General features: G+C 40.5%; 1 protein-coding gene across 1 annotated transcript; it reads left to right on the forward strand.

Moving 5' to 3' along the window:
- Positions 1 to 11,084: 11,084 nt before the first annotated feature.
- On the forward strand, positions 11,085 to 75,554 carry LOC122799549 (macrophage migration inhibitory factor-like). The gene is made up of 3 exons (XM_044068678.1): positions 11,085 to 11,615; positions 26,396 to 26,568; positions 75,089 to 75,554. The coding sequence occupies exons 1-3, from the start codon at positions 11,505 to 11,507 to the stop codon at positions 75,159 to 75,161; spliced, it is 357 nt and encodes a 118-aa protein (XP_043924613.1). The 5' UTR covers positions 11,085 to 11,504; the 3' UTR covers positions 75,162 to 75,554.
- Positions 75,555 to 144,179: the final 68,625 nt, after the last annotated feature.

Raw genomic sequence — 144,179 nt, forward strand, 5'->3', positions numbered from 1 at the left:
ACCACATAGTATAGACAATATGCAGCATGAACGTCCTGACAGTGAGGGTGAACTATGGAAAGTATCTGTAGAACCAACAGTTGGCAGTATGCATGAATATAGTGTGCACAACCACATAGTATAGACAATATGCAGCATGAACATCCTGACAGCAAGGGTGAGCTATGGAAAGTATCTGTAACACAAACTCTTGGCGGTATGCATGAATATAGTGTGCACAGCCACATAGTAAAGATAATATGCAACATGAACATCCTGACAGTGAGGGTAACCACATAGTATAGACAATATGCACCATGAACATCCTGACAGCGGGCGTGACCACATAGTATAGACAATATTCAACATGAACCTCCTGACAATGAAGGCAACCACATAGTATAGACAATTTGCAGCATTAACATCCTGACAGTGAGGGTAACCACATAGTATAGACAATATGCAACATGAACATACTGACAGCGAGGGTGACCACATAGTATAGACAATCTGCAGCATGAACATCCTGACAGTGGGCGTGACCACATAGTATAGACAATATTCAACATGAACCTCCTGACAATGAAGGCAACCACATAGTATAGACAATCTGCAGCATGAACATCCTGACAGTGAGGGTAACCACATAGTATAGACAATCTGCAGCATGAACATCCTGATAGCGAGGGTAACCACATACTATAAACAATCTGCAACATGAACATCCTGACAGCGATGGTGACCACATAGTATAGACAATCTGCAACATGAACATCCTGACAGCGAGGGTAATCACATAGTATAAACAATCTGCAACATGAACATCCTGACAGCGATGGTGACCACATAGTATAGACAATCTGCAACATGAATATCCTGATAGTGAGGGTGTCCACATACTATTGACAATCTGCAACATGAACATCCTGACAGTGAGGGTGACCACATAGTATAGACAATATACAACATAAACATCCTGACAGCGAGGGTAACTATGTAGTATAAACAATCTGCAACATGAACATCCTGACAGCGATGGTGACCACATAGTATAGACAATCTGCAACATGAACATCCTGACAGCGAGGGTGACCACATAGTATAGACAATATGCAACATGAACATCCTAACAGCAAGGGTAACCACATAGTACAAACAATATGCAACATGAACATCCTGACAGTGAGGGTGAACTTTGGAAAGTATTTGTAGCACCAACAGTTGTCATTATGCATGAATATAGTGTGCACAACCACATAGTATAGACAATCTGCAACATGAACATCCTGACAGCGAGGGTGACTACATTATATAGACAATATGCAACATGAACATCCTGACAGTGAGGTTAACCATGTGGTATATACAATATGCAACATGAACATCCTGACAGCGAGGGTGTCCACATAGTATAGTCAATCTGCAACATGAACATCCTGACAGTGAGGGTGACCACATAGTATAGACAATATGCAACATGAACATCCTGACAGCAAGGGTAACCACATAGTATAGATAGGCAATATTCACCATGAACATCTTGACAGCGAGTGTGACCACATGGTATAGACAATATGCAACATGAACATCCTGACAGTGAGGGTGACCACATAGTATAGACAATATGCAACATGAACATCCTGACAGCGTTGGTGACCACATAGTATAGACAATATGCAACCTGAACATCCTGACAGTGAGGGTGAACTATGGAAAGTATCTGTAGTACAAACTGTTGGCAGTATGGATGAATATAGTGTGCACAGTCACATAGTATAGACAATATTCAACATGAACATCCTGACAGCGAGGGTGAACTATGGAAAGTATCTGTAGTACAAACTCTTGGCAGTATGCATGAATATAGTGTGCTCAACCACATAGTATAGAGAATATGCAACATGAACATCTGGACAGCAAGGGTGAACTATGGAAAGCATCTGTAGTAGAAACTGTTGACAGTATGCATGAATATAGTGTGCCCAACCACATAGTATAGAGAATATGCAACATGAACATCTGGACAGCGAGGGTGAACTGTGGAAAGTATCTGTAGCACAAACTTTTGGCAGTATGCATGAACACCGTGTGCAGAACCATGTAGTACAGACAATATATAACATGAACATCCTAACAGTGAGGGTGAACTATGGAAAGTATCCGTAGTACAAACTGTTGGCAGGATGCATGAATAGTGTGCACAACCACATAGTATAGACAATATGCAACATGAACATCCTGACAGCGCAGGTGAACTATGGAAAGTATCTGTAGTACAAACTTACAATGTCTTTTGGCAGTGATTAAGAAATGATCATTGCTTCATTGTTACAATACTGTATTACAAGGCCCGTTGCAGCTTGTTAAAATGGGAAGTTGTCATATTATGGAAGACTGTATTAAGATGAGAAAATCAAGAATAGGAATTTAATGGACAGTAGTTTTTACTGCAAAGCAGTCATATTGAAAGAAGACAAGACAACTGGTAATGTAGCTCAGGATAGCATTGACCACACATGATGCATTAAAGCAGCAGGGGCAACTACTAAAGTGTAGAGTGGGTGGCATAATATAGGGCAAGGGCATAATAGTTTTTCAGCCATGGGGGGGCTCACCCTGACAGAGAATGGAGCATAAAGGGTATTAAAGGTTATTTTCCTGCTGGGGGGATCACCTTGACACTGAAGAAAAATAAAAGGGTGCGACAGGCTACTATCCAGTTATGGTGGGGGGAGGCAGAATATGGCATATTCACACAGCCTGCAAGATGCACTACAGGTGAAATGTGGCATCTTGTACATAGGTTACACCATGTGCTCAGCATAGCACTGTCAGACAACAGGTAGTGCTAATTTCCCCACTGGTACTGTCAGTGCAGTACCAGGTTGGAGGGGTAACAGCACATTATCAGACTGGTCTGTGCCTGATCATTTAAACAGGAACTAGAAGACATTTGGCATGTGAGCCAGCTCCAGGCATCTCAGGGTTGATGTCCAAGAAGGTCATTTTCCTTAATAACTTGAACAGTTTAATAAGATTGAATATTTGTGAGTTTAATTTCTTTTCAGAAACAATTTTCTCCAGAACTGTTTTCCCTTCCAGGAAATTTTAATGAAAAATTTATGTCGCAGGGAGCTAAGGGGAAGAATGCAGATGTCATTTCTTGAAGTGCGTTCACAAACCCTAATACCAGTATCCAGTGAGGGAGTGTTTCTTCTCAGTACCAAATGCTCAGGAATAATTGTCATCTCTCTGTGTTTTGAAAGAGAGACTCTTTTGTTCCTTTTTTTATGAAAAACAGATCCCCCTAGAAATACTCAAACTAGCAGAAGAAAAAGATATATTTAACAATTTCTTGTGGCCTTTAAAGACTAGTACGTTGTTTTTGTCAGCAGGCTAAGATTTTCTTAAAAACATTAGAATAGTGTGGGTTTTTGTAGCTTGCATTTCCACTAAACAAATCAAGAAAAGTAGTGCAGTGATGTGTTTTGTATTAAGTTCTTCCCCAACCAAAAAAAAGCAGTGTAAATGACTGTCTTCCACGGCAAACTGATGCCGTAAGAGCACTTGTTTACCTGCAGCGAGAAAAAAACCTTTCTCCACAGTAGTGGAAGTTCACCGGGAAGAGAATGGTAATATCTCCAGACCAGGAAAGCAGAACATGGAGAGTACCCCCACTTTTTTACACCCACATGGACAGTTGAATCTGACTTTTCCAGTTCGACCAGGGAAAGGTCCACAAGCAGAGGGGGCAGAGGACAGTACAGAAATCAGCAGAGAGGTTGAAGTATAACGCGAAACAAGAGGAAATATGTAGAAGAGATGGTGAGTCCATACACAATAAAGAAAGCATTTTGAATGTAAAAACTTAGTAGTTAACCTATCATCGAATATGTTATCACAATATGAACTTAATGTTTTGGAAAAAGGTTTATCCTTTATCCCCACAGCTGATATGGACATTACAGAGATTGTTTTTGACATTTAAATGTTCACTCATAACTTAATGCTTAATAATATGTTTGATAATAATGAAAGTGTAGAAACTTTTAACTTTAGGAGTCCCAGTCTTTTTATACCTAAACAAAATTTGCTGGTTAACGCTTTTGAGAAACTTTGTTTAGAAGATGTATATAAGTTGTATTATGAAGAGAAAAGTAAACAGAATTAGAACAAATGGCATAATATAACAAAAAAAGAGTTTGTAGCTCTGATAGACCTCCAGATGGATCCCGCTATCATGATAAAACCAGCTGATAAAGGTGGACAAATAGTCATTATCAGCAGAGAAGACTAAGATGCAAAGATGCATGGCTTATTAAAAGACACTAAGTTCTCTAAATTAATTTCCCCTTCACAAGTGAGACAAATGATAGAGAAAGTACATAGTGAACTTAAACATTTAGAAAGTTTGGGCCTTATAGATGATGGTCTTCTAAAGTATTTTTAATACAAAATCCTCTCACTCCTAACATCCAAGGATTACCGAAGTTACATAAATGTAAGGTAAACCCCCCTATGAGACCAGTCGTAGCAGGAAGGGATTGGTGCACAGAATCCATTTCCATATTTTTGGATAAAAATCTTAGGAATTTATTGAGTAAGTCAGACTATATTTTAAGAGATACTGAGCATTTTATTAGAGATCTGTATGAATTTTCCAGGAAGGGAGAAATGACTGAACTTACTTTGTTGGTTACACTTGATGTAATTTCTCTTTTCACAGTAATCCCAAATGAGCTTGGAATCAATTGTGTCACAGAGTTATTAGAGAAAGATGGAAGTTGCATGAGAGAAAGGATACAGCTAATACAGATCTTACTGAAACTAGTGCTTGAGAATAACATCTTTATGTTTAGGGACAGAACATACTGGCAGTGCAATGGTGTTGCAACGGGCATATCATGTGCCAACAGTTATGTGAATGAGGTGATGTCAGCATGGGAGGTAGAGAATGTGGAAAGGGGTCCCCATAAACAGCACATACTGTTTTTTGAATGTTTGTAGATGACCTCTTCCTGTTATGGAAGGGGTCAGTAGAACAATTACTGGATTTCGTGGAATGGATTAATAATTCAACACCATTCCTTAAATTTACATTGACTTGGTCTTGCTCTGAGGTGAATTTCCTGGATGTCAGTATAGTGAGAGGACAGGAAGGCGAATTAAGTGCAAAAATGTATAGGAAGGAATGTCATGCCAATAAATTGCTAAGGAAAGATAGTATGCATCCCAAGTATGTGTTTAGAAATGTACATAACCAGTTGTAGAGGATGTCGAGGCTTAATGTTAAACAGAATGACTTTATACAACAAGCAGAAGTAGTAAGTACAGAGTCGGTGGAAAGGGGATACAATAAGGATGAAGTACGTAGCAATATGATAGAGAAAAATTAAGAGGTACACACACACACACACACACACACACACACACACACACACACACACACACACACACACACACACACACACACACACACACAGACAGTCTGAAAGATTACCGACTCATCTAGTGTCTATCTTTGGGATGTGGGAGAAAAACAGAGCACCCAGTAAAAACCTACACAGAAAAAAAAGAAAGGTAATTGAGCTGCCATCTAATGGTTGTGGCTCAGGATTGCAAACATCATGATTCAACATGATGTATGATTACTGAAAGCATCTGGCAAAAAAATTTACATCCACTTGCAGCTTTAAATTATTTATTTGTTTATTAACCTGTATTAATCACCTCACCAACACTTTGACTGTCAATGCTTTAAAATAATAAATAACGGACTTATTTACTTTAACTATCCCATATAGAAACAGAAGTAAATCATTAGTTTTCATTATACAATTCATGTGTTAACTTGTTAGGGATGATCTTATATTAGTCTATATTTACATTCTACCATAATGTATTTTGTTTGAACCCTGTACATTATTTTATCTATAACTAATTTCTAATGCTAGTTTTCCAAACTGTTATAAATGCTCAACATCCCACTGTGTGATTTTTATGGATGCAATAACTTTATCTCAGTCTAAGATGTAACTGGAAAGGGTCCCTGGACCAGCCTAACTACCCATTTAACATACATAAATAGCTTTCGGATATTGGCAAAGGCTCTTGCTACCCCCATAGTGCCTTTTTTAGGCAAGGCTCAAAAGACAAACCCACCTCCATAGGTATCACAAGGGATAAGAAACTAAGAGTAATGCTACTCAACGCCAGAAGTCTAAACCTCAAGGTGCACTCACTCGAAACTCTCCTTAGCATGGAGAACATCGATATCTGTGCAGTGACAGAAACCTGGTTCAGGGCTCCCAAGAGCACCCCAGCACTACCAGGTTATACCTCATACCATGCTTTTCGGCCCCAAAATGTGGACTGAACCACAAAAGGAGGGGGAGGATCGATATTCATCAAAGATACCCACACCTCAAGGTTGGTGGCAAAGCACGAAGCATCAGAGACTATCCATGTGCAACTAACAGTGGGTAAAACTGCCTTCCAGTTTATAGCCTGCTACAGACCACCCTCCCAAACCCAGGAACCCCATTCGGCCTTCCTGAGAACACTGGAAAATATGAAGGTCTCTCCAAACACCATTATATTGGGCGACTTCAACTACCCAAACATAGACTGGGAGCATTACTCTAGCTCCAACACCCTAGCCCAAAAGTTCCTAGAATACATAAACTCAAATGCTATGGAACAACTTGTTACCACTCCCACAAGAGGGGAAAACATACTGGACCTGATCATCACCAACATGGAGACTCTATGCTCCAGACCAGAAGTGTATCCCTCACTGGTAAGATCAGATCAAAAACTGATCTCACTGGATATTCACATCCCGACCCCACCCCCTGCCCAGAAAACCACAGTGAAAAACTTCTCTAAAGCAAATTTTACACTCCTCAAAACCGAGGTGGAATCCTTCAAAGACCCCGGGCCTGTGGTAAATATGGCCCAGACTGCAGAATCCTTTATAAATGCATTCTATGAACACCTTCAGGAATGCATGGATCATGCAATCCCAAATAAAACCAAGACCCAATCCTCCAAAGGCAGACGTCCTGTCTGGTGGACCCCAGCCATAAACAAACTATACAACAGAAGTGGGAAGCTACTACATGATAGAGCAAAATCCCAAAAAGGGAAGGCATCTCTGATCAGTATTAGCAAAAAACTAAGGGCACTCATAAAATCGTCTAAGGCCAGCTTGGAGAGAAAAATTGCACAGGACACTATGGATAATCACAAGGCTTTCTTTAGTTATGTTAGGAACCTGGGTGGGAATTCCCAGATATGCTCAGAATTAGTCCAAAATGACAAAAAATACACTGAACCCACAGACATTGCCAACATCCTAGCTGACAGGTTCAGCGCAAAACCCCCCCCCCACCAAAAGGGCAAATATCTATCGCAGCAGAGTGTTGCCCCCCTGACATCTCAGATGCTCAGGTAAGAGCCACCCTCTCCAAAGCAAAAAACACAGCATCAATGTGACCAGACGGTGTCCCGGGCTGCGTCCTACATGAAATCAAAGAAGAGCTAAACCCAAACATAAAACTACTGTTCAATCTTAGCCTTACTACAGGATATGTACCCAAAGAGTGGCGTACAGCAACAGTGGTCCCTCTCCACAAAGGGGGTGCCTCAATGGACCCTGGAAACTATTGCCCCATAAGCCTGACTAGCTTGGTCTGCAAAGCTATGGAAAGGATCATCATGGACCTCATAAATAAAGATATTGGGGACCTACAGACACTGGATCCTACCAAGTTCGGCTTTGTTAAGGGCAGATCCTGCCTCTTAAACCTGGTTGACTTCTTTGAAACAGTCACCAAGGCCATTGACGAAGGGAAGGTGGTCCACACAGCCTACCTGGACCTCGCAAAAGCCTTCAATACAATACCCTACTCGGGCATTATAGATAAGCTCACCAGCTTAAATATAAACCCCTATGTCACTAGATGGGTTGCAAACTGGCTCAAGGACAGAACCCACATGATTAGAATTGCTGGAGCCATGTCAGACTCCAAACCAGTTACAAGTGGCGTCCCACAAGGCTCAGTCCTGGGACCTCTCTTGTTCGGTATATATTTCTCAGAGGTACAGGCCAACACGGAAGGACTGTGGCTGACCATGTTCACAGATGACTGCAAACTGGGCACCATAATCAACTCTCCAGCCGACACAAGCATCCTCCAAAAGGGCCTCATAGAAACAGACAACTGGTGCCAGAGCCACGGCCTCAATCTAAACGCCAAAAAGTGTATAGTCATCCCCTTTGGCAAAAACAAAGTGCCCACAAATTACCACATAGGTGGTAATCCATTAAGTACAGAAGAAGTAATTAGGGACCTGGGGACCAAGTTGATAGCAATCTCTCATTTGACAACCACGTGGCCAAAGTGGTTAGAAAAACATTTTATATAGCCCACCTAATCATGAAAGGATTCACATCTAGATTAGGGGAGGTCATCATGCCTCTTTACTCAACCCTCATCAGGCCCATAATAGAGTACAATGCCCCTTTTGGGATGTACCTTACCAAACACCTGCAGCAACTGGAAAGACCCCAAAGGTACCTCACCAAGATGATCAAAGGGCTCAAACAGATGCCATATGCTGCCTGGTTAAAGAAACTCCATCTCTACTCAGTGGCATACCGCCTGCTCAGAGGAGATCTGTGCCTAACATATAAGGCCATGTCCAACCCAGAATTAAGGGACATGCTGCACCTCAAAAAATCCAAATCCCATCGAGCTACACGCTCGAGAGACTTGAACCTGAGCACTGAAATAAATAGGACATGCTCGAGGGACAGATTCATAACCCAGAGGCTCCCTTCACTCTGGAATAAAATCCCAGTCCAGGTTAGGCAGAGTCCCTCATTGACTCTCTTCAAGAGGAATCTTGATGACTGGATGGGAGATCGTAGGTTTACCCCAGGTATCACTTCTGTGTCACTGTTAGACAGAGGCACAGTATACTAACCTCGAAAAAGGGCATAGCAAAATTAATTTAAAATGGGTGGCGAAAGCCAAACATACTCTGGCTAGGCTTATAAATGCCCTAGGGCAGATAGCCCAGTATGAACCTATGAACCTATGAACCTATAAATGATTGCTTTCCTTCAGCTGTGATCTTTGATGAACAAAATAGATTGCATACCTTTGTAAAAAAAAATTAAATCAATACAAAATCTCAATAGAATTCTCACAATTAACACTCCTAACATGCATACAGAAAGCAAAATGATGCAAACTGTTAAGGAACAAAAGCAAAACATATAGTAAAACAGACGAAAAAATGTAAAAATAGGACTGGAGTTTATTACCGTCACATATCTCAAGTGCCTAGTCCCTCTTACTGAAAATGTGACTACTATATAAATATGTTCTGTTAAAAAAGTATATATATATATATATATATATATATATATATATATATATGTATATATACGTTTAAGTCAAACAAAATTAATAAAGATAGGGTACCACCTGTCCCTCTTTGTGCAGAACAGTCCCTATTTGGGCAGTCATTTCCTGCAAATATATATATATGTATATATAAATATATATATATATATATATATATATGTGTGTGTGTGTGTGTGTGTGTGTGTGTGTGTGTGTGTGTATATATAGATATATATATATATATATATATATATATATATATGTGTGTGTGTGTGTGTGCATATATATATATATATATATATATATATATATATATATATATATATATATATATATATATATAATTGCAGCTGTCCTTACATTTTAGTACACAAAATATTTCCTATGTTTTCAATAATTGCCTAAACAAGTATTTTGTGTCTGAATCTCCATTAATACTATATTAAACACCAGAATTAACTCATATTCTACAAGAGTAAGTTTTTATTTTATTTTATTTTATAAAAAAAAAAGTCAAGTCCAGACCTTAGCATTGATAGTGGGCATGGTTTGCCCTGGAAAATATTGTGTGTTTGTAAAAATAAAAAGTCTAATTTTGGACATTTGAAAGGGTGTAAAGATGACTAAAGACTGGACACACATTTGTTACCCCTCTAAGGACAAATGAAATATTTTATTTTGAAATCTTCATGTATGATGGGGAAGAAAAATATTTACAGATCAGACCCAAAAACCTGTCTTGTCATATCGAATACTTTCAGCCTTGGAGCAAAGCAGTATCAGTGTCCCCAATGTACTTTCTTACAAGTACAATTGTCAAGTGGAAAATTCATACCTCTCAAGCTTTTAGAAAAAGAAATCTGGACAAAGAAACAAATAATCGGGGGACAAAGTTCCAAAAACAGGGACAGTTATTGCTATTACAAACATGTCTCAACTGTCCCTGATTTTTAGGGACATTGGCTCAAATTATTGCTCTGTCCATCCTATCACACCGAAAACAGGTGATTTGGGGAGAGAAGTGGTGGACCACAATTAAGAAATAATGTCAATAACTTTGTTTACCTCGTAAAATGTATGTTAATTCACATTCTCTTGTTCTGTAAACCTCTCAGTTTAATAGTACTAGTGTTTTAAAAGTGTCCCTGATTTTTCTTGATTATGTCAGGATTTGTCCATGATTCTAGTAGAAAGGGTGTAGCCAGCCATACTCTCTGTACTCTAAGGAGCACATTTTTTTCTAAACACGTTAGAAATCTCAGGCCATATTATATCTATAGCCGTCTAATGCCTGTAAATCGTGTATATAGCTTGCTTATAGACTGCAAATCTAAAACACTCCCTCTAGTTTCTGAATGCGGCTTGCGCAGCTGAGAATGTTGCATATCTTAAGTTTGGGGGATGCAACATCTAGACTATTGTGATAGGACCACATTTAAAATGCCAGATAGACTGGTGGGGGAGGGGGCAATAATAACCTGTGGTTTGTTACATCTTTCGGCTTTTCTCGGTTAGGGGTCATCACAGCGGAACTCCAGTCAGCTAATGACAGGCAGTAGTCGCAATAGATTTTTACGTACCGAGTCGCCAGCCCTGACGCATAACCTTCAACAAAGGTACGTTCATTCACGCATGTCTCTCTCCACACAGAAGACGCTTTAGCTGAGAATCGAACAAGACAAAGTGTTACTGTGAGGCGATAACGCTACCGCAGGCTGGACTACCACTGCAGTTCATTAATAGTCTGTGAGTACAAACTGGAATAAGAGGCTGAGACCTATTGCGCTCACACTTATCAAAGATATGCACCGAAAACATGACGATTGATGCATCACTGGTTAAATCAATTAAATAAATATTGCTGCCAGTTTGTGGTGTTACTTACGTGCACACAGACTGGTGCAATGTTCATGTTTAATGTTTGAAACATACGAAGTGCGAGACACATTCTGTTTGCAAAGTTCAGTGTCACTTTAACTGGAGCCCTGCCTCTCCGTGACGTACTAGAGCCCGGCATGTACAAAACAGGAGCACCTTGCATTTTAATTCTTATTTTGAGTGCTTAAGCTTTTCTGGTTATTTGGTAAACGTTTCTTCTGTGGAGCAAAGATGCCCATTTTTAAAGTGTACACCAATGCCCGCAAAAGTGCAGCGACCAAGTCCCTGTTAGAAGAGTTAAACACCGAGCTGGACAAGGCTCTGGGCAAACGTGAGGCAGAGGTAAGGTGGGCTGAGTAATAACCAAACGCATTTTATCGTAACTGTCCAGCTTTTCACTATGGTTTTCGACTATTCCTCATAGTTTGTGTTTTCTGATAAATCACTGGCTATACTAAGCAATGACAGCTATTAAAGGTTTCAGATTTTATATCCCTCAGAAAATCATATCTCAAAGCCTAAAGACGGGGAGCCAATGTCCCCAGAATAAGGACAAATTTTAAATATTACTCTTATAAACTTAGAAAGTTGCTAGAATAGCATGATTTGCCTTAGCATACATGTTTCTGAAGGATATGGAGTCTGAAACTGAAATGGGTGTCATTATTTAGTGACTTCAAGATGAGTGATTTGCCAAAAAAACACAATTTGTATAAGGACCAGACCAAAAATGTAAAGCAAAAATCTGGACAGCTGATGGGTTATGCAAATGCATTTTAATAAAATACCTGTTCTATCAACTTTCTAACTCTTTAGAGCAATAATTAAAATGTATTTCTGATTTTGGGTCTGTATCCCACCGTTTATTTCTGGCTTTGTCCAGATCTCTGGCATTAACAGGTGGACAGTTGTGCAATTTGTGTTGTGTAGTAGCCTGTTGTCAATGAGTGCGGAAGTGTATAGTGCCCACAGGTAGGCTATTGTTAGTGGTGGTTGGGGTACATGCATCTGGTGCTTCTCCCATTTAAGCAGCCAGTGTTCCACGTTTTGGAGATGGAAGGCCGAGAGCTGGAAATCTGCGCAAACTGGTGTGTTTGAGGAAGCAAATAACTGTTTACTATCCTCCTGTTGTGTTGTTTTATAGTTGTGTGGTTCGATTCTCGTGTGGGTGTCTCTTCTCAACTAACTGATTTTGACTCAAAATGTAGCTGAACCTTTTAATAAATCCTAAACCTGGTTACTTTCAGAGAAAAGATGAATGCCATTCTATAAATGAGAAAGTTATAGTTTTGTTTTAGTTCAGAACATGCATGCTAATTCAGTGTTATCTGTCAGGTTAACACATTAAATGTCTCTTATGTCTGGATTTGTCCTCAGTTCTTTAACAGCTATGTAGTACCTCTTAATTCACTACGAAGTCTGTGTAATAATGCCGCAAGTTTCTAGCATCCTTCGTACAGCTGCTTTTATAGCTGAATTTATTTATTTTTTGTTAAACTATATCACCTGTGCACCTCAGCAACATCTCTATCATATACAACTGTTATCAGTTTGGGTTCTAGCGTGTACCTTGAGACTATAACTTGTAATTAAGTGAAGGTGATTGCTGGCATCCTGGTGGGCCTTCAGTGTGGACTCTGGTTTTATCTAGTATTCTAACGTAATTAGGACTGGCCGTTAAGATGCTACCACCTGTCCATCTCAACACAGGGCAGCCCCATTTGGCAACTGTGGGGAGAATATTGAGATTGTTTTGTTTAATAGCTGCCTGAAAGAACTTGAATCTGAAACTCTTTTAAACTGAAACGACTTGGGTAATTCAGTAGGCTTGACATCCGAACAGATGGTAGGGTACGGTTATTTTGGATAAACACGCACCTCTTGCGAGGGTCTGGCATGATCACTGAGTGCCGACAGACCCCCACCTCTATATTCTAAGGTAAGCAAAGGTAGAGTGTTACCTGACCCCCTCCTGAGCTACCAGGAAGGAGGAGCATGCCTAATGGCACTGGCAGGGTGAGGGCTTCAATGCATCCATCTTCATCTATCAAGACTTTTGCCCTTTTTTTTTTCCCCATTCAGGAAGTGTCTTTAGCGGCAGGTGAGTGGATTGGTCATCTTCTAAAGCAAATGTAACAGACATTTGGAGTTGAATGATATAACTTACCATACGTACAATACCAAATTATACAGCTTTTGGTGCAACATGTTTTGCATTTTATTTCTTTGGTAAGGATGGCCTCCAAAATATTTTTCTCAGAGCTGAAAATTGTCACAATGTCAGGGAGAAAACTGAACCCACAGCCTTCACTGCATAAATTAATGCATGTATAAATGTATCAGGCTTTTACTTCTTAGAATGCAAAGTTATAAAATAGTCCCTACATATGATACCCTTAAAATTAACAGGTGTTGGGGTAGTGCAACTATAATCAGATTCAAATCCTCTAAAGACAAGCACTTTGCAATATGTACATCATTTCTCAGTAGTACCATGACGTTTTGTAGGTGTGACTCTACAGAATCTCTTTAAACGGTGAAAAAAAATTCCACTAACTTGATTTGCAACTTTCTGAAGAGTATAATGGGACACTGTAAAATATGCTTTTAAACCCGACCAATTTAGAGTACAAATATAAACAAATTACAATTCAGACAAGTGCTTTATTGCACAATTGTACTTGAGCAAGCTGCAACTTCTCACCTTCTACCACATGTAGGCATTTGAGTGGTAAAGTACAGTTGTATAAAGTCTTACCATAATGGTAGATGTCCTTCATCTTTTATGGGATTCCCTATCATGAAAGACTGACATTTGGACAGTCTACCAAAGCCTACCATTGCTCTAAGGCATGCTGAACATCACCCAAACACTCCTCGCGTAGCGTAAGGCATAAAGGTGACATTTAGGCATATCATCCTTAGAACTGATTGCCCTAGTAGAAACACCAGTCCAAGGAAAACCAAAGAGAACCTGCATTTCCAGGAAGGAAAAAGACTAGGGGTATGAAGAGAGGAAGTGAATACTGCAGCAGTGAAGGCAAGGACATTTACTGTTAAGGTATTTTACACAACTGTACTATGTCCTTACATTCACCGCTGCAGTATTCCTTACAAATGGGAGAGTGCCAAAGGTGAAGAAAAATCTTAGAAGGATGAAGCAGCAGTAGAGTTCTCTAAGAACCCATAAAGAATGACATTACCAAAACCACCCCTAGCTCTGGAGATAGCATCCAACTTGTAGTGTTTGGTAAAGTATGCAGAGAAGTCCAGGTAGCAGCTTCAAGAACAGAATTAGTGTCTAGCCCCTTGAAAAAAGAACCAGAAGAAGCCACAGCTCTAGTAGAATGAGCCTTTACAGAAGGAAGGACGGATCTGGCCATGGAAAGTGTAACAAAAAGAAATAGCTTTGAAATCCAAGTTAAAATAGTTTGCTTGGAAACTGCCAATCCTAAAGACCTAGGATGAAAGGAAACAACTGATCAGATTTTCTGATTGCTTTAGTTTTATCTAAAAATCTGAGCTGTCTATGCACATCCAAAATATGCAGCACACTGTCAGATTGAGGCGAGGGAAAAAGTAGGCAAATTAATAGACTCCACCTTAGGCCTAAAAGAAGGATTAGTATATAAGAACACCCTGTCCTCATGGATATCAAAAAAGGCCGACAAGCCATAAGGGCTTGCAACTCAGACACCTGTCTGGCAGAAGTAAGAGCCAACAAAAAAACAGTCTTCCAAGAACAATATTGCAAAGAAGCCAAAACAGCAGGCTCAAAAGGAGCTTGAGTCAATTTCTCCAGGACAAAATTAAGATCCCAGGAAGGGGGAGCAGGCTTCCTAGGATAACTAATATTAAAGACACCTTTAAGAAATTGTTTAGCCTCAAATCTAGAAGCTAAAGGAGGAGATAAAGGCAGACAATCAGAGACTTCTGATAAGTGGGCCTTAATAGACGAATAGGCCAAACCAGCATTGAGCAACTCACACAAATAAGAAAGAACCAAAGGAACATCCACAGTAAGTGGGTCCAGGTTACAAGAGGGACACCAAATAGAAAACCTCTTCCATTTAGATAAGTATGCTTTCCTAGTAGGTTTCCTGGCCTCCTGCAGGACCTGCAGCATGTCCTCAGAAAAAAGGTGTCTATGAGGAATCAAAACCCACAGTGTTAGCTGGTGTGGACAGGTGGGGATTGGTGAGAGATCCCTTGTGTGTGAGTAGATCCTCCTTGTGAGGTAACTTGTGATTATCTTTAGCTAGATGTAGAAGTAGAGGGAACCAGTGCTGTTGTGGCCAAAAGGGAGTCACCAACAACATTTTGGGAGCATCCTGTTGAATCTTGAACAGGACTTTCAGAATGAGAGGAAGGAGAGGGAATGCATGAAGAAAATCTCCTTCTAAGAAAATGAGAGGGTGTCCACTTTCTGCACTAGAGGACCTGGGACTCTGGCACAAAACAAAGGAAGTTGTCTGTTCAGAGGGGAGGCAAACAGATCTCCAGGCCGGTATGACCCTGACCTTGAGTAGCATCTTACCCTCACCAAGAATGATGCCACAATATGAAGACAAGATGATCAATTTCAACAATTGGCTTAAGTACTGGTGTCATTCAAAGGGGATCCAATGCCTGTCAGCTTGGGATGATATGCTCGATAAGCCACGATGCTTCGCTAGGGACAGCTTGCACCTGCACCCCTGGGCTTTTGGATATTGGCAAAGGCTCTTGCTACCCCCATAGTGCCTTTTTTAGGCAAGGCTCAAAAGACAAACCCACCTCCATAGGTATCACAAGGGATAAGAAACTAAGAGTATTGCTACTCAGCGCCAGAAGTCTAAACCTCAAGATGCACGCACTCGAAACTCTCCTTAACATGGAGAACATCGATATCCGTGCAGTAACAGAAACCTGGTTCAGGGCTCCCGAGAGCACCCCAGCACTACCAGGTTATATCTCATACCATACTTTTCGGCCCCAAAACTTGGACCGAACCACTAAAGGAGGGGGAGTATCAATATTCATCAAAGATACCCACACCTCCAGGTTGGTGGCAAAGCACGAAGCATCAGAGACTATCCATGTGCAACTAACAGTGAGTAAAACTGCCTTCCAGTTTATAGCCTGCTACAGACCACCCTCCCAAACCCAGGAACCCCACTCAGCCTTCCTGAGAACACCAAATATGAAGGTCTCTCCAAATACCATTATATTGGGCGACTTCAACTACCCAAACATAGACTGGGAGCATCACCCTAGCCCAAAGGTTCCTAGAATTTATAAACTCAAATACTATGGAACAACTTGTTACCACTCCCACAAGAGGGGAAAACATGCTGGACCTGATCATCACCAACATGGGGACTCTATGCTCCAGACCAGAAGTGTATCCCTCACTGGTAAGATCAGACCATAAACTAATCTCACTGGATATTCACATCCCAACCCCACCCCCTGCCCAGAAAACCACAGTGAAAAACTTCTCTAAAGAAAATTTCACACTCCTCAAAACCAAGATGGAATCCTTCAAAGCCCCCAGACCTGTGGAAAATACGGCCCAGACCGCAGAATCCTTTATAAACACATTCTATGAACACCTTCAGGAATGCATGGATCATGCGATCCCAAATAAAACCAAGACCCAATCCTCCAAAGGCAGACGTCCTGTCTGGTGGACCCCAGCCATAAATAAACTATACAATAGAAGGAGGAAGCTACTAAATGATAGAGCAAAATCCCAAAAAGGGAAGGCATCACTGATCAGTATTAGCAAAAAACTATGGGCACTCATAAAATTGTCTAAGGCCAGCATCGAGAGAAAAATTGCACAGGACACCAAGGATAATCACAAGGCTTTTTTTAGTTGTTAGGAACCTGGGTGGGAATTCCCAGATATGCTCATAATTAGTCCAAAATGACAAAAAATACACTGAACCCACAGACATTGCCAACATCCTAGCTGACAGGTTCAGCGCAAACTTCTCCCCCCCTCCCCACCAAAAGGGCAAATATCTATCCCAGCAGTGTGCTGCCCCCCTGACATCTCAGATGCTCAGGTAAGAGCCGCCCTCTCCAAAGCAAAAAACACAGCATCAATGGGACCAGACGGTGTCCTGGGCTGCGTCCTACATGAACTCCAAGAAGAGCTAAACCCAAACATAAAACTACTGTTCAATCTCAGCCTTACTACAGGATATGTGCCCAAAGAGTGGCGTACAGCAACAGTGGTCCCTCTCCATAAAAGTGGTGCCTCAACGGATCCTGGAAACTATCGCCCCATAAGCCTGACTAGCTTGGTCTGCAATGCTATGGAAAGGATCATCATGGACCTCATAAATAAAGATATTGGGGACCTACAGACACTGGATCCTACCCAGTTCGGCTTTGTTAAGGGCAGATCCTGCCTCTTAAACCTGGTTGATTTCTTTGAAACAGTCACCAAGGTCATTGACGAGGGGAAGGTGGTCCACACAGCCTACCTGGACCTCGCAAAAGCCTTCGATGCAATACCCCACTCGGGCATTATAGATAAGCTCACCAGCTTAAATAATAAACCCTTCTGTCACTAGATGGATTGCAAACTGGTCAAGGACAGAACACACATGGTTAGAATTGCTGGAGCCATGTCAGACTCCAAACCAGTTACAAGTGGTGTCCCACAAGGCTCAGTCCTGGGACCTCTCTTGTTTGGTATATATTTCTCGGAGGTGCAGACCAACATGGAAGGATTGTGGCTGACCAAGTTCGAAGATGACTGCAAACTGGGCGCCATAATCGACTCTCCAGCCGACACAAGCATCCTCCAAAAGGACCTCATAGAAACAGACAACTGGTGCCAGAGCCATGGCCTCAAGCTAAATGCCAAAAAGTGTATAGTGATCCCCTTTGGCAAAAACAAAGTGCCCACAAATTACCACATAGGTGGTAATCCATTAAGTACAGAAGAAGTAATTAGGGACCTGGGGACCCAAGTTGATAGCAGTCTCTCATTTGACAACCACGTGGCCAAAGTGGTTAAAAGAACATTTTATATAGCCCACCTAATCATGAAGGGATTCGCATCTAGATCAGGGGAGGTCATTGTGCTTCTTTACTCATCCCTCATCAGGCCCATAATTGAGTACAATGCCCCTTTTGGGATGTACCTTACCAGACACCTGCAGCAACTTGAAGACCTGGGGACCCAAGTTGATAGCAGTCTCTCATTTGACAACCACGTGGCCAGAGTGGTTAGAAAAACATTTTATATAGCCCATCTAATCATGAAGCGATTCACATCTAGATCAGGGGAGGTCATTGTGCCTCTTTACTCATCCCTCGTCAGGCCCATAGTTGAGTACAATGCCCCTTTTGGGATGTACCTTACCAGACACCTGCAGCAACTTGAAAGACCCCAAAAGTACCTCACCAAGAGGATCAAAGGGCTCAAACAAATGCCATATGCTGCCCGGTTAAAGAAACTCCAGCTCTACTCAGTGGCATACCGCCTGTTCAGAGGTGATCTGTGCCTGACGTATAAAGCCATGTCCAACCTGGAATTAATGGACATGCTGCACCTCAGAAAATCCAAATCCCATCGAGCTACGTGCTCGAGAGACTTGAACCTCAGCACTGAAATAAATAGGACATGCTGGAGGGACAAATTCGTAACCCAGAGGCTCCCTTCACTCTGGAATAAAATCCCAGTCCAGGTTAGGCAGAGTCCCTCATTGACTCTTCAAGAGGAATCTTGATGAGTGGATGGGCGATCGTAGGTTTACCCCAGGTATCATTTCTGTGTCACTGTTAGACAGAGGCACAGTATACTAACCTCGAAAAAGGGCATAGCAAAATTAATTTAAAATGGGTGGTGAAAGCCAAACACATTCTGGCTAGGCTTATAAATGCCCTAGGGCAGATAGCCTAGTATGAACCTATGAACCTATCTATTGGAGGAGCACCCCACTGGTGGACAGTGCCCCGAAAACATCCCTGTGAGGCATTTATTCATGGGATTGAGTGAAGTACCTGCTCAGAGTGTCTGCCACAATATTCTGATCTGAAGGAATATAAACTGCCTGAAGAGTCACTTGATACTTGACAGGCAGATCTCATGCCAGAAGTGCCAGCCGGTAAAGAAGATAAGATCTTGTTCCCCCCTGTCTGTTGCTATACCACATAACTGTGGTATTGTCTGTGAATACAATGGGTGACCCTGGAGAGAACAGTATGAAAGGCCTAAAGAGCCAGCATAAGAGCTCTCATCTCTTTGCTGATTTGCTCCTTCTGCTAATGAGGTGATCACACTCCCTTGTACCTTCAGGGAGTCAAAAGTTGCTCCCAGCATCTGTGAACACATCCTGAGAGGAAAGATGAGGATGAAAAGGGATCCCTGGATTCCAAGAAGTTCCTTTTTGAGACATGGAAGAAGAAGAACTGTAAAATCTAGAAGATGCACATGTTGAAGCCACACTGACTTCAGAAACCGCTGGAACTTCATGTGGAGTTTGGCCAGAAGGAGCATTGGAATGGTGGAAGCCATATAACCCAGAGCTCTCAAACTCCCTGGCTGTAATAGACGCCAGGGAAGAAGAGTTTGAAAGTAAGAATTTGAAAGTAAGAAATGAGAGTAAGGCCTTTGGAGGAGGCAGGGATGGAAGCACTGGCACCATCTGAATCCTGCAACCCGGAAAAACATGATCCTGAGAAGGAGTCATTCTATCTTGAAACCTAGGCTCTGAAGAAAAGAAATGGCAAAGTGAAGATTTTGCAAAAGGACCTTCAGAGATGATGCCTGAATCATCAGATCATCCAAGTAAGGAAATATTTGGATTCCTTGAAGCCTGCAAAAAGCAATCCCAGGAGCAAGGCATTTGGTGAATGCCCTTGGGGCAGTAGAAGAGCCAAAGGGCAAAGCACATAACTGAATATGCCAGGAAGCAACAGAGAAACACAAACTTCCTGAAAAGAATATGGATTGGAATATGGAAATAAGCATCCTTGAGATCCAGAGACATGAGAAAGGCCTGAGGGAGCAAGAGAGGAAATAGTCTGAAGAGACAACATCCGAAAGGAAGACACCTTAAGTAAAGTCTTCAGATGAGAGAGGTCTAGAATTGGTCTCCAAGTACCATCTTTTCTCGGCAATAGAAACATTATTGAATAAAACACCTTCCCCTTTGGGATACAGGCACCTCTTGAATAGTACCCTGAGACAAGAGATCTCAAAGAACCTGTGGGGGGAAAAAGGAAGTTGTTCCCAAGGAGGCCGAGGAATGCCCATAAAAGGAGAATGGGATATCCACATCATGAAGTACTGCTGATGAATGATTGACAGAACCAAAGAATCCTGGGTAAAATGAAGCCAGATAGGAAAAGAAAGAGGAATATGTCTGGGAACAGGCGGGATAGTTAGCCAGCACCTTGTTTGCCAGGAAAGGAAGTCTTTTGAATCCCTGCAGTCTGAGTGGCCTTAGCAGGAGGAGCCCATTTACCACACTTTTTACCTTTAGCAGGAGGGTGAGATTGCCTACAAACCAAGGCTGGCTTAGAAGGGTAGTTTCTCTGAAATTTAGGCACAGGAGACATAAACACATGTTTAATTTCCTGTGAGGCCTTCCCCTTGTCCTGAAAATGCTTAAACCAGCAGCCGCTTCCCCAAACAAAAGTTTATTATCCAGATGAGCATCCATTAACTTAGTCTTCAACCTTTATCTGATGGTATTAAGGCTAAGCCAAGAATACCTACTCATTACTGAACCAAAAGCAGCAGCCCTAGAAGAGGCATCTGCTGCATCATAACTACATTTGATCAAATGACGAGCTACTTGAGAGGAAGTCCCTAGCAAGGAAAGAGCAGATTTACTCAAGATTCTGGAAGATCAGAAAAAACTGACAAGCCCGAGAAAGAAGAGCCAGCACATAATGAGACATATGGGTCTGATAATTAATTGCCCTAAAAGCAAGGGTAGCCAAAGTATAAACTTTCTTACCCAGCCTGTCCATGGTTTTGCTGTCCTTGTCAGACGGCAGTAACTTGGATGAAGGAAGCAATTGAGATGGCTTATCAGAAGCTACAGACACCATAGAGGGGTCAGCAGCAGGACATTTGAACAAAAATGAAAAACCTATCAGGCTTCTTGGGGGCAGAAAATCGGGCACTTTACAGGCATTGGAAAAAACATCCAGTAAAGCAGCCAAAACAGGGGGAATATCACTACTATTAGATTCCTCCTCCTCAGACCCGTAGTCTAATGGAGAAGGAATCTGAGTAGAATAAGTAAGGGATTTTTCATCAGAATCCAACTCTTCCTCAGAGTTCAGTTCCCTGGGCATTTTAAGTGGAGAAGAGGACCAAGGAACATTAAATAACCCCTGATTAAAGGGCTGCCACTCACTTCATGGATCCCTAGGAGCAGAAGAAATGTTTAGTTTTCAGTTTCTTTTTTGAGGGAATATCCACTCTAGAAAACCGAGAAGGGTCTGACTCTGGACGTCATTCGACAACTGTAGTAGGAACTTCTTCCCTAAGAAGAATCTGCAGAACCCCCTTGACCCCTTGGAAACAGTTAACCGTGGTTACCCCGGAGCATCTGAAATGGATGCTTACAAAGCCTTGTTGGATATGCTACCCACAAGATCCCTGCCAGCCTCCAAGATGGATGTGGCAGAGAAATCTGACAACACAGCCAGAAGAACCTCTGGGTTTGCAACAACCTCGGGAGAAACACCCTGCAGGGGTTGATCAGCAGAAGATTCCAATCTTACCTTTTTCACTTTCTTCCCTGAGAGCTGACTCTCAGGGCAGGAAGTTCCTTCCAATGTATCTTCAGCAAGAAGCTTAAGATGCTGGTTCTCAAGATACAATGAAAGGAAGAAAGCCTACTATGAAGAGTTTTTGGGATGAACACCTTACAAATTGGACAAGACATGTGGTTATGAGAAGCTCCTAGGAAATAAAGGCACTTATGCTGATGTTCTTTATGGGGAATCTTGTCTCCCACACTGGCATTTACCCTTCCTGGGTGACATTAACACCAAACAGCACAAATAAAAGAACAAAACCCCAATAGGGTACTTTTCTGCAATGGTGAGGCCTTCAGCAAACAGGAGTAATCACTGGAATACAAAAATACAGTAAAAATGGCAGATAACAGATATGGGTAAATAGATCAATGGTTAGAAACAGCATTCAGACTGGAAGCAAAGATGTTCTGAGGAAGTTATGTCAGAACATCATGTTTATGCTCTACTACACAAGGAGCATTTGGGTGATATTCATCCTACCTTAAAGCGATGGTAGGCTTTGGTAGACTGGCCAGACATTGGGCTTCCATGGCAGGGAATCCCGTAAGTGATGAATACTGCAGTGGTGAACGTAAGGACATCTAATGTCCTCGAGACCTCTCAACTGAGAAAGCAGCAAGGTTTTACACCATACCTCATCTTTGCTCAGCAATTCTTGACAAAACATAAAATGGGGGACCATTTGTCAATTCTGTAACTTGGAGGTGTTCAGAATGCCTAGTCTTTACTGACTAAAATTTAATGGGAAATGTTTCCTCAGAAAATCAAAACAAGTGGCAAGACAAAATCATAGATCTTTGAGGTATGCTTTACACGCAGGATTAATGAAGGTTACTGCTGTAGCTTTTCAGGTTGGGCATGTCTTAAGACTTTATCAGTATTTTGTTAGTTAACCATGCAAACAGAACTAAGGAAGGACCACTTGCCCTTTTCATCATGGCTTCCTTGTCTTTGCAGTTTGGCTAAGGCTTGGTTGTGCTACCAGTAATATCAGGATGTCCAAAGACTTGTTTGGGTAGGTGGGCTGACTAAGGATCCTTCTCTGCTGTAAGTTGAGCACAGGGCATAAGACTTAGTGTAAGGAGGCATATATGCCGCGAAAAGCAAACATTGCTACTCTTGACAGTAGCTGGTCCCATAGCTTTAAAATGAATACTGTACTTTACACATTTGGACCATTAACAATGAAGCAAGTCAGTAATGTGAGAGTAACTTGGGCTTTCACATGGAAGGGTATGCTGAGCAGTGGAGCTAAAGTTTGGTTGGGGTAGTTGCCTGAGGATGGCTAGTGCAGATGCTGTAAGGTTTTTACAGTGGCGGGGGAACAAGACAGTAAACTGGCCTTTTTAAGAGGGTGTAGCCCATGATTTACATGCATCTCAAACTTGAGTGCTGCCTGCAGCCGGTAATATTTCTTTTAATCAGTTTCAAATCTGGACCAAGATTCCTCCCTAGAGTAAATCTCCAAGTCTTCAGCTCTTGAGTTTAGTGTCATGTATCTGTGTATATATCAATGAGATTGCATTTAATATGGAAAGGTAATGGTGAAAGTCTCTCTCCCCCAAATTGTTGTCAGGAAAGCTTATTGGTTTGTTTTGCATCTGATCAGATAAGCTCTGGGTAGTCTGTTTTCAACAGTGCCAATGTTTTGCACCACTGCTTGATATCACTACAGGTATGCTCTTGTAAGCCTTTCCATAAATCTTTGAAGGAATGCTGCTGTAAACATTGGCAATATAGAGAACAGACCTTTGGCTTTCGCTTGTGGGATTGAATCTAAAAGGCAGTTCTAACTTGAGTGTTTTAGAAGCCTGATTGCTTATTGTGAGATCAGTATCATAGCAATGTGAGATCAGTATCATAGCAATGATAGCCCAAGAACGTTGGGTTCATTAGCCAAAAATGTTATATTAATGAATTATACCTTCCTGGAAACTTGCACCCCAGCCATGTGTGCAGACATGAATGCTGTATAATGAACAGGGTTCCCAGCCATGTGTGCAGACATGAAGGCTGTGTAATGACCAGGGTTCTCGGCCATGTATACAGACATGAAGGCTGTGTAATGACCAGGATTTTCAGCCATGTGTGCAGACATGAAGGCTGTGTAATGACCAGGGTTCCCGGCCATGTGTGCAGACATGAAGGCTGTGTAATGACCAGGGTTCCCGGCCATGTGTGCAGACATGAAGGCTGTGTAATGACCAGGATTCCCAGCCATATATGCAGACATGAAGGCTGTGTAATGACCAGGGTTCTCGGCCATGTGTGCAGACATGAAGGCTGTGTAATGACCAGGGTTCCCGGCCATGTGTGCAGACATGAAGGCTGTGTAATGACCAGGGTTCCGGCCATGTGTGCAGACATGAAGGCTGTGTAATGACCAGGGTTCCCGGCCATGTGTGCAGACATGAAGGCTGTGTAATGATTTCTCGGCCATGTGTGTAGACATGAAGGCTGTGTAATGACCAGGGTTCTCTGCCATGTGTGCAGACATGAAGGCTGTGTAATGATCATGGTTCTCAGTGGTTAAGTCCCGCAGTAGTTCTACCAGCAGAGCCACAGAGCAGTGTGCCTCTAAAATTTGTGGCAGACTCATTCTTTGTCAACTGCTGGTGGGCTGCATGTCTTTAGGTAAGAGTGCACATGGAGTGAGCTTAAAACATGGGGAGTCTGGGGGCTGACGTTGAGTACTCCAGTGTTTGGTAACTTATTTGTGGTCTGCTTTTTGAAACTCAAGGTCTAACATTAACAATTCTGATTGTCTTAAAAACTGCTGCAAAGTTAAGTCCTTGTATATCTGAACTATGCAGTACATTAACTGTGATAAAGAGGTTATTATATTAACTTTTGGAGACTGAGCAGCTGATGGTGGCACATGTGCATTCCTCCAATGCTTAACCACACCTCCCTGCTGGGAATGCCTAGATAAATGCCCCCAGATGGGTATTACCATCCATCCCTGCCAGCACCTGTGACACCAGAACCACTAATTGAATCCAGGTCACCTGGGCTGTACCTGGTGCTGTATCCCTCTACACCATGGCACTGGCTTAATCACACTGGACTTTTGACCAACGTTCAGTGCCCCTGTACTTGCTGCTAGTTCATCTCTAAGTTGCTGATTTCCTAAATGTCCGAGTTTGCTGCATACCTTGACTACTGCTTTATATGCCTTACTGCAAGTTCATTTAATACTTTTCAGCTGCTTTGCTATACTTGGGGTGGGGTGGTTTCTATTGAAGGTCTCTGTAGAGAGGCTGTAAAATCTGTCTTTTTCCTTGCCAGACTGCAGCTTCTTTAGGTAGCCCATGCTATCCTTTCAGTGACGCAATTTTAGTTTTGCATTAACATTACTTCAATTCAGAAATGAGAGCAACTCTTCTGTGGCAAGTTCTGCTAGCTGCAAAATTAATGGGACCAAATGGTACTAGGTGGGCAGATAATGAATCACTCCTAGTGTTGTCAGTGGTGTGGGGTACTGCCATGACAGGCTGTTTATCTTGCATAGTAAGTTTCATTTACACTTAAAACTACAGCAGTCCTTTTGGCTTATCCTGTGCTGATCTGCTGTTTTCTGTAGACTGGCAGGATGTACAAATACTCGTGCAGTGGACTCCTGTATGCATCCTCATGTGAATGGAACTATATGGAATGCAGCAAGTATCCATTTAGTTCCTGAATTCTTTGTGAGTAGGGCAATGTTTTAGAAGTTGCATTACTTGCCTGAGGATGAGACTGCTTTAGATAGCCATATGTTGAGCAGGGATGCCAGTACTTCACACATGGGTTCGAAACCCATCATCTACTGAAATGTGGTAATTCAAATGGGCTGAATAGTGTTGCTCCTACCACAAGAATATAGTAGTGGTACTTTTGGTAAGCAAAATCAAAATTGGTAAATCATTCTAAAAACTTGTGTGCCACTAATGGTAGAATTCCTAGTTTTGTTTGAAAACTATATTTCATCAGTTTTGGAGGCCATCTTGAGTTACCTAGTAACAGGGTAGTGATAAGTCTTAAGTACTTTACCAATATCAACCACCTGGAAAATTTATTCAATGCAGAAGTGGTGGTGCATTTGACATGCAGAAGCTGTTTTCTGCTTGAACAGCAAGTTTTGGAGTGGTTATAAAATGAAAGCTTATTCGGAGTTTTTCCCTGTTATATTTGTGAATTAACTGTCCCCTGCCCTCCACACAATTCTGGGAATGGGCTAAAGCCTGTCTAAAAGGCAGTTTAAGTCCTCAAAAGACTTCTTAATGGGAAAACGTGGTTAAATTGCAGTATACTGACTTAATTGTGCTTAAATATTTAAATTTTCCTATTTTTGTTTGCAGAGTATTGCCATTCATATTGATACTGACAAGCTCGTATCCTTTGGGGGTACAACAGAGCTCTGTGCAGTATGCAGTTTCACCAACATTGGCAAAAGTGAGGCTTCAAAAAACAAGACTTACTCAAAACTGTTTTCGGATCTGCTGAACAAGCACTTGGGTATATCTGCAGAAAGGTAAGTTGGTTTGTATTTATCTCAAAGAACAATATAACCAAAACTGTTAAAGATGCATAACAAAATGGAAGCATGTGTGAAAACTGAATTGGCATTGAAATTTGTTTCAAAGTTAGTTCTTGAAATCCTTAAAATGGTATTACTCATAAACTATAACTTGTGCAGTTTAATGCATAACAATGTCTTTGGTATTGTCCTGCATACCAAATGATCTAAATGGAATTGTAATTGCCAGATAAATGTTTACCTGGATTTTACTAGTACTGTACACAGAGCCTGTGTTGGATCATATCACTGGCCAAAATGAAGCTTCCTGCAGGTGCAAGGTGGGTGTAGGTCTAGTTAACAGACTTGCTTTGTGAGTGTGTGGAGGGGACAAGGGTTTTGAAATTAAATCTGACAATCATACTCAACTCCCCCCATTAAAGGTGTAAATGGTGGACAAAGTCCAAGGAAGATGAGGTTAGACTGCCCTTTCCTCAGCATTCCTAGCAGGGGCGGCCCGTGCTATTGGACTGCCGGACTGCAGCCCCCTCAACAAAAAGAATTAAAAACAAATTAAAAAAAAAAGAAAAAAGAAAAAAAAAGTTTTAAAAATTCGCGGACTTTGCACATGCGCAGTAGTCCAGACTACTGCGAGTATATGCGCATGCTCCAGGCAGTCTGGCAGTCCCAATAGGGGAACATGAGGAGATGTCTGTGCACTTTTAAAGTGCACAGACTCACTGGGAAAATGGTGTTGCAGTCAGGAATTGCTGCAGTAGTCTTGTCGGGAAGGGGTTTGGATCTCGGGAATCTCGCGGGTCTTGGATTATTGCACGGGCAGCATTTGGGATATTATGGAGAATGGACAGCCGGGACAGGTAAGTGTGTTGCTTTTTACTATATGAATGTATGCTATTTTTACTGTTTGAATAGATGGTGGTGTGTGTGAGAACTTTGAATAGAAAGTATGGTGCTTTCTACTTTTAAGTGTGTGTGTGTGTGTAAATGCCCCAGGTGCTCATGGTGGTGTGTAGGGAATACCTCAGGCTTGAACCCTGTACCCTGTATGCAGGTGTTAAAGACTTGAGTTCCCTACCCACCACCATTTGTAAAAAAATTGCAGATTTTTGCCTCATATTTGATCTGATCTGTTCCTCATAATATCTGTGGTTTGTAAATGTTGCAATGCTTGATATTTGATGGTGTAGTAGTAGTAGCATTGTTGCCTCACAACTGCAGGTTCTCAGGTTTGATTCTTGGCTGGGGTTCCTTCTTTGTGTGGTCTGTTATCTTCTCCCTGTGTTTGTGTGGGTTTGCTTTTGTGTCCTCCCATGTTACAAAAACATGTCTGCATTATTTCTTCCTGGGCCTCTGCTGAAAATTGTTTTTTTGTTCCAAGTCAGACTGTCCTGATTAACAAATGTTAAATAAAATTGACAGGCATTTGAATTTCAGACTTCAGGTTTCTGAATGTTTAATTGCTTGCATATTTGATGGTGCAGTGGCAGTATTGTTGCCTCATAGCTACAGGATTTGTGGTTTGATTCTTGGCTGGAGTGCCTTCTTTGTGGAGTCTGCATCTTATCTCTGTGTTTGTGTGGATTTGCTCTGGTGTCCTGCCATTTTACAAAGACGTGTCTACAGTATTTCTCCCTGGGCCTCTGCTGAAAATTGTTTTTGTTCCATCAGAAGTAAAATTTACAGGCATTTGAATTTCAGACTTCATAGTCTTCAGAAAATACATGGTAAAACAACTTTTTATTCTAGCAATAATATATAGTAACACAACCTTTTATTATAGCAATTTTTAAGTTTATAAGATGACTATTTGAAATGTTTCCTTATTTTGGGACTGTAATACCCTGTTAGTGGCTTTGTCCAGGTTTTTGTGCTAAGGTTGACAGCTATGGCAAGAACTGAATTCACTGAATATGTTTGAGGGCTGTATTCCCTCATTACTGGGTTTGTCCAGGTGTTTTGTGCTAAGAGGTTGACAGCTATGGTGAGAATTGAATTCATTAAATGATAGCCATTTAAGTTTCAGTCTTCCTCTTTCACAAAACAGCTGATTCAAATAGTGGTATGTTGCTCTTGACTGTTTTGCACAGGGACCTTATCTGTAAAATGTACGGTTGTAACACAGCATTTTTCTTTCACAAAGCAGGTGATTTGGCATAGTGGTATGTTGTTCTGACTCTTTTTTGCACAGGGACTTTGGCAGTAAAATGTATGGTGGTAACACAGCATTTTATTCTAGCAGCTTTCCAAGATTATACAAGCAATGTCTGACCCACCCCAATAAATTTGGCTTTTTCCAGACTTCTTGTGCTGCGAAGTTGAGATGCAGTTGAGTATTGAGTAGATTTTACAAGGAGCTGAGAGCTGCAGGGGAAGAGAATTTTAGTGCTAATAACACAACAGGCTGTGTACTTGCTTTTGATGCAGAAGGTTGTTGGTTCTACTCCCATAAAGTGAATGCTGCCGTACTGAAAGTTAACATACTAATTATGAGCCTGTTATCAGTTTGCCATCCATTTCCTATTGCAATATTACTAGCTTATTTTTAATGTAATTTAGGCAATTTATTCCTCAGGGGTATCAGACACTTTATTGTTCGATGAAACCATGAAATATAAAGGTGACTGCTAGCAGCAACCTCTTCATTACAGATTTATTTAACGTGGAATTATTTAGATTACTTTTTTACTACTTCAGAGATTGTGCATATTTACTGATAATGGTGGACTGTAGAATTGTACATATTTACTGATAATAGTGGACTGTAGAAGTTTGAGTAGACTTTTATGATGGAAATGTTCTGAATTGGGCAGATGTTATGTGATCCTATCTCGCCTACATTCTGACTGATGGGTTCGGAGCTGATCCCTCGGCTCCGACTCGTTTTATGCCAAGAGCGAAGTCTCTTATTGGCTGAGCTTACTATATCCCAGGATGCACCACTACCAGTCCCCCAGATCTCGTTTGCCGCTAACAAGTGAAGACGTGGTCTCGAGCTGGCTGAGCTAAGTAGTGATTATTTTCACTAGTTTTTCTGTCAGGAATTTCTTTATTCTTCAACAAAAAGCTGTTTTAACAGCTATTCTTGTGTTTAGAGTGCGTTTGGTGAAATTCACTTGGTGAATTCTTGTGTTGTGAGTGTTGACTAGGAGTACCTCTTGTGTGGAAAGGCCTTTCCCGGTCTTTTTCGTTGTAGGTTACTTCTGTTCTGTTTAGGGATCTCGGATCCTTTATATTACTGATATTTCTCTTTCTTTTAAAAGAAGGACAAAGCAGAGAAAAAATTCTTTCTAATTACAGTGTTTGTACTGTGTTTTGACTAACTCAGAATGTCTCAGGTTCCTAGGCCTTCAGGCTTTAAAAAGTGCAAGTGCAACTTTAAAATGTCTATCACAGATGACCACTCTCTCTGTGTTTATTGTTTGGGTGCAAAACATTTGCAGGAGTCCTGCAGCGTGTGTCACGCTTTTTTCTCAAGGGTCCTCCAAGAGAGGAAAAATAAGCTCATATTGAAAGGCATTATAAAACCCTCCTTTGAAGAAGCTTTAGCATCCTCTCCTTCTCCTGCTAAAAAGAAAGGCGTCGGCTCCGACCAGTCCGTCGGATCCGACCGCCAAAGACATAGGCAGGCCTCTCCTTCGGCTCCAAGGACTTGGGCCGAGGTCGGGCGGTCTGCCTCGATGCCACCAGTCTCGACTCCTCTGGCCGGGCCGATGGCTGGGGCATCGAGGCGGTCATCTTCATCGGCTCCACTGGTTTGAGCCGATGAAGGTTGTCCGCTCAGACACTTCCTCCTCGGCGAAGCCCTCCTCGGCACCGATGGAAACTAGTTTGGGTATTCCTTGGCGCCGATAGTCATCGAGTCGCCTCGGGCGGTCCCCTAGCCCCTTGGGGCCGTTGGAGAGCCATCTCGAACCCATTCAGTATCCTCTAGGTCATCGAGGATGTCAGATTCGGACATAGACAGGGTGCTCCAAAGACTGTTCCAGTCCCCAGTCTTTCAAAAATTTGTTTCGGCTCCGACCCTGTTGGCCGGAGCCGACAGCCCATGCCCATGTCATTGCCATTCCTCCTCCGACCGCTTGGCTCCGTCGGAGCAGGTGCTGTTGGAGCGGTAGAGGTTTTAGGGTCGGCTCCGACCCTTACTCCAACCCGGCCTTGGTCCGAGTTTGGTACACGGACTTCGGCTGGACCTGGGGGTGATGTTTGGGACCTATGCTGTCAGTTCGAGCCTCCCTCTCGGTGCTTGACTGCGGGACTTCCGTCTGCTGTCATGGCTCCTGGGACCCGGACACTCCTAGGATTCTGGGGTCCGGCTTTCAGAGCTATGAGGAGTGCCTTGGCCAAGTCTTCTTGACCATCTCTCCGGCTTTACGGCACCTTCCTGGGCGTGGAGACTGGGTCTTTGGCAGTTCCCTGTCCTTAGGCAGCGGAGCCCCTGGGCCTGAGGTTACCCCATTGGGGTTCCCCTCCTCCTGAGGGTTCTTGAGTTGTCTTCAGAGGAGCCCCAAGGAAGAGATCGTGCAAGAGGAAGCACGTGGACTCCCCGAGTCTATTACATCGGACACTGATCTTGATGATGCGGAGGGGTCCCCAGTAGTCCTCGGATGATGTCTCATTTGCAGACATCTTAGAGATCCTCAAACAACGAGCGGCTGGATATCCAAACCCCTCTGCTGATGAGTCAGTGCTTCTCAAGGCCTTTGGGGCTCAGCCCTCTGCCTCCTGGGTGTCTCCGCCCTTGATGAGCTCCTGGATTTAGTTTGTCGGGGCGTGGGAACATCCAGATACCGTGGAACCAGTCCCTTCTCGTCCTAACAAATTTTTGTCTGCCCCACCGAGAAGGAGTTCCTGACCAAAGGCGTGGCTGTAGATGCCATGGTGGTGGCATCTGCTACACAACAGGACGTGGCAGAGGCTTCATCGTCCGTCCATCCTCCTAATAAGGAGTCTAGGAGCATGGACCTGCATGGGAAGGCGTACCCTGACTTCAGCGGCCTTTACTTTAAGGTCCCTGAATTATTTGGCACATTTTACTAGGCTTCAGAGGGATCTGGTCAAAGAGCTGTCAGATTCCCTCTCAGGTAACCTACCTGAGCAGCTAGCCCAGTCGGTTAGCTCTCAGTTGGCTATCCTTGCTTCAATTTCTAACTCGTCCATGAGGCTCATTTCATATGTGGCGAAGGCGGGTAGAACAACAGGCACAGGCGTGGCTCACGGAGACAAGCCTGGCTCAGTTTGTGTCATTTTGCGGAGGTCTTCAAGTCTTCCTTCGCCCGGCTCCCTTTGATGGGTCCTCTTTGTTTGGACCTAAGGTTAAAGACACTCTTACCGCTGTGAGCAAGAAGGAAAAACTTTATCTGCCGTGGGTGCACGTTATTCCACTCCCTTTCGGCCTTATCCCAAGGCTAAAGGAGGAGGGAAGATGTGGTTCCGCAAATCACGTAAGTTTTTCCATCAACAGCAGGAAGATTCCCTTCCAGAGGCAGAGGACGGGAAATTTTTCTGGGAGATGCCGTCCCAGAGGCGGCAGAGGGCCCGCAATTCTGGAGACCGCGAGTCCTTTCGTGGCTCTTCAGCCTCCCACACTTCATGAGGGATTGCCCGGCTGTGCTGCTCGAGCCAGTCGGGTGGCGTTTTGGCAAGCAACTTAAAGCCTGGGAGACAATCACTCAGGACAGATGGGTTCTTCGGATTATTGCGGAGGTTACACCATTCCTTCACACACTCACCCCACCGTCCAAAAAATCCCGGACCCACCACCCAGTCAAAGGGAAATTGCAGCCGCAGAAGCGTTAAAGCTGCTAAAAAGGAGTCATCCAACGGTCCCCACAGACCAGATCGGATCCGGAAATTACTCAAGGTTCTTTTAGTGCCAAAAGACAGGGGACCTGAGACCAATATTGGATCTCAGCAGACTAAACCAATCCGTCCACGAAATCCAAATTCGAATGGTCACGTTACAATCCATTCTCCCATTATTGGAGAAGGATGTTTGGATGTGCTCCATAGATCTCAAGGGCGCCTATTATCACATACCGATACATCGGCGTCCAGGAAGTATCTGCGCTTCAGCCTGGGAGACAGTCATTTCCAATTTTGTGCTCTGCCCTTTGGTCTCACCACAGCCCCCAGGGTGTTCACCAAATGTTTGGCAGTAGTAACTGCTCACCTGAGGAGTCTTGGATTCCAAGTGTTTCCCTATCTGGACGACTTACTCCTGACTGCCACCACCAGTCATCTACTAATGGACAACCTCAAAGCCACCTTTTCCCTGGGTGCTACCCTGGGAATTACATTCAATTGGTCAAAGTCTGTCTTGCTGCCCTCTCAGCGCATAAGGTTCATAGGAGCAGAGATAGACTCAAAATTGATGCGCGTTTTCTTCCTACGAAAGGATCCAAACTTTACAAGGCCAAGTTCAAGCCCTGCTTTCAAGATCCAAGGCCCCAGCCAGGATGATCCTGCAACTTTTAGGTTCGATGTCTGCCACAGTTCTTCTAGTTCCTCTGGCAAGATTGCACATGAGGATCCTTCAGTGGCTATTATCGACTCAATGGTCCTTTCAGGATCTTCCCTCAATCACCCCATTATGATTACAGAAACGTGCAAACGGGACCTTCGCTGGTGGCTTCAGACATCCAATCTAAATCAGGGAAGTCCTTTTGTTATTCCCCCTCCAGTGGTCACCCTGATGACAGATGCCTCCCAGACAGGGTGGGGGGGGGCATTGTCTGGGCAGGTTAGTTCAGGGTTCCTGGCTTCCAGACGAAACTTTTCTCCACATCAATGTATTGGAGATGAGGGCTGTACTTCTGTCCCTACAGGCCTTACACAAGTTTCTCCCTCAGGGCATCATCGCCATCCACACAGACAACATGTCGGTGGTCTGGTATCTAAACAAACAAGGAGGGACCAGATCTTACCCCCTTTGCAGAGAGGCCATGAGGGTGTGGGAATGGGCTGTAGCTATCAGCCGTTTCTTGGTAGTGACCCACATTCCGGGGAAATCAAATATATTGGCAGACAGATTAAGCAGGATAATTCTCTCTCCTCACGAGTGGTCCCTGAACGAAACAGTAGCAGCTCAGGTTTTCAGAAGATGGGGGACGCCGTGCTGCGACCTGTTTGCAACACCACAAAATACAAAGTGCAAAAGGTTCTTCACCTTAACTCCACATCAGGGGAAAGCAACTATGGATGCTCTAGCACAACCTTGGCCAACAGGGCTACTTTATGCCTTTCCTCCGATTCCACTTCTCCCCAAAGTCATACAGAAAGCTTCTCAATTGGGGTCCACAATGATACTAATTGCTCCGCACTGGCCTCGTCAGGTATGGTTTCCCTACCTGAAGAAACATGCGGTGGACGATCCGTGGGTTTTAGATCTAACTCCGGATCTGCTAATCCATCAGTCAGGGCGACAACACCAGTCCCTTCACACTTTGAAGTTGACAGCTTGGCTCCTCCACTTCCGACCTTAGTCAGAAATCACACCTTAGACCCGGAAGTTATTCACATTTTATCTTCGGCCCACAGACCCACCACTAAGAAATTGTACCTCAGTAAGTGGAAGAGGTTTGCTATCTGGGCTCAACTCAGGGGCTTAGACCCTATCACTGCCCCGATTCCAGAGGTTTTGAAATTTTTAACTTCCTTGTTTAATCAAGGATCTTCAGTATCTACTATTAAAGTCCAACTGGCAGCTATCTCTAAATTTCACGAATCCATGGATCCACCGTTGATGAGCAGTAGATTATGCAAAACTTTCATTAAAGGTGCGGGACTGTTAAGACCCCCAGTTTTTCATCCTGCGCCTCCATTGGGATCTTGATTTGGTGCTTGTGCATTAACATCTTCCCCTTTCGAACCGGCTGCTACATGTGAGTTAAAATATTTGTCTTGGAAAACTGCCTTCTTAGTTGCAATTACCTCTGCAAGAAGAGTTTCAGAGCTTCAAGCCCTATCTATCAAACCACCGTACTTGATTTTTCACAAGGATAGAGTATCACTTAGGCCTAACCCATCTTTTGTCCCAAAGGTTTGTTCTAATCTCTGTCTCCAACAATCTCTAGAACTTCCAGTTTTCTTTCCAAAATTCTCCAATGAAGCAGAATACACTCTCCATAAATTGGATGTTCACAGGCAATTGCGCTTCTATCTAGACAGGACTCAGCAAATTAAATAAATCAGACCAGTTGTTTGTGTCCTTCTCAGACAATAAATTGGGTAAAACCATCACAAAAGCTACTATCTCCAAATGGATTAGAGATTGTATAACTCAGGCTTATTCCTCTTCAAATAAGCAACTTACAACATCTATCAAAGCCCACTCTACCAGAGCTATGGCTACTTCTATAGCCTTTCATTCCAAGCTCGCTATTTCTGAGATTTGTGCTGCGGCTACTTGGTCCAATCCGCACACTTTCATTTGCACTATAAATTGGATGTGGCATCTAAAGGGCGAGCATCATTTGGTTCCACGGTACTCAGGAGTGTTTTCCAGTGAGCCACCCAGGATTCAGGTGCTAGGGACGCTGTCCCATCAGTCAGAATGTAGGCGAGATAGGATCACATAACATCTTTTAGTTATGTACTCACCATAACTTCAGATGTTTGGGATCCACGCCTACATTCCTAATACCCACCCTCCTTCCCCCGGCCTTGGAGATCAGAAGAGATTGAACGGTTTTGAGTTCTACTGTTTTATCTTGTTTCTTCTGACGATGTTATATAAGCAGTGCTTGCATGTGTGCATGTATGCGGACAAAGTAGATCTGGGGGACTGGTAGTGGTGCATCCTGGGATATAGTAAGCTCAGCCAATAAGAGACTTCGCTCTTTGGCATAAGCGTGCCGAGTCGGAGCCGAAGGATCGGCTCCGAACCCATCAGTCAGAATGTAGGCGAGATGGATCCCAAACATCTGAAGTTATGGTGAGTACATAACTAAAAGTTTTGTTTCATTGTTTACTGGAAAAATGTTCAAAGCAATAGGAAGGTGTATCAAAGAGCACATGTATGTTTCATATGCAAGGGGCCTATGATTTGAAAACAGCCCAAAATTAATTTTTATCTGTCACAGGTAAAATGTATTTTCTTTGAATGTGGGTTTTAATGTTGTTTCAATGAGAGTTTCAAGGGCAAAGAAGTTTTAATGCCAAGTTTGTTTAGCAGATGTCTTAGTGTTTGTGCTGTAAAATGCATAATAAAACTTTCAAATGAAGTTCAAATCATCATAGAAGTAAATCAGTATGCACATTAGTGTTTATGGTAAATGGAGTGAAATAGCAAAGTAATGAATCATTGGAATGGCTGCAGGGGGAGGCTCCATTCGACCATGATTTTATGAGGGGGAAGGGCGGCAAACTTAGACAGCCCCAGCTGAACTATACCTCCCAACTGTCCAGATTTTCAAAGAATGAATAGCTTTTTGCTTCTTATTTTTGGTTTGTTCCTCATAAAATTTTTTGGCAAATCATTTAGGAATTAAGTCACTAAATAATGACACACTAGTTTCAGACTTCATAACCTACAGAAAAATGCATGCTAAAGTAAGACCTGTTCTATCAACTGTCCCAGTTTATACAAGAGCAATTTTTAGTACTGTTTATATGTTCCCCCAATTTATTTGGCCTTGTCCAGATTTATTACATTAACAGGTTGAGAGGTACATGCAAATTGCTTGATAGAATTAGGCATAGGCTCAAACCTCTCAACTGTCCCTGAATTTGGCTCAAAATGTTGCTCTTCCCCTAATAATCCCTCTGCAAAATAGCAATTTTGGAAGAAAACATGGAGGGTTTACAATTAAGAAATAACTGTAATAATCAGAGTTATAGATTACTTTTATTTCAGAAATGCATGTAGACTCTTTTATTTTGTCAGCTGCTCAAGTTAGCAGTACTATTGTACTAATATTAAAGTGTCCCTTCTTTGACAGGTTCCCAGCTGTATTGTGTGGCTATTTTATATTGTTGCATCACATTTTTGGTTAATTTTTCATAAAATTGTGTTTTTTTTGGCAAATTAGTGGTAAATCATTAAAGACTGAAGTTAGAAAATAATGACAGGCATTTGAGTTTCAGATTTCATATCCTTCAAAAAATTCATACTAATGCAAGACCTATTCTATTATTATTCTAAGTTTATAAGAACAATATTTAAAATTGTCCTTATTTTTGGGCCTTTGTCCCACTTCTATGTATGGCTTTGCCCAGATTTCTTGTCCTGAGGGTGAGAGGTATGACAAATGTGTTAGGGCCAATCACCGTCAGCCAGAGACATTTCAAATTGTGACATACTTGTTGCACCCCACTCCCCCATGTAGTGAGTCTAGATGTGTCCAAGCGAAGCAAGGATCAGTTATGCAGTGTAAATGTGCAGCGTATCCCCCCATACAAGGTAGACACAAGTACTACAGTGGCTTTTCATCTGTTCGATTTTGCAGAATGGTCTGGTTTCTGTCATATTTTGTACTGTTGATTTATGCTTATTACTCAAAGTGCCTGTTGCTCTGTGTTTTAAGTAGCAATGCTTTAATGACCATCAAGTAAGCTTGTCTGAGATCATAACATGCAAGTAAGCTTTAATAAGCATACTGTTAAAGAATTGCCAACATTGAAGCCTTTCTGTTGTTGCCATGCAGAGAATACTTAACTAGATAATGTATAAACATTGGATATTGAAATGCATATGACAGTATTTGTAGTAAAGGACAGGATTACATTATTTGAAGAAGCTCATTACACTTGTTGGAGACTTCTAGTGATCTCTGAGGGCTTTACCAGTAATCTAAACAGAATGCCATTCATGTGTGGTCCATAACCTGTACAGTAATAATTTAAGCAATGTATCTTGAGCTTGTTTCTTGTTTGCTTTTCATTTTACTTTGATCGTGTTTTCCCCATGAAACAAGTAGATAGTTGTCAGGCAGCAGGTCTGTTTTGGATAAGAAACATTTTTACAAGTGGGGGCATCACAGAGATTGCTACTTTCAGCATGTTACTTGGTGCTTTAATAAAGCTGAATATAAATTATAATTAGAACTGCAGTGCAAGGTGCTTTAATAAAGCTGAATATAAATTATAATTAGAACTGCAGTGCAAGGAGAAGTAGTTTGAGTTGAGTGCTCCTTGTTTTTCTTATACTTGATTTTGACTGGCATTCCCGTAATGTATTTAAAAAGTAATTCATTTTTTCATGCCTCACAACATTTTTGCTACCATCTAGATATTAAGTAAACTGTTATGCAGCCAATGCATTTAAATATTTTTATTCTTTTACACTTCATTTGTCTTGATTGGACTCTCATAATGAGGGTTTGGCACCCAGGGCAGCATATTTAATTAAAGTTAGTTTTTGTGGTTTTGAGCATAGCTCCTCCCCTTTCTAGTTGGCCGCACCTCTTCCTATTGACCCCACCCATTCAGCTATCCCCTGCAGCCCCCCTTTGATTTGAAGTCACCAGCCGCCACTGATTCCTAGTTACATTTTGAGAGGCTGTTAAACTTCACCATAACTCCTCCATACTCTGAGCAAGCTTGCTTGTTGGGAGTGAGGGGGTGGCTTTGGATATGTGGTCCAAAATGTTCTGCACTTTTAAGATCAGAGGGCTCTGATCAGCTCATAATGCTAGTTTAAAGGCAACCATAGCATGCACATAGATTTTGCATCTCTACTACCATGCTTAACAACTAGGGGAGATTTTAAAGGATTTTCCCATAGAAGGGATTTATTGAATTCAAGTGTTTGAACTGTAGATGATGCCACGTGGACATCTGTTAAGTCTCCCATCATGTGATTGGGACAGGGTTTTTTTTCCTTAGTTTGACATGTTGTAAGGTATGTATTGTGACCCAAGTGGGGAATGCTGGGGCTTTACATACAGTGTACTTTGCTGCCATTGGCTGACTTGTATCCAGGAGATTCTCCCTTCTGTACTTGTTTAATTATAAACTGGGCTCAGGTTTATTGACTCTGTTGGACTGTATTTGTAAAGTATCTTTTGCTTATAACCATGTTTCCTTTTTCCTTTAGGATCTACATCCACTTCATTGATGCGCCTGTTGAAAATGCAGGCTGGAAGGGTACCGTATTCTACTTTCTGTAATCATGTACTGTCACCACAGGAAACAGTAGCTGTAACCACAGTAACATTCAAATTCTTCCAGAGGAATATTGAATGATTCCTGTACACCTTGCTAATGAGGTTTATGCTTGTATTGTACTGATGAGAATGGCTTACCTCTCAAATAAAAATGTTACTAATGGCTTTTAATTACAAGTGGACAAAAATGCCTAAATAAAACCAGTGGGCATATTGGTCAGGGTTACTGACAGTCTTAAACTTTCCATCCATTTTGTCTTGCAGCTTTTCAGATTATCTTGTAACATGATTAGCTTTCCCACTTGGTTATCACCCTTTTTTATATATGATTTGTAAAATTTCTCATCTTTCACAAATTGTGATAGAGATTTTAAACACATTAAATGTTTAATGTTGCATTCAGTTTTCTATGTTATTGCCACTGAAGAGATGAACTGAACGGTGTTAGTGTGTGTAGCAAATACTGCAGTGCAGTTCACCATGATTTAATGCCTTAAAGCCTTAGCTGTGTAGTCTAAATTGTGAAGTTGGTATTGATTGTGGCACTAATAGTGGAATTGGTGGTTCATGTGTGTAACTCTTACAAAAGGTCGTTTGTAACTCTAGATGGCACAGCAGTAGAAATGCAAGTTCCATGTCTATAGGGAGTACATGGTTAAATAGGCCTGAATTGAGTTGCACTAATAAGTGTCACATGCATTTGTGTTCCTGCATGAGTGACCCTGTAGTGTTGAATGTCTGGATAATTTAAGTGCAGAGAATAGCTAGACTTGCAGTCTTTTTCAAGAGGTTAGAAGGAAGCAGTGACCATATTTCTTAAACGGCATTGTTGGAAGTGGTGTCTATCCCAGCTAAATACATGGTATGAATACTTTGAACTGCACCATAAAACCAATGAGAGCATGGATACATGATTAAGTGAGATAGTTTTGAAAAACTTATCCAGATGCTTCATACTCAGCTGTGACTGGTAGGGTGCACTGCATTACAGGACCCTCACTAGAGGGGTTCAGCCTGTGGACAAGCTGAAATGAAGCCCTGGCTTCTCCACGTCTTTGCTTAACTGCTATCTTAGTGGCAGTTTGGCTTTGTAGTTTTCTCTCAACTCATGCTTCATTCTTTCTGGCATTCAACTCCCATTGCCATGTCTACCAGCCCTTTCTTCCTTTTTTTTCACCTGTTGAGCTGGGGGTGACATGGAACTTGGTGTCCTGGCAGGGTCTCAAAATGCTCCTATGAGGGGAAGGCATTTGACCTACCATATTCTGTCCCTTCCCCATCCCTGAGTAATCCAAGGGGTGCTTCATCTTTGTGTACCATGCATCTCCTCAATGAGTGCCACGATGAAGGATACTCTCCCCTTGACATTGGCACTCACCTCACTGCCAGTTCCTCAGATAGCCAAGCTGCTAATAGAACCCAGTCATCTGGGCTGTAACTAGAGTTTTATCCCTCCACACCATAGTGCTGGCATTCCCTTACCTTTAACTGTTCAATTAGTCTGAAGGCCACTTGTAACAGCCTGATGTCCTGGTCAGACTAGCCCATTACACTTGGGAGGATATCATCCTGTGCTCTGGCTGCTTTTAAATCTGATGGCTTGACCTGGTTTACATTTTAACACCCACAGATTCTTCTCCTTTGCCACTGGAGCACCTTGGGCCACAAATGTACTGTGGCGCATCAAGCTAAGTACAATGCACTGAACCTCCCCTCTACTGCTTGAGTCTTCCCAACCCTCCACTAGATTTCTTTTACATGGGTTTTTGCTTAAAAGGCATTTTTTTGTAATCTAATGCAGAGGGAATACTGGACCTGGGACTGACCTTGTAATACTTGCATCTCATTCCTGACTGCAGTTTAATAGCTTTGCCACACCTAAACATTCCTGCTTGTGGGATAGTTGAAGGCTGGATCTTGGGTAGGCCATTCCAAAACAATAACTGCCTGAAGTTAGCAGGTAAACTTCTGCAGTACAGTCACTCATGAAATGATGAGTGGATATATAGTCACTTGAAATGAAATGGGTTGATCTGCACTTTAGAATGTTAACAATTCACTGCAATATTGTATAGTTTAAATCCTGCTTTCCCATAAATTTCAGTCATGAACATTTTTACATGTATTCCCGTGAATTCCATTCCTAGCTAATTGTCCCTTTTCTAAAGCTCAGACAATTCCATACTTTTGTAGCACTTAGATTCTGATTTCCACATTTCTGGCTGCTTTTGGACAACCAATAGCATTAAACTTAGTAAACTTGCTATGTCTAGGTAATTAAGATCATGTATTCCACTTAAATCTTTGCAAATCTGCTTTGACATTTCAAGTGTTCTAAGAAATGTAAAACCTCTCGACTCCCTTCCAGTCACCTTTCCCATAACATCTCAAATTGCTGTACACTTGAAGAGATGCAGTTGTACCTGCTGTTTCTTTATTTTGCCTTTCTGTTCTCTCTTTTGGCTTGTATCTGGTTCGTGTTTAGTGTTTTTATATACCTACTGCAGCTTCTGTTAAGTCTACCACAGGCAGCCTTTCACTTTAACAATCCTGTATCCTTTTTTATTGGTTCATGGATAAGTACTAGGCTAGCTGCCTCTGTGGCCCAATTTCCCTTAGGTGCTTGAATTCACCTGTCCCCATTTGGTGACTGCTCTTGCCCATCCTAATGTAAATACCCCTAGTGACCTATGGGATCGTACTATAATCAAGCAGCTCCATGCATGGGATAAAGCACTTGGGAGCTGCCTGTCCATTTGGTATTACAGGAGGCAGTGCTGTGGAGAGCTAGATACAACTTGCACGTGAATATTGATGGGATGAGCTTTGCTTTGTGGATGGGGTGTCTGTTCAGAACAGTACACCTGTCCCTCAACTTCTGTTGCAGAAGAGATTTAAATTCCTGTACTGAGTGTTTCTGATGCCATTTGACTAGCTGATTTGCAGTTGGTCATCGGTACTGGATCAGGTGTACCTTATATGCCAGATATGGGTCCTATCTTAGTGTGTACGATGCAGAGTATAGTGAGCAGGCTTTGAGGTAGTCCATAGAGGACATGAAGACCTTTTATCCTTTTTCACCAGGAGTTCAGTTGTATGTCTGAACCTGAACAAATACATGCCAAAGGAGTGTATTCTAGCCTAACAATGCCTGAGTAAAGGGGGACAGTATCTGTAGATCCAGATGCAATCTACTTAGAAACCTTGCAGTATAAAACTTACAATAGTGGCCACTTAAACTGGGTTACTGTCCAAGTTTCCAGATTCTAAACTGGTTCCCTTTTACGGGGAATATGTCAATGTGGTAGTTCCATGGTATCGTACTTCTCAAAAGGATAAAATGATACATTTTTTTGACATTTTCTATTGGTGATTCTGGAAATGGTTTCATTTGGAGTCAATGACTCCTGTTGTCCAGAGCTTTTTGATATAGACTTTCCACTTCAGATAAGTGCACCAAACCCTGGGGGACCCCACCAGTAACTAGTCTTTGTTAGGGTAACTTCTCTCCTGTGAGCCAGTTGACAATCCAGAGGGTGACATAGTTTTTTAGCTTTTCTACTGTGCCTGAGTGAGGAATCCTGGTAAAGGCTTTGGACTGGTTGAGGTATGCATTGTACATTTTACATTCATCCATTGCTTTGACCTTTTCAAAATGCCCAGATTCATTAAGCATGACCTGCCCTTGACTAATCCAAGTTTAGGAATCCAGTGCATGGAGGATCCCCATGTCCTTGTTAATTCCCATGATACGCCTTTCCATGGCTTTTATACAGGGGGATTACTAGCTGTTCTCCATTTTCTTGGCACAAAACATGTATGAATTCTGAACAGTAAGAGTAGCTAAATCATGCTTAAAGGTTATGTAACATGTATACAAGGATATTGTAAGGACCCATCAATGCAATTTTTAAGCTTGTGATAGTGCTTTTAAGACTTGGTCTTATGTGATAACTGGAGGCTAGTCTTTCAGGTATATCTTGTGGGATACAGTGGTGGCTAGTAGGTTTGATATCTTTATGTAGATAACCATCATCTGTGTGCATTCTGCTGAGATTGCGACTAAAAGCCTTGTAATTGTCTTTGCCTTAGGTGGCTATTTTACACTCTGCTTGGCTTTGGATTCTAATATTACAGTTATGTAAAATCTTGCCATAACAGTAGCTGTCCTTCTCTTCACTGTTGCAGTATTCTAAATATAAGGGATATCCCATCCTGTGCTGCCCGAAGCTTGGCCATGTACGTTAGATTAAAAAATATTGTTTGCACCATATGCCACATTTATGCTCCCTGCACAGCATGTAGGGCATAAGGGATGTATGGACACAACTACCCAGAACTGACTTGCCCCAGTAGAGAATAAGCGTCATAGGACAAAGGAAGTCCATGCATAACCAGAAGGAAAAAATGCAGAAGAAACAAGAGAGGGTTGGAGGGAGAGAGCTAACACTGGAACAGTAAAGAGAAAGACATCTACTGTTATAGAAAGATTTTATACAACTGTACCATGTCCTTCTATTTCACTGTTGCAGTATCCCTAAGTATAAGGAAGAGTAAAAAATCTCAAACAGAATAGGAGGTGGAAGGCTGAGAACAGCCCTCAACAAACCCACATAAAATGGTATAAAAACCTGCTCTGGCTATAGAAACCATATCCAACTTATGCTTAGTAAAGGTATGCAATGAAGAGCAAATAACCTTCTCAAGGATAGAAGCAGTGTCCAGTCCCCTGAAGGCACCAGAAAAGGCAACAGCCTGAGTGGAATGAGCTCTAACAGAAGCAGACAGAATTGATGTGAAACAAATAAGAAAAATAAATAGCCTTAGCAATCCAGGAGGAGATGGTTTGCTTAGAAACAGCCAAACCCAAAGACCTGAGATGAAAGGAAAGAAAAAGCTGATCAGACTTGCATATAATCCTCTTGAAAGCAGAAGAAGAGGAGGGAAGGCATAAAGAAACTTCTCCTTCCATGGAAAGGAGAGGGCATTGGTCTTCCATGCTAGATGGCACTCTGGAACAGAAGAGGAAGCTGTGTTTTGAGAGGGGAGGCAAAATGATTGCTTAAGGAATATCCCATTAAGGGACAATGTCCAGAAATGCATCTCTGAAGCATCTATTCATGAGCCTGTGTTTTGGACCTGCTGAGAGAGTCTTCTACTAGATTGTGCTCTGAAGGAATGGAGACTGCCTGAAGAGTTAACTAATAACTGAGAGTCACTTTCCAAGCCTGTATTGCCATCCTGCAGAGGAGGTAATATTTCTTGCCCCCCCCCCTGCTTATTGACATACCACATAACTGTAGTGTTGTCTGCGTACACCTTCAACGGGCCTTGAGAGAACATGGGGTGAAAATCCTGAAGGGCCAAAATCAGAGCTCTCACCTTTGTTGATATGGTCTGACTGCTGATGGGGAGGCTAAAGACCCTGAACTTTCAGGCAACCCATGGATACTCCCCACCCCATGTCTAAGGTATCCGTGAACAGCTCTTGAGAAGAGACTGGAGGCTGAAAGGACCTGCCTGGGTCGTGAGTGAATTGTCAAACCCACCATTCAAATTCCTTGAGACAGGGAAGGAGAGGTACACTGAAAGTCAGAGTGTGATGTGCAGTCTGGCAAGAGGGATCATTGGAATAGAAGAAGTCATAAATCCTGGGACCCAAAGAAATTCCCTGGCTGCTATGGCAGTCAGGGGAAGACTGAAAGAAGGCTGTCAATGACAAAAAGCTACATAGAGGCAGCTGTACCCACCAGGAAGGAGTACAGAACTAACTCAAAACACAAGCCACCCTGGTGGAATGACAATATCAATAGGCTGTATAACAGAAGGAAGAAAATCATGGCAAAAATTAGGAGGTGCAGCACCCAGCAGCATAAAAGCACCCTCATCAAACTAAACAACTTGGAGAACAAATATCTACCAAAGCCAAATCTGAGAAGTTTGGCCTCAAGCAAGGAGAAAATCACAAAGCATTCTTTAGCTATATCCACAACCTCAAAGGCAATGCACAATTGTGTGCATGTCTCATTGTAAATGGAGACACCTATACTGAGTCAGAAGATATAGCAAACCTCCTGGCTGATAAATTCACCTCCAGCTTTACCCCTCTCTCCCTCTCAACCTTCCTTCAGGAAATATCATCAAATATAACTCCCCCTACTATCACTAGGGAACAGGTCCTTAATGCTCTCTCTAAGCCCAAGAACACTGCATCAATGGGACCAGACAATATCCCAGGATGCCTTCTAAATAGCATGAAATATGACCTATAAGGGCCTCTGGAATTACTATTTAACTGTAGCCTCCAAACAGGCTTTGTGCCTCATGAATGGAGAAAGGCAACAGTCATCCCTTTGGCGCAAAAGGTGGGCCATCTACAGACCCATAAGTCTCACTAGTCTTACATGTAAAGCCATGGAAAGAATTATGGAGATGATCAACAGATATAGTAAACCTCCAGACACTGGACCCAACCAAGTTTGGTTTTGTCACGGGCCTACTTAACCTGGTGGGCCTCTTTGAGAAGGTCACCAAAGCAATGGATGAGGGCAAAATCATTCACACTGGCTACCTTGACCTGGCCATGGCATTTGACAAGATACCCCACTTGGGCATTGTTGACAAACTCAAAGGTTAGGTACAAACCAGTATGTCACCCAGTGGATAAATAACTGGCTCACAGATAGGACCCAGGAAGTTAGAATTGGGGATTCCACCTACAAAGAGGCCATTCACAAGTAGAGTCCCCAGGGATCACTCCTTGACTTTTTCTTTTGGCATTTACTTCTCAGAAGTCAAGGCCAATGTAAGTGGTCACTGGCTGACTAAATTTGCAGATGATTGCAAAATTAGGAGCTGTCATTAATCTCACACTGACACAAATGTTCACCAGGAGGGTCTGACACAGACAAACAACTGGTATCAGAGTCATGGACTAAAACTAAATGCTAAGAAATGCATGATAGTATCCTTTGGGAAGTCATCCACCCCAGTAATTATATCGACAGCACACCCTTAGAGTTGACCCAGTAGTCAGGGACTTAGGGACACACATAGATAGTAATCTAGCCTCTGACCATTATGTGTCTACAGTGGTGAGGAAATCATTCTATGTTGCGCAACATAAACAAAGGTAAACTAAGTCCAAAGAAGTCATTGTTCCAGTGAATTCGGCACTAATCAGACCTATCGTAAGTACAATGCCCCTTTGGTATGTACCTAACCAGGCAAATCCAACAACTGGAACATCCATGAGAGGTTCCTCACTAAAAGAATACAGGGCAAGTAAAATGTCCTATGCAGACTGCCTCAAGGCCATATCCCAGTAATCTGTCTCCTACAGGGTTTTGAGGAGATCTGCCTGGCATATAGGGCATTGTCAGACCCCACCTTGGGCCTCCCTGCATATTCACAAAACAAAGCGGCACCAAAATTAACCATTCTAAAGACTTGAACCTTGCCTGTGATATAAATAGGACCTGCTGGAGAGATAGGTAAGATAGGTATGTATCCCGGAGACTACCACATCTATGGAACAGGCTCCCCATCTATGTGAAGCGGAGATCTTCCCTAACCCAATTTGAGTGCAGCTTGGACAATTGGATGGGAAACCAGAAATTTATCCCTGGTTTGGTACCTATGTCTCTAATGGACATAGGTAACCTGTAAATGGTTCATTTCCCAGGCCCATGCGTACACTTAAGAAGGGTATCAGAACCTGCCAGAGATGTGGGATGCATGGCTGGGCTTAAAGATACCCTTGTGGTCATTAGCCTAGTAAACACATGAACCTACGAACCTATAAAACTTTGGAGGCAGAAGAGAGGCCAACATTGGCATCATCTGAATCTGGCAACTCGGATACACATGATCCTGAGAGGGAGTCAGGACGGACTTTTGGAAGTTGATGGTAACCCTGGACTTTGAAGAAAGATGTTGAACTGTAGACCCTGCAATAACTGACTGGGAGAAGGTGCCTGAAGCAACAGGTCATCTAAATAAGGAAAATATGAATGCATTGGAGCCTGTAAAGGGCAATCACAGTAGCTAGGCATTTTGTGCATAGCCCTTTTGTGCAGTAGAGAGGCCAAAGGGCAAAGTAGAGAATTTAAAATGAGAGGAAGATAGAGAAAAGTAAACTTCCTGAAGAAGGTGAATAGAGATATGAAGGTAAGCATCTTTCAGATCCCAGGACACCAGGAAAGCCTGGGGTAATAAGAGGAAACAGTTTGAAGAGTAAGCCTTCAAAAAGAAGGAATCTTGAGAAAGGTTGAGCTGGAAGAGATCCAAAATGGGTCTCTAAGTGCTCTCCTTTTGAGGAACCAGGAACATCCTGCCGTAAAAACCCCATCTGACTTGGGAAGAGATGACAAGTTCAATGGTAACTTAGTTCAACAGGGACCCTAGGACCTCTGGGAAATGAAAGTTGCACTACAGGAGTATCTGCTGAAGTAACACTGACAGATAGAAAGAACCCAAGAGTGTGTGAAGTGATGAGACTCCAATGTGGAAGACCGAGAGAGCCAAAGGGACAAAAGGCCCTTTGTTAAAGCAGGGGAGGCAAATTCTCAAACAGGCTTATCAGATAAAGGAGGGTTCTGGGACACAGAAATAAGAAGCCTTAGCAGAGGGCCATAAGGGAGCTGCCTGTGAACAACAGCAGATCTAGAAGAATAATTTCTTTGGAACTTAGGGCTAGGAAAGACAAATGTTTAAGGTCTTTCAAGGCTTTGCCTTTCTCTTGAAGAGACTTAAACAAGTCAGCAGCAGCAGACCCAAAAATATGAATATTATCCAAAGGAGCATCCAAAAGCTTGGCCTTGATGTCCTCTGGAAGAGACTGAAGACTAAGCCAAAAATAATGCCACATGATGGACCCAAAAGCTACAGCCCCAGAAGAGGTGTCCTTGATATCATAGTTTGTAAGACACCTTAAAGCACACCCCAAAAACCCCAAAAACATAAGGCAGAGGATTTGCCATCAGAATCAGAGAGGGTAGAGATAACCTGACAAGCTTGAGCAATCAAGGCCAAAGCATACCTGGTCATGTGGGTCTAATTAATAGCCTAAAGGCCAGAGTAGAAGCAGTGTAAACCTTGCCAGTTCTCTCTATTGCCCTGCTAACCTTATCCAAAGGCCAAAGTTTAGAAGGGTATAAGTTTAGAAGGGTATAAATGTATCTCCAAACACCATTATATTGGGTGACTTCAACTACCCGAATATAGACTGGGAACATTACTCAAGCCCCAACTTTCTAGCCCAAAGGCTCCTGGAGTTCATAAATTCAAATGCCATGGAACAAATCTAGTCACCGTTCCCACAAGAGGAGAAAATATACTGAATCTCATCATCACAAACATGCGTACAAGATGCTCCACTCCTGAAGTATATCCCTCATTGGTGAGATCAGATCACAAACTAATCTCCTGGAAATCCATCCGCCCCCCCCACCCCAAACAAAAAACCACAGTGAAGAACTTCTCTAAAGCAAACTTCACACTACTCATGAGACTGGTGTGTGGGTATCCTCTTAAGGCCCCCCAAGCCAGGTGGAAACCACAACCCAAGCTCTACGGTGGAAGCCCTTACAAATGCCTTCTCTGAACACCTCAGGACGGCTGCATGGATCCCAGGCAATCCCTAATAAAACCAAGACTCTTTCCACCAAGGGCAAAACGTCCAGACTGGTGGACCCCAGCCATTAACAAACTTTTACAATAAAGGAAAAAGCTGTTACATGATAGAGCAAAATCCATAAAGAAGAGAAGACACCTTTTGATCATTATTAGTAAAAAAATACGAGCACTCATAAAATCATCCAAGGCCAACTTTGAGAGAAAAAATTGCCATAGATTCAAAAAAAGACAATCATAAGGCCTTCTTCAGCTGTATGTTAGAAACCTGGGTGGAAACTCCCAGATATCACTCAGAATTAGTCCAAAATGATACAAAATCACTGAACCTTACAGACATTGCCAACATACTGGCAGCATTGCGGGTTCAGTGCAAACTTCACCCCTCTCCTCCCCAAAAGGAGAGATAACTATCGTCCAGCTTTTTAGTCAGCCTACCAGACATCTCAAATGCGCAAGGACGGTGAAAGCTGCTCTCTCTAAAGCTAAAAACATAGCATCAATGGGACCGGATGGTGTCCCCGGCCGTGTGCTACACGAACTCAATGAGGAACTAAAACCCGCACATAAGGGTGGTAAAGCTGTTTAATCATAGCCTTACCACAGGATACGTGCCCAAGGAGGGCATGGCGTCACGAGCACAACTGTGGTCCACTCTCCACAAAGGCGGTGCCTCTGGGACCCTGGTAATTTTGCGCCCCATAAGCTTAACAAGCCTGATCTGCAAAGCTATGGAGAGGATCATAATGGAACTCATAAACAAAAAGACATAGGGGACTTGCAGACATTGGACCCGACCCAGTTTGGCTTCTTTGTCAAGGGCGCAGATCATGCCTTTTGAACTTGGTACCGACTTTTCGGAAACAGTCACAAGGCCATTGATGAGGAAAGACAGTCCATACAGCCTACCTTGACCTTGCAAAAGCTTTCGACACAATACCCCACTCGGGTATTATAGAGAAACTTACCAGCTTAAAATGTAAACCCATATGTCACAAGATGGGTTGCGAAACTGGCTAAAGGACAGAACCCACAGGGTTAGAGTTGCTGGCGCCATGTCCAAGACTCCAAGCCGGGTCACAAGTGGTGTCCCACATTGGTGGGTTTCAGTCCTTGGCCCCTGTTGTTCGGCATCTACTTCTCAGAAGTACAGGCCAAAACATAGGGAGGAATATGAGCTGACAAAAAGTTTGCAGATGACTGCAAACTGGGCTACCATAGTGGAAAGGCGAATACCATCGAGACACAGACTATCCTTCAGGAGGGTCTCACTTGAAATTCAGATAGCTGGTGCCAGAGCCATGGCCCTGTAGTTAAATGCCAAAAAATGTATAGTCATACCCTTCGTGAAAAACAAAAGGTAACCCCAAGCTACCATATAGGTGTGCAATCCACTAAACACAGAAGAGGTTATCAGGGATTGCCTGGGGACCCGGGTTGACCAGTGTGCCTTTCTTTTGACACTCACATTGCTAAAGTGGTTAGAAAAGCCTTCTACATTGCCCACCTGATCCATGAAGAAGGATTCACATCCAGAATCAAGTGAGGTCATTGTTCCCCTGTACTCTTCACTTATCAGACCAATGATCGAGTACAATGCCCCCATTCGGGGATGTATCTCACCCAACACCTGCAACCGGTGGAGACCCCAAAGTTCCTCACCAAAAGGATAAGGAGACTCCAAAATCTGTCATATGCTGCCAGACTGAAGAAACTCCCAGCTCTATTCGATGCATACCGTCTGCTCCAGAGGGTGACCTGTGCCTGACACACAAGGCCATGTCAACCCAGAATTAATGGACATGCTCCCTCAAAAAAATCCAAATCTACCAGATCCACTGGGGAGAGCAAAAGCTGACTTCAAACAGCAACACGGATATAAAATAGGACATGCTGGAGGGATAGATTTGTCACCCAGAGACTCCTATGCTGTGGAATAAAAATCCCGGTCCATGTGAGGCAGAGCACACCCTCGCTGGCTCTGTTCAAGAGAAATCTTGACCAGTGGATGGGAGATCATAGAGTTCCCGGGGGAATCATCTCTCACTGTGTCACTGCTGGACCAGAAGCACAACAAACTAATGGGCACAGTATTTTTTAACGCAAGGAATTGGCGTGGCCACTGAGCACTGGGCTGGGCTTATAAAATGCCTTAGATTGTGCTCTGAAGGAATGGAGACTGCCTGAAGAGTTAACTAATAACTGAGAGTCACTTTCCAGCCTGTATTGCCATCCTGCAGAGGAGGTGTATTTTTGCCCCCCTGCTTATTGACATACCACATAACTGTAGTGTTGTCTGCGTACACCTTCAACGGGCCTTGAGAGAACATGGGGTGAAAATCCTGAAGGGCCAAAATCAGAGCTCTCACCTTTGTTGATATGGTCTGACTGCTGATGGGAGGCTAAAGACCCTGAACTTTCAGGCAACCCATGGATACTCCCCACCCCATGTCTAAGGTATCCGTGAACAGCTCTTGAGAAGAGACTGGAGGCTGAAAGGACCTGCCTGGGTCGTGAGTGAATTGTCAAACCCACCATTCAAATTCCTTGAGACAGGGAAGGAGAGGTACACTGAAAGTCAGAGTGTGATGTGCAGTCTGGCAAGAGGGATCATTGGAATAGAAGAAGTCATAAATCCTGGGACCCAAAGAAATTCCCTGGCTGCTATGGCAGTCAGGGGAAGACTGAAAGAAGGCTGTCAATGACAAAAAGCTACATAGAGGCAGCTGTACCCACCAGGAAGGAGTACAGAACTAACTCAAAACACAAGCCACCCTGGTGGAATGACAATATCAATAGGCTGTATAACAGAAGGAAGAAAATCATGGCAAAAATTAGGAGGTGCAGCACCCAGCAGCATAAAAGCACCCTCATCAAACTAAACAACTTGGAGAACAAATATCTACCAAAGCCAAATCTGAGAAGTTTGGCCTCGCAGGCAAAGGAAAATCACAAAGCATTCTTTAGCTATATCCACAACCTCAAAGGCAATGCACAATTGTGTGCATGTCTCATTGTAAATGGAGACACCTATACTGAGTCAGAAGATATAGCAAACCTCCTGGCTGATAAATTCACCTCCAGCTTTACCCCTCTCTCCCTCTCAACCTTCCTTCAGGAAATATCATCAAATATAACTCCCCCTACTATCACTAGGGAACAGGTCCTTAATGCTCTCTCTAAGCCCAAGAACACTGCATCAATGGGACCAGACAATATCCCAGGATGCCTTCTAAATAGCATGAAATATGACCTATAAGGGCCTCTGGAATTACTATTTAACTGTAGCCTCCAAACAGGCTTTGTGCCTCATGAATGGAGAAAGGCAACAGTCATCCCTTTGCGCAAAGGTGGGCCATCTACAGACCCATAAGTCTCACTAGTCTTACATGTAAAGCCATGGAAAGAATTATGGAGATGATCAACAGATATAGTAAACCTCCAGACACTGGACCCAACCAAGTTTGGTTTTGTCACGGGCCTACTTAACCTGGTGGGCCTCTTTGAGAAGGTCACCAAAGCAATGGATGAGGGCAAAATCATTCACACTGGCTACCTTGACCTGGCCATGGCATTTGACAAGATACCCCACTTGGGCATTGTTGACAAACTCAAAAGGTTAGGTACAAACCAGTATGTCACCCAGTGGATAGCCGACTGGCTCACAGATAGGACCCAGGAAGTTAGAATTGGGGATTCCACCTCTACAAAGAGGCCATTCACAAGTAGAGTCCCCCAGGGATCACTCCTTGGACTTTTTCTTTTTGGCATTTACTTCTCAGAAGTCAAGGCCAATGTAAGTGGTCACTGGCTGACTAAATTTGCAGATGATTGCAAATTAGGAGCTGTCATTAAATCTCACACTGACACAAATGTTCACCAGGAGGGTCTGACACAGACAAACAACTGGTATCAGAGTCATGGACTAAAACTAAATGCTAAGAAATGCATGATAGTATCCTTTGGGAAGTCATCCACCCCAGTAATTATATCGACAGCACACCCTTAGAGTTGACCCAGTAGTCAGGGACTTAGGGACACACATAGATAGTAATCTAGCCTCTGACCATTATGTGTCTACAGTGGTGAGGAAATCATTCTATGTTGCGCAACTTATAAACAAAGGTAAACTAAGTCCAAAGAAGTCATTGTTCCAGTGAATTCGGCACTAATCAGACCTATCGTAAAGTACAATGCCCCTTTGGTATGTACCTAACCAGGCAAATCCAACAACTGGAACATCCGCAGAGGTTCCTCACTAAAAGAATACAGGGCATAAGTAAAATGTCCTATGCAGACTGCCTCAAGGCCATATCCCAGTAATCTGTCTCCTACAGGGTTTTGAGGGGAGATCTGTGCCTGGCATATAGGGCATTGTCAGACCCCACCTTGGGCCTCCTGCATATTCACAAAACAAACGGCACCAAAATTAACCATTCTAAAGACTTGAACCTTGCCTGTGATATAAATAGGACCTGCTGGAGAGATAGGTAAGATAGGTATGTATCCCGGAGACTACCACATCTATGGAACAGGCTCCCCATCTATGTGAAGCGGAGATCTTCCCTAACCCAATTTGAGTGCAGCTTGGACAATTGGATGGGAAACCAGAAATTTATCCCTGGTTTGGTACCTATGTCTCTAATGGACATAGGTAACCTGTAAATGGTTCATTTCCCAGGCCCATGCGTACACTTAAGAAGGGTATCAGAACCTGCCAGAGATGTGGGATGCATGGCTGGGCTTAAAGATACCCTTGTGGTCATTAGCCTAGTAAACACATGAACCTACGAACCTATAAAACTTTGGAGGCAGAAGAGAGGCCAACATTGGCATCATCTGAATCTGGCAACTCGGATACACATGATCCTGAGAGGGAGTCAGGACGGACTTTTGGAAGTTGATGGTAACCCTGGACTTTGAAGAAAGATGTTGAACTGTAGACCCTGCAATAACTGACTGGGAGAAGGTGCCTGAAGCAACAGGTCATCTAAATAAGGAAAATATGAATGCATTGGAGCCTGTAAAGGGCAATCACAGTAGCTAGGCATTTTGTGCATAGCCCTTTTGTGCAGTAGAGGCCAAAGGGCAAAGTAGAGAATTTAAAATGAGAGGAAGATAGAAAAGTAAACTTCCTGAAGAAGGTGAATAGAGATATGAAGGTAAGCATCTTTCAGATCCCAGGACACCAGGAAAGCCTGGGGTAATAAGAGGAAACAGTTTGAAGAGTAAGCCTTCAAAAAGAAGGAATCTTGAGAAAGGTTGAGCTGGAAGAGATCCAAAATGGGTCTCTAAGTGCTCTCCTTTTGAGGAACCAGGAACATCCTGCCGTAAAAACCCCATCTGACTTGGGAAGAGATGACAAGTTCAATGGTAACTTAGTTCAACAGGGACCCTAGGACCTCTGGGAAATGAAAGTTGCACTACAGGAGTATCTGCTGAAGTAACACTGACAGATAGAAAGAACCCAAGAGTGTGAAGTGATGAGACTCCAATGTGGAAGACCGAGAGAGCCAAAGGGACAAAAGGCCCTTTGTTAAAGCAGGGGAGGCAAATTCTCAAACAGGCTTATCAGATAAAGGAGGGTTCTGGGACACAGAAATAAGAAGCCTTAGCAGAGGGGGGCCTGGCGGGGCTGCCTGTGAACAACAGCAGATCTAGAAGAATAATTTCTTTGGAACTTAGGGCTAGGAAAGACAAATGTTTAAGGTCTTTCAAGGCTTTGCCTTTCTCTTGAAGAGACTTAAACAAGTCAGCAGCAGCAGACCCAAAAATATGAATATTATCCAAAGGAGCATCCAAAAGCTTGGCCTTGATGTCCTCTGGAAGAGACTGAAGACTAAGCCAAAAATAATGCCACATGATGGACCCAAAAGCTACAGCCCCAGAAGAGGTGTCAGCAGTATCATAGTTTGGCAAGACACTTAAAGCACACACCCCCAAAAAAACCCCAAAAAACATAAGGCAGAGGATTTGCCATCAGAATCAGAGAGGGTAGAGATAACCTGACAAGCTTGAGCAATCAAGGCCAAAGCATACCTGGTCATGTGGGTCTAATTAATAGCCCTAAAGGCCAGAGTAGAAGCAGTGTAAACCTTGCCAGTTCTCTCTATTGCCCTGCTAACCTTATCCAAAGGCCAAAGTTTAGAAGGGTATAAGTTTAGAAGGGTATAAATGTATCTCCAAACACCATTATATTGGGTGACTTCAACTACCCGAATATAGACTGGGAACATTACTCAAGCCCCAACTTTCTAGCCCAAAGGCTCCTGGAGTTCATAAATTCAAATGCCATGGAACAACTAGTCACCGTTCCCACAAGAGGAGAAAATATACTAGATCTCATCATCACAAACATGGGGACAAAATGCTCCACACCGGAAGTATATCCCTCATTGGTGAGATCAGATCACAAACTAATCTCACTGGAAATCCACATCCCGCCCCCACCCCCAACAAAAAAAACCACAGTGGAGAACCTCTCTAAAACAAACTTCACACTACTCAAGACTGGTGTGGTATCCTTCAAGGCCCCCAAGCCAGTGGAAACCACAACCCAAGCTGCGGAAGCCCTTACAAATGCCTTCTACGAACACCTCCAGGACTGCATGGATCAGGCAATCCCTAATAAAACCAAGACTCTTTCCACCAAGGGCAAACGTCCAGACTGGTGGACCCCAGCCATTAACAAACTTTACAATAAAAGGAAAAAGCTGTTACATGATAGAGCAAAATCCATAAAAGAGAAGACACCCTTGATCATTATTAGTAAAAAATACGAGCACTCATAAAATCATCCAAGGCCAACTTTGAGAGAAAAATTGCCATAGATTCAAAAGACAATCATAAGGCCTTCTTCAGCTATGTTAGAAACCTGGGTGGAAACTCCCAGATATGCTCAGAATTAGTCCAAAATGATACAAAAATCACTGAACCCACAGACATTGCCAACATACTGGCAGACAGGTTCAGTGCAAACTTCACCCCTCTCCCAAAAGGAGAGATAACTATCCCAGCGGAATGTAGCCTACCAGACATCTCAAATGCGCAGGTGAAAGCTGCTCTCTCTAAAGCTAAAAACATAGCATCAATGGGACCGGATGGTGTCCCCGGCTGTGTGCTACACGAACTCAATGAGGAACTAAACCCGCACATAAGGCAGCTGTTTAATCATAGCCTTACCACAGGATACGTGCCCAAGGAGTGGCGTACGGCAACTGTGGTCCCACTCCACAAAGGCGGTGCCTCTACGGACCCTGGTAATTACCGCCCCATAAGCTTAACAAGCCTGATCTGCAAAGCTATGGAGAGGATCATAATGGAACTCATAAACAAAGACATAGGGGACTTGCAGACATTGGACCCGACCCAGTTTGGCTTTGTCAAGGGCAGATCATGCCTTTTGAACTTGGTCGACTTTTTCGAAACAGTCACCAAGGCCATTGATGAGGGAAAGACAGTCCATACAGCCTACCTTGACCTTGCAAAGCTTTCGACACAATACCCCACTCGGGTATTATAGAGAAACTTACCAGCTTAAATGTAAACCCATATGTCACAAGATGGGTTGCAAACTGGCTAAAGGACAGAACCCACAGGGTTAGAGTTGCTGGCGCCATGTCAGACTCCAAGCGGTCACAAGTGGTGTCCCACAGGGCTCAGTCCTTGGCCCCTGTTGTTCGGCATCTACTTCTCAGAAGTACAGGCAAACATAGGAGGAATATGGCTGACAAAGTTTGCAGATGACTGCAAACTGGGCGCCATAGTGGAAAGTACATCGGACACAGATATCCTTCAGAGGGGTCTCACGGAAACTGATAGCTGGTGCCAGAGCCATGGCCTGAAGTTAAATGCCAAAATGTATAGTCATACCCTTCGTGAAAAACAAGGTAACCCCAAGCTACCATATAGGTGGCAATCCACTAAGCACAGAAGAGGTTATCAGGGACCTGGGGACCCAGGTTGACAGTGGCCTTTCTTTTGACACTCACATTGCTAAAGTGGTTAGAAAGACCTTCTACATTGCCCACCTGATCATGAAGGGATTCACATCCAGATCAAGTGAGGTCATTGTTCCCCTGTACTCTTCACTTATCAGACCAATGATCGAGTACAATGCCCCATTCGGGATGTATCTCACCCAACACCTGCAGCAATTGGAGAGACCCCAAAAGTTCCTCACCAAAAGGATAAAGAGACTCCAAAATCTGTCATATGCTGCCAGACTGAAGAAACTCCAGCTCTATTCAGTCGCATACCGTCTGCTCAGAGGTGACCTGTGCCTGACACACAAGGCCATGTCCAACCCAGAATTAATGGACATGCTCCACCTCAAAAAATCCAAATCTACCAGATCCACTAGAGCAAGCGACTTAAACCTTAGCACGGATATAAATAGGACATGCTGGAGGGATAGATTTGTCACCCAGAGACTCCCTATGCTGTGGAATAAAATCCCGGTCCATGTGAGGCAGAGCACCTCGCTGGCTCTGTTCAAGAGAAATCTTGACCAGTGGATGGGAGATCATAGGTTTACCCCGGGAATCATCTCTGTGTCACTGCTGGACAGAAGCACAACAAACTAATGGGCACAGTATTTTTTAACATAAGGGGTGGCGTAAGCCACAAAACTTTGGGCTAGGCTTATAAATGCCTTAGGGCAGATAGCCTAGTATAAACCTATGAACCTATGAACCTATGAACCTATAAGGCTTGTCAGAAGAGACTGACACCGCAGCAGGATAAGCATAAGGGCATTTAAATAAGAGTCAGACCTCAGGTTCTATAAGGTTCCAATCAGGTTTCTTAGGAGCAGGAGGTTGAGATTCAGGAGACTGGGAAGCAGCAATGAAAGTATCCAACAAGGCAGCCAACACAGGAGGAACTGCTGAAGGTTTAGGAGTAACCACCTGAAGCAACTCATAGTATCTCCTCTGAATATCTGACACTTGACAAGAATCACACTTAAGAGTTCCATCATCCTAGCAATTATGTCCTCAAAAGACAGTTCCTTGAAAGGAGATTCAGGGTTAATAGAGTCCTCATCATCAGAACTGCAAGCCAAAGGCAAATGCATCTGAGAAGAATAGGGCAAAGACCCCTCACCAGAAGTCTCTTGTTTCCTAAACCATTTAGAAGGGGTCAAGCTCCAAGGAGGAGCAGAGACTGAAACCCCTTGAGGAGGTTTCAGGGCCATTAAGGCAGAGAACAAGCCCTGAGTAAACTCCTGCCATTCCCTTTGAGGGTTCACAGGAGACACCAAAACATGCTTCAACTTTTGTCTTTTCTTAGAGGGGATATCAATTCTAACAAATACCAGATGCTCTGACCCATGGTGCGATTCAAGAAGAGAACCTGGAATGTCCTCCCTGACCAATATCTGTGGAATCTTTCTAGGACCCTCACAGATAAGCAACTATGGTTCCCCCTTGACATCCAGAGCAGATGCCTGTAAACCCTCAGAGGATGTGTGAAAAGAGGGATCCAGACCAGCCTCTGGCAGGGTCATAGCAGAGGAATCTGGAGTGAACAGCAAATTGCCTCCAGAGCTATCACCAGATTCTAGAGGGATGTCTGGTGGCTGGACAGCTAAGGAATCTGCCCGTGACTTCTTGGCCTTCTTATGTAGCAGGAGTCTCTCCGAGTTAAAGGATTTCACCATTGTACCCGGGACAACTGTCTAAGTCTTTGGTTTTTCCAGATAAATGGCCAGAGAAGAAAAACAGCTTCTCAGTGCCTTAGGCACAAATGCCTTAAAGATACTACAAGAGGTATGGATGTGGGAAACACCCAAACAAGACACTGTAACAATCCTTATGGGGAAAATGCCTCCCGCACTGACTTTTTCTCCCCTTTTGGATGACAAACTGCTAGGTAGTGATAAAATACCAGATCAGGAAGTTAGGGAACAAATGAAAAATAACCCGAATGAGGCAGATATCTGGTGTTGAACTTGCAAAATACATTACAGCAACAGAAACTTCAAACCAACTGGCAACAACAGGTTCAGCATTTGAACTGGTGGCAAAATAAATTATTGGTAGTTGCTTCTGTATGTTTATCCCTCTGTTGCCTATTGTATGCTGCTGTTTGCTGTCATCCCTTTTGGTAAAATCTTTCTCATTGTCTTTAGTTTGACTACTTTCAGCTACTTCTTTATTGTTAAGGGCTTGCTTCCTAAAACCCTAGTCTTAAACCCCACCTGGGTCAATTATGCCTTTTCACTTTTTCTGTTTACATGAGCCCCGACAGCATAGGTTGGTACTACTGATTTGTAAAAATATCTCCCTTTGTTCTGTGGGGAGAGACATCTTATCCAATTGACAATTGCTCTCCTCTCTCAAATTCTTTCAACTACAAACTATCCAACTTCTCTGGCTGAAATATGCTTGACCTGTATGTCAGGACTAGAAACACTTCAACTTGCCTTGCTATCCATAAAGTTTCCATATTCTGACTTTTTTCTTGGTCTTCCATAGCCTTGGCTTCTAATAGAATCCTTTTAATTCATACTTGCATCAATATAGATATGGAGATTGCCGAAACAATTCATGTGGGTATATAGTTTACAGTGAGACTGCTTTGAGGCGGTCCATATGGAAGATATTGTTCAGGGCCTTTAAAGTTCCCTGGGGGAATTCAGTAGTTTCACGTCTGGACAAATCCATTCCAAGGGGGGCATATCCAAATAAGGCTAATTCATCCTGATGCATTACCAGTTATGTTTGAATACGAGTCCCTTATTTTATTGGCAATGACTCTTGCATAATGCAAAGTGACAACACCCCTGCCTGGTTGCCCTGTTCAAACAGAGCTTATGCTTTAAAAGACTACATGCTGTCAGGTTTCCTCCTTTCTAGGCACAGTACAGTCTACCCCTAATGTGCTCTGTTGGGCTGCGTCTACCTGCAAAGGCTTTAAGTTCAAGCTTTCATGCTTGTTTCCACTAATCATGGCTTGTACAAATGCCGGAGCATTCTTCAGTAACTGCTTGTAGCTGTCAAGTCTCCTGCTGCTACTTGATGGAAAACATAATAGCTTTACTTGTACAAAAAGTAGTCTGTAGAAAATGGAGCTACCATTCCAGTATTTAAACTTAGGAAAATTCCCGCGTTAGCTTAAGACCAATGTATAAAGCACCATGTTTACACTTTGCATCTTTACCTGGCAACCCTGATCATAACATGTTTGCTTATGTTATAGAAGTGGCTATACTTGACAAGTAGCAGGACAAAGCTTGCCTCCTATCACCCCCCCCTGCTATACGACTCCCCAGTTTTCAACAACCTCCAAGCCACACAGCTGCAGACTTTAGCAGTGTTACATAAGTAGTCAAATTTCACTTCTATAAAGCTTACTGTTATCACTGCAGTACTGCAGTGCCATTAAGCACCTCTTCTGGCTAAGGCTACCCCTAGAGGCATAAAAAGGTGGGGTAAAGGACATACCTCTCAACTGTCCAGATTTTTGCAGAATGTCAAGATATTTTACAGTTTTTTTTTTGTCTGTTCCTCATGACATTTGTGGTTTTCTGACAAATCTTTGAACTGAAGTTAGTAAATACTAAATGACAGATATTCGAGTTTCATACTTCATATCCTTCAGAAATATATAAAGCAACTTCTGTCATTCAAGCAACTTCCTAAGTTTATAGGAGCAGTTGGGCCTTTGCCCGCCATTATTTCCAGCTTTGTACAGATTTCTTGTGCTGAGAGATATGAAGGAGCAGCTGCCCCAGGTACAAAGTGTTTGGTGGCAGGATCAAAGTGCTAGTCTGCATTTTTTCTGCACGGGAATTTCTGAACGCCATTACAAGAAGTTTGATGTTGACTGTAGTTTAGTCCTTTTCCCTCTTCAAGCTGAGGGGATGGCTTGGTTCTTGCTGTAGGATCCTCTGCTGGCTGCAGTAAAAGTTGAAGTTTTTTGGGGGAGCTCAACTTGAAGGGGGATGGGGTTCTATATTAGGAGCTGGTACCAGGTACTAGAGCCTGCTACAACTCTGTCTCACCCAGTCTTGCAACTACAAGCAGTACATATTTCAGCATATAAATAAATACAGAGTAGAAGGAAGATGTGAGATGAACAGTCCTCATTCAGATCAAGATACAGAACTGACCTGATGTTTGCAGAGAGTCAGATGGTTGAAGTTAGAGATGAGGAAAGAGTTCAACTGGACAATGGAGAAAGCATATGACAAGGTCCTAAGAAAGCTATTTAAGGCAGTCCTGCAGCTGAAGTCTCATAAACATGTACAAGGACCCAGTGACTCACGTACAGACAGTATTTGGCCTCACAGAGGAGTTCCCAGTGGGAGTGGATATGCATCAGGGTTCAGCTCTGAGCACACTACTGTTCATACAACTACAGCAAACATGTTTGGGAGGATAGATCAATAAAGCTGCTGTATGCAGATGTGGCATTAAAGGCTGACTAAGAACTTCAGTAAAGTCTAGGGGAGTGGAATGCAAAACTGAAAGCACATGGAATGAAACTGAATACAGATAGTTGTAATGGCAGCAAATGAGGGGAAATCAGAAGAGAACTGAGATAGAATGGTAAAGTGGAACAGGCAAGTATCTCTGAGGAGGTCAAAGGTAGAATAAGAGGGACTGTAGCAAACTAGCATTGTCAAGGGTAATGTGAGAGAAGAATGCCAAAGATGCTGAAACGTAAGGTGTACAAAACAATGTGTCCAGTACTATATGGTACAAGAACCTGGGCAGTAAACGCAGAGCGATTGAGGCTAAAGGTGATGGAGATGAAGAGCCTTAGACTGGTGGTAGGATGCACACTGTGGCATGGACTACAAAATGAGGACATCGGAGCAGAAGCTAAAGTATCTCCAACCGCAGAGAAGGTCAAACAGATTAAGAAAATCTGAAGATTTGGGGCAAAGAGGGCAAGAGGTAACTTCATGCAAAGAGAGGATGGATTGTTTCTGAGAAAACCTGTCTCACTTGGGCATGACTGAGTGGCAATGAATCAAGAGATGGTGACAGTTGGCATGACATCCTTACCCCATGTAGAAAACTTGCATTGTTTAAACACCAATGCTATACTGAGTATGTTTGGGAGCCTTTTTCTATCATTGTTTTACTGTGGACAAATGTATGTCTTCTTACTGAATCTGTATAATATATTTGTATTTGCAAATGTGGAAATGTGATGGCATCCATAACTTTGTGTATGGAACTTTTCTTTCTGCCACCACTGAAAATGGGCCGTGTGCCCAGTTGGAATTTTCCAGTAAACAAAACATTAAAATTTGAATATCACTGGCATAAACCAGTGCTGGATTATGTATCTTGAGCTGAAAAGGGATCCAGTCACTTGGTGTGACAACACACCATTTCAGGCTAGTCTGGGAGAATATACAATCTGAAATAGTTAACTTCATTTTATTTGCAACCTGTGGGCATTTTTCCTCCCCCTAATGCTTGTTCATCAGTTGTAAAAAAAAAAAAAAAAATTATAGTTTTTGTGAGGTAGTTTTGTGTAGGCCCTTCCCTTAGTGTGTGCATGGTCAGGTAGTGTGTTTGGGTTTTCTAGGTGTGGCTGCTGTTGTTTTAGGATGTCTGAACAGCCAAAACCTACATTTAAAAAATGCACAGAGTGTGGCCATAAGCTTTCACTAGCAGATGGTCACACTCTGTGTTGTTTGCCTGGGCATAGTTCATTTGTTTGCCCAATGCAGTGTTTGTGCAGGATTTAACCCAAGGGCCCTGAAAGATAGAAAGGCCAAATTGGTAGCAAAAGACCTGCTTCCAGCAGCTACTTTGGATACTTCAGCCTTGGCCTCGGCTTATTCAACTCCCACCCAACCCCCCCCCTCAGGCTGTGACTCACCCTCCCGCTAGACCTGCTGAAGGGGATGTGAAAGCGAGAGACAAAAAAACACAAGGATGCGGACAGAGGGAGAGAAAGAGAGAAGAAAGGGGATAGGCCTCGTAAACGGTCTCCAGATCGGGAGTCCTTCCCTAGCCCACCTTCCAAGGTCTCGAGACCTGTTTCTCCTCAGCACCACTCCCCCAGATTTTCCCCTGAAGCCGATGGGGTCTATGGAGCCAAGGCCTTCCTCTAGATCCTCCTAGTGACCAGCCAGATCCGAGTCAGTTGCTTCCTTGCACTTGACTTGGAGTCTTTCTGAAATGGATATGGACAGGATGATGAGATTCATTTGGACCCAAATCCAGATGGGAGTCTTGTCAGGCCCCTCTCCCTCTGGAGGGGGGACCTCCATGCCATTCTTTCATCCGATTTCTCCTTCCCCAGTCTGGCCTGTGGTTTTTGGGGTATATGGATCTGAGGATCTTCGGGGCTGGGGATTCGGCACCGATGGTTCCTCCAACCTCGACTCCGGCTATTAACTTGCGTTCCTTGGATCTGACCAGCTCAGATCCGAGCAACTCTCAGGGCCGGGGACGGGGAGTCGGACTCGAGGGGATGGCTGTGTCTTTGGCTCTGACCTTGTTGGATCCAAGCTGTTCCTTCAGAGCTCCAGCCACCCTAGCCTCGGCCCTGATCCTCACGGTGGACCCAGGGAGAGCTTCCTCCTTGTTGGGTTCTAAGGGGGTGTGCTCTCCATTGGCGTTTAACGTGGTGGAGAGGGTTTTCTCCCAGGGTTTGAGACCCTAGCCTATTTCCTTGGATTCCATACAGAATCCCTCAGATTTGGTTATGACTCCCTTCAGCTTGTCTCAGGGACAGCCTGTGCTAAAAGAGCCCCAGGCGGTTCCCCCGGAGGAACCCCTCATAACTCATGAGCCCTCTTCAGAGAGTTCCACTGAAGAGGGTCCTCGTAAGCACACTTGCAAAAGGAGACACCTGGACTCCCCTGAGTCCCTTACAGAAGACACTGATTTAGATGAAGGAGAAGGTTCCCCCAGATCACCTCCTGAGGATGTCTGCTTTGGAGACATCATGGAGATCCTCCACCAGAGGGAAGGTTGGTCAGCCCCAAAACCTTCTACGGATGAATCAGTGTTCCTGGAGGCTTTTGGCATGAGCCCATCTGTATCCTGGGTGTCTCCACCAGTGGATCCCTTAGTGGATCTTATCACCACATGGGCATGGAAGAAGCCTGACACCATAGAACCGATACCTAAACACCTTCGTCTCTCCACTGTCAGACACACATGGTATAAGGGATCCCCTGTGGATGCTATGGTGGTTGCAGCAGCCACCAAGAGGGAACTGGCTCAAGAGAGTTCTTTGGTCCACCCTCCGGATAAGGAGTCCAGAACGGTGGATCGATTTGGGAAGCAAGTGTATTCTTCAGTGACGTTTTCCATATGAGTGCTGAACTACTTGGCACACATTATATGACTGCAGCAAGACCTAGTTACAGCATTAGCTGAGTCGCCCCCAGAGTAGTTGTCGCAGGAGAACAACCATCTTTTCTCCGTGAAGATATCTACTCTGAAATCAGTGTCAAACACGTCCATGCACCTCCTTTCTCATGCTACGGAAGGATCAGCTAGGGTGGCTGGGACCAGCGTAGCTATGAGGTGACACACTTGGCTCAGACTGTGTCAGTTTGCGGACCCCTTCAAGGCGTCTTTTATGAATGCTCCCTTTGATGGTTCTTCTCTCTTTGGGAAGACCATATGTGACACCCTTGTCCAGAGAGAAAAAGATGTGAAGACTTTGTCTGCCATCGGAATCCGCTTCTCCAGTCCTCAAAGATCCTTTTCCAGGAATCAGAGAGGGCAAAAGAAGATGTGGTTCCAGAAATCACAGTTTTCCTGGGACTCTCAAAACAACTCATCCCCTAGAGGCAGAGGGGACATGACAGATGCTGTCCCAGAGGCAGAGGGGGTCAGAGGAACTTTGGGTCTAGGGAGCCCTTCTCAAACAGGCCCACACAGCAGCCCTGAGGGATTGCCTGACTGTCCTACTCTGGAGGCAGTCAGGGGAAGATTATCATTGCACCCAATAGCATGGGAGTCCATAACTGCAGATCATTGGGTGCTTCAAATAATATCCAGGGGTTACACCATCCCGTTTGTTGCCCCTCCTATCCAACCAAAATGCCTCCCAGATGTTCCACCCACTTAAAGGGAGACGGCAGCACTAGCGGTTTCCAAGCTGCTTCAAAAATGAGCCATTGAACCAGTCCCCCTGACCAGTCTGGGTCAGGCGTTTACTCCAGGTTCTTTTTTGTGTCAAAAATGATGGGGGACCTCAGACCCATTTTGGACCTGTCAACCTTAAACCTGGCTGTCGCCAAACAGAAATTCTGGATGTTCACCCTACAGTCTATTCTACCTTATCTTCGAGAATGTGACTGGATGTGCTCAGTAGACCTCCAGGATGCTAACTGGCATATCAAGATTCACAGAAGCTCCTGGAGATTCCTTCACCAGTCATTTCCAGTTCCGAACCCTACCCTTCGGTCTCACCACAGCCCTCAGGGTGTTTACCAAAGTAATGGCAGTCATAGCGGCTCACCTAAGGCTTCAGGGGATTCAGGTATTCCCTTACCTAGACGAGTGGCTCCTCACTGCTTCCACCACGTGTCTTCTTTGCTAAGTCAGAGACTTCTTCCTACATCTTGCAGATCTGTTAGGATGTACGGTCAATGTTCCCAAGTCACTCTTGAATCCAGTACAGATCTTGGACTTGGGGAACAGCTGGACACCCTTCAACTGAACGTTTTCCAGAGTCCAAGGGTCCAGAGTCTAAGGGCTCATGTATCACTAATTCTTTGCCACAGGTTACCAAAGATGGCGGATGTTCTTAGAGCCCTGGGCTCTATGGCTGCAGCAATTTCTATCCTCCCCTGTGTGCGTCTTCACATGTGTGTTCTACAATGGACTCTAGCCGTACAGTGGTCTTGCCTGGATCTCCCCATAGAATACCCAATTCACATCAGCAAAGCCTGCAGGCCATCACTTCTCTGGTGGTTCCAGTCTCTGGAGATTATAGTTGGATGCCTATTTGTTCCATCCACAGCCCAAGCCACAGTGACCATGGACGCCTCCAAGCTCGGGTGGGATGGCATTATCTGGGGAGGACGGTCCAAGGCACATGGTCCCAGATTGAGACCAGATTGCACATCAATGTTCTGGAGATGAGAGCAGTGCTTTTAGTGTTGCAGGCCTTCCACACTGTTCTTCCTCTGGGGATTATTGCAATTCAGTCAACAAACAAGGAGGAACTAGATCTTACCCTCTGTGTCACGAAGCCATGAGAGTTTGGGAGTGGGTGATCTCCACCAGCCGTTTTTTGATTGCAATGCACATCCCGGGACGCTCCAACATTTTAGCGGACAAATTGAGTCGGGCTATTCTAATGCCACATGAGTGGTCTCTGAAACAGTCGATAGCAAAGGCGATGATCTTTGCGTGGGGCAGCCTTGTTGCGATCTCTTCACATCTCCTTCCAATGCAAAGTGCAATGAGTTCTTTGCTCTGATTCCCACACCAGGGGACCCCCCCAGAGATGCTCTAGTCCATGCTTGGCCTCCCAGGCTACTGTATGCTTATCCCCCATTACCACTCATTCCAAAGTTTCTTCAGAAGTCTTGCCAACTGGGGTGCAAGGTGATCTTCATTGCCCCATTCTGGCCTCGTCAACTTTGGTTCCCCTTCCTCTGGTCTCATGTTCTAGCTCCTCCTTGGATTCTAGATCCCTGCCCGGATCTCATTTCTCATCCTTCAGGCACCTGTCCGCCCAACCTGGACAGCCTCAAGCTGACAGCTTGGTTGCTCCAGTTCCCTTGATTGCCAGGACTCACGGTCTTTCGTCTTCAGTGAAAACTATTCTAGTGGCGGCTCATAAGTCTTCCACTAGGAAGATTTACCACAGTAAATGGAAACGATTCTCTATTTGGGCTTCTCAGAGAAAGCTGGATCTTTTTAAAGCCCCTGTATCTGCAGTGCTGAATTTCTTACCAGCATTTTTTCAGCAAGGGGCTAGTTCTTCCACTGTGAAAGTGCAACTAGCAGCTATTTTGAATTTCCATGTCGGCGAGAATGGGAATGCACTGGCCTCTTCTAGATTGTAAAAACAAAAATTGGCCAGCAAAAGCAGACATAGGACTTTGTTTGGAATGGTCTACTGACACTTGCTGTGGGACCGAGCAGTGGATGTGTATCTCCCTTTTTCAAGGCTGATAATAATTTTGTTTTTTTTTGTACTTTATACCCGCAGAGTTTCTTCCTTTTTACTCTGGGGTTTTCGTTTTTGGACACTATTTTTGTTCCTGTTGATGGAAGTCGTGTTTTACGCCAGTCGCCTAATGGTTTCTGTTTCTTGTGGATCATGCCGTTTTGACGCAATTGAGTAGGCCTTTGATATGCAGTCTCGGCCAAAATCCCTGGTTTGCTATATATGTAAGCTTTTCATTGACTCTACTACCATTTGTGGATCAATAACTTTGGACAATACCATCTAAATATATCGTGAATTGTGTTTTCGCTTGATTGGATTCCGTTTATTATGTGATACTGGGCACTTTATTGTTCAGTATGAAAGTTGGGTATTGGCGTGAGTTTGGTGAAGAAGTTTACTTCAGGTTTGTGAGAGTTTCATCTTGTTTCGCTTTGCCTAACTGATACTGTTTTCCACTTTTTGACAGTGGTGAACTGAATCACAATTTTTGATATCCGGATTTGGTCGCAGGGGATTACGTGTTTTTTCTACCTACTATTGCTTACTTGAAACTAGGGGGAAGCAAAAACTACTGATGTTCTTAAGAACGGGGAGAATACTATTTCAGCATAATATTTATTTTTTGGACATTTCATGGCCACTATGAGTGTCATATTGGCGTGAGTTTTGTGAACATTTGTACATCTGTTCCTAGTCTTTGCTAGATGGAGTTGAACGAGATTACACTGAAGGGAATTTAGCGTATACTAAGTGGGGACCATTTGTCTTATTTCTTAGGGTTTATTAAGAACTCTGAGCAACTGTGAATTACATTATTGGCGCAAATTTTGTGAAACTCCTTACATTTATTCGCAGTTTGTGCTTGCTGGAGTTGAACGAGAATACACCTAAGGGAATTTAACTTATACCAACCGGGGACTATGTGTCTTACTTTTTAGTGTTTATCAAGAACTCAATGTAACCGTGAACTACATTTTGTACCTTTTTTCATCTAAATTCATCAAGAATTGTTGGGACATCATCGAACATTTTTCTGGCTTATGGATGGTTGTTTGGGACTATGAGAACTATATCCATTGTGGGACATATCATCAGTTGGAGGGTACACGCCTAGTTTTTGTTACATATTCAGGCAACGGGTCAACACGTAAGAGTAACGCTCGATGTTTTGTCAAGTTGGGTATACCTTATGCTAACCTTACAGTTGCTCCATGGATATTTTCTTATATTTTTTTGAATGACATTCATGACAGATTATTGAGGCTTTTAGGTCTCCTCGGACATTGTCATTTCTTATTAATACTGTGGGTTGTGTGATTTGTGTTTATACAATTGCAAATTCATGTTTTTGAATTCCACATGTGTTGAAGCTCAGGCACATATATTTCTTTACACTTTTGTGAGGTCTGGTATTACTAGTCTGTATGATTTCTCTATACTTAGGGAACACCTAGGATATTTAATGATTTTGAATACAGTTGGTCCGATTTGTTCAGAGATTGGAATCTATATGTTTTCAATTATTATATAACATCAGGTGATCATGTTTGGGGGGATTATAGTGATATTACTTGTTCTCTTTTTTTCTTGTGGTCTGTTGGGGTCTTACAGACATACAGACTTTATGACTATAGAACAGGTTATATTCCTAAGATGTGTTAACATGGTATTATTGTTACAATTTTTATTTCATTGCTGACCAAGTTATGCTGTTCTAGGAAGACAATTCACTATTTCAGTACATTTTTTGTATTACCAGGCCAAGTTCTATTTGACCACTTGTGGCGTTTTTTCATTGGGCATACGGTATTCAATATACATTACTGAATTTAGCCTAAATGCTATTTCTATAGGTCGAATATATTATTATATTCTAACATTCATTTTGCTGCAATTTGATATTTCTGGGTTTTTATTATAATTTATGTAATGTCAGGCATTTTATACATATAGCCAACTTTCGCATCATTATTATAGGGAGTTGTTGGTGGTTCTTGGACATATTGATTTACTATCATTATATTGGTTTTGCTTCATTGTTAATTAGAGCAATTAACATAGTGGATTTATGTCCTTAAGATGATTTTGATCAACCATATTGCATAGACAGTTGAGTCATATATGTACTACTTGTATTGGCATCAATATATACAGGACTAAATCTATATTCCCAATTTGGGACTTTATATTATAATATTTTTATTCTAGCCCCTAACATTACTTCTTATGCAGCTTAGAATATCTTTAAAGGTGTAAACCATTGCTTTGTCCTTTTGGATTCACATCCACTGTTTGGTTCCACAGAATAAATGGTCTCAATAATATAGTTATCTATATCTTGGGCAGTTTGTTATTTTGTCTTCATGTGTATTGAATTTACTTTCTTCCATATAACCACAAACTGGGCTACAATGATTTGATCTATTTTGTTTGGTAATTTTTATTGCCATAATATTGGCTTTAATTACACTTCATTGTGTCTATTAGCCAATTCTCTGGTATTGGATTTGATCTGTTCTTAAAACTCATTTTTGGAATTTTGGTGTGCTTCCTGCCCTTTTCGCTTGGTTTAGGTGCCATCTATTGGGAGTATCCCTTTTAAATTTGGAATACAATTATTACGGGGACCATATCCACTTTTTGGTACGCTTGGGGTTCCTAAACCACATTGTATAACTCATCCTTTCTTAGTGGTGTGGGCTACCACCCATATTTATTCACAGCATGGACCTGGATAGTATTTTGTCCGGATTATGTGCTGATAGGCAGGATATAGGTGTTTTTGAGATCAACACCCCACCAAACAATGATCCGGACACCACTGAACAATCCATATCCGTAGATTGTGATATGTTCTTTCATTCCCTTACTAAGGGATTTAAAACACTAAGATCCAATATATGGCATCTTAAATTGTTTCGAGCCTACTCTACCCAGAAGATGGCCCCAAGGGGGCTTAGAATACGCCTTCAACCCCTAGTTGGGAGACCGGATGATAAGTTAAATCAAGATTGGAAGGAAGCGTTACAGGTGGGGTCCATGTTATTTGTGAATATATTATTACAATATTATGAAAGGATTGTTGATATGAATATTCAAGAGATTAAGACATTATGTTCAGATGTTAGCAAATTTGAATCCTCTCCGAAATATCAAGATAACATTAAAAAATTATCAAAAGATCTGACTGAACATGAAAAGATCATTAAGGAACGTAAAATCAAAAAGTTCCACAGAGACTTTTCAGATTATCAAAGGGGCAAACCCTTTGAGTTCAGTCGATCAGTCAGATTTGCTGAAACTGATCAAAAAAGGTCAGGGCCCAGCCGTACCAAAAAGAGGCCTAGATCTATTTTAAAAAATAGGGATAGTTCCTTTAATAGTACATCAGGGGATGACTCTTCCTGTATGGATAGTGAAGGGGTTTCTGATAGGGGATCACCCAACAGAAAGAAAAGTAATAAAAACATCCCTTTAGATGTGACACAGGGCATCGGGGGGGCAGGAAGCACAAGAAAAGAACCTCCGGACATTTCTTTTCAGGGTTTACTCAACAATTTTCTGACATAGGTACAGCCCAGGTATCAAATCAAAATGTCTTAAATCTTTCTAGAACCCTGTTATCAGAAGAACAAACAGCCCTATTGAACAGGGGCCTTAATTACATACCAGCTTTTTTCTCTCACAAATATCATATTATTCAGGATTTTCAGGCTTTTTGTCGCAACCTCAATCTGAAATTGTTTTTTGCTCAGGACAGTTCACATACATCGGATGATTTTAGGTTTGGTAGATCTGTGTTTCAACCACCCATGAATAAATATGTTTTGATTTTCATGGAATCTGTATGCAGGGACCTTCATTTTGAAAATCATGGTCATATTATGTTACAAAATAATCTTACTACATGTGATAGGTTGGCATTGGATCAACTACGTAATAACAAAGACATAGCGGTTCTCCCAGCTGATAAGGGAGGTGCTGTGGTGGTACTTAATTCAGATGATTATATACAGGAGGGATTGTCACAACTATCAGATAAAACTTGCTATATGCACATGTCCATAGATCCAACTCCGCATTTTAAAGAGGAAATTGACTCTTTTTTAAATCTTGCTTTTGAGGAGGGGATCATTACTAAAAAATGTCTATCATCCCTAACTGTATCAGAACCTCACCAACAGATTTTATATCTTTTGCCTAAAATTCACAAATCTTTAATCAAACCTCCTGGTAGACCTATTGTTTCTGGATTAGGATCACTAACGGAACCTCTATCAGCCTTTCTCACAAAATATCTTAAACCTTTGTTGGGCTTGGTTAGGGCAAGGTTGCAGGACACAACCCAATCCCTACAGATAATCCAGGATACCCAGATAGAACCAGGGTGGTATATGTGTACTTTGGACGTCAAGGCTTTATACACCAGTATTCCACATTGGGCAGGCCTACAATCTCTTCAATATTGGCTGAACAGGGTAAATCTGTACACACCGGGATTTAACACTCTACTCATTTGTTTGTCAGAACATGTACTCAATAAAAATGTGTTTTACTTTCAAGGCCAGTGTTACTGGCAATTGCAAGGTACAGCAATGGGAGCGTCTTTCGCTCCCATTTATTCTGACCTTTTTATGGCTTATTTTGAGGAGTACATGATTTATGACAATTCACACAATATTTATCAGGTTGAGATGGACATCTGGCAATGTTATCTGGATGACTGCTGGTTAGTGTGGTGTGCTGATTTGGGTTATTTACGCGAATTTGTTGAATACCTTAACAGTAATATATGGGGACTGGAATTCTCCTTATCATATGATCAGAATACCATTAACTTTTTGGATGTTACAGTCACCAAGAATCAGGACCTTACACTATCAACTAAGGTTTTCCATAAATACCTACAATACAATACTTTGTTACATGCTACCAGTATGCATCCACGCCACATTATCAGGAGTATTCCTGTGTCACAATTCATGCGCATCAAGCGCCTTAGTTCAAATGGGGCAGAATATGATCTAGCTTGCATGGATTTATGTCAGAGATTTACCAGCAGGGGTTATGATAACCAGGATGTCCACTTATCCAGATGCCGGGTCAACCAGATTAGCAGGGATAAGTTGTTGGAATACAAAACAGAGCGGGATACCAGATTGGGGGCTCCCCCTCGATTCATCACTACCTTTGGTAGAAATATTAACATGATAAGGAACGTCATCAACAAACACTGGAACATCTTGCTTGCCAATGATCAATTGAGGTCACTTTTGGGGCAACAGTGTCGCTTTGCTTACAAACGGGGCAAAACATTGGGCTCATATTTATCTCATTACAAACACATAGGTAGTGGGGGAGCCACTCATAAACAACTTACATTACATGGAGTGGAGTTGGTGGGTTCCTTTCCCTGTGGTCACTGTGGGTCATGCTCATTGATGAATAAATCTAAGGACTTTTCCAGTCGCAATACCAGTCAAGTATTTAACATCAAAATATTTGGTAATTGTGGTAGTGATTGGGTTGTGTACCTTGCCAACTGTCACTGTGGGGCATTTTATGTTGGCCAAACGTCCAGGCCCCTCAGATCTAGAATCAATGAACATCGCAGTGATATTAGAAATCATAAAACTACTAATGCCCTGTACCAACATACTCTCAAACATCCACAAGCCAAATTCACTTTTATGATTATTTATCGTGTTATGGGCGATCGGAGTCACAAACAGGGTTGGCATGGTCTTTTGGATCATAAAAAGAAATATTGGATTGTCACCCTTGGGGGCCTTTTTCCTCCTGGCCTCAATGACCATCTGTAGTGATCCACTATGTGGAGCTTTTCTGTCTTTATACATCGACGAACAGTTAATGTCTAGCCTCATGTCTCTTATATCTATGGTTTTATTATCTTTGGTCTATTATTATTACATTTTTTTGGTGGTATTCATCATTATTCATTATTCATACATTATATGTATGCTAGTCATGTTTGCTATTCTACTATTCATTCATATTTGTCCAGATCATTCTATAATTCATCATCTGAATCATTCATTATGTAACTCAGAATATGTATTACCATATGGTTTATTATTTTAGTCATTGGTTCATATTTATATGTTTTTTCTTTTGCATTTGTTCACATTGTTGATTTTTTATTCAAGTGTTACACTTGTTCATTCTTCAAGCTTTTTGAATGCTTTAGGCTTCATGGCAGTTTTGGGATTTCACTTTATCATTTTTCATTAATATTCATGACTTCTGTTTGCCTATTGGATTATACTATGTATATATTACATTTGATAACAGGGCACTATATGTTTGTCCTACACTGAAGAAGCCAATTCTTGCCGAAACCGGTCTGAATATTTTTTTGAATAAAGGATTTATTATCTATTCTAGCATCCGTGTCTGCTTTTGCTGGCCAATTTTTGTTTTTGCTGATATGGTTTTGGCCGTGCAGTCCCCCGTGCATAGGACTTTGTTTGGAATGCTCTTCTAGATTGTGTAAGGCTTTTCTTAAAGGCACTTTTCTTTTACATCCTCTGGTCAAGAACCCTGTTCCTCCTTGGGATCTTACTTTGGTTTTCCAGGCCTTAGTTGCTCCCTCCTTTGAACCTGCAGCTTCAGCAGATTTGAAGTTCTTATCATGGAAGACAGCCTTCCTAGGGGCCATTACATTGACTAGGAGGGTTTCCGATCTTCAGGTCTTGTCTGCCATGCCCCCTTACTTGATATTCCATAAGGACAGGGTTTCTCTCTGTACAAACCCTTCTTTCATACCAAAAGTGGCTTCTGAATCAAGCACTAATCAAACAATTAACCTGCCTGTTTTCTTCCCAAATTTTCAGAACAAGGGTGAATATAAACTGCATTTGCTTGATGTTCATAGACAACTTTGTTTTTATTTACACAGAACAAAGCCCTTCCATAAGTCTGACCAGTTATTTGTGTAATTTTCTAAGCCCTTTTTGGGTAAGGCCATCTCCAAAGTTTCCGTAGCTAGATGGATTACACTATGTATTTTGCAAATTTACAAAGACAAAGGTTTGTCTTCACCTGGTCAGGAATATCCTTCTATGAGGGCCTCCCAGGAGTCTAAGTAGCTGGGGACTCTGTCCCACAGGTTCCAGATAAAATAAAGTTAACTACTTCAGATAAAGAAGTTATGTACTCACCATGAAGTTCCATCTGAGTAGTTATACTTCATTTTTCTGCAACCTTCCCACCCTCCTTCCCCCAAACCTTCTCATGTGATAATAATGTGTGGTTTATTCTAGTTTGAGTTGCTGATTAGTTTGAGTTGTGGCAAACTCGATCTGAGGGAAGGCAGGAGATGGTGGTGTGTTTTGGGCAAGGGGGATGAGCTTGGAGCTCGGAGCAGATGCTTGTAAAGTTGCTTTCTCAGATCCAATATGGATCTGAATACCCACAGGTTGCAGAAAAATGAAGTATAACTACTCATATGGAACGTTATGGTGAGTACATAACTTCTTTGTACACAAACAGGTCTATGTTAGACATGTAGGCCTGGAACTGGAGCTCTGTTAGCCCCTCTTAATCCAACTCTGGCACAGAGCAGCCATGGAGACCCCATATTTAAAAATACCTCTTAAATGTCAGGCATTTGTCTTCAGGACACTTGGCTACATCTTCAGTCCTTTCATGTCCCATTTATCAGTCATACTGGCCACCACTTGAAGCACAGTTCTGCCCAAACTTCTTATGGAAACGACACTTGTAACTTAGTTAACATTGCTAGTCTTCCCCATCTTTTATTAGCTAACAGTCTCCTGATTTTTCTACTGCTCCTGAGCTTTTGTTACTTTTTCAGAACAGTGGGGAAGGGTTTCCTTGGTAAGTTTATCTAAGGGCTTTGTGATTGTCAGAAGTTGAGTAACTTTCAGCTTGCCATTGGCTGAAATTTTTCCTGGGTAAACATTTTCTCCTCAGCCTGGTTTGCATTCTGAAGTGTCCTCCAAGTGTGTGGAGGGGACAAGGGTTTTGAAATTAAATCTGACAATCATACTCAACTCCCCCCATTAAAGGTGTAAATGGTGGACAAAGTCCAAGGAAGATTACATTAGACTGCCCTTTCCTCAGCATTCCTAGTTACATTTTGAGAGGTTGTTAAACTTCACCATAACTCCTCCATACTCTGAGCAAGCTTGCTTGTTAGGGGTGAGGGGGTGGCTTTGGATATGTGGTCCAAAATGTTCTGCACTTTTAAGATCAGAGGGCTCTGATCAACTCATAATGCTAGTTTAAAGGCAACCATAGCATGCACATAGATTTTGCATCTCTACTACCATGCTTAACAACTAGGGGAGATTTTAAAGGATTTTCCCATAGAAAGGATTTATTGAATTCAAGTGTTTGAACTGTAGATGATGCCACGTGGACATCTAAGTCTCCCATCATGTGATTGGGACAGGGTTCTTTTCCTTAGTTTGACATGTTGTAAGGTATGTTTAGTGACCCAAGTGGGGAATGCTGGGGCTTTACATACAGTGTACTTTGCTGCCATTGGCTGACTTGTATCCAGGAGATTCTCCCTTCTGTACTTGTTTAATTATAAACTGGGTTCAGGTTTATTGACTCTGTTGGACTGTATTTGTAATGTGTCTTTTGCTTATAACCATGTTTCCTTTTTTCTTTAGGATCTACATCCATTTTATTGATGTGCCTGTTGAATGTGCAGGCTGGAAGGGTACCTTATTCTGCTTTCTGTAATCATGTACTGTCACCACAGGAAACGGTATCTGTAACCACAGTAACATTCAAATTCTTCCAGAGGAATATTGAATGATTCCTGTACACATTGCTAATGAGTTTTATGCTTGTATTGTACTGATGAGAATGGCTTACCTCTCAAATAAAAATGTTACTAATGGCTTTTAATTACAAGTGGACAAAAATGCCTGAATAAAACCAGTGGGCATATTGGTCAGGGTTACTGACTGTCTTAAACTTTCCATCCATTTTGTCTTGCAGCGTTTCAGATTATCTTGTAACATGATTAACTTTCCCACTTGGTTATCACCCTTTTTTATATATGATTTGTAAAATTTCTCATCTTTCACAAATTGTGATAGAGATTTTAAACGCATTAAATGTTTAATGTTGCATTCAGTTTTCTATGTTATTGCCACTGAAGAGATGAATTGAACGGTGTTGGTGTGTGTAGCAAATACTGCAGTGCAGTTCACCATGATTTAATGTCTTAAAGCTTTAGCTGTGTAGTCTAAATAATTGTGAAATTGGTATTGATTGTGGCACTAATAGTGGAATTGGTGGTTCATGTGTGTAGCTCTTACAAAAGGTCCTTTGTAACTCTAGATGGCACAGCAGTAGAAATGCAAGTGCCATGTCTATAGGGAGTACATGGTTAAATAGGCCTCAATTGAGTTGCACTAAGTGTCACATGCATTTGTGTTCCTGCATGAGTGACCCTGCAGTGTTGAATGTCTGGATAATTTAAGTGCAGAGAATAGCTAGACTTGCAGTCTTTTTCAAGAGGTTAGAAGGAAGCAGTGACCATATTTCTTAAATGGCATTGTTGGAAGTGGTGTCTATGCCAATGGCATTGTTGGAAGTGGTGTCTATGCCAGCTAAATACATGGTATGAATACTTTGAACTGCACCATAAAACCAATGAGAGCATGGATACATGATTAAGTGAGATAGTTTTGAAAAACTTATCCATATGCTTCATACTCTGCTGTGACTGGTAGGGTGCACTGCATTACAGGACCCTCACTAGAGGGGTTCAGCCTGTGGACAAGTTGAACTGAAGTCCTGGCTTCTCCACGTCTTTGCTTAACTGCTATCTTAGTGACAGTTTGGCTTTGTAGTTTTCTCTCAACTCATGCTTTATTCTTTCTGGCATTCAACTCCCATTGCCATGTCTACCAGCCCTTCCTTCCTTTTTTTTCACGTGTTGAGCTGGGGGTGACTTGGAACTTGGTGTCCTGGCAGGGTCTCAAAATGCTCCTATGAGGGGAAGGGATTTGACATACCATATTCTGTCCCTTCCCCATCCCTGAGTAATCCAAGGGGTGCTTCCTCTGTGTACCATGCATCTCCTCAAGGAGTGCCACGATGAAGGATACTCTCCCCTTGACATTGGTACTCGCCTCACTGCCAGTTCCTCAGATAGCCAAGCTGCTAATAGAACCCAGTCATCTGGGCTGTAACTAGAGTTTTACACTGAAAGTCAGATTGTGATGTGCAGTCTGGCAACAGGGAGCATTGGAATAGAAGAAGTCATAAATCCTGGGACCCAAGAAATTCCCTGGCTGCTATGGCAGTCAGGGGAAGACTGAAAGAAGGCTGTCAATGACAAAAAGCTACATAGAGGCAGCTGTACCCACCAGGAAGGAGTACAGAACTAACTGAAAACACAAGCCACCCTGGTGGAATGACAATATCAATAGGCTGTATAACAGAAGGAAGAAAATCATGGCAAAAATTAGGAGGTGCAGCACCCAGCAGCATAAAAGCACCCTCATCAAACTAAACAACTTGGAGAACAAATATCTACCAAAGCCAAATCTGAAGTTTGGCCTCGCAGGCAAAGGAAAATCACAAAGCATTCTTTAGCTATGTCCACAACCTCAAAGGCAATGCACAATTGTGTGCATGTCTCATTGTAAATGGAGACACCTATACTGAGCCAGAAGATATAGCAAACCTCCTGGGTGATAAATTCACCTCCAGCTTTACCCCTCTCTCCCTCTCAACCTTCCTTCAGGAAATATCATCAAATATAACTCCCCTGCTATCACTAGGGAACAGGTCCTTAATGCTCTCTCTAAGCCCAAGAACACTGCATCAATGGGTCCAGACAATATCCCAGGATGCCTTCTAAAAGGTCAGGGCCTCTGGAATTACTATTTAACTGTAGCCTCCAAACAGGCTTTGTGCCTCACGAATGGAGAAAGGCAACAGTCATCCCTTTGCACAAAGGTGGGCTATCTACAGACCCGTAAGTCTCACTAGTCTTACATGTAAAGCCATGGAAAGAATTATCATGGAGATGATCAACAGATATAGTAAACCTCCAGTCACTGGACCCAACCAAGTTTGGTTTTGTCAAGGGCCTACTTAACCTGGTGGGCCTCTTTGAGAAGGTCACCAAAGCAATGGATGAGGGCAAAATCATTCACACTGGCTACCTTGACCTGGCCATGGCATTTGACAAGATACCCCACTTGGGCACTGAAACTCAAAAGGTTGGGTACAAACCAGTATGTCACCCAGTGGATAGCCAACTGGCTCACAGATAGGACCCAGGAAGTTAGAATTGGGGATTCCACCTCTACAAAGAGGTCATTCACAAGTAGTCCCCCAGGGATCACTCCTTGGACTTTTTCTTTTTGGCATTTACTTCTCAGAAGTCAAGGCCAATGTAAGTGGTCACTGGCTGATTAAATTTGCAGATTGCAAATTAGGAGCTGTCATTAAATCTCACACTGACAAATGTTCACCAGGAGGGTCTGACACAGACAAACAACTGGTAATCAGTCATGGACTAAAACTAAATGCTAAATGCATGATAGTATCCTTTGGGAAGTCATCCACCCCAGTAATTATATCGACAGCACACCCTTAGAGTTGACCCAGTAGTCAGGGACTTAGGGACACACATGGATAGTAATCTAGCCTCTGGCCATTATGTGTCTACAGTGGTGAGGAAATCATTCTATATTGCGCAACTTATAAACAAAGGTATGGCATCCAAGTCCAAAGAAGTCATTGTTCCAGTGAATTCGACATTAATCAGACCTATCATAATGTACAATGCCCCTTTGGTATGTACCTAACCAGGCAAATCCAACAACTGGAACATCCGCAGAGGTTCCTCACTAAAAGAATACAGGGCATAAGTAAAATGTCCTATGCAGACTGCCTCAAGGCCATATCCCAGTAATCTGTCTCCTACAGGGTTTTGAGGGGAGATCTGTGCCTGGCATACAGGGCATTGTCAGACCCCCACTTTGGGCTTCCTGCATATTCACAAAATAAACAGCACCAAAATTAACCATTCTAAACACTCAAACCTTGCCTGTGATATAAATAGGACCTGCTGGAGAGATAGGTATGTATCCCGGAGACTACCACATCCATGGAACAGGCTCCCCATCTATGTGAAGCGGAGATCTTCCCTAACCCAATTTGAGTGCAGCTTGGACAATTGGATGGGAAACCAGAAATTTATCCCTGGTTTGGTACCAATGTCTCTAATGGACATAGGTAACCTGTAAATGGTTCATTTCCCAGGCCCATGTGTACACTTAAGAAGGGTATCAGAACCTGCCAGAGATGTGGAATGCATGGCTGGGTTTAAAGATACCCTTGTGGTCATTAGCCTAGTAAACACATATGAACCTATGAACCTATAAAACTCTGGAGGCAGAAGAGAGGCCAATATTGGCATCATCTGAATCTGGCAACTCGGATACACATGATCCTGAGAGGGAGTCAGGACGGACTTTTGGAAGTTGATGGTAACCCTGGACTTTGAAGAAACATGTTGAACTGTAGACCCTGCAATAATTGACTGGGAGAAGGTGCCTGAAGCAACAGGTCATCTAGATAAGGAAAATATGAATGCATTGGAGCGTGTAGAAGGCAGTCACAGTAGCTTGGCATTTTGTGCATACCCTTTGTGCAGTAGAGAGGCCAAAGGGCAAAGTAGAGAATTTAAAATGAGAGGAAGATAGAGAATAGTAAAGTTCCTGAAGAAGGTAAATAGAGATATGAAGGTAAGCATCTTTCAGATCCCAGGACACCAGGAAAGCTTGGGGTAATAAGAGGAAACTGTTTGAAGAGTTAAGCCTTCAAAAAGAAGGAATCTTGAGAAAGGTTGAGCTGGGAGAGATCCAAAACGGGTCTCTTAAGTGCTCTCCTTTTGAGGAACCAGGGACATCCTGCCATAAAAACCCCATCTGACTTGGGAAGAGATGACAAGTTCAATGGTAACTTAGTTCAACAGGGACCCTAGGACCTCTGGGAAATGAAAGTTGCACTACAGGAGTATCTGCTGAAGTAACACTGACAGATAGAAAGAACCCAAGAGTGTGAAGTGATGAGACTCCAATGTGGAAGACCAAGAGAGCCAAAGGGACAAAAAGCCCTTTGTTAAAGCAGGGGAGGCAACAGGCTTATCAGATAAAGGAGGGTTCTGGGACACAGAAATCAGAAGCCTTAGCAGAGGGGGGCCTGGCGGGGCTGCCTGTGAACAACAGCAGATCTAGAAGAATAATTTCTTTGGAACTTAGGGCTAGGAAAGGCAAATGTTTAAGGTCTTTCAAGGCTTTGCCTTTCTCTTGAAGAGACTTAAACAAGTCAGCAGCAGCAGACCCAAAAATATGAATATTATCCAAAGGAGTATCCAAAAGCTTGGCCTTGATGTCCTCGGGAAGAGACTGAAGACTAAGCCAAAAATTAATGCCACATGATGGACCCAAAAGCCACAGCCCTAGAAGAGGTGTCAGCAGCATCATAGTTACACTTAAAGTGGCAAGACACTTAAAGCACCCCCCCAAAAAAAACATAAGGCAGAGGATTTGCCATCAGAATCAGGGAGGGTAGAGAACCTGACAAGCTTGAGCAATCAAGGCCAAAGCATACCTGGTCATGTGGGTCTAATTAATAGCCCTAAAAGCCAGAGTAGAAGCAGTGTAAACGTTCTTGCCAGTTCTCTATATTGCCCTGCTAACCTTATCCAAAGGTCAAAGTTTAGAAGGCTTGTCAGAAGAGACTGACACCACAGCAGGATAAGCATAAGGACATTTAAATAAGAGTCAGACCTCAGGTTCTATAAGGTTCCAATCCGGTTTCTTAGGAGCAGGAGGTTGAGATTCAGGAGACTGGGAAGCAGCAATGAAAGTATCCAACAAGGCAGCCAACACAGGAGGAACTGCTGAAGGTTTAGGAGTAACCACCTAAAGCAACTCATAGTATCTCCTCTGAATATCTGACACTTGAGAAGAATCACACTTAAGAATTCCATCATCCTAGCAATTATGTCCTCAAAGGACAGTTCCTTGAAAGGAGATTCAGGGTTAATAGTCCTCATCAGAACTGTAAGCCAAAGGCAAATGCATCTGGGAAGAATAGGGCAAAGACCCCTCACCAGAAGTCTCCTTTCCTAAACCATTTAGAAGGGGTCAAGCTCCAAGGAGGAGCAGAGACTGAAACCCCTTGAGGAGGTTTCAGGGCCATTAAGGCAGAGAACAAGCCCTGAGTAAACTCCTGCCATTCCCTTTGAGGGTTCACAGGAGACACCAAAACATGCTTTAACTTTTGTCTTTTCTTAGAGGGGATATCAATTCTAACAAATACCAGATGCTCTGACCCATGGTGCGATTCAAGAAGAGAACCTGGAATGTCCTCCCTGACCAATATTTGTGGAATCCTTCTAGGACCCTCACAGATAAGCAACTATAGTTCCCCCTTGACATCCAGAGCAGACGCCTGTAAACCCTCAGAGGATGTGTGAAAAGAGGGATCCAGACCAGCCTTTGGCAGGGTCATGGCAGAGGAATCTGGTGTAAAACACCAAATTACCTCCAGAGCTATCACCAGATTCTAGAGGGATGTCTGGTGGCTGGACAGCTAAGGAATCTGCCCGTGACTTCTTGGCCTTCTTATGTAGCAGGAGTCTCTCCGAGTTAAAGGATTTCACCATTGTACCCGGGACAACTGTCTAAGTCTTTGGTTTTTCCAGATAAATGGCCAGAGAAGAAAAATAGCTTCTCAGTGCCTTGGGCACAAATGCCTTAAAGATACTACAAGAGGTATGGATGTGGGAAACACCCAAACAAGACACTGTAACAATCCTTATGGGGAATCTGCCTCCCACACTGACTTTTTCTCCCCTTTTGGATGACATAAACTGCTAGGTAGTGATAAAATACCAGATCAGGAAGTTAGGGAACAAATGAAAAATAACCCGAATGAGGCAGTTATCTGGTGTTGAACTTGCAAAACACATTACAGCAACAGAAACTCCAAACCATCTGGCGACAACAGGTTCAGCATTTGAACTGGTGGCAAAATAAGTTATTGGTAGTTGCTTCTGTATGTTTAGCCCTCTGTTGCCCATTGTATGCTGCTGTTTGCTGTCATCCCTTTTGGTAAAATCTTTCTCATTGTCTTTAGTTTGACTACTTTCAGCTACTTTATTGTTAAGGGCTTGCTTCCTAAAATCCTAGTCTTAAACCCCACCTGGGTTGATTATGCCTTTTCACTTTTTCTGTTTACATGAGCCCCAGCAGCATAGGTTGGTACTACTGATTTGTAAAAATATCTCCCTTTGTTCTGTGGGGAGAGACATCTTATCCAATTGACATTTGCTCTCCTCTCTCAAATTTTCAAATACAAACTGTCCAACTTCTCTGGCTGAAATATGCTTGACCTGTTTGTCAGGACTAGAAACACTTCAACTTGCCTTGCTATCTGTAAAGTTTCCATATTCTGACTTTTTTTCTTGGTCTTCCATAGCCTTGGCTTCTAATAGAATTCTTTTAATGCATACGTGCATCAATATAGATATGGAGATTGCCAAAACAATTCATGTGGGTATATAGTTGACAGTGAGACTGCTTTGAGGTGGTCCATATGGGAGATATTGTTCAGGGCCTTTAAAGTTCCCTGGGGGAATTCAGTAGTTTCACGTCTGGACAAATCCATTCCAAGGGGGGCATATCCAAATAAGGCTAATTCATCCTGATGCATTACCAGTTATGTCTGAATATGAGTCCCTTATTTTATTGGCAATGACTCTTGCATAATGCAAAGTGACAACACCCCTGCCTGGTTGCTCTGTTCAAACAGAACTTATGCTTTAAAAGACTACATGCTGTCAGGTTTCCTCCTTTGTAGGCACAGTACAGTCTACCCTTGATGTGCTCTGTTGGGCTGCGTCTACCTGCAAAGGCTTTAAGTTCAAGCTTTCATGCTTATTTCCACTAATCATGGCTTGTACAAATGCCGGAGCATTCTTCAGTCACTGCTTGCAGCTGTCAAGTCTCCTGCTGCTACTTGATGGAAAACCTAATAGCTTTACTTGTACAAAAAGCAGTCTGTAGAAAATGGAGCTACCATTCCAGTATTTAAACTTAGGAAAATTCCTGTGTTAGCTTAAGACCAATGTATAAAGCGCCATGTTTACACTTTGCATCTTTACCTGGCAACCCTGATCATAACCTGTTTGCTTATGTTATAGAAGTGGCTATACTTGACAAGTAGCAGGACAAAGCTTGCCTCCTATCACCTCCCCCGCTATACGACTCCCCAGTTTTCAGCAACCTCCAAGCCACACAGCTGCAGACTTTAGCAGTGTTACATAAGTAGTCAAATTTCACTTCTGTAACACATACTGTTATCACTGCAGTGCCATTAAGCACCTCTTCTGGCTAAGGCTACCCCTAGAGGCATAAAAAGGTGGGGTAAAGGACATACCTCTCAACTGTCCAGATTTTTGCAGAATGTCAAGATATTTTACATTTTTTTTGTCTGTTCCTCATAAAATTTGTGGTTTTCTGACAAATCTTTGAACTGAAGTTAGTAAATACTAAATGACAGATATTAGAGTTTCATACTTCATATCCCTCAGAAATATATAATGCAACATCTGTCATTCAAGCAACTTCCTAAGTTTATAGGAGCAGTTGGGCCTTTGCCCGCCATTATTTCCAGCTTTGTACAGATTTCTTGTGCTGAGAGGTATGAAGGAGCAGCTGCTCCAGGTACAAAGTGTTTGGTGGCAGGATCAAAGTGCTAGTCTGCATTTTTTCTGCACGGGCATTTCTGAACGCCATTACAAGAAGTTTGATGTTGGCTGTAGTTTAGTCCTTTTCCCTCTTCAAGCTGTGGGGATGGCTTGGTTCTGGCTGTAGGATTCTCTGCTGGCTGCAGTAAAAGTTGAAGTTTTTGGGGGGGATCAGCTTGAAGGGGGATGGGGGTTCTATATTAGGAGCTGGTACCAGGTACTAGAGCCTGCTAACAACTCTTGTCTCGCCCAGTCCTGCAACTACAAGCAGTGCATATTTCAGCATATAAATAAATACAGAGTAGAAGGAAGATGTGACAGTCCTCATTCAGATCAAGTTCAGATCAAGATACAGAACTGACCTGATGTTTGCAGAGAGTCAGATGGTTGAAGTTAGAGATGAGGAAAGAGTTCAACTGGACAATGGAGAAAGCATATGACAAGGTCCTAAGAAAGCAATTTAAGGCAGTCCTGCAGTTGAAGTCCCATAAACATGTACAATGACCCAGTGACTCATGTACAGACAGTATTTGGCCTCACAGAGGAGTTCCCAGTGGGAGTGGGATATGCATCAGGGTTCAGCTCTGAGCACACTACCGTTCATACAACTACAGCAAACAAGTTTGGGGGGATAGATCAATAAAGCTGCTGTATGCAGATGTGGCATTAAAGGCTGACTAAGAACTTCAGTAAAGTCTAGGGGAGTGGAATGCAAAACTGAAAGCACATGGAATGAAACTGAATACAGATAGTTGTAATGGCAGCAAATGAGGAGAAATCAGAAGAGAACTGAGATAGAATGGTAAAGTGGAACAGGCAAGTATCTCTGAGGAGGTCAAAGCTAGAATAAGAGGGACTGTAGCCAACTAGCATTGTCAAGGGTAATGCGAGAGAAGAATGCCAAAGATGCTGAAACGTAAGGTGTACAAAACAATGTGTCCAGTACTATATGGTACAAGAACCTGGGCAGTAAACGCAGAGCGATTGAGGGTAAAGGTGATGGAGATGAAGAGCCTTAGACTGGTGGTAGGATGCACACTGTGGCATGGACTACAAAATGAGGACATCGGAGCAGAAGCTAAAGTATCTCCAACCGCAGAGAAGGTCAAACAGATTAAGAAAATCTGAAGATTTGGGGCAAAGCGGGCAAGAGGTAACTTCATGCAAAGAGAGGATGGATTGTTTCTGAGAACCTGTCTCACTTGGGCATGACTGAGCGGCAATGAATCAAGAGATGGTGACAGTTGGCATGACATCCTTACCCCATGTAGAAAACTTGCATTGTTTAAACACCAATGCTATACTGAGTGTGTTTGGGAGCCTTTTTCTATCACTGTTTTACTGTGGACAGATGTATGTCTTCTTACTGAGTCTGTATAATATATTTGTATTTGCAAATGTGATGGCATCCATAACTTTGTGTATGGGACTTTTCTTTCTGCCACCACTGAAAATGGGCCGTGTGCCCAGTTGGAATTTTCCAGTAACCAAACATTAAAATTTGAATATCACTGGCATAAACCAGTGCTGGATTATGTATCTTGAGCTGAAAAGGGATCCAGTCACTTGGTGTGACAACACACCATTTCAGACTAGTCTGGGAGAATATACAATCTGAAATAGTTAACTTCATTTTATTTGCAACCTGTGGGCATTATAGTTTTTGTGAGGTAGTTTTGTGTAGGCCCTTCCCTTAGTGTGTGCATGGTCAGGTAGTGTGTTTTGGGTTTTCTAGGTGTGGCTGCTATTGTTTTGGGATATCTGAACAGCCAAAACCTACATTTAAAATGCACAGAGTGTGGCCATAAGCTTTCACCAGCAGATGATCACACTGTGTTGTCTGCCTAGGCATAGTTCATTTGTCTGCCCAATGCAGTGTTTGTGCAGGATTTAACCCAAGGGCCCTGAAAGATAGAAAGGCCAAACTGGTAGCAAAAAACCTGCTTCCAGCAGCTACTTTGGATACTTCAGCCTTGGCCTCGGCTTCTTCAACTCCCACCCAACCCCCCCTCAGGCTGTGACTCACCCTCCCGCCTGACCTGCTGAAGGGGATGTGAAAGCAAGACAAAAAAATACAAGGATGCGGACAGAGGGAGAGAAAGAGAGAAGAAAGGGGATAGGCCTCTTAAACAGTCTCCAGATCGGGAGTCCTTCCCTAGCCCACCTTCCAAGGTCTCGAGACCTGTTTCTCCTCGGCTCCACTCCCCCAGATTTTCCCTGAAGCCGATGGGGTCTATGGAGCCAAGGCCTTCCTCTAGTCCAGCCAGATCAAAGTCAGTTGCTTCCTTGCGCTCTACTCGGAGTCTTTCTGAAATGGATATGGACAGGATGATGAGGAGATTAATTCGGACCCAAATCCAGAGAGGTCCCTCTCCCTCTGGAGGGGGGACCTCCATGCCATTCTTTCATCCAATATCTCTTTACCCAATCTGGCCTGTGGTTTTTGGGGTATATGGATCTGAGGCTCTTCGGGGCTGGGGATGGCACCGATGGTTCCTCCAACCTTGACTCTGGCTATTACCTTGCGTTCCTCTGATCTGACCAGCTCAGATCAGAGCAACTCTCAGGGCCAGGGGCGGGGAGTCGGACTTGAGGGGATGGCTGTGTCTTTGGCTCTGACCTTGTCAGATCCAAGCTGTTCCTTCAGAGCCCCGGCCATCCTAGCTTCGGCCCCCGATCCTCACGGTCGACCCAGGGAGAGCTTCCTTCTTGTTGGGTTCTAAGGGGGTGTGCTCTCCATTGGCGTTTAATGTGGTGGAGAGTGTTTTCTCCCAGGGATCGAGACCCTAGCCTATTTCCTTGGATTCCATACAGAATCCCTCTGATTTGGTTATGACTCCCTTCAGCTTGTCTCAGGGACAGCCTATGCTAGAAGAGCCCCAGGCGGTTTCCCAGGAGGAACCCCTCATAACTCCTGAGCCCTCTTCAGAGAGTTCCAATGAAGAGGGTCCTCGTAAGCACACTTGCAAAAGGAGACACCCGGACTCCCCTGAGTCCCTTACAGAAGACACTGATTTAGATGAAACAGAAGGTTCCCCCAGATCACCTCCTGAGGATGTCTCCTTTGGAGACATCATGGAGATCCTCCACCAGAGGGAAGGTTGGTCAGCCCCAAAACCTTCTACAGATGAATCAGTTTTCCTGGAGGCTTTTGGCATGAGCCCATCTATATCCTGGGTGTCTCCGCCAGTGGATCCCTTAGTAGATCTTATCACCATGCGGGCATGGAAGGAGCCTGACACCATAGAACCGATACCTAAACACCTTCATCTCTCCACTGTCAGACACGCATGGTATAAAGGATCCCCTGTGGATGCTATGGTGGTTGCAGCAGCCACCAAGAGGGAACTGGCTCAAGAGAGTTCTTCGGTCCACCCTCTGGATAAGGAGTCCAGAACGGTGGATCGATTTGAGAAGCAAGTGAATTCTTCAGTGACGTTTTCCATCTGAGCGCTGAACTACTTGGCACACATTATATGACTGCAGCGAGACCTAGTTAGTTAGCTGAGTCGCCCCCAGAGTCCTTGTCACAGGAGATAAAACGTCTGTTCTCCGTGAAGATGTCTACTCTGAAATCAGTGTTAAACACGTCCGTGCACCTCCTTTCTCATGCTACGGAAGGATCAGCTAGGGTGGCTGGGACCAGCATAGCTATGAGGTGACACACTTGGCTCAGACTGTGTCAGTTTGTGGACCCCTTCAAGGCGTCTTTTATGAATGCTCCCTTTGATGGTTCTTCTCTCTTTGGGAAGACCGTATGTGACACTCTTGTCCAGAGAGAAAAAGTTGTGAAGACTTTGTCTGCCATCGGAATCTGCTTCTCCAGTCCTCAAAGATCCTTTTCCAGGAATCAGAGAGGGCAAAAGAAGATGTGGTTCCAGAAATCAGTTTTCCCGGGACTCTCAAAACAACTCATCCCCTAGAGGCAGAGGGGACATGACAGATGCTGTCCTAGAGGCAGAGGGGGTCAGAGGAACTTTGGGTCTAGGGAGCCCTTCTCAGACAGGCCCACACAGCAGCCCTGAGGGATTGCCTGACTGTCCTACTCTGGAGGAAGTTGGGTGAAGATTATCATTGCACCCAATAGTATGGGAGTCCATAACTACAGATCGTTGGGTGCTTCAAATAATATCCAGGGGTTACAGCATCCCGTTTGTTGCCCCTCCTATCCAACCAAAATGCTTCCCAGATGTTCCACCCACTTAATGGGAGACGGCAGCGCTAGCGGTTTCCAAGCTGCTTCAAAAATGAGCCCTCGAACCAGTCCCCCTGACCAGTCTGGGTCAGGCATTTACTCCAGGTTCTTTTTTGTGTCAGAAATGATGGGGGACCTCAGACCCATTTTGGACCTGTCAACCTTAAACCTGGCTGTCGCCAAACAGAAATTCTGGATGTTCACCCTACAGTCCATTCTACCTTATCTTCGAGAATGTGACTGGATGTGCTCAATAGACCTCCAGGATGCTTACTGGCATATCAAGATTCACAGAAGCTCCTGGAGATTCCTTCACCAGTCATTTCCAGTTCCGAACCCTACCCTTCGGTCTCACCACAGCCCTCAGGGTGTTTACCAAGGTGTAATGGCAGTCATAGCGGCTCACCTGAGGCTTCAGGGGATTCAGGTATTCCCTTACCTAGATGAGTGGTTCCTCACTACTTCCACCAAGTGTTTTCTTTGCTAAGTCAGAGACTTCTTCCTACATCTTGCAGATCTGTTAGGAATTACGGTCAATGTTCCCAAGTCACTCTTGAATCCAGTACAGATCTTGGACTTGGGGAACAGCTGGACACCCTTCAACTGAACGTTTTCCTAACTCCAGACAGGGTCCAGAGTCTAAGGGCTCATGTATCACTAATTCTTTGCCACAGCTTACCAAATATGGATGTTCTTAGAGCCCTGGGCTCAATGGCTGCAGCAATTTCTATCCTCCCCTGTGTGCGTCTTCACATGTGTGTTCTACAGTGGACTCTAGCCGTACAGTGGTCTTGCCTGGATCTCTCCATAGAATACCCAATTCACATCAGCAAAGCCTGCAGGCCATCACTTCTCTGGTGGTTCCAGTCTCCGGAGATTATAGTTGGATGCCTATTTGTTCCATCCAAAGCCCAAGCCACAGTGACCATGGACGCCTGCAAGCTCTGGTGGGATGGCATTATCTGGGGAGGACGGTCCAAGGCACATGGTCCCAGATTGAGACCAGATTGCACATCAATGTTCTGGAGATGAGAGCAGTGCTTTTAGTGTTGCAGGCCTTCCACACTGTTCTTCCTCTGGGGATTATTGCAATTCAGTCAGACAACATGTCTGTTGTGTGGTACATCAACAAACAAGGAGGAACCAGATCTTACCCTCTGTGTCATGAAGCCTTGAGAGTTTGGGAGTGGGCAATCTCCACCAGCCGGTTTTTGATTGCAATGCACATCCCGGGATGCTCCAACATTTTGGCGGACAAATTGAGTCAGGCTATTCTAATGCCATGAGTGGTCTCTGAAACAGTCGATAGCAAAGGAGATCTTTGCGTGGGGACAGCCTTGTTGCGATCTCTTCACATCTCCTTCCAATGCGAAGTGCAATGAGTTCTTTGCTCTGATTCCCACACCAGGGGACCCCCCAGAGATGCTCTAGTCCATGCTTGGCCTCCCGGGCTACTGTATGCTTATCCCCCATTACCACTCATTCCGAAGTTTTTTCAGAAGTCTTGCCAGCTGGGGTGCAAGGTGATCTTCATTGCCCTATTCTGGCCTTGTCAACTTTGGTTCCCCTTCCTCTGGTCTCATGTTCTAGCTCCTCCTTGGATTCTAGATCCCTGCCCGGATCTAATTTCTCATCCTTCGGGCACCTGTCCGCCCAACCTGGACAGCCTCAAGCTGACAGCTTGGTTGCTCCAGTTCCCTTGATTGCCAGGACTCCCGGTCTTTCGTCTTCAGTGAAAACTATTCCAGTGGCGGCTCATAAGTCTTCCACTAGGAAGATTTACCGCAGTAAATGGAAACAATTCTCTATTTGGGCTTCTTAGAGAAAGCTGGATCCTTTTAAAGCCCCTGTATCTGCAGTGCTGAATTTCTTGCCAGCATTTTTTCAGCAAGGGGCTAGTTCTTCCACTGTGAAAGTGCAACTGACAGCTATTTTGAATTTCCATGTCGGCGAGAACGGGAATGCCCTGGCCTCTTCTAGATTGTGTAAGGCTTTTCATAAAGGCACTTCTTTTATGTCCTCTGGTCAAGAACCCGGTTCCTCCTTGGGACCTCTGGGCCTTAGTTGCTCCCTCCTTTGAACCTGCAGCTTCAGCAGATTTGAAGTTCTTATCATGGAAGACAGCCTTCCTAGGGGCATTACATTGACTAGGAGGGTTTCTGAGCTTCAGGCCTTGTCTGCCATGCCCCCTTACTTGATATTCCATAAGGACAGGGTTTCTCTCCATACAAACCCTTCTTTCATACCAAAAGTGGCTTCTGAATCAAACACTAATCAAACAATCTGCCTGTTTTCTTCCAAATTTTCAGAACAAGGGTGAATATAAACTGCATTTGGTTGATGTTCATAGACAACTTTGTTTTTATTTACACAGAACAAAGCCCTTCCGTAAGTCTGACCAGTTATTTGTGTAATTTTCTAAGCCCTTTTTGGGTAAGGCCATCTCCAAAGTTTCCGTAGCTAGATGGATTACACTATGTATTTTGCAAATTTACAAAGACAATGGTTTGTCTTCACCTGGTCAGGAATATCCTTCTATGAGGGCCTCCCAGGAGTCTAAGTAGCTGGGGACTCTGTCCCACAGGTTCCAGATAAAATAAAGTTAACTACTTCAGATAAAGAAGTTATGTACTCACCATGAAGTTCCATCTGAGTAGTTATACTTCATTTTTCTGCAACCTTCCCACCCTCCTTCCCCCAAACCTTCTCATGTGATAATGTGTGGTTTATTCTAGTTTGAGTTGCTGATTAGTTTGAGTTGTGGCAAACTCGATCTGAGGGAAGGCAGGAGATGGTGGTGTGTTTTGGGCAAGGGGGACGAGCTTGGAGCTTGGAGCAGATGCTTGTAAAGTTGCTGGCTCAGATCCAATATGGATCTGAATACCCACAGGTTGCAGAAAAATGAAGTATAACTACTCAGATGGAACGTTATGGTGAGTACATAACTTCTTTGTAACAGGCCTATTTTAGACATGTAGGCCTGGAACTGGAGCTCTGTTAGCCCCTGTTAATCCAGCTCTGGCACAGAGCAGCCATGGAGACCCCATATTTAAAATACCTCTTAAATGTCAGGCATTTGTCTTCAGGACACTTGGCTACATCTTCAGTCCTTTCATGTCCCATTATCAGTCATACTGGCCACCACTTGAAGCACAGTTCTGCCCAAACTTCTTATGGAAACGACACTTGTAACTTAGTTAACATTGCTAGTATTCCTCATCTTTTATTAGCTAACAGTCTCCTGATTTTTCTACTGCTCCTGGGCTTTTGTTACTTTTTCAGAACAGTGGGGAAGGGTTTCATTGATAAGTTTATCTCAGGGCTTTGTGATTGTCAGAAGTTGAGTAACTTTCAGCTTGCCATTGGCTGAATTTTTTTCCTGTGTAAATATTTCCTCCTTAGCCTGGTTTACATTCTGAAGTGTCCTCCAAGGAATAGCTAAATGGCAAGATACAGAAACTTGAACTGCTGACCTTCTCTATTGTTGGATTTTCAGGAACAAACTTGCTTATGCCTGGTGTATAGTGAATCATTTTTACAAATTTGTTAGTGTCCCCAGTATTCCCTTTTGACACAATTGTCAAGCAGCTCTTTCCGCTCGTGTGACTGCAAGTTTATTAGAAGGTCTGGGTTCTTTATGACCAAGTCTGAAGTATAGTGTTTGCCTTTGCTCTTTCAGTTAACATCCTGCTGTGGAATCTGTTTCTTCCAGCTTCTCTGTTACAGTAGGAAATCTCAGGTTTTCTTTTTATCCTCTCTTCTAGCTTATTCTGAGACTGTTCTTGAAGCCTCGGTCTCCATATCATCTTCTGATTATCAGCTCACCTGAATGGCTAGCTAAAGCTTCTATTTCTCTAACCTTTAAATTGTTGTAAGTTGTGTCATACACCGAAGCTGAAACCCAAATTACTTTTTGCTAAACATCTGCAAGTCTTCCCTACCAGAATTTTCTATTTTTTTCTTCAGATTTTGATATGGTAATATAGTGACCAGTACCTGAATTTTACCCAAGTGGGTGGCTTATGCTGGCTTTTCTCAATGTTTTTCACACTGGGAGTGCTCTAATCAATGTGTGCTGTCATATTTGAGGTCCTTAGCAGGTAAACCTTGAAGGCTGTGGTTGAGGCGATTTTTCATTAAATCTGTTTTTTCTACCCTTTTTCAATCAAGCACTCATGGGTGCAGCCCAACTGACCCAAACCTTTATCTTGGAAGGGCAGATAAGTTCCCTTCATATCTATCCTGGTGTTTACCTTCTCAGTATGGTTGATAGCTCTTAAGGACTAAATCTGTCAAGTTGATTGTGCCAAACAACCTGGTCGGTTCAGTCACTTTTCAGATACAGAGAAGCTTTTGCAAGTACTTTTAAGTAGAACCTCTGCTGTCCTTTGTATTCTGCCCCATCTTACATGCTATGGCTCTTAAACTTCCAGCTGCAGACTGTGGTTACTCTGGCTGTGTACCCCCTGACCTCTGCTAGCCTGTCCCTTTAATTCTTCGACCGTTATACAGCACAGCATGGGATATTAATCCCACTTCATAATATTCCTTTTGGACTGATGCTCTGATGACCACTGGCTAATGGCACTTGCTTGGATATCCTGATCCTTCTGCCTATGGTTAGGATCACGACCAGAACTTTCTGGCAAATTTTACAATACTTGGCTGAACCCAAGCTGCGACTATGGGGAAATCTTCCAGCCTCATTCCTCCAAGATTAGGAAATTACTATTCTGTTTTCTACCTGCCTATCTCCTCCTCATTTTCTAAGAATGTTTTCCTGCACATGCAGGGACCATATTGCCCTTGGTAATAATCCTTGGGAGTAAGGAGGAGGTCATGACCTTTGATTTGTCATGCTTTGGATTAAATCTGTCCTTCCCAAATAACCTGTGCAGACTTGTGGTCTTATTTCTTGTTGCTGGCCCATATTTTAGCAATGTTTCCCTCCTACACCACCATCAGCATTTGGTCTCACACTTACTACTGCCTTCATTATCCCCCCAACTCAGTGTTGCTGTCCATATTTAGAAATGCATTTTGATTTGCAGTGCTGATGTCCATCAAGACTTCCCGATGTCCTAAACAGCGAGAAATATTTAGCTGCTGCCATTATTATTGCCACCAGTACAAAACTACTCACAACTGAACAGGACTATAGTTTCATAAAAGCTGAAATATTTCCAAATATTTGAGATACACACTTTCAGTTTTGCATGAATTATTGGTACATACTGAATCTAAGACAGTTTCACTTGTGCTTTACTGCTTAAGAACCACAAAATACATGTTCATAGGTGTTTTCTAGGCTAACTACTACTAGGGCCTTTTTAGGCCTAAGCCATGCATCCCACATCTCTTACAAGTACTGGTACCCTTGATAAGTATAAGCAGGGGCTTGGGAGACATAACATTTACAAGCAGAAGCCTGGGAGATGAACCATTTACAGGCTGCCTGTGTCCATTAGAGATGTAGGTGCCAAACCAGGGATGAATTTCCTGTTCCCCATCCAATTGTTCAAGTTGCACTTGAATTGGGTTAGGAAGGAAGCCTGTTCCAGAGACGGGGGATACATACCAGTCTCTCCAGCAGGTCCTATTTATATCTCATGAAAGGTTTAAGTCTTTAGAATGGGTAATTCTGGTGCTGCTTGTTTTGTGGATATGCAGAGGGAACATCAGAGTGGGGTTTGACAATGTCCTGTATGCCAGGCATATCTCACCCCTCAAAAGCCTGTAGGAGACATAATAAAGGGATAGGGCCTTGAAATGGTCTGCATAGGACATTTTACTTATGCCCTGTATTCTTTTAGTGAGGAACCTGTGTCAAAATTCCAATTGTTGGTTATACCTGGTTAGGTACATACCAAAGGGGGCATTGTACTCGATAGGTCTGATGAATGCCAAATAGAGTGGAACAATGACTTCCTTCAACTTACCTTTGTTTATAAGTTGCACAATATAGAATGATTTCCTCACATGATGCATCAATGGTCCCAGACAATATCCATTGCAATGATGTTTAAACAATGCAAGTTTTCTACATGGGTTGAGGATGTCATGCCAGCTGTCACCATCTCTTGAGTCAATGCCACTCAGTCATGCCCAAGTGAGAGAGGTCTTCTCAGAAACAATCCAAAGTGACATGATGGTCAAAGCCTAGATTACTGTCTCTGTGTGTCTCTAAGTCCTGGACTACTGGGTCAGCTCTAGGGGGTGTGTTGTCAATATTATAGTTAACAGGGGTGGATGAATTCCCGAAGGATACTATTATGCATTTCTTGTCATTTAGTATTAGTCGACACCTCTGATACCAGTTGTTTTCTGTGTCAGCCCTTCCAAGAGAACATTTGTGTCAGTGTGGGATTCAGTGACAGCTGTTAATTTGCAATCATCTGCAAATTTAGTCAGCCAGAGACCATTGACATTGGCCTTGACTCCGGAGAAGCAAATGCTAAAAAGGAGTGGTCCGAGGACTGATCCCCGAGGGACTCCACTTGTGACTGACCTCTTTGTAGAGGTGGACTCCCCAATTCTAACTTCCTGGGTCCTGTCTGTGAGTCAGTTGGCTATCCACTGGGTGGTACCAAGGAAGGATAGCCCTGCAGTTCAGATAAAATTTGAAACAGTTTTATTCCACAAGCAATCACATTAACACATACACATTAAAAACAGTGTTTTCGTTTCTAACACATAGACTTCATCAGATGCCACTGGGTGGCATACAAGTTTGTACCTAACCTCTTAAGTTTGTCAGCAATTCCTGAGTGTTGTATTGTGTCAAAACCCTTGGCCAGGTCAAGGTAGGCAGTGTGAACCATTTTGTCTTCATCCATTGCTTTGGTGACCTTCTCAAAGAAGTCCACCAGGGTGAGTAGGCTTGACCTGCCCTTGACAAAACCAAACTGGGTTGAGTCCATTGTCTTGAGGTTTACCATATCAAGACTGATCATTTCCATGATAATTCTTTCCATGGCTTTACATATTAGACTAGTGAGACTTATGGGTCTGTAGTTTCCAGGGTTTGTAGATGGCCCGCCTTTGTGCAGGGGGTGACTGTTGCTGTTCTTCATTCATGAGGCACGAATCCTGTTTGGAGACTACAGATAAATAGCAATTCCAGAGGCCCTGATAGGTCATGTTTCATGTTTTTTAGAAGGCATCTTGGGATATGATGCAGCATTCCTGGCCTTAGAGAGAGCATTAAGTACCTATTCTTTAGTGATAGCAGGAGGAGTTATATTTGATGGCATTTCCTAAGGGAAGTTTGAGGGGGAGAGATGGGTAAAGTTGGAGCTGAATTTATTGGCCAGTAGGTTTGCTATATCTTCTGTCTCAGTATAATTGACTCCATTTTCAATGAGCTCTGCACACAATTGTGTACTGGCTTTGAGGTTTTGGACACAGTTAAAGAATACCATGTGGTTGTCCTTGGCCTGGGAGACAGAATTTACCTCAGATTTGGCTTTGGTAGACTTTATTTGCCCTCTGAGTTGTTTGTTTCATTTGATGAGAGTGCTTTTATCCTGCTGGGTGCTGCATCTCCTAATTTTTGCCATGCTTTTCTTCCTTCTGTTATACAGTCTGTTGTTTTTCTGATTCCACCAGAGTGGCTTGTTTTTTGAATTAGTTCTTACTTCCTGTTGGGTACAACTACCTCTATGCTGCTATTAACATGCTTGTACAGGGTTTCTGTGAACAGTTCTGCATAGGTAGAAGTGTTCTCAGGGTTTATAGGGGCTTGAAATTCTGCCTGGTTATCACTTAATAGCAGTAGGTTAGCCTTACAAAAGTTCCTAGATATTCCAGATTTAGCTGGAGGTCAGGGTTTTATTTTTACTTCAAAGGAGACCATTTTGTGGTCTGACTTTACCAGGGAAGATATTACAGTAGGGGGTGTGCAGCACTCTCACATATTAGTGAAGACCAGATCCAGTATGGTTGCACCCCTGGTTGGTGTATTGACTATCTGATCCAGGGAGTGTGTGCTTACATAGTCCATGAATCTCTGTGCCTGTACGTTTGGTATCATATAGGATTCCCATTTAATAGTGTGGTAATTAAAGGCCCCCATGAATATGGAACTGGGCTGGATGGTGAGTGTTTCTAATAAGTTTAAATACATGGTATGAGTTTCCTGGGTGTCCTAGAGGGGGACCCCTAACTTGCAAGTAAGTGGTATTGGATTTTGCCTATGGTGATTTGAACACGGAGCAGCTCAAGTGCATTGTCCTGTTTGACCAGCATTGAAGTATATTTATTTTTGATGTAGAGACAACTCCACCTTTAGTCCCTGTCTGTGTAGTAGCTGGTCTAAATGTGTGGAAGGCATTATAACCATGTACTGTTGGAGTGCTCTGTCCTATACCACTGTCTCTTTACTTTTTCTTCAGTTCTACCAAGGTCTTTCCACTTGTTCATAACTCTCTATTGCTCTTATTGCTATGGGTTTCCCCACAACAATACCAAATGGTCATATTTGGCACCAATTAAATCTGTAATTCAGTCTTGGCATTTTGGTTAGGCAAAGTACTTCATGCATTTCTCTTTAGCAGTGAGACCAAATCCTCTACCTATGGGGAGAGTCTGGATCCCCTAATAATTGTACTTGGTAAGTGGGAGTTCCTACCAAAAGGGTAGCACTTAAGAATTGTAGCAGAACCTTGTACTAAAAGAAGCTGGACATGATTTTAGTGTTATTTATTTAGTGAATTAATGTACTTGATCCCTTGAGATTTTGGATCTAAATCTAAATAATGAGGTTAGACTACCTCATCTATTATGTAACGCATGCTGTATGCATGCATATCAAGTGCATAAGCTTTTTGCATCACACAGCAGAGCTGTAGTTACTTATTCTGTTGCCCCACCCCAAATTTAAGGTGCGTAGTGTTGCTTGTCGGGTTCATATCAAAGAGACAAGCAGTGTGGGTATAGTTCAAACAGCTTTATTATATAAAAACACATCAGGACTGAGGCTAAGTAACTTAAATATAAATAAAGGCACCAGATAAGAAATGCAACAACTCAGTGAAGTTCCACGAGGAAAAAAATATAAAAAGCACCAAACCCAGTAAATATTCCATGTGGTAACAAGGCAGAGAAGGCAGAGGCAGCTGCTGGAGGCAACAATTCACACAGGACTGCTACAAACAGGGATTTATTACAGATAAAATAAGTGCTTTCTCAGTGGTTAACACTGCTTCATCAGTCAAAACTCACATTTGAATGCACAAATCTAAGGCATACTGAACTAGTCACTGATGAGAATTAATGTAAAAACACACCCTCCTGTTAAAAAGTACGTCCTCTTGTTAAAAAAGAATACTGTTGCAAAGCTCAGTAACAGGTTCCCCTTTTACTTCAACCTAATGGACTTTAATATTGGTTTCAAAGGGACTGAATCATTGAGTCCAAGGCCACGATGGGCACCCAACCTGAGAATCCATTGCAGCTCTATACTCTCTGTTTTCTTTACTAAATCACCCATCCTAATGTTTTCTTTCAACACATGTAACACTTGAAAACTAAAAACATGTTCTCCCCAGCAGACAATGTATGTTTAGCCAAAGCACTATATTCAAAGCCTTTCCTAGTACAATATAGATGATCCCTCATCTGCTCCCTTAACCTACGATTAGTCTTTCCTACATAAAATTTAAAACAGACTGCGCAGCGTGCTACATATATAACATTCTTTGTGTTACAGTCATCCAAGACCCTCAGTTCCCATAGGGACCCTGGATGCTTAAAAAATCAATTTTGATTCTAGACAGTGATTTCACCCTGAGCAAAGCCATAGAGATCTGTTAAATACATGAGCTTACAGAAAGGCATACAAAGACGCTTGTGAGTGATAAAAGAGTTTGGTTTCAGCAAGCTTGAGAGTAAATGCAGAGAGCATGCAGCACATATCTAACAGAAACAGGCCCAAACACATGGCAGCAGCAGCAGCCTCTGCAGGTTTCGCAGGGAAGACCTGGAGCTTTCCAGCAAATTCTAAGACTAGCTCAGTAAAACAGTCATGCTCAGTGCAGCACAGGGGTGACTCTACCAGCTTATGGTATAATGGGAAAAGTCTGGAGATAGGTGGTAAGATTAGCTTTATATGGTAAAATGCTGCCACCTAGTGGCAAAGAGAGATAGTGTAAAGCAGGGTTAAGCAGTTCCTCTATATACTTCATAGGGAGGTACTAGGCTATTGGCCCTAGGGCCTATATAAGCCTAGCCAAGATGGTACCCTGGCTTTTGCCACCCAAGAAAATTATTTTCCTGTGCCACTATCGAGCAGAGCCACAGAAATGATCCCGGGGTGAATTTTCTATTTCCCATCCAGTCATCAAGATTTTTCTTGAAGAGTGCTAATGAGGAGCTTTGTTTGAGATAGATAGGTAGTTTGTTCCAGAGTATGGGAAGTCTCTGGGACAGGAATCTATCCCTCCAGCATGTTCTGTTTATTGTGGTGACAAGGTTTAGGTTCCTAGAGAGTGTAGCTCGGAGGGATTGGGATTTCTTTAAGTGGAGCATGTCCAACAGCTCTGGGTTTGACATAGCTTTGTATGTTAGGCAGAGATTGCCTCTGAGTAGGCGATATGTGATGGAATAAAGCTGGAGATTTTTGAGACGGTCTGCATAGGGCATCTGTTTGAGGTTGGTAATCCTCTTTGTGAGGTATTTCTGCAGTCTTTCCAGTTGTTGTAGATGTCTTGTGAGGTACATACAAAAAGGGGCATTGTACTCTATAATGGGTCTAATGAGTGACGAGTAGAGGTGGACAATGACCTCTTTTTTCCTGGATGAGTAACTTTTTGTGATGAGGTGTGCCACGTAGAAGGATTTCCTGACTACTGTGATGATGTGATTATCAAAGGAGAGACTACTGTCCACCTGTGTCCTAAGGTCTCTTATCACACTTTCGGTGTTAGGTTTACTACAGCCTATGTGGTAGTTCATGGGTACAGAGTTTTTACCAAAGGGGATGACAATGCACTTTTTGGCATTGAGTTTGAGGCCATGGCTTTGACACCAGTCATCTGTCTCAGTGATGCCCTTTTGTAGGATGTCCACATCATTAGGAGTTTCAATTATTGCTTCTAGTTTGCAGTCATGTGCAAACTTCATTAGCCAAAAACATTCTGTGTTAGCCTGTACTTCAGAGAAGTAGATACCAAAAAGGAGAGGACCTGGGACTGAACCCTGTGGTACTCCACTTGTCACTGGTCTGAAGTCGGATTTGGAGTCTGCTACTTTCACAGTGTGGGTTCTGTCAGTGAGCCAGTTGGCAACCCATCTTGTGACATAGGGACTTATACCTAGTTTAGTGAGTTTATCTATAATTCCAGAGTGGGGGATGGTGTTGAAAGCCTTGGCAAGATCTAGATAGGCTGTGTGAACCACCTTACCCTTGTCTACCACTTTGGTGACTGCTTCAAAGAAGTCTATCAAATTTAGGAGACATGATCTGCCTTTTACAAACCCAAACTGGGTGGAGTCCAGAGTTTGGAGATTACCAATGTCTTTGTTTATAAGTTCCATGATGATTCGTTCCATGGCCTCACAGACCAGGCTCATCAGGCTAATGGGGCGGTAGTTCTCAGAGTCCATGGTGGCTCCCCCTTTGTGGAGTGGGATAACAGTCACTGTGTGCCATTCAGTGGGCAGAAAGCCTCAGGTGAGGCTATGATTGAACATGATACTTAGGTGGGGTGCCAGTTCGCTCTGTAGTTCATGTAGAACACAGCCTGGGATGTTGTCAGGTCCCATGGATGCTGTGTTCTTGGCTTTAGAGTATGGTTTTTACTTGTGCAGCTGTGATTACAGGAACTGTGCATTCTTCTGGTATAGAGATGGGCCCTTTAGGGGGTGAGAGGGAGGTAAAGTTAGCACTGAACCTATCTGCCAGGATGTTGGCTATATCAGTTGGTTCTGTATATTTAGTGCCATTGTGCTGTAACTCAGAGCAGATCTGAGTGTTGGCATTGAGAGTCTTGACATAGCTATAGAATGCTTTGTGGTTGTCTTTAGAATCAGTGGCAATTTTGTTTTCGTAACTAGCTTTGGAGGATTTTATGAGGGATCTCAGCTTCTTACTGAGGCTGACCAGGGAGTTCCTCCAATCATGGAATTTTACTCTTTTTTGCAACAGTTTCTTTCTTCTGTTGTAGAGATTGTTTATGGCAGAGGACCAGCAGATTGGCTTCATTTTTTTGGAGGATAGCATCTTAGTTCTGTTAGTGATAGCATGATCCATGCACTCGTGTAAGTGCTTATAAAGTGCAATTGTGTAGGATTCAGCAGTCATATCTCTATTGTCCATTTGCATGGGTGTCATGAAGTTTGCCAATTCTGTCTTAAGAAGTGTGAAGTTGGCTTTGGAGAAATTTTTTATGGTAGTTTCCCTAATGGGGAGTTAGATGGGATGTGGATGTCTAGGGTGATTAGCTTGTGGTTGGATTTGACCAATGAGGAATTGACATTTGGTGTGGAACACTGGTCACCCATGTTGGTAATGACCAGGTCTAGGATATTGCTGCCCCTAGTGGGGTTGTGGATAAGTTGATCCAAGGTGCTGGAATTTATGAATTCCAGAAAACGTTGAGCAAAAGAGTTGGTACGAGTAGTTTTCCCAGTTAATGGTGGGGTAATTGAAATCGCCTATTATTAGGGTGTTGGGTTGTACCCTAATATTTTCCAGTGTATCTAGAAATGAGGAGTGGAAATCCTAGGGGCATGGTGGGGGATCTGTAGCAAGCTATAATTTAGATTGCGGTCTTGCCCAGAGTTAGTTGCACTTGAATAATCTCGGATGCATTATGCTGAGCAACTAGCCTGGAGGTGTGAGTATCCTTAATAAATATGGACACACCTCCACCTTTAGTGTTTCGGTCCAGGTTAGGTGGTCGAAAGGTGTGGTATGGATTATAGCCTGGTAATGCAGGGGATCTCTATGGAGCCTTGAACTAGGTCTCTGACACTGCACAGATGTCAATGTTCTCCATTTTAAGAAGTGCCTCAAGTGAGTGCATTTTGAGGTTCCGACTTCTAGCATTAAGTAGCATTACCCTCAAATTTTGCTTGCTTGTACCTGTTACAGTGGTGAATTTGTCATTTGAACCATGCCTAAAAAAGGCACTATAGGGGTGGCAAGAGCCTTAACCAGTATCCGGAATCCCAAGTGTGACAGGTGTAGGCCTTCTCTGGGAAAGCATCTTGGTCTGTCGATCATGTCATCCCAGGCAGACAGATACTGGATCCCCTTAGAAGGACACCAGAAGCTTAGCCAATTGTTGAAGTCAATCATTTTGCCCTTGTACTGTGGTATCATTCTGGGTGATGGCAGGATGCTACTCAGGGCTAAGGTCATACCTGCCTGGGCTACAAGATCGGAGAGCTCCACAACGTCTCTTTTCATGTAGTCCAGGGAGGTACATCTCAGGTCATTCACACCAACATGGACAATGACAGAGTCATATTTGTATGTGTTGTGAAGTGATCTGAGTGCGTGCCTTATGTGGTGGATCCTGGCACCTGACAGGCAGCTGACAGTAACTTTCTTCTTGTTTAGCCTGGTGAGTGGAACATCAGTGTGCCTGACTATAGAGTCACCTATGTCTAGAGTGTTGAGTACGTTGTTATGCCTTATGGGTTGTGGTTGAGTGGCACACTGAGTTTGTGGGCTATGTGTCATTTTGGTTGTTTTTGGGGGGGTGGAGGTTGTGTGCGTTTCTGCTTTGGAGGGCTCTGTTGCTTGGGCAGATTTTTATTGAGAGCCTCCGCGAATGTAGATATATGTTTTGTGTTTCTATGTGTGTGTTTTGATGGTGTAGGTTTTGAGGGACTATGTGATGAGTGTGGTGTGGTGCAAATGTTTACCTTCTCCTCTTGACTGTCTAGTCCAGTCTTGGGTGAAGAGACCTTTGCTTCCAGTTTGGCTATATAAGTGCATCTCTCACAGGTTGTAGTGTTGGGTGGTAGGAGGAGAGGGTTGTCTGTGTACATGAGGCAATTGCTGCATTGCCCCAAGATGCCCAGATTCAATCAGGTAGCCAGGAGAAAGCACTGGGAGCTGACCCTTAGACATGCCTTGATAGGTGCTTATTTATTAAGTACTAAAAACTGTTTCCTCTAAATAACTGAGGAAAGTTGAGTGCTGTAGTAATTAGTAGCTTATTTAGTGCTTACAACGAGTTCTGAACAAGTGCTGAGTTCAAAGAAACAGATTAGAGTGCTAAAACTAAAAAACTGACTAGTTCTAAGGGAAAATTTGAAGAGCAGATTTTATGGCACTGGGAATAGTTTAACCCTAACTATGTGGCGATGCATAAAGTGTATTTTATTTTAATAACAGTAGTAAATGAGCAAACTGATTTAAAAAAAATTGACTAATTAACCAATAAGAACTAAAAACTGACCCCCGTTCCAGCAATCTTCGATCAGACAAGTTCTAACTGCACACTCCTGCCACTAGGGTACAGGGGAACCTTCTCCAAAAAAAGATGGCCTGGATTAGTGCTCAAGTTATACAAACAAAGCTAGATTCAGCAGGTCTGAATCTAGTCTATGCTACAGCAAACAAGGTGCACCAATTTTAGAAAGAAACAGTTCAAATAAGCAGGAACAATAAGCCTCTAACCAGAATCTCCCAGCTCAGAAGGGCAGAATCTACCCTGTCCTCCTAGAAGAGTGCAGATCACACCTTCTTAATGTAAAATAACTGGCCCAAAGACCAAGTGCTTAAACCAGAACTAATACACTTTTAGAATAACAGACACTAAGCATTCAATCAGCAACTTCCAACTTAGAAGGATGTAAGCTACCTGTCCTGCCACAACAGTGCAGACCACAAACCTTCTTAATGTAAAACACCTGGTCTGAGGCCCAAGTGCGTAAACCAAAAGCTTAGAATAACAGTTACAATTTAATCAGGCTACTAATAAGCAGTAATAAATGCAATTAAGTACTTTTAAGAACAAGCAGCAAAAGCAAAATAAAGTAATACAGTAGGAAAAAACACAAATACAGTAAACAAGATGAATAGAGTGCAATTTTGTTCTATATAACAATAGAAAATGAGAAAATTGATTTAAACAAATTACCCAGTTAACCAGTAAAAAGCTCAAAACTGAGCCCTGTTCTAGCAGTCTTTAATCAGACAAGTTCTAACTGCACACTCCTGCCACTAGGGTGCAGGGGAACCTTCTCCAAAAAAGATGGCCTGGATCAGAGCTCAAGTTATACAAACAAAGCTAGATTTTAGAAGGCCTGAATCTAGTCTATGCTACAGCAAACAAGGTGCACCAATTTCAGAAGAAACAGTTCAAATAAGCAGGCACAATAAGCCTTTAACCAGAAATTCCCAGCTCAAAAGGGCAGAATCTAGCCTCTCCTTCCACAAGAGTGCTGACCACAAACCTTCTTAATGTAAAATAACTGGCCTGAAGCCCAAGTGCTTAAACCAAAACTAATACACTTTTAGAATAACAGACACTGAGCCTTCAATCAGCAATTCCCAACTCAGAAGGATGTAAACTACCTGTCCTGCCACAACAGTGCAGACCACAAACCTTCTTAATGTAAAACAACTGGTCTGAAGCCCAAGTGCTTAAACCAGAAGGCTTAGAATAAACAGTTTAATCAGACTACTACCAAGCAGTAATAAATGCAGCAGAATAAGTACAACTGAGTACTTTCAAGAATAGGAAAAAGCAAAATAATGTAATAAAGTAGGAAGAAACACAAATATAGTAAGAGCAGATGAATAAAGTGCAATTTTTTTTCTCTGTATTAGGTAGAATGAGCTAATGACAATAGACTCGGAGGAGTGTCACAGATCAAATATACAGCAGGGGCGGGGAATTGCAAAGCCACCAAGTATAAGAAAAATATACTAATAGGGAGGGAGGGTTGGAAACACACAAAAGTTGTTAGACCACTATTTAACACAGCAGGAATAGGGGTGGGAGAAAAAACAGCAATTTCAGCATAGATCAGAAGCCAGCAAATATATATATCTAAATCAGTCAAGTAAAAAAATTAGGCTAATGCAGAACTTTGAAAAGAAATGGCAAAAAATATACTTATCACTTTATATTTCGAATTGTTTCAGTAGCACTTTCAGTCAGAACACAAGGAGTTTCAAGCAATGAATGCAGAGGTTAACAACAGGGAATATTAATTATACTAGCAAGCCTTGAGACAATCAGATAAAACACAGAAGTTATTAGACCACTATTTAACACAGCAGGACTAAGGGTGGGAGAAAAACCAGCAATTTCGGCATAGATCAGAAGCCAGCAAATATATGTATCTAAATCAATCAAGTAAAAAAATTAGGCTAATGCAGAACTTTGAAAAGAAATGCCAAAACATATACTTATCACTTTATATTTCAAATTGTTTCAGTAGCACTTTCAGTCAAACACAAGGAGTTTCAAGCAATGAATGCAGAGGTTAACAACAGGGAATATTAATTATACTAGCAAGCCTTGAGACAATCAGATACAACACAAAAGTTGTTAGACCACTATTTAACACAGCAGGACTGAGGGTGGGAGAAAAAACAGCAATTTCAGCATAGACCAGAAGCCAATAATTATATATATATTTAAATCAGTCAAGTAAAAAAATTAGGCTAATGCAGAGCATTGAAAAGAAATGCCAAAAATATATACTTATCACTTTATATTTCAAATTGTTTCAGTAGCACTTTCAGTCAGAACACAAGGAGTTTCAAGCAATGAATAAGGTATTCTAGGGTTGAGAGATACCGGAGGGGGAAGGTTGGCAAGTGGTCTGTGGTAGGCTGCTGAGAAAGAAGACAAGGGGCTGCACAGAGCACTTACCCCTACAGCAGAGTATAGATAATCTAGCTTTAGGAAAGGATAATTACAAAGCCAGACTCTGTATTTTCTGCTTGGGAGACTCTGCTAGTGAATTTCCACATTTCCAACTTCTGCATGGACTGGAAACTTTTAAATTCTGAGACCAGGAAGCCCCTTTGACCTACAGCAACCTCTCCAGTGAGGCTGAGATTTAATGCAAAAGCATGCCAACACTTGCTGAGGAAAGTAAAAGCAATGCTACCTCTGAGGTAGCAAAGTACTGCCACAAATTTAGCGGTCCATGTCAGTTATGTTAAGTGGGTTTGAATCCCCATTCAGTGATGCTATCAAACATCCCCCAAGGTTGTGATGTTGGGATCACAGGGTGCAGGGGAGGTTTGTTGTCACTTTGCTCAGGACTGCCACTGTTCTCTGAAATTAAAAGAATGTGCCCTGTCATATGCGCTAACCCCCCTTAGGGGAAGCCCATGCTTGGATCAAATGGGTGGTTGGCTGTGGTCAGCAAAGGTGGGAGGCTAGATGTCATTGTGTTGGGGGAAGTAACTTAATTAGTCAGGGTATTCGATTGAAAGTCAAATAGGAGTGTTTACAACAAGTAGATGTCAGGGTAGCAAACCCATAGTGGGGATTGCACTGAACTCTAAAACTGTGAGAGTTAAAGGAAACTTGCACAAGTTTTGACTTCACTGCCTCTAGTGTTATTACCTGCTTGCCTCTAAATGGGTTTTTCAAGGCTTTTATACGCCGCATACATCAGCATTTTGAAGGGCAGCCTTTTACCTTAGATTAAAGTAGGTAGGTTAGAATGCATAATAAATACTTTCAATCACCAAATCACACATAACTGTGAAGAAACACCATGAGGCCAGCCTGTTTAATCTGCTGCTGGATTTTTAATAACCCTTGCAGGTTAGAATGCAGCAGTTTAACTGTGTTCTAAGAACTGCAAAGGAGAGACAAACTGCTAGTAAAGAGGAATAAAACTGAATCAAGTAGATTGTAATAGTGCCCGTTCAATTGATGAGCTGTTTTCAGCTGGTTGTCAGAGTGGGCTGATCCCAGTTTCAGAGCAGCTAACTGGGAAGCTATTATACAAAGATCAGCTTGGTGGAAGTAACATTGCCAAATACTAATCTTAACTGTGGCTTGAAATCACCAATTTCTGTACTGTGTTTCCACACTTTTGTAGGTAGGGCATAGGTGACCAGAACTCCCTGGGGGCTAGATATGCTGCACCACAGTTGAAATGGGCTGGATAACTTGAGCAGGGCACTGGTAAGCTGCTTGTGTATATCCCAGTTTAAGGGGCTTGTTAGCCAAGCTAGTACACAGCAATAACTGCAGGAAGATCAGCAAAGTGAAACTAGAAACTTCAAGACAAAGTCCACGGCAGTAGATACAGGACAGCAACAAAATCTTTTAACTCTAAGAGCACTTTATTTGCAGAAAAATAATAAAATGATGAAATAAGTTAATAAAATAGTTGAATAGCAGAATAGTGTGCTTTATGTCGAAAAAGTCTCTGAATGAACAGTGATGAAAGTGCTTGATTTATTGCTGATTTATTGGTACTATTCAACTATTTTATTAAATAATTTCATCATTTTGTTATTTTTCTGCAAATAAATTGCTCTTAGAGTTAAAGATTTGGTTGCTGTCCTGTATCTGCTGCTGTGAACTGCAGGAAGATGCCAACTTTTGAGGCAAGTTAAACATCTTGTATACAGACTCATCCAGGAAGTACAGAATATTTGTAAGATGCCAGAGACCACATCTGAGGCAGAACAGTCATACATAACCTCAAGAGTATGTGGGAGATAGCTTATACCTTGCATTTGGAAGACCCAACCACTACTGAGAATATGCTAGTTTAGGCAGATGGCCTGTAACTTTGAGATTTGGACTGTGATCTGTTTAACATCAGGACAAAGAGCAGCAGACATAAGGATGACTGACCAAGTAACCTTTCCCAATCACTCCCTCTGAGCCCACATTGTCCTGTGGTGCTACATCTTTTGAGATTCAGTGTAATATGCAAAAGCTCGAATAAAAGGAGATTCCAGCCCATAACAGAAGTGGGTAAATGTTAAAAGGTGGACTTGATGGTGCAGATTTAACATTTTGGTAAGTAAAACTAATTTGATAACTTCTTCCTCTGCCAATATGATAGTCTAAAGCAAATAGTCTTCTTACGTGGTCCTTTTGAGAACTTCCTCCTACCAACAGTGGTACCAAATGAATACCTGAACACCTTCTACTGCCTTGCAAATTTCAAGTGGACAAAGCAATTGCTGCACAGGTATCATTAACTGCTGCATTTTACAAAAATAGCCCATGTAACTAATTGTGCTACTGGAGCAAGTCTTTGGTTCTGAAGTAAGAAATAGTGTACAGTCAACCAACATGCTAAGTTGTGTTTAGGAATTTCAGTGCAAGCTTCCTCTTAGAAAAGTCAAAGTTGTCTCTGCAGATAGCCTTGGTCATTGTAATCTATAAATATCAGCTGACTGCACATCCACATGGTGAAGATGAATTTTTACAGAGTATCAGTCTGGGAAGAAAGGGGAGGTGAATGACTGGTTAAAGTTAGTCTTCTCGATCACTTTAAACATAAAGGAGGCAGCTCATGTTTTATTGGTGGCTCAGGCACCCAATGGTGCTGGTAGGGAGGATAGGTAGTGCCTACCCTGGGATGACAGAGAAGTGGTTTCCTGGCCAACATTGCCTGCCATTCTGGTAGGAGGCCAGAGTCCTTCAATCAACAAAAGCAGGAGTCTGTTGGGGGGGGGGGTGCACTGTGACTGCAAAAGCTGGTGGTGGTAGCACCTTGCATGTGATGAGTGATGGAGCATTATTGAAACCCTGTGGTACGGGTAAGACTAAGTATGCATATTCACCCTGACATATACCTAAACAGCAGCCCCCCCCTCAGGTATAGGCTCTCACTCTTGTGGATCATAGGTGTGTACTAGGCTAATGGCCCTGGGGTCTTTACAAGCCTAGCCATAGGATTACCCTGGCATAGTGCCACCCAACCCCACCCAACCTTAGTTCCCAGTGCCTCTGTTGAGTAGAGCCACTGGAGTTATCCTCGGGGTGAATTTTCTGTTTCCCATCCACTCATCAAGATTTCTCTTAAATAGGGTCAGTGAGGTCTGTCAGGTGAACCATACTGCCAGGGAATGGGCCCAGATACAGTTGGGAAGGCTAGAAAGCTTATGGGCAGAGGTGGGAGAGAGATACTGAAAATAAAAATAGAGGGTGACACAGTGCTAGATTTGGGGGATTGACAGTGCATCCAATTCTGAAATTCTCATCTTCGGTTTATCTACAAGAAATGTGTTGCTGATTAGCTCGTGCTACAGGCTTGAAGGGACAGACACACAATAGCTTATCTAATAAAGATGCCCCATGAGGGCACAGGGTCTCATGTAGATCCAGGCAAGAAAGTTTCTCTCAGGAAGGCTTTAAAATATAATGTTATAAATACTGTAAAAATCACAGCAAAGCAGCCAGGCAGTTCCAAGAAGTATATAAGCATAAAACTTTTTATTACAAAGCCACAAAACGGTAAGCGCTTTCGCTAACAAGCTTCTTCAGACCATACAACATTAAATAAAAGATGATCCTTTTATAAAAATTCAAAAAGCACTAAGCCAATCACAAAGATGACACTAAACAAATTGAAGTTCTTAAAGGAACAAGCAAAAGGAAACTCATACCCTCTACACATATATATGAGACGAACATGAGAATATAACTATATATATACATATAAATACAATATATGCAAACAAGGAATAAAATATTATATAAAATATTCATAAAATGAATGTATAAAAAACATATACAAGTCCTAACTCACTTCTGAATCCTCCGTTTCCTAAGTAGGGGTTTTATAGAGGCTCTTTCATTCAGCCCACTCCCCCTATCAGCTCTGAGGGTAATAATCCATTTAGTTTCCTTGTACTCAGTGTGATTCCTAATGTCTCCTTCCCTAATGTTAGGTACAATAACCTCAAGGACCCTGAAATTAAAATGATGTGTGTCCCCATAACGCATTACATGTTTAGCTAATGCATTATAATCAGATTTACTCTTAATATTATATACATGTTCTCAGATCCTATCCCTAAGTACTCTGTTGGTTTTACCAACATAAAATGAGTGACAGATATAACATTCAGCTAAATAAACCACATTCGATGTCTTACATGTGGCATCAGCATGAATAACAAATTCCTTCTTAAGGTCTGGATGGTAAAAACTATCTAAAGTATTAATATAGGGGCAAAAATTACAACCTCCACAAGGATGAGTAGAGCCCCTTTTGTGGTGCTCACAGTTATCATGTTCATAACAGAGAAGTCTCCTTAAATTCTTCCTATTTTTATACAGGAACTTTGGTTGCTCACCAACTATCTTACTAATATCTGTATCAGCTTGTAGGATGGACCAGTTTCTGCTGAAGATTTCAATCAACTCCCTATTGTCAGCAGTATAACAAAGGGGGGCTTTGAGGAATTTGCTATTACCACATTAACTTATACTATTAGTTTCCTTAGGTGGGCCAAAATATGGGGCTGCAATGTCCTCACGCAAGGAATGAACATCATACAAGTCTTTAATAATCTCACTTTTGTCGTATCCTCACATTAACAATCTAGTTCCTAAATAATAGTATTATAGGGCTGTGTCACTGAGCATGCGCAGTGTGGGTAGGGCTGTATTACTGAGCATGCACAGTGTGGGTAGGGCTGTATTACTGTGTATGCTCAGTGTGGATAGGGCTGTGTTACTGTGTATGCACAGTGTAGATATGGCTGTATAGTAGGAGAGCCAAACTACCCTTGAGAAATTACTTTACTTGTGGAAGCACGTGTCTCCTCCTGCATGCTGAACCATTAGTGCTACTGAGCATAGCCTGTGTGGGTAGGGCTGTGTTATTGAGCATGCTCATTGTGGTTAGGGCTGTGTTACTGAGCATGCACAGTGTGGGTAGGGCTGTATAGTAGGAAAACCAAACCGCTCTTGATGGCCATGTAAGTGGTGACCCTGCTTCATTAGCTCTTGCTACGGAAAAGTGCAATGAATCAGAAAGTAGACCGAGAGAGGGTCTGATAGTGGTCAGGATGTGGGGGCAAGAAGACTTACAGATTATCAGAAAAACATTTTCTGCAAGAGATAGGGGCTTATCCCACATACTCCCACTTTAACTTCATAGTTGCATAACAATGGAGAAAAAAAGAAATAACTGCTGGCATACAAACAAAAAAACAAACCACACCATCAATGATTTCTTATGCAGAACAAAGACTAGTGAATCCAGTCATGGGAAGCCAAACTCTGGTTTGAACATTATCTGTCATGCACCCTTGACTAGTAGTATAATTGGCTGCTGGATGTGCCTTATGGGAATAATTTAGCCTAGAGTCAGACATGAGGGATAATTCAGTATAGATGTCATTGCCTTTGTCTGTGGCCCATATAGGAAAATGTAAGGACAGATCTTGCATAAATACAGTTTTGTTAGGGCAGACTTTTCATAAATACAACATTCTCCTTGCAAAGACTTGGAAATGCAGCCATTCTGAAGCAGGCCTATATATTCATTTTATATTTTACATTTTGCATGCAGCTTTAGTAAATTCAGTTTTAGTAGAAACTAAAGTACAGATTAAATAATAATCTTCAGGCCAAGACATTAATAAATATAAGACATGCAGTAAGAACTCATAGAATGTCAGCTTTCCAATGGGTAGAACTCAGATTCCTAAGAAAATATATATTCTTTTTGTCAGAATCTCCTTACAGAGATGGAGACAAGACAGAAGACGATAAAAGACTAGACATCTTAAATATATCTTATTTGGACAGTACAAGGCTTGGGAATTAAGACTGAAGAGGTGTATGAAACTGACAATGACATTTTAAAATTATGTATAGTTTCAAGGCATCAGTTCAGTCTTTGTTCAGTTCTTGTTTGGATCTTGTATGAGTTCAGTTCATGTAGTTTCAGTTATGACTTTATCTATGTTGCTATAATTAAACATTGTAATGAAAAAGCCTTGTTTAACATTCTGGTATTGCTGCTCATTACACTACTAATCAAGTTACAGAAGGTTTCAATGTAGCTTTTGCCTTGGTTCCCTTGCCAAGTTTCTCCACCCCCCCTTGCATATTCTTTTGCATATTCTCTGTATCCTTAATTGTAGTCATCCCTATCAGCAGGATCTCCTTTCTCTATTCCCATGTTGGCTTAGTTCTTACTAATCAAGCTACAGAAGGTTTCAATGTAGCTTTTGCCTTGGTTCCCTTGCCAAGTTTCTCCACCCCCCCTTGCATATTCTTTTGCATATTCTCTGTATCCTTAAATGTAGTCATCCCTATCAGCAGGATCTCCTTTCTCTATTCCCATGTTGGCTTAGTTCTTAGAATACTTTCTGCTACTTTATAAATATCATTTGTATGGCTGCTGTTCTCCTTAAGGATCTGCATCCAAGATCCTACTTCTTATTTCTTGAACCCCCTCTTCCTGCTCTATCATCATCATTCCTTTCCACTTTGAATTATAGCTTTCTGCTTGTGTTATGTTTATTAGCCATAACTGTGTAGCTTTAAAATATCCCTTCAGATCAGGTAATCCTAAACCACGTTGTTCTATTGGAAGGATCACCGTATCCCACTTGACCCTTGCCCTCGTCCCCCTCCCAGATAAAATCCTTCAACTCTTTATTAATTACTGTCCACAACTTCTTCTGTGGTTACCTGTGTATAAAACTTAAGGAGCTAAAAATATTTTTACTACTTGCATCCTGCCATCCATAGGTAAGAGCTTCCAGTTTCTCAGTTTTTGTATTATCTTTTATTTAGTTTCTTCTCACATATCCTTAGCTGCCATAACAGAATCCTTTTTAAGTCATACTCCTAACTACTTCATTTTATTGTGTCCCCATAAATGGGGGTACTGCTGAGCCAGTTCTTGTGAGGATAAATAGTTTACAGCTATAGCCTTTGTTTCGTTGTCTTTAATTTATATCCCAAAAAAAAAAAAAAAAAAGTAATTGTTTCAGAATATTTTATAACACTGATGTCCTTTTCTGGATTTATCAGGTACAAAATAGTATCTGCAGATAAAGCTAACTTTTCTAGATTACCATACCGATTATATCCTTGACTTTCTGGGACCCTTATCTTTTTTTGACAGTGGCTCTAAATATAATGCAAATAGCAAAGGGGAAAGAGCACACCCCGCCGGTTTCCTCTGTTCAGGCACAACTTATCAGACAGGAGCCCTCCAACTTTAATTTTTGACCGATCCTTCATATATCTTCTTAATTAATCTTATATCATTTCCATTGCTGTCCTCATAACATTCCAGCTTACTCTTTCATGCTTTCTTTGCATCAAAACCTGCAAATAAGAATGGTTGTTGTTGTGTCTTTCATCTTTTCCCAGTTAGGGGTTGCCACAGTGGAACTCAGGTCTGCTAATGATTGGCAGTAGATTTGTTACATGCTGAGTTGCCAGCCCTGATGCACAACCTTCAACAAAGGTACGCCCATTCACGCATGTCTCCACACAGAAGACGCTCTAGCTGAGAATCGAACAGGACAACGTCTTACTGTGAGGTGACAACACTACCGCAGCACCACCACCGCAGTATTTTCTTATATTCTACTTTTCTCTGGATCATCATTGTTCTATTAATTACAGCAGTGGAAAGCACTCAACAAGACCAATAATCAAACAGAGTGCAAACAGCCAGCAAGAAAACTCGACGAACTTCTTTCGTTGTTTTATTCCAAAGTTAAAGTCAATAAGTCACTTCCAAAACACCACAAACCATAGCTGTGTGAAAAAACATAAATGCTTTTCATTCATGTACAGATAACGTGCGTTTTCGTCCCAAACAAATGGACTTCATCAGATAAAAGTTCCTAACTCATTAAACATTTATATACTTTCATTCATTTTAATTGAACCAATTATATCCTTAATCAAGCATTTGAATAAACTAATCAGATGTTCCCTACCCTCATGAATATTTATGTAAGTGAACTAAAGTGCTACTATGCTTCACTTCACCATCTTACAATACAGTTAAAAATATAAACACATTTGATGCTTTATTATAATAAAAAATAATATTTGCCTTTTTAATAAAATATTCCTAAGCCCTATATTTTTAAAAAAGCAGTTAAAATAATTATTTAAAACATATAAATAGATGCTTAAATAGATAAAACTTGAATACATAGCCCCCTATTAATGTTGTCAATCTTGCCTCCCTGCTACCAAACCACATTGATCCATATCTATCAGTTTTGGCAACACCTTTGCCATTCTTTTAGCTATTATAGACATAAACACTATATATCAGCTTAAACGCCTCCAGCTTCAGTGTTTTCATTTGGAGGTGTGTCTGCAGCTGCAAGTGGTGCTGAGAGGGCTGAGATTGCTGAAAATGCCTAGATATGGGGATCATTACCTGAATCTTTTAGCAAAATGGCAGCGACTAAATTTATAAATAAGTTTTAATTATCTAAGACGTCTTCTTGACTTTTTTAGTCATATTGAGGATGATTTAGCTGATAATATTAAGAAACAGCAGAGTGAGCTGTATAGCTGTTTCTCAGCCGAGTCGGTGGACCCGCTAAGTTAAATCATTGATAATGTTGCCTGTATGAGAAGAGACTTTTAATTCAATAAAAGAAGTTAGACCAGGATACTAAAGATTTTAAAGAGGGCAATGTTTTCTCATGGTCTGGAATTGTTTAGACCACTGACTGTGTGAATATGGATAAAGCATAGGCTATGGTTAATACAGGTACTGTTAGTAAGACTGATGATAACACAAATAGTAAGTCAGAGATAAATGCTGTCTCCACTGCTAGCTCAGTGTACACTACTCCTCAAGGGAATGAAACTAGTATGGCCAAACAACCTGATGTGAGAAGGAAAGCTGGAACTGGTATGATACGGTTGGAGGGGAAACATGACACCATTCCTTTAAGTCAGAGTCATGTTTTTTTATCCCTTCCTCTACTCATTTGTTATGGGGGGAACAAGTAACCTCGCAGGTCAATGAGCCGAGGGAGAATGAAAATGAAGAAGCCCATGGATGGAGGGGGACACAGAACAATGAAAAAGATGTGGTCGACGGTACCCACTCCTTGATATATAATTTGCCTCAAAGAGCTCTGAGTTTGAAATTTCAGTATTAAGTAAGGGGCTCTCCTTTATTCCTGCCCGTAGTACTGACCTGGCTAACAGCCTCATTGACTTGAGGATGTTTGGCAGAACTTTAATGTTTAACTACTCTTTTCCAATGATGGTAGAGCTGATAATAATCTCTTCAAGAGACCAAGCACTTTTACAGCCAAATACCATCCTATAGTGGAGACCTTTTTAAAACTATGTCAGGATGACCTGTTCACGGCATTAAATGATAGACATGGCTACTGTACTTGTAATAATTTGACATTCTGTGAAAGGTCTACATTGAATGGGCTACATGATGACAGTACTGTCATTCGGCTGGCAGATAAGGGCGGTTCTCTAGTGATTGTGGACAGATATTTGTATTACTCTTCCATTAAAACTATGCTATCTGACATCAACGTGTATAAAAAGATTGATTTGGCTGAGATACAGCATATGATACGTAGTGTCCACAATACTATGAATGACTGCTTATTCAATGGGTGCATTACTAAAGAGTTGACTACTTATTTGACTGTGGAGGCCCCTTATGTTCCTACTTTTCACGGCCTGCCTAAAGTACATAAGGACCTTGTTACACCCCCCTGAGACCCATTGTGGCTGGGGGAGGGTGGTTAGCTGAACCTTTTTCCATTTACATTAAAAAGCAGAGTCAGTCATTTTGGATAAGTCTATGGTTGTGTTGAAAGATTCTAAGCACTTTTTGCAGAATTTATATGAGCATGTTAGTAATATTGTTTTACCTACTGATTGTTTATCCATTGTGTTGGACATTGTATCTTTGTTCACTGTTATTCCTAATAGGGAGGGTCTGGAAATAGTTTGAGTGTACTTTAATGAGCATAGTACACTGGATAGAACCAATGTTGATTTGGTTTGTCTGTTTCTTGAAGTGATACTTGAGAACAATGTTTTCCTTTTTGATAATGAATATTTCTTGCAGACCGCTGGCATAGCTATGGGCACTCCTTGTGCAAATATCTACACCAATATGGTCTTAGCCCAATGGGAATACAAGTATGTACTGGGCCGCCATGATTTTTCCAGCTATATTAGTTTTTATTCCCGGTTTGTGGATGATATTTTTATGCTGTGGGCAAGCACGGTTAATGATCTTTTAGGCTTTATTGAATTCTTGCATAATACCACATTTTTTCTTAGGTTTTCTACTAAATATTCCTCTACTAGTATTGAATTTTTGGATATTGAGGTGTTTAAACATGACAATAGGTCTTCTGACATGAGATTATTTAGGAAGGGATGTAATAAGAACTCTCTTTTGCATAGGACTAGCATGCATCCCCTGCATGTTTTTGCAAACATTGTGAAAGGCCAGGGTATGCATGCCTCTAGGTTGAATGTAAGTGAGGAGGGTTTTAATAAGGAAATCACTGCTTTGAAGGAATGCCTTTTGCATATACAGTTGTGATGTCAGTATTGCCACTGGCATTATTGGGAAATATTATTCTATACTCCTTATGGACAGTAAAACAACGTAAAGCCAACAGTGTACTTGAGCCACAGGATACTGAAATATTTACTTAACGCGAGTTTATTCAAAAAACACACAACTAGCGTTTTCGCTACCGTACAACAGTAGCTTCCTCAGAGTAAAAAATTCAAATAAAGCGCCAAAGTTTCAGTTGATATACTGACGTGAAAAAACATCATACATTAATTAAACAATTAAATAAACTATTAGTTAAAAACCAAGCACTCCCTAAAAATGAATACAATGTACTTAGCTAAGAGCTTCTAATAAACAATGTGTAGTGTAGTAAGGTGAGAAATACCAAGTTGTCATAAAAAAGTAGTATCGCTTACATAAGCCCAATATACAGTCAGTTGCCCTATATTTACTATACAAATGCATGTAATTTATCGTTATTTATACAAAGTATAGGCTGTATTTAACAAGCTTACAAACAGCAAGTTAAGTGCAAAGTAAATGCTAACTTCCAAGCAATACGTACAGTGCCTAATTGCCAGCAGTCGTACATATAACAAGCCTAATCAGAAAATATAATCAAGTATGTCTATAACTCGTGTATAACTTCGAAAAGGCACCTCAATGATGAGCAATGGATGTAAAATATATGTATAAAAATAAAACATAATAGGTTATTTCCACATAGATTTTTGACATGAAATACATGAGAAAACACGTGCAGATCAAATCAGAAATCCTAAATACAGTTTAAAAACATAATGGTACCGTCACAGTCCTATAAAGAGAAGGAACAGGAGGGTATCTATAATATTAATACACTGGTCTGTGACAAGGAAATTATTTACAAAATGTGGACATGTAAGTTTGTCAACAATTGTATTCCTTCAATAATAATTCTTTATTTTTCTTTTTCAAACTGTTAATACACTAATACCATCTATTTACAATATATACATGCATGCTTCCAACAGTTACATAGAATCATTATACATCATAATACACTTCTAAAGAGAAAAAAGAAAGAGAAAAAAAAAGAAAAGAAAAAGAATACTAAAGAGAAAAATCTAGTATCAGTATAAGACTTATCTATAAACAATTCCATAGTTAATCAGTAATTCCCGGAGAATAGTGAAGTGGAACTTTACGCTAGAACAATGTTAAAGATTTGCTCCCATATTTTTGTATTATTTATATTTTTCTTATGATCACTTATTAATAATTTGTGTGCTAGAATATGTTTTATGGCTACAGTCTTGAAATTTTCCCATGAGGTCTGTGATGGGTTCAACCAATTTGTAGCTATATATAACTTCATCAACAAAAAGATATTAACTAGTATGATGCTTTGGGATCTATCCAAATTGGTTGGTGGAATATGCAAAATCATAAATTCCCAGGAAAGTGTAGAGTGTTGATAACCCATTTTTTTGTAATTGGAGTTTCAAAGAATTCCGGAGTCTAAAAATACATTTACAACTCCAGAACATGTGTAAGAGGTCAGCCGTTTGATCTATGCAATATGGGCATTTTGGTGAGTTTTTTTAGTTAAATTTGTGTAGAGTGAGTCGCGTATAATATGCATTATTAAATATCATCAACTGGGTAAATAATAGCTTCTGAAGGGACACAGATTTTGTGGTTAAATTAATTGCTTTCATTATTTTACTATCTTCAACCGTCAACAATTTCTCCTTCCAGTATTTTGATAAAAGTATTTGGTTGTTGTATTTTGCCTCTTTCATCAAGCTATATGATGCTGTTATATATTTATCTTCCTGTGTTAAGGTTTGCCATAAGTTTAAGCAAATGTTTAAATCTTCTTCTTTAAATTTATCATTCCTATTACTAAAATAACTTATTGATAAATCTTTCAACTGTCTTATCGTAATTAAATACGAATTGGGGAGATCCATCTCTTTTAAAATATTATGGATCGAGATACCTAAGAAGGGATATAAATCAAATAAGGTTAAGTTAATTATGAGTGGGAATTTCTTAAGGTCTATCAACTGATTACCAATCTTCAAATTTGGATTTTTGTGAAATGGTTGAAGAATCATCATACTTTGCAAAAGATTAAGTGAGTTAAAGAGATTTTGTACTGATGTTATATATATTTTGATATGTTCCATCAAGGTGAACATTTTAAGAGTGTCTTTGTTTAAAAAAGGTAATGCTTTACAGTTAATACCCAAACCAGCCACATGTTTATGATTTATAATCAGCCATTTAGGAACCCATTTCAAGTTGGACCTATCAAAACTCACTATTCTTAGAAGTCTATTAGTGTTTACTATTAAGTAGTATGTTTCGAAATTCGGTAAGTCCAATCCTCCCCTATTCTTCAGAGCCATCTATTTGTCATAAGATATCCTAACTTTCCTCGGTTCCCATAGAAATCTAGCTAGTTCTGTATGCAGTTGTTTAAAAAATTTTTTGGAGATTTGAACTTGAGAAGCTCTAAAAATATATAGCATCCTGGGAAGTATGTTCATTTTGATGATTGAGGTCTTTGCCATTATTGGTAATTTCAGATTATCCCATCTTTTTAAATCCAAAACTATCTGCTCCCAAATAAACTTCACATTACTTACATAAAAGTCTTTGTTGTCAGTTGTAAAAATCACCCCTAAATATTTTATTTTTTCTTCAGATTTTACCTGCCCTACCAATGGTAAGAGTGAGAAGGGTGTAGGCGTCTTTAGTGAGAATATCTTAGTTTTCTTAAAATTTATTTTGTAAGTGGAAATTTTTGCAAAGTCTTCTACCACTTTTAATATTTTCTTAATGTCTGAAACAGGTGTTGTGCAATAAATATTCAAATCATCTGCAAAAGTAGCCATGGTGATCTTCGTACCATAAATTATTGGAGCATTATGATAAATATTTTGTTTGATATACAGAAATAAAGGTTCTAAGTATAAATTGAATAATATGGGAGATAAAGGACAACCTTGGCGGGTACCGTTCTTGATTTGAATTCTTTTTGAGAGATTCGTGTTAATAACTAGATTTGTATAAGGTTTATTATATAATTTTTTTAAAGTTGAAGTAAACTCTTGCGGTATGTTAAAACATGGTAAAATATCAAACAAACATTCTAAATTCACTCTGTCAAATGCTTTTTGTGCATCAATTATAAGTGCATATACATTAAAGTTTTTGTGAGTGGCCTGAGAAATCAGTGTTTGGAGTAATAAGGTATTATCTATAGTTTGTCTGCCATTTATAAAGCCGGCTTGCTCCTCAGATATTATTAGATTAATTACCATTTTCAATCTATTAGCCAAAATCGATGTCATAATTTTCATATCTATGTTCAAAAGTGAAATAGGTCTATAATTATCCGGATTCTGTCTATCGGTATTTTCTTTTGGTATGAGAATAGTTTTCGAGGCATTAAAATGTGGGTCAGTAATTTTATTGTCAATTATATAGTTAAATACCAGTGGAAGTATTTTCCCTAATATATCACTAAATGTTTTATAAAATTCTGTGGTCAAACCATCCGGTCCCGGGGCTTTATTTGGCTTCAATTTCTTGATTACATCAGTTATCTCCTCTGAAGAGATGGATTTAATTAAATTCATATGAAGTTCATCATTAATTTTCGGAAATATAATTTTCTGAAGAAAATCATTATTATTCTTATTTGTGCCTACTTTCTGTTGTTCACCATATAGTTGTGAAAATATTAGTTCAAATACCTTCATGATATCTTCAGTATTGGTGTATGTTTTATTATTAAAGTATATTTCTGGAATTTGAGAAGGTAATTTCGATTGATTAATAATTTGTGCTAGTGCTTTTGAGGGGGTCTGTATGTGATTGGCATATTTTACCAGCATTTTCTGTTCATGGAATGATAATTTACTGTTTTGTAATAAAAAGAGGTTCTTCTGGCATTTTAATAACTCAGTTTCAGTTTGTTTACTATAATTTCTAATTAATTCTTGATCCAGTAATTTAATTTTTGTTTCCAGATCTTGGATGTCTCTCGCTTGTAATTTCTTATAATAGGTAGCTTTTTGGAGAAACATACCTCTAATTTGAGCTTTGGTAGTTGCCCATTCTATGTCAGATGGATGCCGATGTTCTGAAAGATTATCTATTAATTGATTAAAGAACTCCTGAGCTTCTTTTATTACATCCTCTTTATGCAATAAATATGGATTTAATGTCCAATTATACCCTCTACATTGTATATTATGACTAGTGTCTTTATTGAAAGTTAAAGTGATCCTAGAGTGATCTGACAAATATCTAGCTTGTATGTGTATATAGGGATCAAAACACATTAGTGCTTGTGAAATTAAAAAGAAATCGATCCTGGACCACATTTTATGACAGCTCGAATAGAATGTGAAGTTATTTGCATTTGTTTGATTCTTATTGTATTTAAATGGATCATATAATTTAAAATCTGTTTTAAGTTCCTGCAGTGCTATCACTGCTTGGTTATTGAAGGACCTGTGGGGACTTGATTTATCTAACTTAGGGTCTTGGTATGTATTCCAGTCACCCCCTATTATAATATAGTAATTGTTATACTGATTCAAAATAAAATACAATGATGTTATGAAAATTTGTTGATTGGTACATGGGGTATATATGTTAAGAAGTATCACCGGTTTATCATAAAGTTTGGTTATTAGAATTACATAACACCATCTTCCTTCTTTGTCCATTTTAAAATCTAAAATTTTATCTTGGTACTGAGTTTTAATAACAATCGCCACCCCTGCACTATTTGTTGTCCCTTCCGAAGCTACTACCTCCCTGATCCATTTTTTATTTTTAAGGACATTCCATTAATCATTAGTCAAATGGGTTTCTTGTAACAAAATAAAACATGCTTTTGACTAGAGGAGTAAATGAAAAAATAGTTTCCTTTTTTTCAAATTCTGGAAGCCTTTAACATTCCATGAGTCTATTATCCACATAATAAGATGTTTATAACTTTTATGTATATTTTAAATTTGAAAAGTGATACTAGATTCCGGTATATTCTTACATTAAGTAATAACTGGAAGCAAACTTGATGCCCTATCCCAAACCAGTGCCTATCCACTATTCTTCTGGACCAGGACAAACATAGGTTTTTAATACTGTTTAAACTATTGGTACACTTCAATCCTAAATAACTGTTACATAATAACACACTAAAAATATATAAGAAACCTATGCTAACTATAACTAATCCTACAAAATTTAACCCACACATTCCCCACTAAACACTGTTATCTATCTACAGCTCTTGAATACATTATTTAATTAACACAATGATATTACTTACATACAAACTTCCTATTCTACCTTCTGATAATTCACATATAATATTAGTTCAGTCATTTGGTTATATTGTTCTAGAATATCTAAATGTCTTATTTGACTCTACCTCAACACATATGACAGTTCTCCCAATAACAGCAATATTATTAGCTTCAATATACTACACTATATTTTTAATTTATAATTAAAACATTGGATCTGACAATGTTTCTCTAGTATAATTGTTTAACATTATATTCACTGCAGCATTAGTAAAGACAGACAGCATTAACAATTTTTAATAAGTATTGCATTAAAACTATAAACAATATGTATCTAGCACAGTACACCAAACCTTCAGAAGCACATAATAAAGATATCCTTCCATTTTCCTAGGAATACCAGGATGTAATGTGCATTTTAAATATACTGACTGTCATAGCATACATAAAAGGAATCCTATTGTTAGTAAGCATTTATAATAATATCACACATTCACTAGGCAGAAAAGCAACATTTTCAATACAGTGTAATGATATTGGCTGCTCTATATACAGGCAAACTGTCTGGAAAGACAAACAGAGTAGCTATGTTCTCTTTATGTTATTTCTAATATAATAGTTATAATACACACTTTAACTATAAGAAACATTCAGTTTAAATCTTAGCTGAAAAAAATAACATTTCTTTTTAGAAAATAACGGTTAAAACATACTATAATAGTCCACGAAGCTTCGTTTTCGATTTCCAGTAGCTTCCCCTACCTCCACAAAGCTCTGGCTACTTCCTGGTTGAAAAAAACTGATTTCAAATTCGCGAAGGGGGAACCAGTACGCGGACGGACTTCCGGAAGTGCCACAATAAAAACGGACCCTCGGCAGCATCTCTAGGACTTCCTGTTGCCTCACGAAGGAATACAGTTCGTGAAAGCTGCAGAAGTTCGTGGAGTCTTCGTATTCAAGCTGGATCTGCAAGAAAAAGCTAGTTAATGATTAAACAAGAGGCATGGTAAGAAAAAAGAAGCAAACAAAGGATTTTGGAGCCTCGAGGTATAGTAGGCATGGAATCCCAGAAACTATATTGCTGTACACAGACTGAGTGTTCCAATTAAGCTTCCGAAGCTGGAAGGGATTTAAAAGTCTTCAAAAAGGTAAGTTTTGCTTCTTGTTTTGTAGAAATAGAATATTTGGATCCATCAAATGTAAAAATTAGCATATTAGGGTATTTCATCTGGAATTTAATATTTTTTTCAATAAGGAACTTGCAGTATGGAGCTAATGTTTGTCTGGCTTGTCTGATTTGCATTGGTAAATCCTGACCCATAGAAACTCTGTTCTTTTGCCAGATTAAGTGACCTCCATTCTTTTTCATAGCTAATATGATTTTATTTGCATCCTGGTAATTGAGAAATTTAACATAAACTGGTCTAGGAACATTTGATGCTTGTGATTCCCTGAGAGCTCTGTTAGCCCTTTCCATGACAATTTGCTTAGCCATATCAGAGTCTTTGAAGAGTATTTCCAGTATCTGTGTAATGGTAGGCATTAGATCATTATATTGTATATTTTCAGGGATTCCTCTAATAATTATGTTGTTTCTTCTGGATCTTGCCTCCAAGTCCAGAATCTTATTTTGCATAGTTTGAATGTCCAGATCATGAATATCTGTTTTTTTTGTAAGTAATGTTATTCTGTCCTCATTTTCTGATATTCTAGCTTCAGATTTATCTATCCTTTCGAGAATTTGACTACATGTGGCATTAAAAGAAAGTACCTGGTTTGAAAGTGCATTTAAAGCTTCTTGTATGGGTAACAGTGCAGATTTAATGTCCTCCATGTTAGCCAGTTGGTCCGGTTTATTTGTCATTCTTGTTTTTAAGAGATCCTGTTGTTTTACTGTTTTCTGTCTCTTGAATGTTGAGTCTTTTTCTGGTGACAGCAGCGTTGATAATTTAGTTTTAGTTGTTGTTGTATCCATGTTTTTTTCCAGTTTTGATATCTTGACACAGCAGTCAGATAGATCCTTTGTTTAAAGTTCTTTGCAGAGTCAGGCAGACAATCAGCTCTAATCCTGTAAATTTGCTTAGTTTTTTTTCCGTTTTTTTGCCTCTCAGACGATGTTTGATTGTAGTAGAATAGATATATCCAACAATTAATGCAAAAAGTTTAGTAGTATATCCTCAGGGTTGATTTTTCCTACGAGTAACTGGAGAGCTGTAGATGTACAGTGTCTACAGAACGGCGGCCATCTTTGTCTCCCCAACAATTGTATTCCTATTAACAGAATGATTAAATATATTCTAAAAGTTGCGTTTATGTTAATCATATAAAAACCCTTTTAAAGTATAATATTCTTAAGTAATATATTTAGACTATGTAAGAAACAACCATAAAGTCTCATTGTCTCAAATAACTTTTCATCTTTAGGACACAAGAAATGTTGCAACTCTCATTCAAGCCAGGAGAACTGAATGCGTCCAAAGGGAGCTGCCATTCAAGTTCACGGGATTCTAGGAAAAGCGAGATTGGACCCCCTCTAATTGTATAAGGGACATGATCTATACCCATAAAGTGAAAACTGTGGTCTGGATTATGAACAATGTGCTTTGCTAAAGCATTATCTTCTTTATTTTTCTTAATAGCGTAAGCGTGTTGATAAATTCTTTCCCGAAACTTGCGATCTGTTTTGCCTACATAAAAGGCTGCACGGCAGTCACAGGTAGCAAGGTAAATGATGGATTTAGTCTCACAGTTAAACTTATGGGTAATATAAAACTTCTTATCTCTAATAGTGAATGAATTTGCTGTTCTAAGGAACTTACACCAGTTACAATGACCACAGTGAAATGTTCCCTTTTGTCTAATATACGTACCCATGTTTTTGTTTCTTTCAAGCAATGTTTTAAGATTGTGACCTCTTCTATATGTAACGATAGGGTTAACACCCAGTTTATCCACCAACTCAGCATTACTCCTAATAAGGTGCCAATTTTTGCATAAAATGGACCAAATCTGGTTGGAGTCGCTGTTAAATGTAGTTATAAAGCTTGTATTAGGTCTGTGCCTAGTGTCACTAAGCTGTGTACTCGGGTTAAATATTAAAGTTGTAACTGAGTGATCAGGGAGGGGATGTGTTGAATTTACAACTGGAAGGAGGTTAGTGTTAGTCAAAAGGGGTTTGTAAACGCCTTCCTGCCATTTGAATTGGACCTCCTGTTTAAGTTCATCTATAAGTGTTAAAGGGTAACTTCTATTTGCAAACATATCACTTAAAAGTTGGCATTCCTGTTGGAAATACAAATCAGTGCTGCACATCCTTGCAGCCCTGATGAGTTAACCTTTTACAATAGATCGTTTTTGTTTATAAGGATGGAAACTAGCAAAATGGAGAAAAGAGTTACAGTATGTCAGCTTTCTATAAATGGATGAAAGAAACACCGCATTATTAGTATCTTTTTCTAGTTTCACATCCAAGTAGTCAATAGCAGTGGAAGAGAAATGGTATGTAAACCTAAGGAATGCTGTAGTACCGTTGAGGTAATCAACAAAACTATGAGCTGAATTAGCGTCCCCTCAAAAAGAATAAAGATGTCATCCAGGAATCTAGTGTAGTACTTGATGTATTTTTTAATATCTGGATTGTTCAATAGGAAATGTTTTTCCCAATAAGCTACAAAGAGGTTAGCTACACTAGCTCCACATGGTGAACCCATTGCTATTCCCTGTTTCTGCAGGAAAAATTCTTGATTGAAAATAAAAAAGTTTGATGTTAGAACTATATCTAGAAGTTCAGAGACAATGTCTATTTCCCTCTGAGTGGCATTAAGTTCAACCAGGGTAAGTGAGATCCATTAAATTGCCTCATTGTGTGGAATTGAGGTATACAAATCGACGACATCGATGGTAAGGAAGTTATGTGAGCTCTGAAATTCTATACTATTAATGTTCCCAAGGAAAGACCATGAGTCTTTACAAATTTCTGGAATATTCCTTAAATATTTTGAAAGGATATTGTCCACCAGTTTTGCACACGGGTATGTCATAGAGGACCTTCCATCAATGAGGGCCCTCATAGGAGGATTGTAAAGGTCCTTGTGAATTTTCAGAATACCGAAAATGACAGGGACCTTAGGTGAAGGTATATCAATAAAGTTGCATGTGCCCAAGTCAATCTTACCCGCTAGGTAAAGGTCTCTAAAATAACCCCTAATCCTGCTGTAAGTGATGTTCATTTCATTAACCGATGAGTGGGCATAAGCTGAACTCTCTAAAACCGAGTACATTTTGTCATTGTATTCGGACTTGTCAAAAATGACTAGTCCACCCCCTTTATCTGGTTTTATTACCCTTACTGGAAGTTGACATAACTCGTTCAAGGCAGTTGTTTGTTCCTTGGTAGTGTTAAACTTCCTTTGTCTAAAGTGGTGGCAGTTTACTTGGGACATATATCTAAAATCTAGCTCACATATATTTTCAAATAAAAAAAGTTCAGAATGTAAAGGGGGATTAAAAGTACTAGATAATTTAAGGGAAGAAGAAACTTGTGGTATTGTATTACTAAACAGGAGGTCAAAGTTCAATTTACGTACAAAGCATTTTAAATCAATAATAGTTTTAGCCAGGTTAAATGGTTTGCTAGGTACAAATGTATTACCATAAGATAACAATTCAATCAAAGTTGGATCTAATTCAATCTTGGAAAAGTTGTATATTTTGAAGTCACCTTTTAGGTTGGTCACAATTTTAAGATGGTTACTGGAACAGTTCACAAGGTCATCATTAGAGTCTAGTTCCGGTGGTTGTTCCAGTTCTTGTTCTTGTTGAATTGGGGTCGATTGTTGCGAGGTCCTAAAAAATTGTTGTTATTACCCCTGTTATTAGCACTATGGGTATTATTGTTAAAGTTCCCATTCTTAGGGTAATTAGAATATTGATTGTCTCTGTTGGTGTTATTGGCTCTTATTCTATTACTATGTCGAGGTACATCAATAAATGGTTCATCCATTCCCTCTTCGATGGTATTCAAACCGGGAATGTTAGATGTTGGCGGGGGTACTACATTATTAGAAGATGAGGGAAAAGATTCAAAGACATCAGACTGATGGTTAATAAATTGTAGTTTAGGATAAGCTTTTTTCTGTTGGTAAGCCAGGCTATCCCTCACCAGTTTCTTTGTCTTATTGGATTTCAATTTAGACAAAAGTGCATCAATACTAGTAAAGATGCGACTATAGTCATATTTATACCGGATGACGTCCAAGTCAGATTTAATTGAATTGTCCAGTTCACATATTTCAGTGGTAAGGGAAACAATATGAGTTGAATAATGTTTCACCATTAAGTCTAATAATTGTGCACCTTGTTGTTCAAATAAGGACATCAAGTCCATATGAAAGGCTGAATCCAAGAGTAGCCCAGTGGGGGAAAAGTTACAGCGAAGGCCCTTTGGAATGACTTTGTCTTTAAGGCATTGTTGGAAGTAAGCTACTTCTAACTGTAACTTTTTTAATTTAACAAATTTATTATCAAAGTCTTTTAGCTTGTCTGCTATAGTGTTAGTACTTACTGTTGGTGCCTCTACACCCACTGCCGGTAGGTCCTGGAGAGGTTGTTGGGAAAAAGAAAGTAATTCTAAATTACTAATCAATTCGTTCAAAAGAGGAACTCCAATAAGCACTGGGTTAGAGTCACCAGGAGGGGGTGAACACCTCCGTTAGTCAAAGCTCCTTGCGATAGCAGATGGTGGTCAGCGTCATTTACCCCTGCTGTTAAAGTCTGCTTGCGAACTTGAAAAGGTTGTGCTGGTGGGATAGAAGACAGTAAACCTCCACCAGCTGAATTAATAGCAGGAGTATCACTGTGCATATTAAGGGGAGCGTTTAACCTCCCTCGTCTACTCTGTTCAAAAATGTCCAAACGTGTATTAAGAATGTCAAGCCATTGAGACAAGGAAACAAGGAGTGCTGGTACATCAGGCTGCTCTGAAGAGCTGGCAGAATTGTGAGTCCCAAAAAGGTTTGGGCTCCTTGGGCTGCTAGTACTGTCCGTGGCCTATCGTTACATATAGAAGAGGTCACAATCTTAAAACATTGCTTGAAAGAAACAAAAACATGGATACGTATATTAGACAAAAGGAAGCATTTCACTGTGGTCATTGTAACTGGTGTAAGTTCCTTAGAACAGCAAATTCATTCACTATTAGAGATAAGAAGTATTATATTACCCATAAGTTTAACTGTGAGACTAAATCCATCATTTACCTTGCTACCTGCGACTGCTGTGCAGCCTTTTATATAGGCAAAACAGATCGCAAGTTTCGGGAAAGAATTTATCAACACGCTTACGCTATTAAGAAAAATAAAGAAGATAATGCTTTAGCGAAGCACATTATTCATAATCCAGACCACAGTTTTCACTTTATGGGTATAGATCATGTCCCTTATACAATTAGAGGGGGTCCAATCTTGCTTTTCCTAGAAACCCATGAACTTGAATGGCAGCTCTCTTTGGACGCATTCAGTTCTGGCTTGAATGAGAGTTGCAACATTTCTTGTGTCCTAAAGATGAAAAGTTATTTGAGACAATGAGACTTTATGGTTGTTTCTTACATAGTCTAAATATATTACTTAAGAATATTATACTTTAAAAGGGTTTTTATATGATTAACATAAACGCAATTTTTAGAATATATTTAATTATTCTGTTAATAGGAATACAATTGTTGACAAACTTACATGTCCACATTTTGTAAATAATTTCCTTGCCACAGACCAGTGTATTAATATTATAGATACCCTCCTGTTCCTTCTCTGTATATGTCCGTGATGGTACCATTATGTTTTTAAACTGTATTTAGGATTTCTAATTTGATCTGAACGTGTTTTCTCATGTATTTCATGTCAAAAATCTATGTGGAAATAACCTATTATGTTTTATTTTTATACATATATTTTACATTCATTGCTCATCATTGAGGTGCCTTTTCGAAGTTATACATGAGTTATAGACATACTTGATTATATTTTCTGATTAGGCTTGTTATATGTACGACTGCTGGCAATTGGGCACTGTACATATTGCTTGGAAGATAGCATTTACTTTGCACTTAACTCGCTGTTTGTAAGCTTGTTAAATACACCCTATAATTTGTATAAATAATGATAAATTACATGCATTTGTATAGTAAATATAGGGCTACTGACTGTATATTGGGCTTATGTAAGCGATACTACTTTTTTATGACAACTTGGTATTTCTCACCTTACTATACTACACATTGTTTATTAGAAGCTCTTAGCTAAGTACATTGTGTTCATTTTTAGGGAGTGCTTGGTTTTTAACTAATAGTTTATTTAATTGTTTAATTAATGTATGACGTTTTTTCACGTCAGTATATTAACTGAAACTTTGGCGCTTTATTTGAATTTTTTACTCTGAGGAAGCTACTGTTGTACGGTAGCGGAAACGCTAGTTGTGTGTTTTTTGAATAAACTCACGTTAAGTAAATATTTCAGTATCCTGTGGCTCAAGTACACCGTTGGCTTTGCGTTGTTTGACTGTTTGGACTAGTTTGTGTTTTTTCCTTATGGACAGTAAGATTAACGGTATTGCAGGGGAAAGTCCAGTTTTTGTCTTTAAAAATAAGAGAAAATTAAAAAGGATGTCATGCTATTGCATAGATTTATGAAACCTAAATTGGTTGGTGGTATTTTGGGAACTTTTCCCTGTAATAGTTGTCATTTTTGTATCTACATTGATAGTGCTGGTAGCTTTACCAACCCGGATACTGATGTCAGATTTGACTTTACAGTTAGGGCAGATTGCAATACAAAGGAAATTATATACTTGGCTTATTGTGTGATCTGTTCATGCTTTTATATTGGTAAGAGAAATTGTAGGTTAAGAGAACATATTAGGGATTACATTTCCTGTATTAGGACACAGTATATGTGTAATGCTCTTGCCAAGCATGTTTGTGAGAAAGGTGCATCCCATGAGTTTAAGTTGTGTGTGATAGATAGGGTGTATATGGGTTTTAGGTTAAGAAATTTAAAAAATAGGACTGAGACAGTTGAGCTTGAATAGATTCTGAGGATGAGGTCAAATAGGGGTTCTGGGCTTAAAGGCCATGTCTCTGTGAAGCCTATCTTAAAATCACGGGGGTTAAGGAAGAGGGGAATAATTTACATGTTTACACTTGTGTATTTTAATTACATTTTGGTTGTTAGTTTCTGTATTTATATGTTTTTATTTTATTTTATATTAGTAATATATTTTTTGTGCTTTATTGTTTTAAAAGGGGTGTGTGCTCTTGTTGAAGTGTTTTTTTTTTTGGTTGTACTATCCTTTATAATGCAGGTGCTTCAATCTTGGTTTTGGTCTGATGAAGTGACTTTTATTGTCGTGAAAGCGCTTAGCATAATAAATATTGTTTTATTGGCAATCCATGCTTGCAGTGCTCATATTTTATTTATAGTTTGCATATTTTGTATATCTTTTACAACCACTGGTTTATTCATATTTCAACAGCTTTTGTATTTGGACTTTATAAACATTATTTAATACTGAAATTGGTAACGCAAAAACCTTCTAGCCCAGCTTAGTGGTGGTTCCAAAGGCAATAAGTGACTCCAAAATAATGCAAAAGACACTTTAATAATCCAAACGTAGCCATCACAATACAATCAAGCGCTTTCATCCAGGAAACCCTGGACTTCATCTGAACTAACTAATCAATGTAAAACACACCATTTAAATATGCTAAGACAACTAATTACAATAAATAATGTTAAAATACATACAATGTTGAAAAATTAACTATTTAAAAACATATAAAAAGACAATGTGCGTTTCAAAAAACACATTATTTGACTATAATTTAAGTGCTTTATATTTTAAAAAGGGCATAATTGAAATGTATTCATTAATCCCTGGGGTATGAGTGGCATTCAGTCTTAAGCTCAGCTCTATCTATTGTGTTAGCCCAATCCCCTCCCCTAGAATTCATTTCACCAATCTCCAAAATTCCAAATAAATATCCGGATCTATATTAGAACACTGAACATTCAAAATGTTGAGTGTTCTAATATCGAACCCTAGCAAATGAAAATACAAAACATCGAACATTCAGAACAGAAAATTTTTTCCTAGGGAAAAAATTTGCTATTCCAAAACACATACACACAACACAAGCACACCAAACAAACAGCAATCCACACACATACACCTAAACTCTTACACCTAACCCTACGCTAAACTATGCATGCACCACTAACTATCCTCTTACCTTAACCCAAACCCTAATCCTAAGGTCCGTCACTATCACACAGTCACCTCACCTGCACCCTAACCCTAACTCACCTACCCCACCCTAACCCTCACGTCCACACAATCGCACACTTGCCTGACTTGCGCCCTAACCCTAACTCACCTAACCCTCTCTAACCCACACATCCACACAATCGCACACTTACCTGAACCCAACCCATAACTTTCCACTAGATTGCTGAAAATACCGAAGCAACAGAAACAGACAACCAAATTCTTTCCCTAGGAAAAAATTCAGTTTTCTGTTTCTTTGATATTTTCATCATTCGCTGAAAACGGGTTGATATTAGAACACTCGACATTTTGAATGTTCGGTGTTCTAATATAGACCCAAAAATCCATACAGCCCTCACTATTTCCTAAGTGTCTAAATAGGGCATTATTAGTATTTATATAAACAACAAAGACTATCAGTGAGTCCCAGCTCTACCTTCCAATAAAATTTATTTCGTTGAACAGTTCCTTCTCTAGCGCCTCGGCCAACAGCCTTTACAGAGTAAAACAGTAAACCAAACAAGTTTGTGAACAACTGGTAAATATTACATCAAATTCTACATTAGAGAATTTCCTCTCAGGCATTAACACCAAATTAAATAGTTATGAAAAAGATCTGGTAGAAAGAAAAAAATCTAAACTAACTAGAGACATTAGAGACTATGACCACAAGAGGGCGTTTGTATTTCCTAGCTATCAAAGAAACAGGAGAAAGAGTGTCTCTTTTCAAAAAGGAAATCCTGCTTCAGAAAAATATGCCAGTAAGAACTTCCTGTCTGGTGAAAGTGGAGCGTCTTCATGGGAAGAAGATGATAGAGAAACTTTTCCTAGACTGCCAGTTGCAGCAAACCCAGAAGCATTTCATAAAACCTACTCAGAATCGAATGGACATTATACCAATACCAGGAAAAGGGGCTGGAACAATCCAGAACGCCAGAGAGACTCGGGCGATGGACAACATAAGAAAGGTAGATGGACATAACTTACATAGTAATTATATTGTTAACTTGTCCAGTTATAAACTAGACAAGATAGAAATGTCTGTTTTAGAGAAGGGTTTAAAATTTGTCCCCACATGCTTACCCAAAAGTATGAGGTTAAAACTGAATTGTTCCAACTATGCGAAAAATGCATTTAAAGGAACACTTCTTTAGATTAAATAAAGCAACTGAGTTAGATACTAACTGTGATGTTTTACTTTCATTAGATAGTGAAACAGAAAGTGAAGAAAGTTTTATTCATGTGCATCGGGTAGTGAAGATGAAAATAATGCTTATGACTTATTAAATACACATATGCTTAAAGATAATAACTATTTTTACCTCCATGTAAAAATTCTAATATAGTACGTTTTGAATCTCTACTGAATACAATGTTAGAAAAGGAAATAGAGAGCTTTATGAATAAAAAGCATACTTATAATCTAACAAAATTGGAATGGGAAAAGCTGCAACAACTGAGTAAAACTGTAATATAGTCTTTAAACAAGCAGACAAAGGGAAAATTAGTTATATTAAATTCTCATGATTATTATAGTATGTGTATGCAACATCTAGATAACAACAATGTATATTGTAAAACTAACATTAATCAGCTATGTCAAGCAGAAAAAGATTTTGAAAAATTATTACAGAAAGGTGTGAGATTACACTATCTAAGTCAAATGGATATAAATAGAAAAATAAATGTAAAGAATAGAAAAATTGCAAAATTCTTTTGCCTGCCTAAAATTCATAAAGATCTGAACCCACCTCCTGGTCGGCCTATTGTGTCAGCTTTTGGATATTTTACTTACAATCTTTGCACCATGTTACATGAAATATTGATAAAGAAAGTTCTGTTGTTACCTTCTTATATACAAGATTCATATGATTTTCTAAGGAAAATAAAAGATATATATTGGGGTGAAAATATGTACTTTATTACGGTGGATGTAGAGAGTCTCTACACCAATATTTCCCATATTTTAGGCTTGGAAGCTATAAAATTCTTTTGAATGATAGTCCTAAAACATATTATGTCATGGAACTGGTAGAATTCTGCTTGAAAAATAATTTTTGAATTTAATGGCACTGTTTATAGACAAGTTACAGGTACTGCTATGGGGGCAGCGTTTGCACCAGCCTATGCTAACCTGTTTATGGGGCTATTTGAAAATGAACATCTTTACAGGTTGCCTTTCTTTCAAAATAATGTTCTAAGGTATTTCAGATTTATTGATGACCTAATTTTCATTTGTCATGGGGATTGGGATACATCAGATAACTTCATTGATGAATTAAATAATAACAGATTTGGTATAAAATTTAGTGACATACAAAAAGGAAATCAGGTTAACTTTTTGGATATTTCGCTTAGGGGCAATAATGGCTTTCCCATATATACTAGTATTCATAGAAAATTTGATGAAATAAGCTGGAAAATGTGGGGAGATAGTTGCCATCCCCCCCATACGTTGTCAGCCATCCCCTATGGGGAATTTTGAGAATAAAAGACTCAATTCTGATATTAATATGGCCTTTAGGAGGCCTATAAAGTGGCGAGATATTCAAAGCTAGAGGGTATAACCCAGATGATGTAGAAAATAGCTTGCATAGAGCCTTTAAACAGAGTAAGGGCACTATTAGACAAAATAACTATGAAAGTAGCAATAAATATGGGACTGAACAGGAGAGAATGTTTTTGTTACAAAGTACACTAACTTCTCTACGATTGGTAATAAAATCATTATGGAATATTGGAATTTTATTAAAAAGATATAACATCACTGAAAAATATAAAATTAATGACATCATATAGAAAGGGGAAAAATATACAGGACTTTCTGATACACAGCATTTATAAAAAGCCTTGTACTAATGAATTAAATGTTGTGAAGAATTTGGGAACATTCCCTTGTGGAAAATGTGCTATATGTAAACATGTTGTAAATGAAGTGAATAAAATAAATGGCAAAATTTTTGATACAAAAGGCAAATATACATGTATGAGCAAAGGTGTTGTATATGTCATATTTTGTGATTGTAACAAATACTATATTGGAGAAACAAAAAGAATGCTAGCAGATAGGATAAAAGAACATATTAGAGATGTTAAAAATAATAAAATTACTAGTCCTATTGCTGAGCATTTTAACTCAGTACACCATGGAAATATTGAGAATATAAAAGTGTCTGTTCTGGAACATGTTCCATTATATTATAATGATGTTGATAGGCAAAAAATATGTTAAGACAAAAGGAATGCATTTTGATTATGAAATTTGGGACTTTGCATCCACATGGAATGAACAGAGAATGTAACTGGCAATGTCTTGTTTAAGACTATGACTTTAAATATATTCAAGCTATGTGATTTGATAGTTTAATTATGTAATTGATTGATTACTTGTTTTTTGTATATATTGCAAGTGTTTTATGAGTTTTACTGTTTTACTCTGTAAAGGCTGTTGGCCGAGGCGCTAGAGAAGGAACTGTTCAACGAAATAAATTTTATTGGAAGGTAGAGCTGGGACTCACTGATAGTCTTTGTTGTTTATATATATACCTCTTGCTTGCTGTTGTTTTAACATTATTAGTATTTGTTTGTCTGATGGCATAAATGTGTTCGCATATTCTCTGTTTTCCCTATATAAAAACAAAAACAGTTCTGGCATACTGCTATATAAACCAAGCCTTTTGTTCAACAGTTACCCACTACTGTCGTCACTTTAATACTAAATTCACCAATAGTTAATTTTGGGTCTCTCAAAATATATTTACAATAATTACAATGTCCACAACTTGTTGTACCCTTGTCCACCACACTTTTTGTCATTGTAGGGTGTTCAAACAGAAATTTTAAATTTGCATTGGTTTTATATACAAATCTAGGGTTAATACCCATAACTGATTGAAGTTCATTATTTGTCCTAAGTAAAATCCAATTTTTATCCAAGAAAACACCCATAAGTCAAAACCATACTATTTTCAAATTCATTAAAGGTTACCACTTCCTTGTGGGCATCAACTGTATTACCTAACAGTGGTTTATACCTCACTCCCCAATTATCCTTAATTAAATTGTACATATCCAAAATAATGTTCTCCAGATATCCTCTGTCTTTAAAATAACCCTTCAGGACATCCATCTCCCTGATACAACTAGTTAAAGATGAACACATATATGCCACTCTAACAAATTAACCCTTAACAATACTTTTTTCATAAAATAAGGGTGACTACTGTTATATTCCAAATAATCATTGGAGAATTTAGGTTTCCTATATATAGTGGAAGTAAAATCTTTCAAATTAGTATCTTTAGTAATACTAATGTCAAGATAATTAATTGTTTCACTGTTATGTGTAGAGGTAAATTTAAAGTAATCACCGATTCCATTAATGTAATCACAAATTGTTCCCATAGGTCCTCATCTTTCCACAATATAAAAATATTGTCCAAATACCTTAAATAAATGGACCACTTATGGTTAAATTCGCTACAAAACACATTCTTTTTCTACCAACTATACATAACTAAATTAGCAAATAAAGGGGTGCAGCTAGAGCCCCATGGCAAAAATATTTTTTAGTTTTGAAGGGAATATTTTAAACAGAATCAAGGGGTTGCCATTGGCTCTAGCTGTGCCCCTTTATTTGCTAATTTTAGGGCCCCGGGGGCAAACCCAGAAGCATTTCATAAAACCTACTCAGAATCGAATGGACATTATACCAATACCAGGAAAAGGGGCTGGAACAATCCAGAACGCCAGAGAGACTCGAGGCGATGGACAACATAAGAAAGGTAGATGGACATAACACATAGTAATTATGTTGTTAACTTGTCCAGTTATAAACTAGACAAGATAGAAATGTCTGTTTTAGAGAAGGGTTTAAAATTTGTCCCCACATGCTTACCCAAAAGTATGAGGTTAAAACTGAATTGTTCCAACTATGCCGAAAAATGCATTTAAAGGAACACTTCTTTAGATTAAATAAAGCAACTGAGTTAGAAACTAACTGTGTTGTTTACTTTCATTAGATAGTGAAACAGAAAGTGAAGAAAGTTTTTATTCATGTGCATCGGTAGTGAAGATGAAAATAATGCTTATGACTTATTAAATACACATATGCTTAAAGATAATAACTATTTTTACCTCCATGTAAAAATTCTAATATAGTACGCGTTTTGAATCTCTACTGAATACAATGTTAGAAAAGGAAATAGAGAGCTTTATGAATAAAAAGCATACTTATAATCTAACAAAATTGGAATGGGAAAAGCTGCAACAACTGAGTAAAAACTGTAATATAGTCTTTAAACAAGCAGACAAAGGGGAAAATTAGTTATATTAAATTCTCATGATTATTATAGTATGTGTATGCAACATCTAGATAACAACAATGTATATTGTAAAACTAACATTAATCAGCTATGTCAAGCAGAAAAGATTTTGAAAATTATTACAGAAAGGTGTGAGATTACACTATCTAAGTCAAATGGATATAAATAGAAAAATAAATGTAAAGAATAGAAAAATTGCAAAATTCTTTTGCCTGCCTAAAATTCATAAAGATCTGAACCGACCACCTGGTGGAAGCCTATTGTGTCAGCTTTTGGATATTTTACTTACAATCTTTGCACCATGTTACATGAAATATTGATAAAGAAAGTTCTGTTGTTACCTTCTTATATACAAGATTCATATGATTTTCTAAGGAAAATAAAAGATATATATTGGGGTGAAAATATGTACTTTATTACGGTGGATGTAGAGAGTCTCTACACCAATATTTCCTATTTTAGGCTTAAGCTATAAAATTCTTTTTGAATGATAGTCCTAAAACATATTATGTCATGGAACTGGTAGAATTCTGCTTGAAAAATAATTTTTTTGAATTTAATGGCACTGTTTATAGACAAGTTACAGGTACTGCTATGGGGGCAGCGTTTGCACCAGCCTATGCTAACCTGTTTATGGGGCTATTTGAAAATGAACATCTTTACAGGTTGCCTTTCTTTCAAAATAATGTTCTAAGGTATTTCAGATTTATTGATGACCTAATTTTCATTTGTCATGGGGATTGGGATACATCAGATAACTTCATTGATGAATTAAATAATAACAGATTTGGTATAAAATTTAGTGACATACAAAAAGGAAATCAGGTTAACTTTTTGGATATTTCGCTTAGGGGCAATAATGGCTTTCCCATATATACTAGTATTCATAGAAAATTTGATGAAATAAGCTGGAAAATGTGGGGAGATAGTTGCCATCCCCATACGTTGTCAGCCATCCCTATGGGAATTTTTGAGAATAAAAGACTCAATTCTGATATTAATATGGCCTTTAGGAGGCCTATAAAGTGGCTGAGATATTCAAAGCTAGAGGGTATAACCCAGATGATGTAGAAAATAGCTTGCATAGAGCCTTTAAACAGAGTAAGGGCACTATTAGACAAAATAACTATGAAAGTAGCAATAAATATGGGACTGAACAGGAGAGAATGTTTTTTGTTACAAAGTACACTAACTTCTCTACGATTGGTAATAAAATCATTATGGAATATTGGAATTTTATTAAAAAAGATATAACATCACTGAAAAATATAAAATTAATGACATCATATAGAAAGGGGAAAAATATACAGGACTTTCTGATACACAGCATTTATAAAAAGCCTTGTACTAATGAATTAAATGTTGTGAAGAATTTGGGAACATTCCCTTGTGGAAAATGTGCTATATGTAAACATGTTGTAAATGAAGTGAATAAAATAAATGGCAAAATTTTTTGATACAAAAGGCAAATATACATGTATGAGCAAAGGTGTTGTATATGTCATATTTTGTGATTGTAACAAATACTATATTGGAGAAACAAAAAGAATGCTAGCAGATAGGATAAAAGAACATATTAGAGATGTTAAAAATAATAAAATTACTAGTCCTATTGCTGAGCATTTTAACTCAGTACACCATGGAAATATTGAGAATATAAAAGTGTCTGTTCTGGAACATGTTCCATTATATTATAATGATGTTGATAGACAAAAATATGTTAAGACAAAAGGAATGCATTTTGATTATGAAATTTGGGACTTTGCATCCACATGGAATGAACAGAGAATGTAACTGGCAATGTCTTGTTTAAGACTATGACTTTAAATATATTCAAGCTATGTGATTTGATAGTTTAATTATGTAATTGATTGATTACTTGTTTTTGTATATATTGCAAGTGTTTTATGAGTTTTACTGTTTTACTCTGTAAAGGCTGTTGGCCGAGGCGCTAGAGAAGGAACTGTTCAACTAAATAAATTTTATTGGAAGGTAGAGCTGGGACTCACTGATAGTCTTTGTTGTTTATATATATACCTCTTGCTTGCTGTTGTTTAACATTATTAGTATTTGTTTGTCTGATGGCATAAATGTGTTCGCATATTCTCTGTTTTCCCCTATATAAAAACAAAAACAGTTCTGGCATACTGCTATATAAACCAAGCCTTTTGTTCAACAGTTACCCACTACTGTCCTCACTTTAATACTAAATTCACCAATAGTTAATGTTGGTTCTCTCAAAATATATTTACAATAATTACAATGTCCACAACTTGTTGTACCCTTGTCCACCACACTTTTTGTCATTGTAGGGTGTTCAAACAGAAATTTTAAATTTGCATTGGTTTTATATACAAATGTAGGGTTAATACCCATAACCGATTGAAGTTCATTATTTGTCCTAAGTAAAATCCAATTTTTATCCAAGAAAACACCCATAAGTCAAAACCATACTATTTTCAAATTCATTAAAGGTTACCACTTCCTTGTGGGCATCAACTGTATTACCTAACAGTGGTTTATACCTCACTCCCCAATTATCCTTAATTAAATTGTACATATCCAAAATAATGTTCTCCAGATATCCTCTGTCTTTAAAATAACCCTTCAGGACATCCATCTCCCTGATACAACTAGTTAAAGATGAACACATATATGCCACTCTAACAAATTAACCCTTAACAATACTTTTTTCATAAAATAAGGGTGACTACTGTTATATTCCAAATAATCATTGGAGAATTTAGGTTTCCTATATATAGTGGAAGTAAAATCTTTCAAATTAGTATCTTTAGTAATACTAATGTCAAGATAATTAATTGTTTCACTGTTATGTGTAGAGGTAAATTTAAAGTAATCACTGATTCCATTAATGTAATCACAAAATTGTTCCCATAGGTCCTCATCTTTCCACAATATAAAAATATTGTCCAAATACCTTAAATAAATGGACCACTTATGGTTAAATTCGCTACAAAACACATTCTTTTTCTACCAACTATACATAACTAAATTAGCAAATAAAGGGGTGCAGCTAGAGCCCCATGGCAAAAATATTTTTTTTAGTTTTGAAGGGGAATATTTTAAACAGAATCAAGGGGTTGCCATTGGCTCTAGCTGTGCCCCTTTATTTGCTAATTTAGTTATGTATAGTTTTGAGAAAAAAAAATGTTTTGTAGTGAATTTAACCATACGTGGTCCATTTATTTAAGATTTTTGGACAATATTTTTATATTGTGGAAAGATGAGGACCCAGGGGAACAATTTTGTGATTACAGTAATGGAATCAGTGATTACTTTAAATTTACCTCTAGATATAACAGTGAAACAATTAATTATCTCGACATTAGTATTACTAAAAAAACTAATTTGAAAGATTTTACTTCCTCTATATATATATATATATATATATATATATATATATATATAGGAAACCTACATTTTTCAATGATTATTTGGAATATAACAGTAGTCACCCTTATTTTATGAAAAAAAGTATTGTTAAGGGTCAGTTTGTTAGAGTAGCACGTATGTGTTCATCTTTAACTAGTTTTATCAGGGAGATGGTATGTCTTGAAGGGTTATTTTAAAGACATAGGATATCCGGAGAAAATTATTTTGGATATGTACAATTTAGTTAAGGATAATTGGGGAGTGAGGTATAAACCTCTGTTAGGTAATACAGTTGATGCCCACAATGAAGTGGTAACCTTTAATGAATTTGAAAATAGCATGGTTTTGACTTATGGGTGTTTTAGTAAAAAGGTTAAGGACATCTTGAATAAAAATTCGATTTTATTTAGGACAAATAATGAACTTCAATTGGTTATGGGTATTAACCCTAGATTTGTATATAAAACCAATGCAAAGTTAAAATTTCTGTTTGAGCACCATACAATGACAAAAAGTGTGGTGGACAAGGGTACAACAAGTTGTGGACACTGTAGTTATTGTAAATATATTTTGAGAGAACCAACATTAACTATTGTTGAATTTAGTATTAAGGTGAGGACAGTAGTGGGTAACTGTGGAACAACAGGTTTGGTTTGTATAGTAGTATGCCAGAACTGTTTTTGTTTTTATATAGGGAAAACAGAGAGGACTCTCTGTAAGAAAATATACAAACACATTTACGCAATCAGGCAAAAAATACTAATAATGCCCTTTTTAGACACTTAGGAAGTAGTGAGAGCTGTATGGAATTTTTATTTGGAATTTTGGAGATTGTTGAAATGAATTCTAGGGGAGGGGATTGGGCTAAAACAATAGAGAGAGAGCAGAGCTAAAATGGCAATTAAGATTGAATGCCACTCATTTCCTGCAGATTGTTTATATGTCCCCATTTTTGTCATATCCTCCTATCTTAACCTTTAATTGTTGAGACTCATCTATCTCTAACTTTGGGATTAATGAATACATTTCAATTATGCCCTTTTTAAAATATAGAACACTTAAATTATAGTCAAATAATGTGTTTTTAGAAACACATATTGTCTTTTTATGTTTTTAAATAATTAATTTTTCAACATTTTATGTATTTTAACATGATTTCTTGTGATTGGTTGTCTTAGCATATTTAAATGGTGTGTTTTACATTGATTAATTAGTTCTGATGAAGTCCAGGGTTTCCTGGATGAAAGCACTTGATTGTATTGTGGTGTATATGTTTGGATTATTAAAACGTCTTTTGCATTATTTTGGAGTCACTCATTGCCTTTGGAACCACCACTAAGCTGGGCTAGAAGGTTTTTGCATTACTAGTTTATGGTCTACCTTACTTTCACCATTTTTTGTGGTTTAATATTGAAATTGGCTTATATGAAGCAAGGCCTGTTGCGTCTTTACCTTCTTTAGGTATTAACAGCCACCACCTCTTTCTACCTGGATGTTGGTGCTGCCCTACCTTTTAAAATACTGTTAAACAAAACCTTTCTGATCTTTATCACTTTCTTCCCCCCTAGCTTTCAAGCTTCCACGGTAATGCCATCTATTCCTGGATACTTTCCTGCAGATTGTTTATATGTCCCCATTTTTGTCATATCCTCCTATCTTAACCTTTAATTGTTAAGACTCATCTATCTCTAACTTTGGAATATTTATGTCTTCCATAAATATTTCCATTTGTGCTTTTTCCTTGATTTCTACATTCCTCTGTCTTACACAAATATTCATAAAATTTCTGAAATCTCTAAAACCTCTGCAGGATCTCTGGTTATTTTTCTTGTTATAGGTTCCCTAAGTATGACAACAACCCTTTCTACTTTCTGTTACCTAAGTTGTTCTGATAAGAGTTTTTTGTGCTGCAGAGTTATCAAAAAATGCTTGCTTAACAGCAATCTTTCTAAACTCATGCATATTTTCCAAATACTCCCTTATTTCTCTTTAGCACTCTGCATTTGCACCTCTTCTTCTTCTGTTAGACCTCCTTTTTCACAATACTTTAAACTTTGTCCACCCCTCTAAATAATTATTGCTACTTCTTAGCCATAACTCTTTTATTTCTACCCTATTTTTAACTCCACTTTTGTTTTATCTTGTTCACTAGCTATAACTTCTGAAGAAATTTCTATCTTCTCTAATAATTCCCAAATAATTTCCACTACCCTTTCCTTAATCTTTTTTAACAGGTAAGCAGGAAGTTCCATTTTCTCAGTGTTACTTCATTACCCTGCATTTTTATCTTAGCTGTAATTGGTACATGTTCCAAAATATTTACTGGATGTGTGTCTAAGCTTTCAATTAAATGTACATATTCCTGTGAAATATAATGTGTCTAGTCTGGCCAAGTTATTGTACCTTGGGGAACAATAGGTAAATTATCTCAGTTCCTACTACTAAACTCACATCTTCCCTATCAAATGTTTTTCTAAATTCCTTCAGAAATCTAACCTCTTGTGTTATATTTTCCCTTCTAGGTCCTCCAGATATATCCTTACTGTTGTAAATAAAGTTTTGATCCCCTCTTATAAGTGATATTTCATGTTGAAAGCTGATTATTTCTCCCCAAATTTTTTTAAGCATCATAATGTCAGTTTTAGGTGGAATATACATATGTGCCATCATAATCCTCCTCTCCCTTGATAGTAACCCCTTGCTAACATAAATCTACAATTACTATCTTTTCCTCTATCACTATTGAAGCTCCTCTGGCAATTAGTATAAGTGCTCCCCTTTTCCTTTGTCCCTGATATTCTGCTAAATATCCATTCTGAAATCCTTCTTTATCAAATTCACATGCTTAATTCTTTCTAATTGTGTGTTCCATAATGTTGCTATTTGCACTCTGTATTTCTTAATATAATTCAATACTGTTACCTTTTTGTCTGTACCTCCGAGGCCATTCATGTTCCAAAATAATATGTTTACTGTTGCCATTATGATAAGAAGTTATTATTCTCACTTATTTTATATGCTAGCTTTTTAAAATGTCTAGTTCCAGATTTTGTGGTTCATGCACCCTCTAATTTTTTTGGCAGGTAGATCTTTTATACAGTTTCTTGTCAACTCGATTTGAACCTATGTCACATTTTACAAAACGTTTTGTTTTAATGAAACTCTGTAACAAAATAAAAGAACACCCACATAACTTTAACTTAAAACAATCACACAAAACTGTGCACGTCTTCAAATTCATCCATAACCACTTTTTCCTAGTTTTTGCACATGGTGTCAGGGTGTACCTACAACAGTGACAATCATGTGGACCACCAGGTGGCTAGCCCTGTCTCTGTAGTTCTTCTGCACACTACACCTATGGTCAGTTTAGAATGCTCAGTCCACCTACTGCATGTCTTTGGAATGTGGGAAGAAATTGGAGCACCCAGAGAAAATCCACATGAACTCAAGGAGGTCATGCAGACTCCACACAGAAGACACCCCAGCTAAGAATCAAATTGGGGGACCTCTTGCTGTGAGGTGACAACACTATCCTCTGCACCACTGTGCTACCTACCTTTGTATAATGAAGTATAATAATGTTTAACATTTGTCCCAAATTGATGGCTGCACACATAAACATTACTTAACCTAATAGTAAGGTTATCCATATTAAGATGCATGTTACATCATGTGCTCCTACTTACATTAATTGCTGTCTATTCTTGCCTTGTCTTCATTCCCATTTTGATGTAAAAAACAGTGTATATGCTTTCAGAAAACATTATTGCTTCCCCCTATATTAAGCTTGTCTCCATGGAAACATAAGTACCAAAAGCCTACTGCAAACATCTGCAAACCTCTCAACATACTGCACATTTATTTGCCAAAGGAAAACTATTCATTACATTCAGTGTCCTCGTATTTACTTGTTTACACAAAACAATGTATTAGATTAAGTCAAGGGTCTTAATCTAAACATTTACCTCTGTAAAAGTAATAGAGAACATGTCAACACTATTATAATCAGTGCACTTTTACACCCCATCCCCCATCTCAGCTCAAGATTACAGCATATTGAATTAAACATGCTTTTGTCCAGCCTTTCTTCTCTTTTTCATTGTAATGTCTACATTTCTTAAAACTAAAATAAACAAACAAACAAACAAATAAATAAATATAAAAGACACTTGTATGTGATAAAGATACTAAACAATAGCTAAAATGTTTTACTATGTAACAAGCGATTTATATCATGAAATGTTTTTTACAAATGCTGTTAAGAACAAAAATGTATTTATTTAGTTACTTTTCTTTTTCTTTCCCTTCAGGGTCCTTCCAAACATTAATGACATGAAGTGGGGTATATATGTTTCAGTCCCCCACAAGTATTATAAAGTCAACAAGTCCAATCTTTCCACTTTTTCTTGTAAAGCCATATGTCACAAATGCAATTGATGTTTTATAATATCATATTTATTCACTAATTTCAATGTGGCTTGTCTTCTTCCTGTTCATCTGCATCTCTCAACCCCAGACTCTGGTTCAAGTCCAAGGTGCTCCTGATTCTTCCAGTCAGTTCCTGTGCTTTTTCTGTCTCTCAAGCATTTTCCTTTTGAACATTGGAAACATTTTCACTGGCAACATCTCTCTATAACCACAGGAAAACACCACAAAGGCTCGGAATACCTTGAAACTGGAACTTTAATGAAATACAATCACGTGAAGCGCTTTTCGTCTGGTAGCTTCACTGGACTTCATCAGACAAATTTTTCAAAAGAATTCACAGTATAAAAACACTCCTTTTTAATTAATTAATTAATTAATTAATTGATTGATTGATTAATTAATTAATCAATCAACTGCACCCAATCAAGACCTGTTAACATTGCTGACTACTGAAGCATCATATTCTTACATACTATAGTTTAAAATACTAAACAATCATACCCTAATATTTCCTATTTATATAAATACTTATTTAAGTAAAAACTACCCTTAGTGAATCCTCGCCTAACTTTGAATACCTACATTAAAACATAATATTATACAAGACTTTATTACTGTTTTAAAAAAATTATATATATATATATATATATATATATATATATATATATATATATATATGGGTCTACTTCACATGGTCGACAGGCCATATGATCGACATCCATTTGGTCAACAGTTCATTTGGTCGACAAGCATGTTATGTGGGGGGCTTTGCCCCCCACACCCCCAATGTGGGGGGCTGTGCCCCCTATACCCCCCTAACTATATATATCAACTCCAGGGTCACACAACATTGGGGAGGGGGGAAAATCTGCTTGTCAACCAAATGAACTGTCGACCAAATGAGTGTCAATCATATGGCCTGTCGACCATCTCAGGTAGACCCATATATATATATATATATATATATATATATATATATATATATATATATATATATATAAACTCATATTACACCTTAGTTTCGGGTACTACATGCTTGAATAAAAACTACATATGTACAGAATTATACATTTATAAAAAGAATACATTTATAAATAAAATACCTTTATGAAAAAAATGTATACATATACCTTTGTAAAAAAAGAAGGAAAAAAAGAAGGAAAAAAGAGAGAGAGAAAATGTGAAATTTTAAAAGAAAGTAAACACATACCAAAAATCCTTTGTAATAAGAATTTACCTTGTGAGACTCCTTAGCTTCAATATACTTGAAATGGACACAACCTCGTTGAATCCTGGCCACCTACTGGCATCTAAACGCAATTGCCACAACACCTTATGTTTTTCTACAAGTAAACTAGTAAACCCACCTCTATCATCCCCTACTATTCGGTGGATAACCCTGAACTTGAACGTGTGTCCCTGGTTAACCATTACATGTCTAGCCAAAGCATTTTCATTTTTTGCTTTGGTGATACTAAGGGTATGTTCATATACTCTCTCTCTTAATTTTCTGTCTGTCTT

This window comes from Protopterus annectens, chromosome 4.part0, assembly GCF_019279795.1.
Source record: "Protopterus annectens isolate FY-2018-M chromosome 4.part0, PAN1.0, whole genome shotgun sequence".
Lineage (NCBI taxonomy): Eukaryota > Metazoa > Chordata > Ceratodontiformes > Protopteridae > Protopterus > Protopterus annectens.

Bases quoted from the DNA above. Each gene is read 5' to 3' on its own strand.
- LOC122799549 (XM_044068678.1), top strand. From the start codon at position 11,505: ATGCCCATTTTTAAAGTGTACACCAATGCCCGCAAAAGTGCAGCGACC. The intron at 11,616-26,395 runs GTAAGGTGGGCT...TTTTGTTTGCAG, and splicing joins TGGGCAAACGTGAGGCAGAG to AGTATTGCCATTCATATTGA. The intron at 26,569-75,088 runs GTAAGTTGGTTT...TTTTTTCTTTAG, and splicing joins TTGGGTATATCTGCAGAAAG to GATCTACATCCATTTTATTG.